The sequence below is a fragment of the Rhipicephalus microplus genome, chromosome X (assembly GCF_043290135.1).
Source record: "Rhipicephalus microplus isolate Deutch F79 chromosome X, USDA_Rmic, whole genome shotgun sequence".
NCBI lineage: Eukaryota > Metazoa > Arthropoda > Arachnida > Ixodida > Ixodidae > Rhipicephalus > Rhipicephalus microplus.
In genome coordinates this window covers 2,903,686-3,047,864 of record NC_134710.1, presented here as the reverse complement: position 1 = coordinate 3,047,864, position 144,179 = coordinate 2,903,686, and the positions used below count along the sequence as shown (strand labels likewise).

At 45.9% G+C, this 144,179-nt stretch overlaps 3 protein-coding genes across 4 annotated transcripts; 1 reads left to right on the top strand and 2 right to left on the bottom strand.

Moving 5' to 3' along the window:
* Nucleotides 1-51,286: 51,286 nt before the first annotated feature.
* LOC119175618 (protease-associated domain-containing protein 1) lies at nucleotides 51,287-107,052 on the bottom strand. Its single transcript, XM_037426520.2, has 4 exons — nucleotides 106,733-107,052; nucleotides 106,567-106,673; nucleotides 80,993-81,102; nucleotides 51,287-51,657 (listed from the first exon to the last, which is right to left on the bottom strand). Exons 1-4 carry the CDS (start codon nucleotides 106,803-106,805, stop codon nucleotides 51,369-51,371), a joined length of 579 nt encoding a protein of 192 aa, XP_037282417.1. The 5' UTR covers nucleotides 106,806-107,052; the 3' UTR covers nucleotides 51,287-51,368.
* An 11,842-nt stretch (nucleotides 107,053-118,894) lies between these two features.
* On the bottom strand, nucleotides 118,895-123,001 carry LOC119171849 (BEN domain-containing protein 5). Its single transcript, XM_037422708.2, has 11 exons — nucleotides 122,670-123,001; nucleotides 122,473-122,612; nucleotides 122,277-122,378; nucleotides 121,744-121,999; nucleotides 121,580-121,627; nucleotides 120,850-120,888; nucleotides 120,720-120,764; nucleotides 120,540-120,617; nucleotides 120,418-120,455; nucleotides 119,521-119,740; nucleotides 118,895-119,052 (listed from the first exon to the last, which is right to left on the bottom strand). The coding sequence occupies exons 1-11, from the start codon at nucleotides 122,860-122,862 to the stop codon at nucleotides 118,910-118,912; spliced, it is 1,302 nt and encodes a 433-aa protein (XP_037278605.1). The 5' UTR covers nucleotides 122,863-123,001; the 3' UTR covers nucleotides 118,895-118,909.
* Nucleotides 123,002-123,133: 132 nt separating this feature from the next.
* Nucleotides 123,134-126,766, top strand: LOC142777361 (uncharacterized). Of its 2 annotated transcripts, XM_075881691.1 has the most exons (3): nucleotides 123,134-124,430; nucleotides 124,963-125,080; nucleotides 125,433-126,766. In XM_075881691.1, the coding sequence occupies exons 1-3, from the start codon at nucleotides 123,372-123,374 to the stop codon at nucleotides 126,698-126,700; spliced, it is 2,445 nt and encodes an 814-aa protein (XP_075737806.1). In that variant the 5' UTR covers nucleotides 123,134-123,371; the 3' UTR covers nucleotides 126,701-126,766. The 2 variants fall into 2 exon arrangements, with proteins under 2 accessions (XP_075737806.1, XP_075737807.1); XM_075881692.1 differs by lacking the exon at nucleotides 125,433-126,766 and having other exon boundaries at nucleotides 124,963-125,351.
* Nucleotides 126,767-144,179: the final 17,413 nt, after the last annotated feature.

Genomic DNA, 144,179 nt, shown 5'->3' with positions numbered 1-144,179 from the left:
TCGCTTCACCAAAGACGAGACGTCAGATCCAAAAGTGGGCCACCAGACACAGTCTCTGGCTCGAGCAAATGCATTTGTTATGCCAAAGGGTCCTTCGTGCAAGAGTCGTTGGATTTATTTTCGGCATGAGGCGGGGACGACAACTCGCGAAGCGTAGAAGAGTAAATCATTCTCGACAGTGAGCTGGTGTCGGTGGTCGTAGAAGGGCTTTAGGTCAAGTCCTAAGTCGCTCCTGCGAAGCCATTCATCTCGCATAGCAGACAAAATTATGTGCAAATAGGGTCTGCTTGCTGGGATGCATTTAACCATTGTAAGCAATATTGCTTTGTCGGAATAGAGGTTCTCATAGAGCGCAGGAAAACTTCAACGCTTTCTTCCAGCTTGCTTTCTCCCGTCTCAAGTAGAGGTGCTCTTTATTGTGCATCTGCGGCTAGTTTTTTGCCTGGAAGGTATGCAACCTCAAATCGATATCGCATCATTCTCATTTTTAGCCACTATAATCTAGGCATCAAGTCATCAGGACTCTTCGAAGTGAAGCTTGGAACCTATGGCTCGTGATCCATCTCTAGCTTGAACAGCTCGCCAATAAGGTAATCGCTGAATTTATCGCATGCCAAGACTAAAGCAAGAGCGTCTTTTTCAATCTGAGCGTAGAGCTTCTGAGTTTCTGAGAGCAACCTCAAAGCATTAGCGATAACAAAAAGCTTGCCATTCGTTTGCTTCTGTCGAGTTAATGTTCCCAGTCCGAAGGATGATGCGTTGGTGGTGACGACTGTTTATTTTGATGGGTCGTAGACTCCAAGGACAGGATGAGGTGAGAGCATCGACTTCCGCCCACTGAATGCCTGCTCTTGTGGAACACCCCAATCAAATTCTTGCTTTCTTGACAAGAGGAGTGTGAGTGGCTGCAGAACATCAGAGAGATTGGGAACGAATCTCGCAAGGTATGTTGCCATTCCGAGAACACTCTGCAGCTCAGTTCTGTTTTTGGGACTCTCCATTTTCAGTATGGCTTCAACCTTCTTTTCGTCGGGTCTTATTCCGTTTTCATCGAGCCAGTGTCCAAGGAATGTAAGGCGTTGAACATTAAACACGCACTTGCTCTCGTTCAGTGTCACTCCAGTCTTTGCAAGTGCCCGCAGCACGTTTCAGAGTGTTTGATTGTGCTCATGGCTGTTGGAACCTCAGATGAGGATGTCGTGCATGTGACAGACAACTCGACTGATGTCTTGTAAAATGTACGCCATCTGCTTCTGTAAGTGTTCAGGGGATGACGCAATGCCAAATGGTGGTCGGTTGAAGTAGAAGCGCCCAAAAGGTGAGATGAAGATGGGGAGCTTCCATGATTCTTCACAAAGGGAATTCGCCAAAATCCAGAGTTAGCATCGAGTTTGGAGAACACCTTAGCTCCATGAAGAAGTCCGAGAGTGTGCTTCACGGAAAGAATAGGATGCCATTCTCTGAGAACGTGGTGGTTCAGCTCTGTAAAGTCGACGCATATTCTCACGTCTCCGGAGAGCTTTGAGACTACTACCATTGGTGCACACCACTCGGTCGGCTCGTCAACAGGTGATATGACACCGAGTCTCTGCATGCTTCGAAGTTCCAACTTTACCTTTTTGTACAATGAAATTGGGATGCGCCTCGGGGAGCTGAGTGCGAAAGCTTTTGCTCCTGGTTGAAGCTGAATCATGTGTTCTTTGAGCAACTTGCCGAGTCCTTGGAACACCGCTGGAAATCCTTCTTTCAGGTTCACTTTGTCGGCAAAAGCGTTTACAAAGGTCAGCATCTGCAGCTTTTTGATGGCTGGCCTGCTTAGCAACAGAGTGAAGATCTGATCAAGGACGTATATATCCTGAGTAGTCACACGGTTGCGGTAGATGAGCTGTAGTTGTGCCACTCCTGCTGCTGTAAGAAGCTTTCCATCTGGGCCATTTAGCTGACGAGGAGGAGCTGACAGAAGCGGCCTGTCCTTGAGCTTCTGGAATACGTGCGTCGGGAGGACGGTTGCGTCGGCACAAGTGTCAATTTTGAAGCCTACTGGCTGGCCTTGAACCAAGACTGTTGCTTTCCAGTTTCTTGACTGCTCCAAGAAATCCTGCTTCTAGAGTTCCATACACGGTTTTCACCCACTCGAGGCGTCGCGACATGCCTACGGAGCCATAGTGACTTATCTTCTGGCAATTCCTGCAGACTTCCGAGCGTGCTGGGCAGAGAGTGCGAGAGTGACGCTCTTGACCACACCAACGGCATGGTTTCTGCTTTTACCGGAAGGTGAAGATGGCTTGCTTGCCCCGGGTATATAACTGCCATTTTTTTCTTGCACTGAAGCACGTCGACTGGTCTGCGCACCGGATGCAACTTTGTTTAAATGTGGCGCTTCCTGGTGGAGCTTCATTTGTTGCGGCCGGACACTCTCGCTCTGGCGAACGGAATCAAGAGCCTTTTGTAGTGTGAGCTCTGCGTCGAGCTGTAACCTGGCGGATAGCTGCTTGTCTTTTATCCCAACCACCAGGCGGTTACACACGAACTCCTCTCGAAGAGCACAGAGCTGGCAATCTTCCGAAAGCGTGTGAAGCGCCATGACGAAATCTTCGGCCAACTCACCATCTTGTTACAGTCTGATGTTGAATCTGGCTCTTTGGAAGATTACGTTGCATCACGGAATAAAATACTTGTCGAACTGCTCCACGACGGCGTCGATATTTTTTAGTTCTCTTCAGGTAAAGCGAAGGTGGCATAGATTTCTTCGTCTTGATCACCCATGATGTAGAGTAGAGCATCTACTGGATGTTGCTCGGGCTTCACGCACAAGCCTGAAGAGGTTCGGAAACGTTCAAAACGCTGTTTCTCCTTCAGCCACTCGTTCTGTGACGAAAAGATAAGGCGCCCGGCGGTTGAATAATGAATGACGCCATGACCGGTGCGTTTTTGCTTGCAGCGTCCTTCGCAATCAAGGGCGATGACTAGAAGACGATGTCCACTGGTAGCGCTTGTTCTTCTGCCACCATGTTTAAACAGTCAGGGATGAGCGAGAAGGCAGGAGGCTGAATTACGTAGAGACATGTTTACTCCAAACGGCGTTCTAACCTAGGAGCCCTGCCACACGCCACGCACACCTCGAGCACACGCTGAGACTAGCTTCACCTGGCTTTTTCTAGATGGCAGCATCTACAACAATAAGTGGACTTTTAGAATATGAAACGCGTTAGTGAGATCCGCTTATAAACGTTTTGTTTTAGAGCAGCTTTATTTACGCAGTTGTAGTCGCTTTTGAGCCAAAGCCTCGCTCAACAACAGCCAACAAAAGCCTCGCAGACACATATACGGTCATACGAGTGCGCCAACGGGGCTGAAATTTACATAGACGGTGGCGCCACACTTCCCTTTAGGTATGCTTGTGCGAAACTTTATGGTTGGTGCAGAAGCAGCGTGCAACAAGAGATAACTTTTCTTCTATTTGTTTTGTTTTCGCTTGCTTCACAAGTTTGTTTTTTTTTTGTTTTGTTTTCGCTTATTTCATGAGCCTTCACGAGTTTGGCCGACGCGAAGGAGGCGAGCTGCGTGTGCGGGCTGTGAGAAGCACTGAAGGCGGCCGTGCAGCGCATAAAGGCTAGCATTGAGGGGCTTCAGGGGGAGTTAAGGGCCAAACGGGAGCAGAGGATGGAGCTCTAGAAACAGCTTGGAGCATCGCATGAGCGGGAGGAGGCTACCGCCAGCCTATTAGAGCAAATGAAGGGTGACCTCTGAAAAGAACGGGAAGAGCGGACGGAGCTAGAGCAGCGGGTATAGGAGCTAATGGCGCTTCGCCCCAGCCCCAAGCCGTGCGAGATGAAAGGCATTAGTAGCGGAGAAGGCGACAGGCAGGAAGAAACAAGCGAGAAGGGAGGTCATGGGGCCACAGTGTCTGGGCACAGCATGGAGGCTTCAAGATCATACAGCTGGGTGGCGCGACAGTCTTCGAGCAGGGCAGAAACACAGGACAGACGGTAGATAGAGAAACAGGTGAAGCAAACAGGGGCGCCATCGCAAACAGGAAGCCAGCAATTGGAGCGTAGAAGGGTCCTAATAGTGGGGGACTCTAACGTGGTCAGAGTTAGGAACGGCGTCTTCACGACAGTGAAGAAATTGACAGGAGAGTGTGAGTGGAGTCCCAGTCAGAGAAGTACATGGTGGATGCACTGACCAAAACTCAGGAGGTCGTAGAGGACAGCATTGAGGGCTAAAAACTTGTCATTATTCATACTTGTCTCAATGATGTGCTGAAAAGCAAAGGTCAGAACCTTCAAAGACAGATGGAGGGTCGGATGCGTAAACTCCGAGAGGCCTCTGGGAGTGTGCATGTGAGAATATGCACACTCCCAGAGGCCGGAGGCAATCTCCGGGGGCAATCTCGTGGGATCTGAAGGAGGACAGTGGATGCTGTGTTATCAGGGGTATGAGCCGGCAGCTTGGACACAGCGTACTGGAGGTGAATCATGACGTGTACGTGCCCGGCGCTCGCCACTTTGATCAAGATGGCATTCATTACAGTGATGCGATGGGCAAGAGGGTTGGTAATAGGATGGGTCGTCAAGCCACTGCTTTTTTAGGGGTACCCAGAGGTCAGAGGCCAACAGTGTGGCCAAAGACGATTCTGAAGGGGCACAAATATTCAAGCCACATGGGGTCCGTCGTAGAAGAAATTGGCGTAAGCACAAGGGCCGAGGTAAATCAGACATAGGGTATATTAACATGCAGGGTGGGAGGAATAGGTTAAAGTGGGAAGAGATACAAGAGCAGCTAAGACAAGAGGAGCTGATGGTATATAAGGTTGTGGCGACACATTTTTGGGGCATGGAAAAACCACCTTGCCATTCGGGCTACGTATGGGAATATTGCAATAGAACAGAAGGCAGCAAAAAGGAGGGTGAAATCTGGGCATCTATACATAAAAGTAGGGGTTGGCAAAAAGCCAAGCAGGGATGCAGGGAACATTTATGGTTAAAGAGAAAGTAGCTAGGCCGATGACAATCCTTGGTTTGGTGTACTTGTGGATGGGAGAAAAACCAGAGAGGAAAACCAGGCAATGGTGGAGTTTATAACAAATGACATTGAGGAATTAGGAGTAGAGTACGAGATAATTATACTAGGAGACACGAATGCGCATAGAGAGTCGTTTCTGTTTGAAATATCGTTTACTGTGCTGAATGCAAATAACCGGTATGAAGCTGACGCATAGATATGTTGTAGTACGCTTTCATTAGAGTGTAAACAACGCACCATGAAATATTTATATGATGTGAAACTTCCTGCATAAGCAAGAACTGCGAAGGAGTAATGGTTTGATTCTTCGCTTCTGGCACTTCCGTTTTTTACTAACTCCTGCTTGGTGGCTATATTCACAGTGAGATCGGGCTATAGGGGGCAGCACCATCTGCGAGAAAGTGTGGATAGGCGATCGGCGGCGCGTATACAAATACATGCCGCGGCGCTTCATTGCGTGCGGTCTGAGCCGATTGTCGGCGAATAAAATGCGTTGGCTGCAATTTACTGGTATTATCTATGCTCCTTTCTATTGAATCGGTGCACGGAGCCTATGCAACGTTACCATTAAAAGTGAGTAAAGCTTGATGTGTTGTTTGTACATGTTTAGTTTGTGTTTCGCATACTACGCACTGCTGTAGCCAGGCTGAACTACTTATTAACTCCTTCCTCGTCTGCATGATACAATAAAGAAAGAGAGAGAGAGAAAGAACAATTCTAGAAAGCCCGCAAGTTGTGCGATGAGTTCGGTACCACCGTCCGCACTTATACGTATATGCACATTTTTTTTTTCATTCTGTTCACCGTGAAATGTGAAAAGGACGATATGTTTGTCAGGAAAGCTTAGTGGCTGACAGCGCTTTGTGCTTCATTGCGTTTACCACGTATACGCGCATGTAAATACCTTGTAAGGGTTCAGCAGAAAGCTTTCATCGATGGATTACGTGCATGACAGGGCTACAACAAAGGTCTGGTTATTTTATTGGACAAGAATGTTTTTTGTTTTATTTTTCAAACGAAAATTATCCGTCACTTTCTGTCAGTCAACAATGCCACATAAACGCTCAAGACAATGTAAAAAAGATGAGATTTTCAGTCAAATCATACAACATTAAGTACAAGGCATGCCGTCTGAATTGATTTTCAATGTCTGGACTTTTGAAAGCGTTCTTAAACTCAGCACACGGTAGCGCATGGCCACTTGGGATTTAATTATTGTTAAGTACCGAAGTCTTACAGTTTATGTGAAAGTAATACTTGTATGTAGTTGTACCAAGGCCAGATAAACACAACTAAGGCTCCTCGCATTATCCATAAACTACAGTGCCGTAGATACACCTACCAGCAGTGCGCAAGTGCTTGTCCTAGAGCCTCGTTCTTTTTCTTTTTTTTTTCTTGTGTTCACAACCAAGTCGCCAAAATGCTGCATTCACACACCGTTTATTATAGTCCTCATGTTTGGCAAGATGCCAAGGGCATTTTACGATGCGCTTGAAGCAGAAAGCGGCACTATCTTTCAAATTGTGGTGAATGCAGGGGGCGAGGACAATAAACAATACTCTTTAAAGTTGTAGTAGCCAATCTTATTACAATGTATTAGCAGCCGAGCAAGAGCAAATGCTTTCGCACGTCGTTTCAGGCATACGTGCTAGCAGTTGCACTCGCGCAGAGGTAACTGAATAAACCACCCATTAAGAATGTGCATGATGCACGCGTATATAGAAACATGACGTGGCAGGCAGACGACGCATGGAGCAATCTGCACCATGGCCTCCGAGAATGCGGGAGCACGACCCGCCATCTTGGAGGCCATTCCACGCATGCGCGTTTCAGCCAGTAGATAAACTCAAGACACCATCGCTTGGTAAAGGTTGTGCACAGGAAATATCTACAACATATATCCACTATCTGGCCGCCAGAAGACCCTCACTGCAGAAATATTTACATGTTTAAATGTGAACCTCTTGTGCATAAATGAAAATATTATGAGCGCGACAACCGAATGCCTCTTCATTCTCTTTAAATATCATCATCACCCGTACATCTTCATCATCTGTGAATATCATCACCAGTTTGATTTAGCTCGAGCCTGGCTGAATAAACCGGTTCCTCATAAGTGGTGCAGGTGCTTTTCGTTCCCTCAAGTCATCTCGCCCGTTCTCGCTGGAGCTCCGCTCGGCTCGTCGCATACAACCCCCAGCCATGGCGGCCCAAGAAAACCCTAGCCCGTCCAACGTTGCCGTTCTACTGCAGCCACCGCCACGCGCTCCGCCCAACAACATTCACCTGCGCGATCCACCTGTGTTTTCCGGTCTAGGCGATGATGTCGAAGACTGGATCAAGAGCTACGACCTCGTCAGCGATTTGAACAGGTGGTACAATCTACAGAAGTTGCGCAGCGTCCCATTTTACTTGTCCGATGTTGCGAAAACTTGGTTCTGGAACCACCACCCGGATATTCCCGACTGGGACACTTTCGAGCACCCAATTCGTCAAATTTTCGGTGCCCCTACTGTTCGCACTCAGGCAGCAAAGAAGCTCGCTGGATGCACGTAGCTGCCAGGTGAATCTTACACCTCTTCTATTGAGGATGTCCTTGTGCTGTTCAAGCGTGTTAACACTGTCTTGTCTCAGAACGACCAAATTTGCACATTATTAAAGGCATTAACACCGTCGCCTTTAATGCCCTCGCCACGCATAATCATGCCACCACCCAGGACTGATAACCATCTGTCAGCGACTTGACGAGCTTCAGTCTCTTCGCCTCTGCTAGGATACCACCAACATTCGTTTGCCTGCACCCCTCGACTTGCGTGCGCTTATTCGCGACATCGTTCGTGAAGAGCTTCACGGGTGCTGCTCTTCCTGCGCTGCGGAAGTTACTCTCCCTTCTGAAAAAGATAGCTTCCGAGACCTGATTAAACAAGAGATCGCGTCCACATCGCGTCCGACGTGTTCCAACGGTCCCTCGTGCGCCAGACGCGCACGTACGCTGAAGTTGCCGTGCTCTCTGCCGCACCCACCGTTTCTGTGCCTACACCAGCAGACCATACGCCTGTGGCTTCGTTGTCACAGCCAGTGCGCGCACCGCCTTACTACGCACATCAGCGCCCTCCTCGGCCAATCTGTTACTACTGCGGCTATCGAGGACATATCGCTCGGTTTTGTCGAAGGCGCCAACAAGACGAACAACCCGGCTAAGTGCGTGAAGAACATCGAAGCTTCCACCCGACCATGAACTACCTACCACCACCCTCCCGATCATCCTATTATCATGCGTCGTCTCCTGCCTACTATACTGACATGCCTGGAAATTCCCGTACATCTCACCGCAGGTCGCCTTCGTCAGGTCGCCGTTGAGTGTCGCCTCTGCGGCTCGCTTCCCATTCCACGAACGCTCACGCGGAAAACTCCCCAACGCAGTTTTAGGAGGGGAAACTGCATCCAACGGAAAGCTAACAATTGCTCCAGAGCGGCCATCAAATTTCATAGTAGTGTGTGTAGAAGGTGTACGCGTTGAGGTTCTTGTAGGCACTGGCGCTGCCGTTTCGACTATTCGTGCTGATTTTTGTTCCCGCCTTCAAATAGTCACCACGCCTTATGGCGGCCCACCTCTCCATGCAGCGACCGACGCTCTCATTTGTGCTCCTGCACAGTGTACCGTTCGTGTCTGCATAGAAGGCATTCGTCATCACATCGTTTTCCCGGTATTTTGTGAGTGCACTCACGCTCTCTTTCTGGGGTGGGATTTCTGATCTTTTGCGTCCACTTTCATGTCTTGTCATCAGCGCCTCCTGCATCTAATAGCCACTGGCTCTTCTCCTCTTGAACACGATGGACGCATCCGCCTTGTCACCACGTCAGATTATGTACTTCGGCAATACATTGAAGAAATTATAAGTGTTGATTGCACCAACATTGTGGATGGTGACGTACTAATACTCCTTTACTGCCATATCCTACGTAGGGGCATTGTGATGACACCAGGGCTTATTCACTTCTGCAATGTGTCTACCTACCTAACCGCCATAAATCAAACGCCCGCGTGTGTACTGCTCCCCTGTGGCTCAGCAGTATTTTGCGCGGTCGACAGTGAGCCTGTTCCGATTGTTACTCTTCCAAACAACAACCACAACGATGTTCCGAAGTCACAATCACTGCCATTCAATGCCTCTGCCACACCTGTGTCCCCAACAATAAGCAATGACTTAACACCTGATCAAACTGAAGATTTTCTCGTGCTGTTGAATAGACACCGTTCTCTATTTGACGTGAACTCGCCCGCCCTCAGCATGACTACCACCGCTACTCACAGCATCCAGACTGACGGCTCTCGTAGTGTACATCGGCGTCCATTACGCGTGTCTCAGTCAGAACGCAAGATTACCGAGGAAATATTCTCGGACATGCTACGACGCAACATCATACGTCCTTCCTCGAGTCCCTGGTCATCCCCAGTTGTTCTCGTTCAAAAGAAAGATAGGACAGTGCATTTTTGCGTCGATTACCGTGCGCTAAACAAAATAACGCGCAAAGATGTTTATCTTCTTCCTCGGATCGATGATGCACTGGATTCATTACAGGGCGCAGAGTATTTTTCTAGCCTCGACCTTAGGTCAGGCTACTGGCAGATACTAATTTCGGAGTCTAATAATGAGAATACCGCCTTTTCAACGCCAGATGGGTTGTACAAGTTTAATGTGATGCATTTTGGACTCTGTAATGCGCCCGCCACCTTCGAACGCATGATAGACGGCGTATTGCGTGGTTTGAAATGGAATACGTGTCTGTGCTATCTCGATAACATTGTAGTGTTTTCATCTACGCTCTCGCATCATCTACAACGTATTGACGAAGTCCTCACATGCCTTGCAAAAGCTGGTCTAGTGCTTAACACCAAGAAATGTACATTTGCTAGCAGGACAATCAAGGTTCTCGGCGACCTCGTCAGCAAAGAAGGAATTTGGCCGGACCGCCAGAAGCTTGCCGCCATCTTCAATTTTTCTCGTCCACTGCGTCAAAAGGACCTGCACAGCTTGCTTGGGTTATTTTCTTACTTTTGGTGCATCATACGTGGCTTCGCGGATCTTGCGTCTCCGCTCCATCAACTCCTCGCAAGGAACGTCCCCTTCGTTTGGTCCGAAGACTGTGAAAGCGCTTTCACCGCATTGAAGCAAGTCCTCACGTCGGATCCGGTACTGTGCACTTTGTTTCTACTGCACCCACCATCCTTCACACCAACGCATGTAGTCATGGTCTAGGTGCGGTACTCTTGCAGCGTGACAAAAACTCACGCGAAGGCGTCGTTGCTTACGCAAGTCGTGTTCTTACCGCTCCAGAAAAGAACTACACTATTACCGAGTAGGAGTGCCTGGCTGTTGTTTGGGCAGTGCAAAGATTCCAACCACATCTTCACGGCAGTCATTTTGCCGTCGTTACTGACCATAACGCCTCATGCTGGCTTTTATCGCTGAAAAACTTATCGGGTCGCCTCGGTCACTGGGCGCTTCGCTTGCAGGAGTATGATTTCGATGTCACCTACAGATCTGGTAAGAAGCATCAAGATGCTGATGCTCTATCGCGCTGTCCTTTGCCCAGCGGAAGCCATTCACCATCGATACTCCAAAACGACAGCACCTCTCCATTCGCAGCGCTAAGTTCATCACCTGCCACCCCATCCGTTCTTGTTTCACCACGAAGTGTCGACCCATACTGCCGCACCATTGTTTACCGCTTGACCGGCTCTCCTACTCCTCCAAACGCCATACCCCGTCGACAACTTTAACAATTTAAACTTGTCGGTGGTGCTTTATACCGCTATATTTACCACATCGATGGAAACAAGTGGGTACCCGTCATCCCACGTTCTCTGCAAGGTGAAGTTCTGGAAGTATTTCATGATGATCCAACCGCCACTCATCTAGGCTATCACAAGACACGACAAAGTAAGAAGTCGTTGTTTTTGGCCTGGCCTTTCTTCAGCCGTCGCTAAGTACGTTGCCTCCTGTGTCCATTGTCAACGGCGAAAACGACCAACAACTGCTCCGGCTGGCTTAACGCAACCTCTTCCTTGTCCCACCTCGTCTTTTGAAGTCGTCGAAATCGACTTGTATGGCCCTCTTTCTATATCATCCAATGGGAATCACTGATTTGTCACGGCCGTCGACCACCTTACCCGCTACCCAGAAACAGCTTCTACACCATTAGGGACTGCCACTGAGGTTGGCGATTTCTTTTTTTGCCACATCTTTTTGCGTCATGAAGCTCCACGCATTCTCCTGAGTGATCGTGGCAAACTCTTTTTCTCTTCCATTGTCGAGCAAGTTTTGCGTGCCTCGAACAGTGTTCACAAGACCACTTCTAGCTACCACCCGCAAACCAACGGATTAACTGAACAGTTTCATCGGACCCTATCGGACATGATCGCCATGTACATTCATCCCAACTACACGAACTGGGATGCAATTCTACCCTTCGTGACATTCGCCTATAACACAGCTGCTCAACGCACTACCGGCTTTTCTTCATTTTTTTCTCGTCCATGGTCGCTCGCCGAGTTTCGCTATGGATGTTTCTTTTCTTTTGACCCCTGCACCCTTGAAGGCTCCTTTCTCTAAAGAATTTTTATCTCGTCTCGCACACTGCCGTCACCTGGCCCATGTTAACACCGGTCTCTCTCAAGACACTCGAGAACTTCGCTACGACTCGTCTCGCTGTGTTGTGGGTTTTCCTCCTGGTGACGAAGTTCTTCTATGGACTCCACTGCGTGTCCCCGGCTTATGCGACGAGTTCAACAGTCGCTTCATTGGGCCCTACACGGTGGTCGTCATATATACATAGCGTCATATATATATATATATATATATATATATATATATATATATATATATATATATATATATATATATATATATATATATATATATATATATATATATATATATATATATATATATGGCGCTATGATGACTGGAAGACGGGGCCTGGCTCATACACCATGTTTTTTTTTCATTCTGACTTCTTCTTCCTTATCTTCTACCATCAGTCACTGCCTTCCTATGTCACAGGATTCCCCCTTCCCCCGAAAAAAAATGCGTGAGCTACAAACTATGAAACATGAAGAAGTGGTGTCTCATCACAGGAAAAAAATATCACAAAAGGGAGTAGTTCCACGTAACACGGCAGTTCCATGCACTTGCACAAAAACGTTCACAGGAAAGGCAGTCCAGTGACATCTAGGAGACCTCAGGTGGGCGAGGTTGGCTGTTGCGTTCTGAAGAGCATAACCATGCAATCTAAGTGGGAAATGAGGATGAGACAGCCTGCATAGTAGTGAAAAACGAACAAAGTTGGGAGTCCCTTTAGCGTTGGAAGGTTGGATGTCTCATGCGTCGAATTGTGTGTCGTGCGGGAACAGACGGTGCGCTTCCAGTTTGCGAGTGCGATGGTCGTGGCTGACGGAATGGTGTCTTGGTTTCTGCGTTCTACAGATGATGCCTTTTCGTCTGTTTCACCGTTTTTTGTGGTTCCGGAGCTCTAACCGTAGGCACAGTCTTGACCTCTTGTGCCAAATGCGTTTGTGGCGCCGATGCCTTATGCGGATATGCTTCACGTTTTGAGTTTGCTTTAAGAGGTTCGCTTTCCGTCGTCGTCCTTGTTGATGTATTCGTTGGGGTGTCTGGAATTCTTAGACTCGCTTTTGTTGGCGTTGCTGCGGTTGCATCGGAACGTGCTGAGGTCGATTTTCTTCATTAGGCCGGTTTTCTTCACAACTTGATGTAGTGTTCATTCGGCAGCTGTTGCAACGCCTTTCAGGCAGCGAAGTTGGTAGGACAGATTTGACTGGAGGAACGTGAGAGGCGCCTTCGACAGCATTCATTTCGTAGGCTTCTGGCACCTGGCGACCTGTTAGAGTCGCTTCCGAGCCTCATGTGTTTGGGCTTTCAGATGGCTGAGCTCTCAATTGCGACGCCGCAACCGGCGTGGTTTGGTCAAATTCCAGTTTGTAATAGCTGCCTTTCTGTGCAATGAATGATGGAGCTCTTCTGGCGCATGAAACTGAACTGTAGGTCCCGGGCATAACTGAGTACGCTGTGAGTACCTCTGCTCTATTCCGACCATAGTGAACGTGTGAGATGTGAGGTGGGCGTTGTGAGCGACCGAAGATCGACGCGATGGAAAAGCAGGAGGTGGATTCACGCGGGAAGACTGCTTTTGACTGTGACGACCGAGCGCGATGGTCTGTGGATGGTGAGTTATAAGCAAGTCTTCGTAGTCGTCATTGTATTCTTTAAAGCAAACGATCATTTCTTGTTTGATCTTTTCCCGTGACTCATCGTTTTGAAATATACGGGTGAGGTAGAATTTGAAGGCCTCACCGGAGACGTAGTCGGTAAAGTTGGCGACAATCTCCCGTTGCGACCATGATGCAGCGGTAGCGTGGAGCTCGAACAGGTTGCACCAGTCCTGTACAGGTCCATCGTCCACTGCTCCGGTGTACTTAGGGATGGGAAGGTCAGCAGATGGTTTTGACATGATGCTCGTCGATGTGTACTGCTAGGTGCTTGTACAGTAGTCCATGTGTGGTCAGGGTGTCTTGCGGAGAAATGCGTCGATGCTGAGTGACGGATGAAGGGGCAGGCAGGTCTCCATCCTGTCGACTCGTGTGACGCCATGGTGACTGGGAGACGTGGCCTGGCTCATATGCCATGTTTTTTTTTCATTGTGATTTGACTATATACGTTCAACACAACAAGACACCCACGAGAAGGCTTCTGCATATCAACATACACCAGGAGCCCCACACCCACCCAACACCACTGATGAGTTCCCGACGATCAGCGAAACTGTGACTCCCGTGAGCCACAAGCACCCCCTCACCATCATCAACAGCGCACCACTACTAGGGGGGAAGTCTGCAGAACAGCCAACACGCGTCCCTCCACTGCGGATGTCGAGACCAAAAGCACTACACGACAGCACCACTACACCACTCCTCAAAGGGAAGCCTGCCGAACTACGAAACCGCGTCCCCCTATTGCGGACCCCGGAACTGCCAACGAACACGTTCGCCGGAAGCCCAACGCCGAAATCCTCCCCGCAACGACGAAGACCTGCCGGACATAACTACAACCTGCGCACCTCATCAGTGCCATGCCCGCACCCAAAAGAAGATTGACTTCTGGAATGTAAGTCCAGCTCATCGCTTCCCAATTGCAGTGCCACTTTCCTTAATGTACGAAAACTTGCTGACAAACGAATTAGACATGAAATGCATAAATCAACATTGCAAGTGTACCTTCGTGCTAGAATAGCCCCCAAGGGTATGACACTCTCCCTCACACCAGCCGCTACAAATCTAGATGAACACGACCAAATAACATGGAAAAACGTCCTCCTTGAGGCATCTCTTAAATTAACAGAAATTGCTCTTAATCACAGTGATAAGCAGGTAAAGAAACTGGTCGCTATGACCAACACCATCCTCCGCCACAACACTTTATCGAACGAAGAAATCACGCGATTAACAGAATTTGAGCAGAATAAATACCAAGCCATCATGACCACAAAAATTCATAAACTCAAAAGAGACCATGTGCCCAAACCCGCGTTCCCTGATATAGTTCCTTATCATTACAACACCACCACCCTGGAAATCACTAATGGTACAAACGAGCACCCATCTAGGAACACACCCTGTGACACTGTGGTTGTAAACTTATCGGACACGAGCTTGTCACCTGACGAAGAAAAACTGCTATCTAAGGGACTAAGCTTCTGCCCGACCACAAAATTTTTCGATGAACTCCACTTGCTCCGAGACCTCGACAACTTCGCTCGAAGCTTAAGGTTGCGCGAATATTTCTTGGACAGGCCTTCTAACCACGAAACAATTCACCGTCGTAAATCAAATGATTGGACACCGAACAGTAATCGAGACAAGTGCTTGGACCTTTATATCACCGCAGTACAGAAAGATATAGTTCGCGAATACCACAGAGAGAAAGGAAACCGAGAAAACTTGACCAAATCTGAAAAAATAAGTATGAAAAATTTGGCATCTAGGACAGACATAACAATAAAACCCGCTGACAATGGAGGAGCAATCGTAGTCCTTAATAAAACCAACTACTTACAAGAAGCATACCGCCAACTAGGCAACTCAAAATTTTACGAATGCCACCCAGGTGATCCGACAGACGAATACAAACGTATCGCATCAACAGAACTAAAGAAACTGTTGGATGCAGAAAAGATAACCAACACTGACCACAAACTGATGCAAGCAGCATACCCTCGTCCAGGTCGCTTCTACATCCTCCCAAAAATTCATAAACCCGGTAACCCAGGTCGACCAATCATATCAGGCATCGGTACAATAACTGAACCCATATCAGGGTACGTGGACCAACTAATAAGCCACATTCCATGCACCCTCGCGTCGTACATAAAACACACCACACATTTTCTTCGAGACATTGCAGGTATCTGTGTGCCGAAAAACTCGTACTTGGTTACTCTTGATGTCTCTTCATTATATACAAATATTGCTCACGATGACGGCATAGCTGCATTACAAAACATGTACACAAACCATAGACAATCTAACACCCGAGATTTCTCTGCCATTGACACTTTGACGAAGATGGTCCTCGAAATAAATTCATTCGAGTTTAACCAAGAGTATTTTCGACAAATTAGCGGGACCGCTATGGGCCCCAAAATGGCACCTAATTATGCCAACATATTTATGGGAAAGCTAGAATCTGAATTTCGTGCACAAAGTTCCTTGAAACCAATGTTATACAGAAGATACATAGACGCCATCTTTCTTATTTGGACCCACAGCGAGGACGAAATTCTCAGCTTTATCGACACTTACAATGCTGTACATCCGAACATACACTTCACACACACATACTCGCAACTTACCGTAAATTTTCTTGATGTTACCATAACGATAGAAGAAGAGAAGCTCTCTACAACCCTATATCGCAAACCAACGGATCGACAACAATACCTCCATTACCAAAGCGATCACCCACGCCACTGTAAAAACAGTATTCCATACAGCCAGACTCACCGGTTTAAGCGAATCTGCCCTAGAGACGCTGACTTTGACACGAGCTCACAGAGACTGAAACTTATGCTCGAGAAACAAAAATACCCCCCCCCACATGTAATTAATGACGCTGTTCAAAAAGCGAGAAAACTAAAGCGTGAAGACTTACTTATGAAGCGACCACCACGAGAAGACCCACAACGAACAAACCTCTCCTTGACTTACAGCACAAACTTCCCCAATGTAAACAAAATCCTTAAACGACATTACAACATTCTTGAACAAAGTGAACGTCTGAAACGCGCCTTCCCATCCGCTCCAGGCGTCGTTTACCGGCGACCACGTAACCTCAAAGACACCCTTGTCCACTCCCAAATTAACACATCACCCCCCAATAATTCATGCCGCCCTTGCTTAAAGCCACGATGTCTTGTATGTAAGGCGATGTGAGAAACAGACAAAGCAACCAGCACGCAATCCAAGTTTTCGATTAACATACGAGGAAACCTAACATGCGATTCCTCTAATGTGGTGTACCTACTCGAATGCAACGTGTGTGGTATGCAGTACATCGGACAAACAGAAACACCATTTAGGATTCGCTTCAATAATCACAGAGCCCATGCGAAATCTGCCCCAAGTCTACCTCTATCAAAACATCTCAATCTTGCCGACCATGCATTCGACAAACTATCAGTAACGCTCTTAGAGACGGGATTTAAATCAAATCGAGAACGTGAACAACGAGAGTCATACCTTATCCTCCGATTTAACACCCTCGATAGAGGAATAAATGAGAATCCTGGTACACTTGCAGCAATTAAAGCATTAGAAAACAATAACGGCAACAATGAAAATAGTAACTGAGTTCACGGCACTGCAACTGCGAAGGGCACTGGACAACCCAAAACAATTCCAAGTGTAACTACTCTTCCTAAGTGCAGCTGTCGTCTGTTTTCTGTTTTATTTTACTACCCAATCAATTGTGCCATGCACGACATGCCCAACAGCAACCCTGCGCACAGCCGGGAGGCTTCCACTACACGCGTAATTTAGAAACGGGCAAGGAATTCGCATTGCACCCGCTTGCACAGCCTACCGCAATACGGGGCACCCCTATTTTTACGACGAAATGTTGACAGGGCGCGGAGTAGTTAAAGGCTTAGAACTTCCTAAAATGCCCGCTTACCAGCCTCTGCCACAATACGCGGCACCCCTCCTTCTACGACGAATTGTTTACGGGACCCCGAGTAGTTAAAGGCTTAGGACTTCCTCAAAAGCTCTTTTTTGCTCCACACGGAACCGCCAGTGCCAGGAGGGGCCGTCTGATCGGGAGGAATGCGTTAGTGAACGGAAACATACACAGACCGCTGACATCAGAAAGGTGAAGGGGAGAGGGGGGAGAGAGATGAAGGGGGAAGTGTAAGGAAGAGTGGAAGGGGGGCACCCGAGGGGCGTCCACCGTATATTATTTTTCTCTTCTTCTCTTTTTTCTTCTTTTTCTTTCCTTTTTCTTTTTTTCTGTCTTTTTTTCCTCTTTCCTTGCCCTCTGATTTGAGATTGTATAAAGGTCGAAATAAACCACGTTGAGACCGCTCACGGAGGATCTACTATATATATATATATATATATATATATATATATATATATATATATATATATATATATATATATATATATATATATATATATATATTGTACCGAAGCATACTGGCGCCAGCTCTGTGCCAGCGTGAAAGAAGACGTTGACGTCCGTGTGTGGCTCGTGCTTGCCGGGTTCCTGCCTGTACCAGCTTGTTGCGGCTAACGTTTCTGGAATAATAACCTGTGTTTTTACGCAACCTTGCTCGTTGCATTTGGTGGAAACGTGCTGGGTAACGTCCTGGAGCTCCGCAGCCGTAAGCTACCATCTCAGTCCACGATGACCGAGCGCGTCGATCCCCCACAAGGCTCTTCCACGCTGCCACCCGTCATGTGTTCTGGTGTACTTCGTCTGCGTGACCCACCAGTATACAACGGCACTGAAGATCAAGATGTCGAGGACTGGCTGGCAGAGTACGAGCATGCCAGCGCGATTAACAAGTGGGATGACCCTGCGAAGCTGATTCACGTCATCTTCTACTTGACGGATTTGGCCAACCTATGATTCACCAACCACCAAGCCGACATCCCCACCTGGTCGGTTTTCAAAGAGGCCGTAACCTCGTTTTTCGGTCGTCCAGCCATGCGTAAGCTTCGCGCTGAACTGGGACTGCGGGGACGATTTCAGCGAAATGGTGAGAGCTTCACAAGCTACATTGAGGATGTGATCAGCCTCTGAAGGCGAGTTGATGACAGGATGACGGAGGCTGACAGAATAAAGAACATAATGAAAGGCATTGATGACGACGCTTTTCATATGCTTGTGGCCAAAGACCCACAGACCGTCACGGCCTTGATTCAGTTATGTCAAAGTTTCGATGAGCTGCGCAAGCAACGAGTTTCTACACGTCGCGCTAATACGCAGACAGCTGATATTTCGGCCTTGGAGTGCAAAAGCAGTGGCCCCGACTACAGCGTGTTAATGCCTCAAATTCAACAGTACATCCGGGAGGAAGTTTCTCGACAGCTCTCTCTTGTCGCCACCATCAACGAGACCCCCACAACACTGGACCACTCACTTCGCCGTGCTATTCAGACGCAAGTTGTCGAGGCTCTCCCTTCGCCCACATCCCCAATATCAGTGGCTGCACCGCTGACTTATGCAGAAGCCGTCCGCCGACCTTCTGCCCAACCGCCGCTCCCTTCATACAGTCCAGCCACCAACCACTACAGGTCACCAGTTTCAGTTTATCCGGTAAATCAGCCCATTCCACCACCTCGAGCACCTGTCAACTCTTGGCGTACTCCGGATAACCGGCCCATCTGCTACAACTGTGGTATTCCAGGACATGTCGCGCGCTACTGTCGTCGCCGTGGATTCTTTTTTAATGATGTGCAGCATTCCGGCAACATACCTCGGCCATCAGAATCACATGTGACACCTGATTCGCATGACCCCCGATCACGTCGACCAGACTTCAGCCGACGTCGATCTCCTTCACCCCGTCTTCGGTCTTCTTCCCCCATGCTTCGCCGTTCCAACCACGCCCAGGAGGAAAACTAACAGTCGCAGTTCCTGAGGCAAGAGCTGCGCCACCGACGAAATTTCCAAGGCCTCATCTATCGCCCCCTAACGAGATTGCCGTGTTTGTGGACGGTTTCGCCACAACTGCTCTTGTCGACACAGGTGCCACTATTTGTATAATCAGTGAAGTGTTATGCCGCAAACTGAACAAAGTGACGACTCCACTGCTTGAAATTTCTTTACGCACGGCGAGTTCGCAACACGTCCAACCTTCTGCCACATGCACTGCTCGTGTTGTGATTCAAGGAGTGCTTTACATCGTAGAATTTGTCGTCCTTCCGCATGCGTCTCATGAAATCATCCTGGGATGGAACTTTCTTTCCGCTAATCATGCGGTTGTCGACTGCGCTCGTGCTCAACTCGTTTTGTTTCCATTCAGCACGACATTCATAGATCTCCCTCGCTCACCCAAAAAGGTGATCGTCGCCGCTGACGTCGTCATTTCTGCTTTTTCGGTCACCGCGGTATCTCTTTTGTGCAACTCCGTTTCCGATTCAACTGCCCTATTTATGCCGTCACAAGAATGCGCTCGTCGCCGGAACCTTGTCGTCCCGTTTGCCGTCATAACACTAACCGATGGCTCCAGTGCCGTGTACGTGTGCAATCCGTTCCCTTGTCCCGCTACCTTATTGCATGGTGAATGCATTGGGAGTCTTGACACTTATGATGACATCTTTCCTTTCGATGCCCGTTCTGATACGACACCAATGTCCGTGGATGCTGTCACAGCTGGCACCGCACCCTCACTACCTGACGAAGACGTTCTGTTGCGCAGCGTAGACACCGGCCTTACGCAAGACCAGCGCAATCAGCTCATTCAACTACTTGACCGTTTCCGCGCCTCCTTCGACCACGGACAACCTCCCTTGGGACGCACGTCAGTTGTCGCTCACCATATCGACACCGGTCATCATACTCCACTTCGTCAGCGCCCCTACCGCGTCTCGCAGGCCGAGCGTGACGTCATCACTCAACACGTCGACGAGATGCTGCAACGTGGTGTTATTCAGCACTCACACAGTCCTTGGGCTTCGCCAGTGGTCCTCGTGCGAAAAAAGGATGGCTCCATCAGGTTTTGCGTGGATTATCGTCGACTAAACAACATCACACGCAAGGATGTTTATCCCCTGCCACGCATTGATGACGCCTTGGATTGCCTTCAAGGTGCGGAGTTTTTCTCTTCACTGGATCTGCGCTCTGGATATTGGCAAGTACCAATGGCTGAACCAGACCGTCCAAAAACGGCGTTTGTGACCCCTGACGGCTTATATGAATTTAATGTAATGCCCTTCGGTCTTTGCAATGCGCCTGCGACTTTTGAAAGAATGATGGACAGTGTCCTCAGGGGACTTAAATGGCACATCTGTCTTTGCTATTTAGACGACATAGTTGTATTCTCGGCGAATTTTGAAACTCATCTTTCCCGTCTGGAACAAGTTCTCCAGTGCCTTACGGCAGCCGGGTTGCAACTTAACTTCAAGAAATGTCGTTTTGGCGCCCGCAAACTCACAATTCTCGGCCACGTCGTTTCAAAAGAAGGAATATCGCCAGATCCTGCCAAACTGCGTGCCGTTGCCGAGTACCCCAAGCCTACTACCATAAAGGAGCTTCGTAGTTTCATAGGCTTGTGTTCCTATTTTCGGCGTTTCATTCGCAATTTTGCCTCTATAATTGCCCCTCTGACTCAGCTTCTCTCCCGTAGCACGGACCTCTCTGGCTGGAATTCCCACTGCGATGAGGCATTCACGGCGCTACGCCGGCTACTCATCTCTCCGCCAGTTCTCCGCCACTTCGATCCCAATGCACCCACTGAAATTCACACGGATGCAAGCGGTGTCGGCCTCGGTGCCATTCTCGCTCAACGCAAGGATGGCTGCGACGAGTACGTTGTCGCCTATGCCAGCCGTACACTAACGAAGGCAGAGTCCAACTATTCCGTCACGGAAAAGGAGTGCTTGGCTATCATTTGGGCTATAGGAAAATTTCGCACCTACCTTTACGGACGCCAGTTTGATGTTGTCACAGATCGCCATGCCTTATGCTGGTTAGCGTCCATGAAAGATCCTACTGGCCGCCTCGCTCGTTGGGCTTTACGCCTTCAGGAATACGATATCCGTGTTGTTTATCGCTCAGGACGCAGACATTCAGACGCCGATGCACTATCCCGTTCTCCACTGCCTCCTGACCTTGCCTGCTTATCAACTGCCATTTGCGATTCGTCATCGTTGAGCATCACTGACATGCCATCCGAACAGCGCAAGGATCCCTGGATCAATTCTTTGCTCGACGTCCTCTCTCACAGTTCGTCAGAAACGACTTCACGCTCCCTCTCTCGTCAAGCAAGACACTTTGCTGTCCGTGAAGGCTTGTTGTATCGCCGCAATTACGTGACGGATGGCCGTAGGTGGCTCCTTGTCATTCCTCGTCATTTGCGTTCGGACATCTGCGCTGCCTTTCACGATGACCCCCAGAGTGGCCACGCTGGAGTATTTAAGACTTACTCTCGCCTTCGTCTAAGATACTACTGGCGCGGCATGTATCGGCACGTTCGCCAGTACGTTCGGTCATGCACCACGTGTCAACGACGCAAGACGCCTTCTCACAGCACTGCTGGCCCTTTGCAACCCTTAACCTGCCCAGCGAGACCATTCGACTGCGTCGGAATTGATATTTATGGTCCTCTACTCAACTCTCTTCGAGGCAACCGGTGGATTATCGTCGCCGTGGATCATTTAACACGCTACGCTGAAACATCTGCGCTGCCTGCTACCACTGCGAAAGACGTTGCGTCCTTTCTTCTTCACCATCTCATTTTGCGACACGGTGCACCTCGTGAATTACTCAGTGACCGTGGACGCGTGTTTCTCTCGAACGCCGTCGACGAGCTACTCAAGGCATGTCGCACTGTCCATAGGAAATCCTCGGCATACCATCCCCAAACCAATGGCATGACAGAACGCTTTAACCGTACCCTTGGAGATATGCTTGCCATGTACGCCTCTGACGACCACACTAATTGGGACCAAGTGCTCCCTTTTGTCACGTACGCGTACAACTCTGCGCCACAAACAACCACTGGCTTTTCTCCTTTCTTCCTTCTGTACGGACGTGAGCCATCATGCTCCATGGACACCATTCTCCCATACAGGCCTGATGTTTCCGAAGCCACGCCTGTTTCCGAAGCAGCTGCTTATGCCGAAGAGTGTCGTCAACTCGCTCGCTCATTTACCGCACAAGACCAATGGCGCCAGAAAACTGACCACGATTCCTCTGCGTCTATTATAACCCAGGAATGCTGGTTTGGCTCTGGGTCCCGTCTACCCCTCCCGGTCTTTCCCCGAAGCTTTCGTCGAAATACCATGGCCCCTACCGTGTGGTGCGGCAAACATCTCCTGTCAACTATGAAGTTGAGCCCATTGATCCACCCTCGGACCAACGCTGCCGTGGGCGTGAAACAGTACACGTATCACGCCTCAAACCGTGCTATGACCCCCTTGTCGTGTCCTTTCCCTAGGTCGCCAGGTTGGCTCCTTTCTGCGCGGGGAGTAATTGTACCGAAGCATAGTGGCGCCAGCTCTGTGCCAGCGTGAAAGAAGACGTTGACGTCCGTGTGTGGCTCGTGCTTGCCGGGTTCCTGCCTGTACCAGCTTGTTGCGGCTAACGTTTCTGGAATAATAACCTGTGTTTTTACGCAACCTTGCTCGTTGCAATATATATATATATATATATATATATATATATATATATATATATATATATATATATATATATATATATATATATATATATATATATATATAAACTACCCTATCTAGGCAGCTCGTTCCTCACGAAGCACATTTGCTGAGTGTACATGAGGAAAGAAAGGTAAACGCCTTAAGCAAAATAAAAGCTCAGAAACTATTGCCGGACGATGTTCCAGCAGCATCCTAAGTGAAAAAATCAGGAGTTCGCCAATTGATTTATTCAGAACACCTGAAACATTGCCGGAGTTAAGCCAACAGGACGCCGATATAGTCAACCTTTCTGACGTTACAATCCTCCCTGCAGAGAAAAGGGTTCTTTCAAAAGGCCTGAATTTCTGTCCAACTTCTGGCGGGTTTGATGAATTTCAGTTGATGAAGGATATAGATAATTTGGCTCGTAATCTCAGGCTAAAAGAGTGTTTTGACGACCATGCTAGCAACAAGGGAGCTTGCCCGGCTGTACCATCCACGACACAATAGACGCCTGCCTCTCAAAGGGATGAATGTCTAGACCTTTACATCAGAACTGTCTCGCGTGACGTGCTCAACGCTTACAAAACGCGTAGCCCGTTCCAAAAAAACCTTTCTGCCAGTGAATTTGACGCTCTTAAAAGTTTAAATGCACGTGATGATATTATCATAAAACCAGCAGACAAGGGTGGCTTGATTGTGATAATGGGCAAAGAAAGTTACATAAAAGAAGCCGTACGACAGTTATCTGACACTGCTTTTTACAAACAACTTCCCGCTGATCCTACCACTGACTTTCTTGTCATCATAAAAGACACCATTAAGATATTAGTAAAAAAGAAAAGGGTTGACGATAAGACAGCCCGCAGCCTCATTCCGCTTAGCCCTGTTGCCGGAAGGTTTTACCTGCTCCCAAAGATACACAAGTCAGGAAATCCAGGCCGTCCCATTGTTTCGGGCATTCGAACAGTAACAGAAAACATATCTCGTTACACTGAGAGTTTGATAAAATTTTTTCCGCCCACATTCGCTTCCTTTGTTAAGGATACCAACGATGTTCTCAATGGAATATCACACCTAACAGTGCCTGATGGTTCGCTTCTGGTGACGATGGACGTCACCTCCCTCTACACTAACATACCCCACAAGGACGGTATACAGTCTGTTTTAGATTCATATGACCACTCCAAATCTGACAAGGTAATTGACACGTCAACTCTCGAAACGCTGCTGAAGCTCATTCTCGAGTTGGATAACTTCGAATTCAATGGCTCTCATTACGTACAGATCAGTGGAACATCGATGGGTACAAAGATAGGCCCTACATACGCAAACATCTTCATGGGAGTGCTCGAAGAATCGTTTCTTAAGAGTGTGCCACTAAAGCCTGAGCATTTCAAACGCTACATCGATGACATATTTTTTATTTGGACACATGGTGAAACAGAACTTCTAAACTTTATAGCGAAATTTAACCAGGTACATCCCGCTATAACATTCTCCCATACTTACTCACCCTTGTCTGTAGCCTTTCTCGACGTCAGGATTACCATTTCCCATGGACGCCTAATTACGAATCTTTTTAAAAAGCCAACCGATAATCACCAGTTTCTTCATTTTGAAAGTAGCCACGTGCGCCATTGGAATACTGGAATTCCATATAGCCAGGCACAGCGCTTTAGGCGCATGTGCTCTGAAGATCAAGATTTCAATTCTTGCTGCCATGATCTGAAAAAGAAGCTTCTTAAGCGAAAATATCCGGAAAAAATTATTGACGACGCGATACACCGAGCCAGAGGACGCGATCGAATGGACTGTTTAACAGGTAGCATAAAAAGCAACGGGCTTCAGACAGCCAATTTAGTACTAACACACTCAGCGTCCATCCCCAAAGTTCAAGGTATACTGCGTAACCATTACAACATCCTCACCCAAAGCGACAGACTAAAAGCGGTCTTTCCTGAGCCCCCTCGAGTAGTGTATAGGCGCTCAAAAAACATAGGTGACATTCTGACATCATCTAAAATTGCTACCATTAACCGTACAGGTTGTAGCCGCTGCAACAAACTCCGTTGTAAAGTTTGTCCTCATATAGAACCGTCATTAACAGCCACGAGCACATCTAACCAATTCATTTTCACAATTAGGGGAAGCTTTAATTGTGATTCATCCAATGTAGTGTATTTACTTGAGTGTGGCACCTGCCATATGCAATACATAGGCCACACTGAAACCCCATTCAGAATACGTTTCAACAATCACAGATCGCATGCTAAAACCCAACCAAACCTTCCATTATCAAAGCATGTGAACATGCCCGGCCACTCATTTAGTAACCTCAAAGTCACGATACTAGAATCGGGATTCCGCACCAGCCATGATCGTGAACTGCGCGAATCATATCTCATTCATAAATTTAACACTGTTTCAGCTGGAATCAACGAAAACAAAGGAAAACTGACCTGTCTTTCCATAGATTAAGAGCGATGATGCACTGGTTTCAAATTGTACCACCTAAATCATGCCTTCTATGTTTGCCCTTTTTATTTTTATTTTTTTATTTATCTTCAATCATTTCACAGTGGCTTCCATTATACGTTCACATATCACTAAGATTGTTCTTATGCTGCCAAGCAATGTCATTACACACTGCACTTCTACATCTCTTAACTATGTATAAGCATGGTATCACGTCACAGTACATGTAAGGGAATCTTTAACTATGTCTGCAGTATGTATGTACCCTTCTGGTTTTCGTATTTTTTGTCTTTTTTTCTTTTTTTCTGAAGCACTCGACATTTTATGATGCGCATTGTAATGCTAACCAGAGCAGATGGCGCTGACCTGTTATTGAAAGGAGCTTTTAAAGCCATGTATGAACGCTTGTCACATTACTCTGACGAAGGCTGGTCCACTAGCTGAAAACGTTAAGTAAAGACGCTTTCACGAAAGTTTCGTCGTCCCTTTCTTGCATATATATATATATATATATATATATATATATATATATATATATATATATATATATATATATATATATATATATATATATATATATATATATATATATATATATATATATACATATGTATGTATATATATATATATATATATATATATATATATATATTCAAGTCACACGTCACCGCCCCCTTAACAATATCCATGCAATGCCCTTTAGAACAGCCGCTATTTTTAAGCCGTGCATTTTTTGTCCAACTACGTTAGACTGGAACTACAGGTTTTTCCGCTCACTTTAATCCGAGTGCCAGCCTAAATAATCTGCACGCCATTGAAATAATCTGAACGCCGAGCTATTTAATCCATGTGCCTAACATTTAATCCAAGCGCCAACATACTTAATCCAAGCGCCAACTCACTCAGGCCGCGTGCCATTGAGTTTAATCCAAGTGCCACCGTGTTTAATCCAATTGCCAATGACTTTAATTCAGGTGCCAGTCAGTTTAATTCACGCACAAAAACCAGAATACGGGGCGCAAAAACGGCAGTGCAATTGAAATGCAGTTCTTACAGTATAGAAGACAATAGTCGGAAGGTAGAATCAATCGTTATTATTTGTATTGACAGATAGTATTCTTGAAAAAAATTACTGCCGTGGTTCGCTTAAGCCATGTTTGGAGTGCTTATACTTTGCTATGCGCAAGTTTGTATAATGAGTGCTTGGCGCAAGTGAAACAAACTTAATGAAAACGAAAAAAAAATGCAGGAACATATTACTGAATATTTTACAGTGCAATGAAATTCAGTATCCGTCACTGAAGCTCATAATTGGCTTTGGTACACACTACAGCATTACATGACCAGGACAGGTCATGTAATGCGAACGACACACTATGTTTATTGGAGTGCCGGAACGCATACTAAGAGATTAAAAGCATGGTCGTGGGCAGTGATGGCTCAAAGACAGCTACATAATCAAGAAATTAGGAAGCCGTCGCGCGGCACGCACTGTGAGATAGACATAATTCCAATATGTTTTTTATCCTATAGTGAACATAAAACGTAAACTGATCATTCTGATGTGGCAATATAAGTTTTATTTTACTTTGATGTATGCTCTTATTTTTCTTATTTAAACAAAGTTAAATGTCTCCAATGATGCGAACACTACTGATTGTTCATTTAGCTTGTTAGTTTTGTGACGTACTTGACGAATGCGATGAAACGAACACAGAGGAAACAAAATGATAATAACACGCAGCTGACCTTGGGCCTAGCTTTCTTTTTTTTTTAGTACGTGTTTTTTTTTTGCGTGGCATTATGCCTCTCATCGCACATTGGAAGCTTGCGGATTCAGTGCAATCACTAAATTATTTGTTCTGTCCCCCTCCCTCTCTATCTCTACACACACACACACACACACACACACACACGCGCGCGCGCACGCACGCAGCCCCCCCCCCCCCATATATATATATATATATATATATGTATATATATATATATATATATATATATATATGTGTGTGTGTGTGTGTGTGTGTGTGTGTGTGTGTGTGTGTGTGTGTGTGTGTGTGTGTGTGTGTGTGTGTGTGTGTACATACATACATATACAGGAAAACAAGAGTGATTAATACTAATTATTCTAGAAATGCAACATAGGCACAGGTTAGTGTATTTATTAAAACAGAACTGTCTCATAGGGCTCGGAGACGGATGTTCACAAGTCATCTTCACGCAAAGCGGCAGGCACGAAAGAGAAATTGTGCCGATCAAAGGCCGCGCAGTCCACGCGCTGTATTTGTTGCATGGAGTGGCGTGCCGCATCCAGGAGCAAAGAACGCCTGTGCTCCTTTTTTGTCATGCCTTGCGGTGTCACTAAAACTAAATTACGACGTTCGCTCAGGTAGGCCTTCACGTGTGACTTGAATTTCGAGAAGGCTTCTTCTATAGGGTTAAAGAAGGGACTGTACGCTGGCAGGCGCTTAATAGAGTGCATGGAGTTAGCCAAAGCCGCCTGTTCTGCTCGAGCGTGAGCAGGTGCATTATCAAAAAGGAATACAGCTTCTGTATTTGGCTCATCACATTCTACACGGGCCGAAACATCACTGACAACCCAATGAACTTTGTCCACCACAGTGCAGTGAATAACTCCATTTCCGGTCATGCATGCTATAATGTTGAAGTTCACTCCCTTTGTCGTTGTGGTCATGTGCATAGCTGGTTGTCCTTTAGCTGCCCTGCCGAAGTTCCTAGAACACCAGATATTGAAGTTAGTTTCATCCAAATAGAAGCGACAAACTCGCGGCCCATCAGACTGCAGCCATGGGGCGTACAGCATGCGGCTGTGCTTGATATCATCACGGTTGCGATCTGTGGGCCTCTGCGTCACTAGCTTCATTGAGTAGCAGTGGGCATCCAGCAAGCGGTCGACTGTGCTTGCACTGATTGTTACTCCGGGCATTTCTTTCTCCAGGGCCTCCTTTATTTGCTTCAATGTAAATGTACAGTTTTCGTCGACCATTCGTCTCAAAGTACTCACAACCTCATCTCCAAACTTTCTTTTTGAACCCCCACCATGCTTTGATGTTTCTCTGTCGGTAGCGGCAATCGATCTTGCTGTTTTAATGTTGATGGCTGGAGCGTCGGTCAGTTGCTTTAAGTCACCGCCACGCCTGTAAACGTCCACAATCCTAGCCCTGTCGATCACCGATACTTTGCTGTTTTTTCGACGAGGTTCGTCGGGGTTCTTAAAGTGTGGTCCTCGTTTGCGTCCAGCCATGACTTCAAGCAAACGTCTCTCTTCGTCTGCAAATGTTTCCGTATGAAAACACACGTTTCAAGTAAACACGCTTCAGCTACACTAAGCGTCGTCTGTTACATGAAAACCGTAGTATCTACTTTGATGCTTTTATAACAACTTATTTCCACATGAACCCGAATAAATGCAAGTTTGGTATTTTTAAGTGGTTATTTTTTATTTCAAGAACGAATAGATATCATCTGTCGGTCACTGTTCTCCCTGGGCTGAGCAGACGACTGCGGTAGCCTCAGCGCATAAGTAGCCAAATGCCGTCTGCTCAGCAGACGACACGAATCTATGCATATGCGATGGTGTAGATGGTTAACCGGAATGAAGCAGTAGCAATGCAATAAAGACTAACATGGACTCTATACATTTAAATACATTTAAGTACCCATACATGCAATTACTACTGACTTTTTTTATTTTGAAGCTATGACACCAAAATGTTAAGGGGAAGTCGCACTGCGCACTTCATTTCATAAGCGCTACCACAGTCCCTTAATACCGTTCTGGTCACGAAACTTCTCCGTCACTCTATGGGAGAGCTTGATATGGTGCCAAGAGCGGCCGCTACGCGGCGCAAGCCGTCCTAGGGGGGCCATCGCCCCGCTGCGCCCGGCGGAACGCACTGGCCGCGGCGGCATCCCGAAGGCGTTGTGTGGTGGGCAGCTCGCGGTTTCTGCATCAGCGAAACGCGAACTTCATGTGGCAGTGCACCGTGCTCAAGGTGGACGGCATGAAAGTTCGAATGAACAATGCCTAAGACGTGCTGTGTGACGGGTTGCAGCTCCGGATACCGAAGCAACAAAGAAAAGGCGTCGCTCTTCTGTTTCCCAAGTAGCGCCGAACTCCGAGAGAAATGGAAGCGAGCTATACCGCGGTTGGCAGCTGGCGGTTTCAGCTTCGAAAGTAAGAACGTTCGGGTGTGCGAAAAGCATTTTGATGCTAGCGACGTTGTGAGAACCGACGAGCACATCCTGAACGGGGTGGTCGTGTCGCTTCAGCGAGAGAGACCGAGGCTTCGCACGAACGCCGTTCCAAGAATTTTTGACGGGCTCCCGGCGTACCTGACAAAGCCGAAACCGCGTTCACGGCCTGCGACTCAGAGGCAACCAGCGAAGAGGCGGCGCGAATTGTCACCGTAATGCGCAGCAGTGGAATGCCAAAATGTCAACACCGACTCGGCAGGAGAAGTGTCTGTTGCACTTTTTAGGGACAACAGCTGTGGTTGTACACTTTTTTTAGATGTAGATTACATTTCTTCACTCGAGAAAAAAACAAAGCCTCGCGGGCAACTGTGCGCAGTTCATGCCCTGCAAGTGGTGGGCGGAAGCCACAGTGTTAAGCATAATGGCTGTGTATGTGAGCACGCCTTCCCATTTGTATATAGTGTTGTATATCTTGTATACATTACACTGTAATATTTTCGTACTATTCATATTTATCTGCATATAGTGTAAATAGTGTATATTAAAATACAGTTTATTTTAGGCAGTGAGCTAAGGCAGAGTGCAGCTGTTAATGAAACGAAATACACATTGTACAGTAGAGTCACAGATTGTGTAACATTGCTCAGAACAGCTGCAATAGTTTCTAGTGTTTTTCTTCTCCAAAGTGTTGTTCTCAGTGTATTTTGTGTAAATAAATGTTTTCCAACTTTCTCCCCATTACATGCACCATATGTGAATCTCCCATTCATAAGTACACACCTGACTACTAGGCGGCGTATCATTAGCACCAAGTTTAAGATTTATTGCATGCCTGAAATCATAAACGCCCTTCCCCCCCTCCCACCCAAAAGATAAAAACAAATGTGTGATGAGGTACCTCGGTAGTGGCAGAGGCGGCCAAGCGACTAGCACTGGCATCAAAAGGAACTTCCAGATTAGGCTGCTGTACTTCCGTTCCCGGATAAATCATGGGTTGTCGGCCGGTAAATAATAATGCCCTAAACAGTAAACACAAGGAAACGTCAAGCGGCGGGTGTCCCGTGTAAACTGCGTGGAAAGAAGTGATCAATCAAATGTTTGGCACGTTTAGAGCGGTCGCGAAAGCCCTCGGCATCGAAAGTCCCCGCGTCAAAAAAGCGATCGGCGCTCACAAACGTGTGTCCAAAACAACTGCGCATTTGGGTATAAACTCAATTGAAAGGTCTGGAATAAAACTTCTGGCTCAACCATTCAGTTCATTTGAATACTTGGGTAGTAGCGCGCGAGAGGCGAGCCGGATATAAACCAATGTGATTGCTCCTGTACTACCCAGTCGTGTTTCATTTCGTTCACCTTCCTCCCCCATTAGCGGCCCTACCAGAATATAAAGCTCACCTACCGCATAAACATAATCACCCTTTGGCCGGGCGCAAATACAAACATGTTGTCGAGCAGATCAAGCAGTAGCTGCTCGCATCAAGAGCATGGAGCATAAGCATCGTCTTTCAACACTTGCGAGCTATAGCTCGCAAGTACCGCTTCGAGGCATCGTAAGTATGCATATAATTGGGCTATGAGACAATTATTGACACAATGCGTTATCGCGCGGTGTGAGAACACTTTTAATGCGCTGCTGTTTATAAGGTGGGCCCGCACTTCCAAGTAAACTACGCGTGCGTTCCAAAGTAAACAGCTCTCATTCGTCGTCGACACTGGATCCCGTTTCAACTTATTTATCTGGTGGCATTGATGCGTTCAGAGACGTTTAAAAAAAGGTAACAGGAAGAACAGCGCGCACGTAATCGCGTCGAAACGTCGGCCGCAGTGCGCATACAATCCCAGCAGTGGCGGCGGCTTGTGGCACCCATACGACGGGTGGCGCCTCTAGCGACAGATTGTGTCCCTATATCAACCTTCGGGCGGAGTTTCGTGACCAGAAAAAAATTGAAGTACTCTGGCGTTACCAAGTATAGCCGAGGGAAAAGTCCTTGCTGTGACGCCATGTTTACATTATTCTCACATTTATACTATATATAGTGGCTAATTGTGTGTTTCTAGCGCATGGATTAAACTGACTGGCACCTGAATTAAAGTCATTGGCAATCGGATTAAATGCGGTGGCACTTGGTTTAAACTCAATGGCACGCGGCCTGAGTGAGTTGGCGCTTGGATTGAATATGTTGGCGCTTGGATTAAATGTTTGGCACATGGATTAAATAGCTCGGCGCTCAGATTATTTCAATGGCGTGCAGATTATTTAGGCTGGCACTTGGATTAAAGTGAGCGAGAAAACCTGTAGTTTTGAGACATCATACTGTCTAAAAGGTGAAATTTACAGTGCGCATGAGTACAGAGGCAGGCTATATTCAGCTTCGCCAACTGTGAACGTTCGGCGCAGAGCTATAGCTGGATTTTTAGGGGCGAAGCTCCTTATAGCGTGGCTTGTGCGTCCCTCGTTGTCGTGTGTACCCACCGGCGGCACCTATTCGAGAGAGCCGTCCCTAGAATGTCAGCTGGACGGTGATACTTGTATATGATGAATACATGGTGAAAAGATGTGAGATGGTGGTAGAGTGTTCACCAGATAGATGGACGAACGGACGGACGGACGGACGGATGGACAGTCAGACAGGCAGGCAGGCAGATGGGCGGACGCACGGATGGACGGACGGATGGACAGGCAGAGGGACGGCTGCACGAACAGGCGCACGAACGGATGGACAAACACAGACGACTCATGGGCGGACGGACGCATCGACGGGCACACGGATGGACGTACACACAAACGAATGCGCGGACGGATGCCAGCGAGCACGAATGGACGGACGGAAGCATGGACGGACTGACGAACGCTTTGCCCCACCAATCATCATTCACTCCATGGATATGCTGTGATTTTTTTTTTGAGGCGGAGGGGGGGGGGTGCAGCAGAAAGACTAACTTTGGCAATTGGTGGTCGCTGTGAATACGTGTAAATATTTTAGTATACCCTGAAACGTTAAATTACGAAAACATTTCGTGGTGCAGGGGGTTCAAAATTCCTTCCTCGTCCCTCTACTTACGGCCTCCTGGTTCTCCGTGCGTTTGACACGGTATTTTTTTTTCATCTGACAGCTTTCTGAGCGTAGCTAACTTCCAATAAATAGATTCAGTTATTTTTAATATTGTAGACGCCTGCTCAACAAAGAAACAGCTGAGAGACTAAATCAGAATAAGACACGCCCTTTCTAAATAATTTTCGATCTCTCACAAGGACTTTTATAGAACTTAAGTAGATTGGCGTGTCATACTTCAAGGGTTATGACATGATGTGCTAGACATGAATGATGAGCAGGTACGAAAAAATCTTCATCAAAAAAGTGCACCGGAGAAGCCGGAGCGCATAGCAGTTCCTGCACGCGGCACGCGGCTCTTTCAGTACTATTCGACTGCAGCGCCGCCGCTACGGGCAACGCGGAAGGCATCAGCCGCCGAGCGCGGTCACGCCACTCAACACTTCTAGTACACTCTAGTCAAGGTCAAGGAGGATACATAAAACTTGCTGGAGTGGAAGGGACGCTGTGCGAGTGAAGCCAGCCGCCGCCATCTTGCCAGGGGCAAAAAGCGTGTTCAGCGCCCTCGCGAGCTGCTGATTTCGTCCGTTCTTGTTTCACCTTGTCGGCTTGTAAAGACAAATGGTTTACAATGGTTGCCTCTTGCGTCATTTACGGATGTGTCAACAAGTTGAAAAAAGGTTGTGGCCTCACATTCCACCTGTACGTACACGAAAACGTCTTCGACATAGCCATTCCGCGCTCGTTACTAAAGGGAGCTATAGCTGACACGATCTAAGCGTGCAAAACATAACAGTCCGGATTTGTTTTACAGATTTACTAAAAATCCCGTAACGCGGAGCCTCTGGGAGTGGGCCGTTCGCCGTGAGAAGTAGAATGCGAAAGACTGAGATCACTTCGCTCTGTGCACTTCGCGCCAGAGTGCTTTGACCACCTCTTTGACATTGAAGGGAAGCATGTGAAATGGGGTTATGAAGTGGCATTGAAGGCACTTCAACGTGAAGAAGGGTTGTGGCTCGGAAACAAACTTACGAAAGTCCACGTCCAAGGGAAAAGCAAGAAAATGAAGGTGTGATATGCTGTACAACTGAACGAGTGCCTCAGTTGCCGACGCTTTGGACTTCTGCGAACAAAAGCTAAAGCTGCCGCAATTCAAGGGCGCCAGCACAAGATCTACGTTTATTAGAACTTTTGATGGCTTGTTTGACATTTTAAACTCCAGGAACCCGCTGGCAAGGTCGTACAAAGCGCCCCTTCGGCGAGGGAACGAAGCATTCTGGAAGTCGTTTTTTTTTTTTTGTGTGGAGACTCGAACGTACATAAACGGGCTGAGAGATCCGGCAGTGACAGAAGGACTGAAAAAAATGGATTCATTGGTTTTTGGATATGCATGGCAAGCACCGAAAGAATGTTTGACAGACTTGTCAGCCAGGGTCAGCTGAAATACTTACTGACACACAAACTCAGTCAAGACTATGCCGAAGACTTCTTTGAATCAATACGTGGATGAGGCGGCCATAACAACAACCCAACAGCTTCGCAGTTTATGGCTGCATACAAGCGTCTCTTGGTTCAGACGGAAGTCACGTCTTCAAGTTCTGGACACTGCTCCCAAGATGTTCTCTCCGTATTGAATGCAACGACTCCTGCAGCCATGGTACATCCAAAAAGCAATCTCACTGACATGCGCTAGGCCCCAGTCCTGCAGCTCGATGACCACGACAATACGCATCGCATTGACTAGCCCGAAAGCTTTTCTGCTTTTGTCAATTCCGTGGTGCCATACATAGCAGGCTTCATTGTTCGAAAGGTCGAACTGCAACTACCTGTGAAGAGTGCATAGCAGCCATGCACTCAGATGAGCTGACACCTTTAATTAAATGTAAGAGGCGAGGTGGTCTTGTTTTACCGTCGCGAGATATCATTAGCCCCTGTAAAGAAGTCGAGGACTGAGGTGGCTACAGGCTGAATGTGATTACATCACAACGGTGAAGTCAAGAGCAAGACACCTCATCCTGAAAAATCTATGAGCTTCCTCCGAGAAAAACTGGTTCCATAAACTAGAGCAGCACGTCCTAGACTTTGATACGCTTGATAATCAGGTTTACAGTTTGTGCAGGCAAATCGCTGAACAATACGTAAAAGTGAGGATACAACACATGACGAAGGAAAAAAAAACCGAGAATCGGTCAAAAGTAAGGTGGGACCACTTTTGACAAGGGCAATAATTTTCAACCACCAGTAGGGCACCTATCTTTTCGATTATGCGTTTGCTTTAGGCATCGCGATTTGATGCATATGCACTTTCATTGAGTTCTCTATATGCCACTTGGCTGCGTACAAGTCGCAATAAACATTTACAACCAGAGTTACTTGTTTTCGTTGCTTTATAAACACACGAGTCACTTCACCCGCAGCGCGGTGAAGCATTAAATTTGCAGCGCTCGGCTCTTTTCTGCCACTGGCAACAAGCCGCCGCATGCTCGGCGCGGCTTCACTCTCTCCCGTAGCGGCGCATAGGCGGTTTCCACTCCAGCAAGTTTTATGTATCCTCCTTGGTCAAGGTACAGTTCTAGTACACTGTAGTCATGGAGTGCGCTCCAATAGGGGAGACCCGCTCAAGTTTGCCCGGCGACGCCAGCGCTTGCCTTTTTCCTGCCAGAAAAAGCGCACAACAATAGAGTCTTCCGACCCTTCCGCTCCCTTTGGCTTCCACGCATTTGCGAAGCACGCGCAATGTCCCTCGTTCCACGATGTCACCCCAACAGAAAAGGGGGTGACATCGCCGCGTCGTCAACTGTCACAATAACCATGCAAACACGAAGAGGTCGACTCCACTAGTGAAATTTTACCGATTCCCAAACCGATGGTACGAAACAAGCATACGACAGAAATGGATTAAAGCAGTGCGCCGAAAAAAGTATGTAAACATTTTTTTTTTCATAAAAATTAGCACGTGCACAACGCATTCAAAATTACGGGTGTTAATTTCTGCGTCACCGTTCCTCTAATCTATCGAGTTAGTGGGAGGTGCACGTCCCCATCTTAAAAGTATAAATATTCAACGCCCGTCTTTAGAGCACTGTTAAAAAATAGCGAAGAAATATTTTATGCTGCTACTATTATTCGATATTGTTGGGGACGTAGTAGTTGAAGCTGTGTGCACATGTGGTATTGGTAATGTGTTGTTATATATTTTTAAATCTACGCAGCGCCGACGGAACTGTGTGGTTGCCAAAAGCTTGGACAATTACGAAAAAAAAGAAAAAAAAATGCATAAGCCGTTGTTGCACGTCCATTGGCAGATACAGCGAACTAGTTGTTACTGAGTGTGCAGGGGTAGCCCGAACAACACGGTGCATTTTGGTACGTGACCAAGATAAAATGCCTTTATAGCAATGCGCTCTTCCCCTGCAGATTAGACACACACAAAAAAAAAATGCCGCCATATCCACGAAGTGAATGATGGTGAGTGGGCGAAGCTCCGGAGGTAAACCTGGTAAACCATGAATCCTCCGTACATTTTGCCCACTCGATTTTATTGCAACGCTCCCCCTAGCGTACGTCACCGCACTATATCGAACGATGACACGCGCCATATGTGGCATCATTCCTATTTTATAACACCTCGCATCTTTCATAATCAACTACACGTACCACCGTCTAGTTTGTAACATCTTGCATCTTTTGGACGGACGGACGGACGGATGGATGGATGGACGGACGGACGGATGGATGGATGGACGGACGGATGGATATGGCTGTACCCTTTAGATCGGGCGGTGGCTAGCGTAATACTTAGAACTGAACGAGAGGTGGCTACATACAGGGGACGCACAGCCCACGCCTTAAGGAGCTTCGCTCCTAAAAAATACACCACCATGACCGCGACTTAGCCCGTTCCTTATCCTCTGGTTACTGCCTTGCACGGTTCTTTTCATCAACCGTGCATGGTATACCTTCAATGGTTCTGTTAAAATTGTCCCTGCCATTCAGGCCTAAAGATTCTGACGCTATTTGTCCGTTAAGTTACCTCTGCGTCATCAAACTAGATATATAATCATCATAATCGTATTCTTCCTCATCATAATCATCAGTTCAGGCTTAAAGATGATTTTTTTACAGCGGAAGGTGTATATAACTCGGAGGAAAAAAAATTACGGCATATTCACAGGGTGAATGATGATGAATGGGCGAAGCTCCGGAGGGATTCATCGGTAAACTGTGAATCTTCCGTGTAATTCGCCCAGTCAATCATCATGTAAAGACCTGAGAAACGCTGTGTGTGTATATACACAAATCAACTTTTATTTGTTCTTAGACGATGAATGGCTTGCGATGTCCCTTGCCTCGCGCGCTCGCACATCGGGATTCTGTCTGCGAGCGCGCGCTGCTGCCGCCTTGCGCTCTCTCCGCTGTGCAGCCTTATCCGTCCGGCGACTCCGAGCGCGCGCCAACAGCGAACGGATGGATGGAATGGATGGATGGATGCTATGAGCGTCCCCTTTATAACGGGGTGGTGACAAGTATGCCACCAGGCTCGACAAAAAAAAAACCTTTTTTTCCCTTTTTTTTATGTTGGCCTAATGCCTCTACTTCGATAAATTCTATCTTAATGGAAAAAAAGGTAAATTTTCAGCTTAAGTTCTCTGCCATTTACGGCACACTGTCCATATTTTATTTTTCCAATATTTATTTTTGTCCTTTCTCTCTAATTTTCTGCCACCAATACTCTAACCGTCTCTTACTTATTTCAATCGCGGGTGTGTTCAGCTTTCCATTGTTGTCCCTAAAACCCAGGGCTTCCTGTAGGCTCGTGCCCAAACGTACACCTGGGTGGATATCTCCACATTCAATCAGAACATGCTCCGCCGTTTCCTTATCTTTTCCGCAGCATGTGCATTGTTCTTCTTCTTTACTGAATCTTGCTTTATAACTACGCGTTCTAAGGCAGCCCGATCTTGCTTCAAACAGTAAAGCGCTTCCCCTTGAATTATCGTAAAATGCCTCCCTCCTTATTTCATTTTTGCCCTTTCGGTAGTTACTCAAAGCCGGTTTTTTCTCCATAGCTGCCATCCAGTAAATCCTCTCCGCCTCCCTGACTTTTCCCTTAACGCTCTTTGTTGACATATGGCTCACAATACCAGCCGTATATTTACTAGTGAGTCTTCTAGTTCTTTTTCTCCACTGTGTGTCCACGCTCTTCCTATACAAATAACGGAACACCTTCTCTGCCCATCTACTCTCCTTCATATTTCTTAGCCTTTCTTCGAACCTTATTTTGCTCTGCGCTTCCCTCGCCTCAAAACCTGCCCACCCCATATCGCCCTTTACAGCCTCGTTTGTCGTCTTCCCGTGAGCACCCAACGCGAGGCGTCCCACAGTCCTTTGATTTACATCCATTCCCGATTGCACCTCTGCCCTCATGCACACCACTGAGTTTCCAAAAGTAAGCCCTGGAACCATTACACCCTTCCACAGACCTCGAAGCACCTCATACCTATTGTATCCCCACAACGCTCTGTGCTTCATTATTGCCGCATTCCTCTTTCCTTTTGCTGCCGAGGCTTTTTCCTGTACCTCCATGTATCTATCACTCTCATTTACCCATACTCCAAGGTACTTGTATTCACTTACCCTCGGTATTTCTTGGCCTTGTATGGACACCGTCTGATCACAGGGATCATTGAATACCATCAATCCACACTTCGTTACACTGAATCCTAGTCCAAGAGCTTCACCTTCCCTTCCGCATATATTCGCCAGCTGCTGTATATCATCTCGACTGTCCGCAAATAAGACGATATCGTCCGCATAAAATAAACCTGGAAGCTTCTGCTCAATCATCATGCCGCCCTGTTTGTGTGACAGATTAAAACCAATGTTGCTACCTTCTAGCGCTTTTTCCATACTCACCATGTACAGCATGAATAACAGTGGGGACAAAGGACATCCCTGTCTCAGACCCCTGCTAACCTCAACGTTTTCTTTGCTACGCATTCCTTCCCACTCTATGCAAACTGTATTTTCTCGGTATATCTCCCTCAAAAGCTGTATACAGTCGTCGCCCATGCCCATTCCTTTCAATATATCCCACAAAATTTCCTGATTAACGTTGTCGTATGCCCCAGTGATGTCTAGAAAAGCCACGTACAAGGGCCTATTCTCTATTTTAGATATTTCTATACACTGAGTGAGAACAAACAGGTTATCGTCTAACCACCTGTCGACTCGAAATCCGTTCTGAAGTTCTCCCAAAATATCGTTATGTTCGGCCCACGTTTCTATTTTCATTTTTACTGCTTGCATCGCCAACCTGTATAGCACCGATGTAATGGTTAGTGGTCTATACGAGCGAATCTTGTCCTTTTCTCCCTTGCCTTTATAGATTAAGTTCATTCTACTTTGTCGCCAACTGTCCGGTATTTGTCCGTCCTTTAAGCATTTTTCTACTGCTTTTAACAATGCTTCTTTAGTGTTATGTCCTAGTTCGTTAATGAGGCTAACGGGAATCCCATCTAAACCCGCGGCAGTGCGCTTTGGAATTTTTCCTTCGGCCTTTTTCCAGTTGAAATTATCAAGTACTAGCTCTTCCTCTGTTGCTTTCTCCGCCACACTTTTACTCACCGGGGAGATCCCCTGAACGCTCTTTTGAAACGAATCGGCTGTTACCTTTTGGATGTAACCTAGCGCTTCGTACCCTTCCAATTGATTTCCTCCTTCATCTAGAATATGTTGTTGCGTTGTGACAGACTTCCTACCTAGCGCCTTTATGTGGCTCCAAAAAATCCTAGGCGCGGCCTCCTTTTTTTCGTGTATCTCTGTCATCCAGCGTTCACTTTCACCTTTAATTTTTGCCTCTACCAATTTCTGTACAAGGGATTTTTTCTCCAAATATATTTCCCATATTTTTTTTTACTTCGTCCTGCGGCCGCTTCTCCTTTTTTGCCTTTCTATGCTCCCGTGATGCTTCGCGTCGCTTCTCGATCGCCTCCCGGATTTCCTTGTTCCACCAACTTTTTGGCTTCCTTTTTCCTTTCCAGCAAACAGTTTTCTTCTCTTTCCCTATCTCCTTCGTCATTAGATGTAACAGCTCACTATACTCCCAGTCCTTGCCTGGTATTTCGCCTACTTCTTCCTCGACTCTTGCGGCTATATTTATTATTTGTTTGTCATTTAAATACGAGCTGCCAGACTTTGATTCCATGCTCATATTTTTAGTTTCGTATCCCATTTGTAATGTTATTCGTTTATGATCACTACCCAAGCTGTTAATGCCTTCCTCGTCTATCCTCATTTCTGTCAGTTTGTGGTAAATTCCTTCAGTCATGAGACAATAATCAATACTTGATTGCTTGTTTCCGACTTCCCATGTGATCTGGCCGTCACATTTAGGCCCCGTGTTAACTATCTCCAGACTATGTTGCTCGCAAAGATCTAGTAATAACTTCCCATTGGTGTCTGAATATCCGTCAAGGTCATGTATGTGGGCATTCATGTCCCCTAGAAGGATGATTTCGGCCCCATTACCAAATTCCTTAATATCCGCACTCATGCAATCCACTATCTCCTGATTCTTTTCTCTGCAGTTATTCCCCGTCCACAAGTAGGCTACCCCTAGCCACGTTTTCTTTCCACCTACTGTGCCCAGAACCCAGAGGTGCTCTGAACACGTCTGTTTCACTCTAACCCATTTGGCTCCGCGGTGAATTAGCATTCCTACACCCCCACCTTTCCTTTCCGATATGGTCCTGTTACACCCTTCCCAAACATAATTTTTAATATGTGGTGGCTCTTCCAAGTCTCTAAGGTGTGTTTCTGTAACCGCATACACGCCTATCTGTTCTTTGTTTAACTGCTCCTCAATCTCTAACCATTTTGCCTTCTTTCTGCCACCCTGCATGTTTATGTAACTAATTGCAACACGCGCCTTTTTCCTTTTTCTTTTACCTTTTTTCTGGTTTTTCGCAATTCTACCTGTCAAAGCGTCCTCCTGGTTGTTTTCCCTGTTACGAGCTACCCCGGACTCCGAAGGGCCCGTGAGCCCCCCAAAAAAGCTACTGCGCGTCCTGCCAGTCGCCAGCCCACCTCGTGTCCAAGCCTCTTATCGAAATGAATCTTGTACAACGGATTTTATTACAACGCTCCCCCTAGCGTACGTCGCCGCACTAAATCGAACGATTGCCTTCAACCAATGACACGCGCCATATGTGACATCATTCCTATTTTATAAGATCTCGCGTCTTTCATCAACTACAAGTACCGCTTTCTAGTTTATAACATCTTGCATCTTTTCATCATCAGCTACAAGTACCACCATCTAGTAAACACTACAATAACTAAACGAAAGGTGGCTACATACAGGAGACGGTACCGCCATCTAGTGAACACTGCAAGAACTAAACTAGAGGTGGCTACATGGATGGATGCTATGAGCGTCCCCTTTATAACGGGGTGGTGACAAGTATGCCACCAGGCTCAAAAAAAAAAAAAAAACACCTTTTTTCCTTTTTTTCTATGTTGGCCTAATGCCTCTACTTCGATAAATTCTATCTTAATGGAAAAAAGGTAAATTTTCAGCTTAAGTTCTCTGCCATTTACGGCACACTGTCCATATTTTATTTTTCCAATATTTATTTTTGTCCTTTCTCTCTAATTTTCTGCCACCAATACTCTAACCGTCTCTTACTTATTTCAATCGCGGGTGTGTGCAGCTTTCCATTGTTGTCCCTAAAACCCAAGGCTTCCTGTAGGTTCGTGCCCAAACGTACACCTGGGTGGATATCTCCACATTCAATCAGAACATGTTCCGCCGTTTCCTTATCTTTCCCGCAGCATGTGCATTGTTCTTCTTCTTTACTGAATCTTGCTTTATAACTACGCGTTCTAAGGCAACCCGATCTCGCTTCAAACAGTAAAGCGCTTCCCCTTGAATTATCGTAAAATGCCTCCCTCCTTATTTCATTTTTGCCCTTTCGGTAGTTACTCAAAGCCGGTTTTTTCTCCATAGCTGCCATCCAGTAAATCCTCTCCGCCTCCCTGACTTTTCCCTTAACGCTCTTTGTTGACATATGGCTCACAATACCAGCCGTATATTTACTAGTGAGTCTTCTAGTTCTTTTTCTCCACTGTGTGTCCACGCTCTTCCTATACAAATAACGGAACACCTTCTCTGCCCATCTACTCTCCTTCATATTTCTTAGCCTTTCTTCGAACCTTATTTTGCTCTGCGCTTCCCTCGCCTCAAAACCTGCCCACCCCATATCGCCCTTTACAGCCTCGTTTGTCGTCTTCCCGTGAGCACCCAACGCGAGGCGTCCCACAGTCCTTTGATTTACATCCATTCCCGATTGCACCTCTGCCCTCATGCACACCACTGAGTTCCCAAAAGTAAGCCCTGGAACCATTACACCCTTCCACAGACCTCGAAGCACCTCATACCTATTGTATCCCCACAACGCTCTGTGCTTCATTATTGCCGCATTCCTCTTTCCTTTTGCTGCCGAGGCTTTTTCCTGTACCTCCATGTATCTATCACTCTCATTTACCCATACTCCAAGGTACTTGTATTCACTTACCCTCGGTATTTCTTGGCCTTGTATGGACACCGTCTGATCACAGGGATCATTGAATACCATCAAACCACACTTCGTTACACTGAATCCTAGTCCAAGAGCTTCACCTTCCCTTCCGCATATATTCGCCAGCTGCTGTATATCATCTCGACTGTCCGCAAATAAGACGATATCGTCCGCATAAAATAAACCTGGAAGCTTCTGCTCAATCATCATGCCGCCCTGTTTGTGTGACAGATTAAAACCAATGTTGCTACCTTCTAGCGCTTTTTCCATACTCACCATGTACAGCATGAATAACAGTGGGGACAAAGGACATCCCTGTCTCAGACCCCTGCTAACCTCAACGTTCTCTTTGCTACGCATTCCTTCCCACTCTATGCAAACTGTATTTTCTCGGTATATCTCCCTCAAAAGCTGTATACAGTCGTCGCCCATGCCCATTCCTTTCAATATATCCCACAAAATTTCCTGATTAACGTTGTCGTATGCCCCAGTGATGTCTAGAAAAGCCACGTACAAGGGCCTATTCTCTATTTTAGATATTTCTATACACTGAGTGAGAACAAACAGGTTATCGTCTAACCGCCTGTCGACTCGAAATCCGTTCTGAAGTTCTCCCAAAATATCGTTATGTTCGGCCCATGTTTCTATTTTCATTTTTACTGCTTGCATCGCCAACCTGTATAGTACCGATGTAATGGTTAGTGGTCTATACGAGCGAATCTTGTCCTTTTCTCCCTTGCCTTTATAGATTAAGTTCATTCTACTTTGTCGCCAACTGTCCGGTATTTGTCCGTCCTTTAAGCTTTTTTCTACTGCTTTTAACAATGCTTCTTTAGTGTTATGTCCTAGTTCGTTAATGAGGCTAACGGGAATCCCATCTAAACCCGCGGCAGTTCGCTTTGGAATTTTTCCTTCGGCCTTTTTCCAGTTGAAATTATCTAGTACTAGCTCTTCCTCTGTTGCTTTCTCCGCCACACTTTTACTCACTGGGGAGATCCCCTGGACGCTCTTTTGAAACGAATCGGCTGTTACCTTTTGGATGTAACCTAGCGCTTCGTACCCTTCCAATTGATTTCCTCCTTCATCTAGAATATGTTGTTGCGTTGTGACAGACTTCCTACCTAGCGCCTTTATGTGGCTCCAAAAAATCCTAGGCGCGGCCTCCTTTTTTTCGTGTATCTCTGTCATCCAGCGTTCACTTTCACCTTTAATTTTTGCCTCTACCAATTTCTGTACAAGGGATTTTTTCTCCAAATATATTTCCCATATTTTTTTGACTTCGTCCTGCGGCCGCTTCTCCTTTTTTGCCTTTCTATGCTCCCGTGATGCTTCGCGTCGCTTCTCGATCGCCTCCCGGATTTCCTTGTTCCACCAACTTTTTGGCTTCCTTTTTCCTTTCCAGCAAACGGTTTTCTTCTCTTTCCCTATCTCCTTCGTCATTAGATGTAACAGCTCCCTATACTCCCAGTCCTTGCCTGGTATTTCGCCTACTTCTTTCTCGACTCTTGCGGCTATATTTATTATTTGTTTGTCATTTAAATACGAGCTGCCAGACTTTGATTCCATGCTCATATTTTTAGTTTCGTATCCCATTTGTAATGTTATTCGTTTATGATCACTACCCAAGCTGTTAATGCCTTCCTCGTCTATCCTCATTTCTGTCAGTTTGTGGTAAATTCCTTCAGTCATGAGACAATAATCAATACTTGATTGCTTGTTTCCGACTTCCCATGTGATCTGGCCGTCACATTTAGGCCCTGTGTTAACTATCTCCAGACTATGTTGCTCGCAAAGATCTAGTAATAACTTCCCATTGGTGTCTGAATATCCGTCAAGGTCATGTATGTGGGCATTCATGTCCCCTAGAAGGATGATTTCGGCCCCATTACCAAATTCCTTAATATCCGCACTCATGCAATCCACTATCTCCTGATTCTTTTCTCTGCAGTTATTCCCCGTCCACAAGTAGGCTACCCCTAGCCACGTTTCCTTTCCACCTACTGTGCCCAGAACCCAGAGGTGCTCTGAACACGTCTGTTTCACTCTAACCCATTTGGCTCCGCGGTGAATTAGCATTCCTACACCCCCACCTTTCCTTTCCGATATGGTCCTGTTACACCCTTCCCAAACATAATTTTTAATATGTGGTGGCTCTTCCAAGTCTCTAAGGTGTGTTTCTGTAACCGCATACACGCCTATCTGTTCTTTGTTTAACTGCTCCTCAATCTCTAACCATTTTGCCTTCTTTCTGCCACCCTGCATGTTTATGTAACTAATTGCAACACGCGCCTTTTTCCTTTTTCTTTTACCTTTTTTCTGGTTTTTCGCAATTCTACCTGTCAAAGCGTCCTCCTGTTTGTTTTCCCTGTTACGAGCTACCCCGGACTCCGAAGGGCCCGTGAGCCCCCCAAAAAAGCTACTGCGCGTCCTGCCAGTCGCCAGCCCACCTCGTGTCCAAGCCTCTTATCGAAATGAATCTTGTCTCTTTGGAATCCACCCCACCTGTGCACTTCCCTGTTTAAATCCACTACCTCGAAACCCTTCTCTCGACTAATTCGCCATATTTCTTTGTTTGCGTCGACTACCGCTCTTTGCAGGTTGATGTTGCGTACTGGTACTTCCGGTACTGTGCATACTACAATTTGCACCTGGGGGGACACGGTGCGCATGTCATCCACCCCTTTCGCCAAGGTCGTCGCTAGTCCTGACGATTCTTTTTTTAGGACGTCATTTAACCCTCCCGCAATTACAACGAGGTTGCGATTGTTAGCTTTAGCTGCGAGTTGTTCACCCGCTTGACTCATTACTGTCCCCAGCGTTTGTCCTGGGAACGTCCCTATCGCAACTCTCTTGTCGCCTTTCACCCTTTCTTTGATTGCTGCTGCGCATCGGACTAAATTTGAGTCACCGGCGATGATGACCTGTTCAGACATTCCTTCTGAAACCTGCACCTGGCTGCTGACTAGGTGACTAGCGTGAGTCACGGCTGCTGGTTTGCTCCCTCCCTCCCTCAAAACTACTTCCCGGTAGCTGGGCCCTGTGGCCAATGTATCTGCCTTTGTCATGCCTGTTTCCCTCATCTCTCCCGCACGGTGGGTCGTCGCCATAATGCTTCCGCCGTCACCTGCGTCTTCGTTCCCCTTCACGACCTTCGATAGGCCCTTCTCGGCTGCCCGGAGCCTTTCCTCCATGGCTGACGTTTTCTCTCGCTCCTTCGCCAATGCATTCTCCAGCTCTGCGATTTTCTCCATGAGCCCACTCTGGACCGCCATCATATTTTTCATTTTCTCCTCGATCTCGCACTGTCTACACTTGGCGTCATCTTCTGCTTTCTCTTCCGCACTAATTTCCACCTTCAACCCTATCCCGCACTCTGAACACTTTACGTTCTTTTTGACCATGGCTAGCTCAGTTTACCGATGCCCACGTGTTATAAAACTGTACTAAAATACACTGGTCTAAGCCAAAAAGAACCACAATAATAAATAATTACGCTACACTTCACAGCACCTGCGCATGCACGTGGTCGGTCTACGCGCAGGCCTCAGCCACGTGGTGGCTGGAGAAAAAAAGACACAGTACAGGATACTAAAAAAAAAAAAACGTACACCGTACTAGACTCAATCAAGCTTTACGCTAGCGCCTTACGTTCTCATAACGCTACATACAGAGGCAAGCTGGAAACATGCAAAAACACTTATCTGTAGCCGTCATTCCGGAGCTCTCCAAAAACACGTCCGACCTCGACGAAGGCGCCTCCCGAAAAGCGTACATACATAGAGGGGACGGTACCGCCATCTAGTGAACACTGCAAGAACTAAACTAGAGGTGGCTACATACAGGCTACAGGGGACGCACAGCCCACGCCCTAAGGAGCTTCGCCCCTATAAAGTTTCTCTGAAAGTTGGGCGCTCATCATGATGGTACGCACGCTGTTCGTGAACTCAAGGTACGCGCGATGAGAACGGTGATAATGCAAGGAAAGACACGTGAGATAGATGTCAATTGCTGTTGTGGGTAAGAAAGAAGCCCCAAATAGACCATTTATTTTTGAAGTGTTGTGTACACACCGCACGATAACTTGGGTGGGTGCTAGTAAATTAAGGTATCCCAACTAATAGCAGTCACAGCGCAAGAACCGCTTAACCTAAAGCACGAGAAGCAGCCTTACCCATGCATCCAGGAACAAACATAGTACATAGTACGCAGAGTAAACCAAATAAAACAGGTATATATATATCAACGTACAGAAGGTCTCATTCACCTCTAACGTCGTAAACAGCGTCGTCTTTCACTTGCGAAACGCACTTCGCTCTGACGAGGACGGCGTCGTCTGCTACAACTTGCTTCACTACCCTTTTACCAAATTGCTGCCACGAAAAAAAAATCCTATATTGCGGCAACCTATTAAATGCGGACAGAGCGCATACATCATAACCGCGCGCGACGCGAGACTCTCAAAAACACGTGCAGAACGCGTGCAGCGTGCGAGCAAAGCAACGCGTTTTCAAGCAGGTTGAATGGGACAGCGGAGAGGCCAACACTCGAGTAACCAGTTTTCTCCCCACATTGACTGACAGCGCCACGCTCCGCAGCGCCTCCCTCGGCGTGGGTCTCCTCTATATAAAGGCACACGTGTTCTCGCGTCTTTGCATGACCAAGTGGGCAATGTACGGGGGAATTCACGGTTAATGATCCCCCGGAGCTTCGCCCACTCATCATTCCCTTCGTGGATATGCTGCAATTTTTTTTTTCAGTTTTCTGTTTACAAAGCCAGATTAGTCGCACGAGAACTTTCCTTCGACGCTGGTTAACCCGTAACGTTTACCCAGTGAAATCGATTAGCTCTGTCAAGCGTGTGTGGTGCGCCACACTGCATTTTTTGTAATAAGCCTTCTGTGGACACATAGTGGGCATGTTTACCACAAAGCACATCAACTTTGCGAATAGCATTGCCATATGTGAAGATATGCACAGTTGCTGTTGTTGAGACTTGGACGCGTCAAAAGAATATTGTTACACTCACGTGAGCTAAAGGTGCCACACTAACTAATGAAGCTTGTTTCTTTCTACATTGTTCATTAAAGTAGATAGTGCCAACCTTCACTATGTTTTATACGTGGCTACGACGACACACTTCGTATCGGGCAGGGCTGTTCTGGCTGCGGTGTGCTTCACGAGCATTGAAAGTCTGTGAGAATTCGCAGAAAAACAGTAATCAAGAAACTTGCAGAGTCTGTTTAGGGTCTGTACCCATTTCGCGGCCTCGACTTGTGCGTATGAATTGAGCTGTGGACCTGACAGGTACGTACCCACATTGTCCTAAACATGTTGTCGAAGCGTAATCGCAAGCGTATTAAGAATGAGTGTCGCCGAGATCGCCCTGGTCGTTCGCATGAGTAACTTCTTCAGCACATTTGTTACATGCAAAGATTAACGATAACAATTCATAGCGGTGTATTTTTATATTACAGATTTGCATATATACCCTAGAGCTTCTTGGTGAACTGGTTGAGTCGTTTCGCAATAGATAACAAATTAAAATCAACATGTGTGAGGTAGACTGTCGCAATGGCGACGACATTCTGCAAATATCGCTGTTACGATACTTCATTTATTTATTAGTTATTTAAGATTCTAAGCTATAAAGCTACTCGTCAATAAGGCTCATATGTTCACTGCAACTTCCTCTATTGCGGCCACCACTTGTAGACATGCGGGAGGCGTCCAGATGCGCCGTGCTCAGAGGCAACTTCCGCACCATTTTCTCCAGTTGTGAGATTACCTATTCGCAAGTTTCGTAGACTTTCACGCCGCCCCGCGGCGCTCCTGGGGTGCGCTTGCTTTTTTAGGGGCGAAGCCCCTTACGCTGTGGGCTGTTTGTCCTGCGTTGTCGTACTAGCCAGTCACATTGCATTGCATGTCAATAAAAACAGTGTCACAGCATATCCACGGAGTGAATCATGATGAGTGGGGTGAAGCGTCTTTCTGTGCTTCCGTGCGCGCACCCGCTTCGCCCCACTCATCATCATTCGCCTCGTGGATATGCTGTCATTTTTTCTTCTTAGAGTCGTTGTCGCGGCCTCCTCAACTGCAGCAGTTGACAAGAAATGACTAAATGTACAAGCTTCTAAAGCAATAGTACGTGCTGCATGCCACAGTGTACAAATGGAGCATTGATAAGGGTCAGCCTTCCCAAGAGATGCAGCGAGGCAAAAAGAATTGATCACGAAGTTGAGATTCGGCAAGTAGCTCACGCCAATGAAAAAGTGCAGTGCGCGCTTTGTCAGCACAAACTACTTCTGGAGCAATGTAGGTAAGAAACTGAGAATATCTGATTAGTGTGCATGCCTTCATTTATTTTTTTAATGATAATTGAGGCATTCATTAAGCAAATAAATCAAAGCTTGCGACAGCGTGTTGCAGTAGCACTAACATTGCTGAGACCTTTAGAAAACATTTACTAAGGGTTTGCTTGAATCAAGCCGCAGTTTATGGTCACCGTTACATCTCACCTTGCGAGAGCCCTGCACCCGTATGCCATCACTTGAACGAGCTCGAGCTGCTCAGTTGGGTTCAGTGTAGTGGGAACGAGCAGCTTAGGCCATGCCATATGCTTTAGAAAAACATAACAGTGAGAGACACACTCGGCGTCTTGTGTTGTGAAAAATATTTAATTGTTTAGTGTTATTCCTGTAAGGAAAATTCATTGGTGAAGCTGTAATTTGTGTTTTCTTATGCAGACCTGCAGATAAGGGAGTCTGCAAGGAAGCGAATGAAGTCATCAGCTGTGCACGCCTTGTGAATTCTTGCCTCTGCAGCCTCACGACAAGAACCTATCATGAATGCAAACCGCAGCGGAACGTGCTCTTGAATCTGTGAGGCGTTCTCAAGGTTTGTATCATTCGAAGATGTGTGTATATGATAATGTCATTACCGTATAGTATTTAGTTATTCTAATGGCACATGGCAAATAAAGGTCTTTTCGGAATTTGTGTGCTGTGATTATTGCATGAAATTTACAAAACAGCTAAGAGCTTCGCATGCAAAACCATCATACATATATAAAATTATAAATACACTCATGATGCGTGGTGTAGGTGAAGCTCCAGGTTTCGTACTCGCAAAAATGCAGCACCTTTAGCAAGGGTTTACATGAACTGTTTTAGGGCTTGCCTGGGCATGCATATGGGCAGTTTGATTGCATGCAGCAATCAACAAATATTATTAGTACAAAATTAATATTACAATAATATATTTATTGCAAAAGCCTTTGAGTTTGCCTGTTTACGAGTAGTTGCTGCATGCACATCGTGACAATGTGCTTGCAGCATGATGAATTGGCTGCTTTGCAACTACAATGGCCCTGAAAACCAGAGTAGCACAATATAAAGCAGCAGCACGGTATTCATGTCCGGACTCTACTCATCAAATGACAAACAACTGCACTAGTGAATATAAGTGAATGGTAGTATTGTGGCACATACCAAGGTTTTTTCTTTTTTTTAAGTGCATCAAAAATATATGCGAGTATCAGCAAATATACGCGAGTATAATACAAAATATACGCGAGTATCAGCAAAGGACGCGAAAGGAAGTAGAGAAAGTTATCGATGGGGTTTTACATGCAAAACCACATGGTGATCCTGAGGCACGCCGTCAGTGGAGGGCAACGTGCGAGCATTGACATGTCACGGTACTCGCCCTCTAGCATTTTAGCTCTATCCCTAAGCGAACGGGAGTGAACGCATGGCGTTTGGGTCAGAACAGAGCATCGTAACCACCACATTACCGTGGCACACACGTAAAACTCCTTTGTGTTGCCGACTGCGAAAAGGGTAGAGCTGTCGCGGAGCAAAAAACACTGAAGTGCAGGCCGCACATGTGCTGAGCGATTCTTATGCTCTCGGTGGGCGCCATATTGACCAACGCTATGTGTGGAATAGAGGGTGGTAGAAACACTTTTGGTTGCATGGCTGAGAAGAGCCTACGCGCCATGACGTCACTACAACAAACCAACATATGTTGACAGCACCTCCTATTGTTTACAAAAATAAAAAAGGTCTATAGGCATTTAGGCACGAATGCCAAAAATAGGCATTTCATAGGCACTATAAAAACCCAATGAACTTTCTTCTTAACCTCTAATTCATGCTCTTATATAAAAGTGGTCGATGTTGTGGAACGCATGGCCACATCATATTTAGCTTTGACACTTAGGCTCATTTGTCGAGTTTATAATTATATGAATCTACTGAATTTTTTGTCATTGTTCACTTGTATATTTCTATCTGTATTTTGAGACATTCTTTCATAGCATGTGCACTATGCATTATTGGCATTTCGAACATTTTGGTTACAGTGCAGTTATGCAATATTGTGATTATCGATGCGCTGACACTATTGCTGTAGAAATGTACTAAATGTGTAGCATGCCGTTATCACTGTTTTTTTGCGTAGTATGCATGTACGTATTCCTTGACCTTTGTACTCCCACTCCTGCTTACAGCCTTCTAAGGCTAGCAGCACTTTACAAATCAATAAATAAATAGGAATGCGAAAAACAAAACAGACATTAGCCCAAAGCCTAGTCTCAAGTCATGACATATATGTGAGAAATATTTACTTGCATAACAGGTTTGGCTGTGGGAAACACGCTTAATTTCTTGTTTGGAGGACAGCATGCCTGAAGCAGTGGATTAAACCAGCAACAGCATTTTGCAAACGTGGTCGTTGATCTTGCAATACGACGCACAATGTAGCTTGTTTTTCCCTTGTCAAATGGCATGCACTATAGCACTCATCTCTTGTAGCTTACTTACAACAATAAGATTGTTTATCTGCTGATGTTGATGACAAAAAACGTAAGCACGAGTCTTGTGTTTTGTGACAACCACCGGGAAACCATCAAGGCTTTCTTCCCTGACCCTTCTGACAATGCCAAAATGAAAGGACAAATAAAAATGAATGCACTATGGGCATGTGGGTCTCGTTAACATGTAGAATTTGCACAAATGTGGCTTTGGTTTCATTAGTGAGCCACCTCTGTGCTTGGGTCCTTTATTGTCATCACCAGACAAGCCACGGTGGCTGACGCAGCCGGTGAGCAGGCACACCGCTAACATTGACGGGGATGTTGATCAGCGCTCTGCGAAGGCCATGTGCCTCCAGGCCCCGGCGAATCATGTAGCCGTCCTTGCCAAGCAAGAACGCTGCTGGTATGCTGCAGTTGCGCCGTGTGCTGTCGTCCATCATATCCACATACTGCTCATCATTGCTCAGGTCACTGTCAGCCACAATGACGGCTAGCGCTCCCTGGCGCCTCACCTCCACACACTTAGTCAGGAATGAGCAACCCCTGCAAAGAAATGCACAATCATTATCAGCAAGGCCTTTCAAGCCCCGTTATTCTCTTCAGGTGCCACCTTCTGGTCCTTCCACTATGTCGTCCTCGAGTTGCATGCTGAGCCTCCATGTTACAGGCAATCTTCAGGGACAGTGGTTAACTAGCATTCACGATTTACAGTGATGTGATCGATCAAAACCATTTTGGCATAGCTTCTGCAGCAGATCAAATTTAAACTCACTGCTACTCCCAACTAAATCTAATGTTATTCCTGATAACTTTCATCAGCAAGGTGAACTGTCATTTCACAAAACACTAGCAGATCTTTTTGACAATTTCTTTGTTAAGCAAATCCTGAAAATAATTTACATAGCAGCAGCTCTTATGCTCTTGCCACTAAAAACATTATCGCAAAATCGTTCTTCGGTTCCACCAACTGCACTGAAGTTTTTTCTTCGATCGGTTCAGCTAAAAATCGTAAGTCGCAAGACACTGATGGTTTTAAAATAGGAACTATAAAGCATGTACTTGACATTATCTGTCCTGTTCTTACTCACATTCATAACCAGATTTTATCGTCTGGCCAATTTCTGAAAGACATGCAAAAAGCTCGAGTACAGCCTCCTTTTAAAAAAGGTGATACAACTGTTCAATTCTATCTAATTATTGCCCAATTTTACTTCTACCGATATTCTCAAAAGGCACTGAGAAGATTATTTATGCTAAAATATTATCATATTATAACGCAGACTGAAAGAGCGAGAAAGAAGAAGAGGTAGGACGCTCTCGAGCGATGGTGATTCGGCAGAGACTGTTGAGCGCTGGCATTTTCAGTGTAAATAAACCCATCACAATCGTAACAATATCAAGACAAAAATAACTTATTAGCTGATCATCAACATGGCTTTAGGAAGCGCCGTTCCACCGAGACTGCTCTTTAAGCTAAAAAATAACAATCTTACAAGCTTTTAATGATAAAAAGTTAATTATGGGAATCTACATCAATTTCTTTGAAGCATTTCATCTTCTGAATTAAAAATACTTACTGAATAAGCTACACGCTTGCGGTATACGTGGTATAGCCTTAGAGCTCTTCGAATCATACTTATTGCATCAAGCACAATATTCAGAGCTAGGAAAATAAAAGTACAGTTTTCAGGCTGTTGATTGATTGATTTGTGGGGTTTAACGTCCCAAAACCACCATATGATTATGAGAGACGCCATAGTGGAGGGCTCCGGAAATTTTGACCACCTGGGGTTCTTTAACGTGCACCCAAATCTGAGCACACGGGCCTCGACATTTCCGCCTCCATCGGAAATGCAGCCGCCGCAGCCGGGATTTGAACCCGCGACCTGCGGGTCAGCAGCCGAGTACCTTAGCCACTAGACCACCGGGGCGGGGCAGTTTTCAGGCTGTAGGAGCCACAGTTATGCAGGGGGGTATCCTTGGGCCACTCCTATTTAAAATTTATGTAAATAACATGCCAAACAGTTCGAAACAGGCAAAATTTATCTAAATTACACAGCAACATTTATTACCACTACATCTGAAACTGAACTTGAGCATCAAGAAAACATAACGCTCAAAGAATTTAAAAAGTGGGCTGAAGCGAACTGTTTGCGAATAAATGCCAGAAACACAAAAGTTATGGTTTATATGCAGAAAGACAAACAATTGCAAAGTCAAATAAAAATAAAGATAGGGGCAGATGATTTAGAAGGTCGGTATTAGAATAATTGTATTATTCATGTATTGTCTAGAATTTCTTTACGCTGTGCCGACTTTCAGCTCAAGTGTCCCAACATGCTTTGTTAGTGTGTTGTGAAGGAGCCAAGCTATGTTAATAAAGAGAGTAATATTGCAGACATGTATGAAATATTGATGCACAGCCCTTTTCTTTGTATGACATTGGCAAGGGCTTTATTCTTGTGTTTCTTATAAAAGCTGCTGGTCACTGGACAGCAGCAGAAACTATGCATCAAGCTTTTCTGAGATGGTTCGAGAAACACCGAGTTCAGACATAACAGTGCTGGTGTATTTCTCTCGTAAGTTACTTTCTGTATATTCATAGTATAACAATTATTATTCATATTATATTATATTAATTGTTGTTTTATAGCCATTCAGCTTAATATTTACACCTCCTTTGTTGCTCTGCGCCACCACCCGCTGCGCAGAGCAACAGAGAATTTGAAAACCCCAATTAACCTTAATTGGTAGCCCCCCGAAACGCGTGCCCGTCTCATACATTCAGGGAACCAGCCAGATGTTGGGGCGGATCTTCAAGGAAAGGGTTCGCATCCCGCACGTGCCTTCATGTACACTGGGCCGCCTCTTCGCCCGCCCGAAAGACCGGCCAAAAATGGACAGGACCCCCAGCGTCGTTTACAAAATTCCGTGTACTTTAAGCATTAATTCAACTAGCTGTGTTACTGTTGAGCGCCCTCTACGAAAACCATGTTGACATGGCGATAAAATGTAGTGATGTTCAATGTATGTGGTTATGCATTTTAATACTATATGCTCTAGAAGCTTGCATTCTGTACATGTAAGGGAGATGGGCCTATAGCATGAAACATCGGACTTAATTCCAGATTTGGGCGAACTTGTGCCCGGTAAACAAAAAGTCGGCTTACAGTAGCAAACTTGCACTAATAGCGGCGAATGCAGTGTCAGCCCTCGGTCAACTGACAAGCGGCGAAGCGTGACACCATTTATACACTCGCCATCGAACAATCTAGAGTTATCGCTAGTGGCAACGTAAATTCCACAATAATCTGAAATGCTCACGAAGTGGGCGTAATCTTAACAAAATGATCTACTGCAGTCATGAAGCTTCTCGAACACTGTAGGCATGGTTTGCGCTGAGAATCGCATACAGCGTAACAGGGTGATAACTAAACTTGAGGAAGGAACGTGGCAATATTCTACCTGTATTTTTTTATACAAATATCGCCTAATTTTAGCGAACAAGTCATACTTTGAGTCTAATAATTCTATTACATATTTGCTGGCTGATTTGAACGTAAACCGCAGTATTCATCTCACTAGGCATAAGGAAGAATGGCATGTCGCAATCAGTATGATGAACAATCATTAAAACACACTGTGGCAATCATACTTAATAAACTTACATAGGCCAATTTCGATCCTCTGTGCAACTCTAATCAAGAAATAAGACTATTTTGTAGGTCGTGCCACAGAGAATACTCACGTTGTGCATGATATCTTTCTTTCTGATTTTCTATCTTTTCTTACCCTAGTGTCGAAACTGCGTTGAACACGTTACTAAAGAGCGTATACATGTGCATATAAAGAACTGTTTATATATACTTGTGTATCGGGTACAAAAATGTAAATAGGGGAAATGCCCATTTTCATTCATAGGCACATACTTTTTGTGTGTGCATTTATAAATCTGTAATGATGAATACAAACTTTGTTTTTTATTTAAAATGTATTTTGTATTGCACATTAGTTTCTTTTTAGTGTGTGTTGCACTTATTTTTTCTCTGCAATGTGCTGCAGTCATTTGCAAAAGTGGGCTAGACCTCTTTCAAGCTGTAGTAGCTTTTAGTCCTGTCTCCTCTCTTTCGAGTGTGAAGAACAAAATAAAAATGATGGATACATTGATTGATTGAAGTCCCACCTTGGAGCAGCCAATCAGTTTTTTGCAGCAGCTATCAGTCCTACATTTTCTAACACAGTTTTTTATGTGAAGCTTGTTGTACTGTGTTTAATTAAATATACATATAGCCACGTGATGTTTTTGGTTTGACGTGATGGAAGTGCGCTTTTATCATTTGTGTTACTGTCTTCACACGCGCCAAAGTAGGTGCCTAGTATGGACACGTGAGAATGACATTATCGCGTCCCATTCAGTTCTTATATTGATAACCGGTGCAAGCTGGAACACTGCTGGGTAAAAACAGTGTGTGGTACCAAGCCCTGAGGTTTCTTTCATGTGACATGCCAACGGGGCAGCTGTGCCTGTCAGATGCTACCGGCGGTGATTTAGCACTCCAAGTTGTGCCCAAATAAAGTGGTTGCCCCAAGACTGCCTTCAAGTTCCTGCTCTAAATGTCACAACATTATACTCACATGGATGCACATTTATTTATAAAATTCCAGAAGATCAAATTAACTTCGAGCTCTTTGTTTTCTTGCATCCTCTTTGGTGTTGTGACAATCAGCCAGCTCACATGTTTCTGTGATACAGTTCATATGTGTAATTGAATGAAGCTTTCTCCAATACTCTAGTTACTGTATGGAAGCACAAATTACATCAATATTCCACGCAATTTTTATTGCGATAGCAATCATATGGACACTCTCGGCTGGATTTTGCTGCCGGCGTCAATGTCACCGTCACTCACCGTATATGTAAACGTATCTATATACATGAAAGTGCAAGAAAGAAAAAAAAAACAACAAAAACACTCTGGCATGCAGAATAGAACGTGGGACCTCTGTGTCGTGAAAGCGAGGCGTTAACTACTGAGCCACCCGAAGCACGTCCTTCACCATTCAAACGGCTAGGTATTTATATCTGCCACTCACCGCTGCTCACAAGCATTTTGGGGGGAATTGCGTTTTCAGCATTACCAGCAAGATGGTGCAATGAGCGCGCGTCGCCACATTGCGCGGTGGCACCCGCTCTAATCTACTACGCGTACTTTGCCCTACTTAGAGAAAGGAATGGATGCTCCCTCATACGCTCTTATCTTGCGGAGGAGGGGAGAATCGTATGTCTTGGCTGCCTTCAGAACAATTCAGCTGTAGTTACCGAATGCACAAAGGTCACTGCAATCATTGTAGCCTCCGTTTGCAAAAAGTGCACGCTTTTCAGACACAGCGATGTAACAAATGAGACGCTTATTCCTGTGAATCCGCACCTGTGAGTACGTTTCGTGCGTCATTTGTGTGTGAGAAACGCGGGGCACTTTTCTTTCTGCTTTCCATTTTGTGCGTGACCTTTCAATTAGCTGCTATCGCATTCATTGCTTCGACTTTGCGGCAAACCTGTGACATTTTTTTCCTGTCCAAGAAACAGCTATGTTGTATGCTGCTGTCTCGCATGTTTAAAAAGATTGTTAGGCTGCTGTTTGTCAGTTAGCAACTTAATGGGTTTTATAAAAATTGGTCCTTGGCAACCAAACTATTTGACCATGTCTCGCAAAATTTCTGGTAATGGGAAAAATAAGGAATGCGAGTGCATGTTCTCAGCCACCTTTCACAGGCCTTTGCCGCAGATGAAATTCTGAATCTTGATCGTAGTAACATGCATTAAAACATGCACTCTGCATGAATGACCTCATTTTGATAATCTTTATAAAAAAACTAAACAAAAAAGTCGCCTGTTCAGTAGTTTTTTGCAATAAATCAAGTAAAAAATTACCATCCTGTAAGTAGCTGTGATTTTATTAGGTATTATTTTTGGTTTTAATAAACTATCTAGCATTAGATAAGTAAACTGAATTCACGCAGTGTGGGGTAGTTCACAATGCTTGTCGGGGGTGCACTCAGTCCTTTTGGCAGGAAACATTAACGTAGACCTGTACAACTTAAGAAGGCTAAGTCAAAATTAGATGAACTCTATATCGACATCCTCAAGGCGACGAGATCCTCAGTTCTTTAGTCACAAAGGCTGCTGTGCTTCAGTCATCAGCATGACGCCTTTTATGTCTTGCTAACTTGTACCTACATAAACTGCTGGAAGAAGCCTTGTGCATATAAATTTTAAAACAGCACAGACACAAAATTTTGGATGCGAGATAATGAATGAGACAGATTTATTTAGAGACTTACACAACAGCTACAAAATATCAAGGGCAAACATAGCTTAGAACATATTTGAAATCAATTGCTTTTGTTTAGCAGATTGAATGAAATGGTGTGCGCGGTTTGGTGTGCTATAAAAAAAGGCGGTCAGTGCAATAAAGATGTGAATTGTAAGTTCAGCGCTTGCATGTGTAATGTGTTTCAGTGTCCTCATTCTTTTTGCGCTATTTTTCCCCAGCTAAAAATAACTTTTATGCACTCTTGCAAACGAAGTTTCCAGTCGGGATAAATCAATCATAAGTTACCTATTGCAACAAAAAAAGCACGGTGCAAAATTTTTGTGTCAGTGCTCCCTTCAAATTTCATTTACCAGTCATTTAATGGAATGGAAGTGTACATTTAAAGGGCTTCTTGTTGTTCCTTGGACTGTAAAACACCCCAAAATAGAAACATGGACTGAAGAAATGACGACAGTGTAGTGTTGTTGTATTTTGTTATATTATTCCTAGGTGGTATCACTTACCCTCACACACTAACAGACGGCGCCACTAAGGGGTTACATGTGTATATATATATATATGGTATCAATAAACATGGCAGGGCAGTCAGTCGCCGGCCCAGCCCAAGGTCGCGACGTCATATCGATACTCTCGACATGGTGTCAGAAGTGGGATTTGCATCATAGTAAAAATGCCTCTGGGCGAGAACAAGGACAGGGAGCTACCTGGGGCAACCGGCGGGAAAGCCATGGTGGCCATGATCGCTGGGCCTAACTTGCAACCGCCACCCCATTTCGTCTTCGAGAACCCAGCGGCTTGGCAAAGCAGTTCGACGACTACAGTCAGCAGTTCGATGACTACAGTTTTGGAACAGGTCTTCATGCGGTGGACGATGAAGTTCGCGTCAGAACGCTGCTATACTGCATGGGCACTAGGTCACGGGACATCTTGTGTTCATTGCAAGTACGGGACGAAGACTTTTCAAAGTACAGCGTCATCGTTGGCAAGCTGGACAGTTACTTCTTACACCCCGTCAACGAGCTGTACGAGAACGCACGGTTCCACCGATGTGTTCAACAGGCAGGGGAGACAGCTGACGCATTCTTCACGGCACTGGGAAACATGGTGAAACGATGCAATACTCTTCACGGGACATCAAGGAGCGACTGGTCCGCGACCGTTTTATCGTTGGCCTTCGTGACACGAAGCTATCCGACAAGCTCTGCCGCAATCCTAAGCTTACGTTAGAAGAGGCGCACATTTGTGTCCGTCAAGCGGAAGACGCAGAGAAGGAAAGGGCAAATTTTTCAGCAGCATGTTCGCCAGCAGTGATAACGCATCACGATTCAATAAACGTGGACACGGTGGCGAAAGTCATGCAGAACCGCCCACAGCAGCGAGAGACGCGCAACGCAGCTGCCCCATGGATGCATGTTTCTTCGCCTTGTGGATTTTGTGGCCGGTCCTTACACTTGCGATCAGAATGTCCCGCACGCCGAGCAACCTGCAACCAATGCGGAAGAAAGCACCATTTCGCAGTGGTTTGCCGGGCTAGCAAGCAACTTTCCGTCGTGGAATTGGGTGCTGTCGGTTCGAACAGCGAAGAGCGGGCCAAGTTCGTGGATGTAAAAGTGGATGGAATGCCTCTACGCTTCAAAGTTGATAGCGGCTCCGAGGTCACAGTCGTCCCAAGTACTTTTTCTGGAATTCCGCCATATCTTGAGCCACCGGAAGGGGAGCTTTCAGGACCGGCGGGACAACCGCTGGACATGCTGGGAACATTTACCGCCACTCTGCAATGGAAGAACAAGTCCTCAACGCAACGACTTTACGTACTTCGGTCACAAGCCGTGCCACTTCTGGGATTTCCTGCTATCCAAGAGCTGGGTGTGGTGAAGTTCGTGGGCCTGGTGGTCGAGACGCAAGGCAACCAGGCGGCATCAGACAAGCTGTTCAGTGGCTTGGGCGAGCTGCAAGAAGCGTGCAGTATACGCCTAAAACCAGATGCTGTCCCCTATTCGCTGCTGGTCCCAAGGCATGTGCCCATCCCTTTACGCGGTGACTTGAAGGCGGAGCTGGACAGACTTGAAGCGGAGGGCGTGAACAGACGCGTGACAAAGCCTACACCATGGTGTGCCGGTATGATCGTCGTACCAAAGGCATCCGGTTCATACCGCATCTGCGTCGACCTCAACAAGTTGAACCAGGTAGTGTTGCGTGAGTGCCATATCTTGCCCACCGTAGACCAAGTTTTGGGACTACTGGGTAATGCTCAGGTGTGCTCGAAGCTTGACGCTACATCAAGTTTTCATCAAATAAAACTGGCAGAAGAATCTGAAGAATTAACAACACTTATAACGCAATTCGGACGTTATTGCTACCGCCGACTGCCATTCGGGATAACGTCCGCCCCCGAATACTTTCAGCGCCAAATGAGTTACATTCTCGAGGGTCAAGACGGCGTCGTAAACATGATTGACGACGTTTTGGTTTTCGGCCGCGACCGTGCAAAACATGACAGCCAGCTCCAATCAGTGCTGGCTCGACTGAGAAACGCCAGGCTGACACTGAACAAGTCGAAATATCGATTCGGCGTCACAAGTGTCAAGTTCCTCAGCGTAGTTATCTGCAGCAGCGGTAGTTCGCCGGACCCAAACAAGCTTGCCGCTGTCAAGAGCATGGAACCTCCTGTCGACGTCGGTGGCGTCCGCAGACTATTTGGCATGGTAAACCACATGGGACGGTTCTTACCCCATCTGTCAGAGGTGACGGCACCCATTCGAGGACTGCTCAACAAAAGAAGTGACTGAGCGTGGGGACTGGCCCAGCAGGTCGCCTTCCAAAAGTTCAGACATGATGTCGTCCAACATCTGTATGGCTAACTACTACCCACTGTACCCAACCATCATATCCGCAGATTCCAGTTCGTTTGGCTTAGGTGCTATTTTGCTACAAGACCAACCGAGCGAAGAGCGCAAAGCCGTAGCCTGCTCATAGCGCTCCCTCACACCAACAGAGCAAAGGTACAGCCAAACGGAAAAGGAGGGCTTGGCAGTTGCATGGGCTGTCAAGCGATTTGACGAGTATGTCCGGGGCCTCTACTTTACCATCGAGACCGATCACTTACCACTCACGTCCTTACTTGGTTCCATGGATGTCGATGCTTTACCACCAAGGATCCAAAGGATTCAACTGAAACTCATGAGGTACCAGTACATAGTATTGTACGTTCAAGGGAAGCTGCTGGCAATGGCTGATACCCTTTCAAGAGCCCCCGTCACATCAGCGTCTCCAGCAGAAGAAAACCAAGTGGAGTTGTACGTCAGCGAGGTCGTCAGCAACATCGCGGAAGGCGCACCAGTTAGCCTTAAAGCGGTTCGTCAGTACCAGATGATGGATAGCGAGTGCGTTACCCTCGTGAGGTACTGCAGGCAAGATTGGCCTTGAAAAAACAAAGTGCCATCAAACCTCTCGATGTATTGGAAGTACCAAGGGGAACTGACCGTGTCCAATGGACTGCTACTTAAAGGAGGGCATCTGATGATTCCGGAGGCTCTGCAGAGGGGCGTCTTGGATTCACTTCACGAGGGTCATCAAGGTGTGAACCGATGCAAGGCCAGTGCACGTGATGCTGTTTGGTGGCCTCATATAGGCAAACATATCGTATCTATGGTGAAAACATGTGAATGTTGTGCAACTATCAGAGTCCAGCGTGCCGAGCCTCTCCTGCCAACACCTTCAATGGAGTACCCATGGCAACAAGTGGGTGCAGATTTATTCCACTTGGAGGGACAAAATTTTCTGCTGCTCGTGGACTACTATTCACGCTATCCAGAGGTTATCACGCTATGCAACACTTCCAGCCAAGCAAGCGGTGATATTGGCTATCAAGAGTGTCATGGCTCGATTCAGCATACCGGAAGTGCTTTGAAGTGATAATGGCCCCCAGTTCTTGTCACACGAGTTCTCAAGTTTTGCCCCGAGCTATAGGTTTAGACACATCACTAGCAGTCCTGGTTATCCTCAATCGAATGGTGCAGTGAAAAGGGCTGTTAAGACTGTGAAGGATCTTTTTCGCAAAAGCAACGACCGGTTCCTGGCACTGCTGGCGTATCGTGACACACCAGGGGTCACAGGGTACAGCCCGTCCCAACTTCTCATGGGGCGACGGTTACAAACACGCAATCCCAGGGACTCGGCCAAGCTGTCACCAGACCTACCACGACCAGACGTCGTCTTCCAAAAGGACGCCGCGGCTAAGAAAAGGCGAACTCGGGACTTTTACTGTTGGCATGGGGTGAGAGAGCTCCCGGACCTCTCCTCAGGAGACGATGTGTGGGTAACTGAAGTGGAGTGCCGGGCCCAAGTTCTTAGCCGGGGCCAGCCTCCACGATTCTACATCGTGGAAACTACCAGCAGAGCTATACAACGAAACCGACAGCATCTCGTGCATTATTCCCCAGATCTCAATGTGTCAACCCCGGTCTCTCTTCCGAGCCCGGGCCCAAACCAGGAGCAAAGACTCGACCAGGAGGAACCATCACATGGCCAGCAGCACGATACGAGTACCGGCGCAGACCCTGACAGCATACCCCACCAGGTTACCAGGTCCGGGAGGTGTGTGGTCCCACCCAAAAGACTGAATTTGTAGATGTTGGAGAGAGATGCAGTGTTGTTGTATTTCGTTATATTGATCCTAGGTGACGTCACTTACCCTAACACACTAACAGACGGCGCCACTAAGGGGTTACAGGTGTATATATATATATATATGGTATCAATAACCATGGCAGGGCAGTCAGTCGCCGGCCCAGCCCAACGTCGTCATATCGATACTCTTGACAGACAGGGCGCTGTCCTTGTCTCTATTTTTGCGCTGTTTTTATATCCTAACTTTCGCTTCTAGAGCTGGTTGTTCTTTGTTAGACACAATATCAATGAGACCCAACAGACAATCTTGCCAAAGAAAGTATAGGGGGGTGTTATTAGAAGTAATTGGAATGTAAATGTGAATAAAGAAAAGTGGACAAAAAGATTACTTGCCGTCAGCAGGGACCTAACCTACAACCTTCGAATAACGCGTCCGATCCTCCATCAAATGGGCTACCACAGCGGCTATCCCCCGTCTCCTTAAAGGGGTATATTGTGCACTAAATGTGGGAGCGTCAGTCAGAGCTGCCAGTAGCCATGACAGCGAGTGTGGCACACTCTTTATCTGCCTGTTTGTCATCGCGTAGTACGTGAACTTATAGCTGACAGCTGACCAATAATTCCTCATATACTACCAGAAGGAACCAAGTGCACCAGCACAAGACCCTTGCTATGAATGAAGGAAAGGAGTGAACATTTAAGGACTAAATGTTCTTTCTTTGACCCAATATTTCTATGTGCATGCTGCAACAAGGAGAAAGAGGACAGTGCAGACGTGCATTTGCACGCTTTATGCTGAAGGTAGTAACAAGAAGGAAGACGAACTTTCGAGTGCATGGTAAATAAAATGACCGACCAGCTGCTGCTTTCTCTACCTGTTCAATACGACTTTTGTCTTCGCATCGCGACACTGGTGGAGGTGCTTGCACCCTGATGCAGGAAAGCCTTGTTTGGGACTGTACACCCAGTACGGAACCCCAACTTCTCGTTACGACTTTAGTACACCGATTCAGCCGGCACCCGCTAGGCCCAAGTCCGGAGCACTTGACTGTGACCACCATGGTGGCTCCTACAACGAATATCCATCCATCCTGCCCGGACAGGTCATCCTTCCCAGGCACCTTCCAGGCAACTTTTGAGTGTCCTCGTGTTTTTGATGGAGAAGCGTATCAGGATGTCGAGGACTGGCTCGACCACTTGAAAGCGGTAGTAAATCCCTGGAGTCCACAAGAGAAACTTGGCCGTGCCTACTTCACGGCGAAAAATAGGGCTTTCACATGGTACGAGAACAGGGAGGCTACTTTCCAAACATGGGACAATTTTCGACCAAAGCATCTTAAGACGTTTCTGAGCGTGAACCGGCGGGATTACGCACAACAGCTGAATGAAGCCCGCGTGCAAAATCCGAACGAAACCGTCGCCATGTTGCAGAGGATTTGGCTCATCTATTTCGCCGCGCTGACCATGACATGCCCTAGCCAAGGAAAGTTCATCATCTAATGTGGAGAGTTGCGGAACCACTCTTCGCCGGCCTTGTATGAATTCTGCCAACAACAGTAGCTGAATTTATCGAAAAGACGACTGTCATCGAGGGGTCACTTTGGCAACGATGCCGCCACTTTGACCGCCTGGCTGACCACACACTAGTATGTGCCGCCGTTTAGGACACTGCCGTTTTCTAAACCTGTCTACAACAAATTATTAGGCCAACCTTAGGAGAAGAACTGTCTACCGAAACTCCAGTCACTTCTGCACATAAGCGCATCAGCCAGGGGGCAAAGGGGGCGTGAGCACCCCCTTAGGTAAATGTAGGGGGGGGGGGGGGCTGAGCCGCCCCCACTTTTGATAGTGGTCACTCTTGCTGCATGCTGGGAAAACCAATAAGTGAGGTGAAGTTTTCCGTCACAACAGTAATCACTCAAATGTGCTCTTATGGGAGAAAAATGTTGCAAAGCAATGTTACAACATAGTGAAATTTCGCCAACATTCCCTCTGTGATGATTTTCCTTGTGGGCTCTTCGTGGTGCAAGCTACCTATGCGACGCCTTTGCGTCTTGTGCTGTAGTATTGCAGAGAAGACAAGCGCTGAAAAAGGGCCCTATAATATCACATCACTTCTTCATGCTTTTATTCTGCTGTTACTTGTTGATGAAGTTATGAATGGGATTGAGCAAACATTTTAAAGACCGGTCAAAGCATTTGGAGCTTCTGAAACAGACAGACAGACAGCAAACTTTAATAGAACCAGAAGAGTTACTGCAGGACCCTCTAACGAGGGGCCATTGTAACTGCTGTCCGTGCCCACTTAGAGGACAGAACACCATGACGCTCCGCCCATTCCTGGGCCCTCTCGACTGCCTGGATTTGCCTGCTGAGTTCCGTGCTTCTTATGGCCTCCTCGAATTCAGCTTTGCTTGAGAGAAGGTTGTTAAGCAACGTGGGACATCGCCAGAGCATGTGAGCCATAGAGCAGAAGGTTTCAATGGAGTCAGGGCAGCTACGGTCAACATCCGCGTATATTTTCTTCAAAAAGGATATATTGTCACCGCTACTCGGTCAAAACTGTTGCAAGTCGATGAGTGTGACGAATTGTTTTGGACGCGGAAATCAGGCTAAGTGTGCCATTCCTCAGCCTGTTAACGAGTGACTGAACTTGGTGGTATCTAAGAAAGCGAGTGGTAACACCTCAGTGTATGCAAATTCATATTGAAGTGCGAGAGCGTCTATATGTTCTCTCTTGACATATATATATATATATATATGTCAACCTCTGAGCCGTCATAGCTCAGTGGTTGGCGCATCGAACGCATTATTCGAAGATCGTAGGTTCGATTCCTCCTCATGGCAAGTTATTTTTTCACCCACTTTTTTTATTCTTATTTATATTATTTTGGTTCTAATAACTTCCCCTATACATTCTTTGGCATCATTGTCTGTTAGATCTCATTATTATTGTGTCAAAACAAGTAAAGCGAGCCCATAGGTATACACTTCTTTCCCTTATATTATATTATATTATATTATATATATATATATATATATATATATATATATATATATATACACACCCCGGCGGACGAGTGAGGTTGGTTTGTTTCTCCTCCCCCTCCCGAAAAAGTTGGTACGCCACTGCTTCTGTAGCGGTAATCGCGCACCAAGAGCTGTGGCAAGCCTTTCCATCACCCGCACCACCTCCTGAGCCATGCTCCTTGACATATGCCGATGTTGTCCGCTATCTACCTTCCCAAGAGGAAGCGGCCTTTCAGCCACAGCCTGTTACCTTGCCTTGGTGCCAACAGGAGCCTGTTCAGTGACTGCCAGTTTTCCGAACCGACGCACTGCCAACTGTCAACTCCTTTGTTTCCACTGCGGCAAACCAGGCCACATCTCTGTTACTACCATCATAGCAATGCCGGATTTGGCAACTTTTCTCGTCACGCTTTTTTTCACTTGCAAAATCCTCGTGACTACGGCGGTGATCATCTGCCGACCAGCCAAGCTTTTTCACAACATCATCGCTGGCGATCTCCTCACCTCCACGAAGTCACACTTGCCCGAACTGCCAAGTTTACGCTGAATCCGTCAAAAAACGCTCCCCTGTCCCGTGACAGGGTAACTAACTGCCGCAACCTCAAGGGGCAAGGTTGCGAACTGCCGAGGCGCCACGAAGACCCCCTTGCCCCTACAGAAAGAAGATATGCTGACGAAGACGACCACGAGTACTAACGCCGGCAAGGTTGTACATGCCGACCTGAGGGTTATCATAGACGACACTACATAACAGCACTGGTTGACACTGGTGCTGACTTTTAGATTATGCGACAAGATTATGATTGGTGTTGTTTCTTGGCGCAAGGGCCAGTTGATGACCAAAGAGCGCCAGTACATGGTGAGGAATGTGAACATTCGATATGTTAGGTGGCTATCGAGCGGCCTAAAGTTCCTCACTATAAAGGCGGGTAAAACATAGGTAGTAAAATCATGAGTGTGACATGTAATGTGTGTAGTAAAAATGAGCGGCAAAAGGTTGTCATAAATTAAATGTTTTGAGGCGGCGGTACGAGCATGGATGTCTCATTAAACGCCTTTGTTTTTTTTTAAGACAAGTGCTTCTTGTGATACATCTTGTGATACATCAGTGCCGCCAAATGATAGTGATGAGGACGACACGGAAAGTGACAACACGGGTGATCCAGGTCTGGCAGTGGCCGAAGCTGCGCATTGCGTCAGCGTCATGCGGGTATTTGCTGAGAAGAGGGGGCTGGCCGAAAAGCTGGCTCACAGCATAAGTGAGTTTCAGGCTGCTGTCGTTGCTGCTAGGTCGCCGCGTCGTCAAATGAAGATTACAGGCTTTGTCACGCTTTGTACTGCACGTTTTTGTTCTTTCATCGCACTCCCTGAAGGTTTTTTTTTGTGACAGGTAAGTGAGCGACCTGACGCTACTTCGGTTAAGCAGTACTACCGTTTAGTACGTACTTTTTCCAAGCTCCGGCCAACTACGGTTTAACGAGGTTTCACTGTATCAGTAGCGTTTTCAAGGACAGATGCAGCAAGCTGGTCCGCCAATACCCAGCAGACTATGACGTGCTGGTTCAATGTGTAGATTGTGCATAAGAGTGAGTAAAGTGGGACAAGGACAGGATTTTTGTGTTTTTTTTCCCCGGTTTTCAACAGTTTTACCACACTCAGGGAGTCGCTATATATTACTGCTTTTTGTAGTTGCAATTCCTTGATGCGTTTGACTGCCGCAAGCATTGCATAGGCTTCTGCAGTAAAGATGCTTGTATTGGGATGCAGAGCACCCGAATCCGAAAAGGATGGGCCGATTGCAGAGTAGGACACAGAAGTGCGAGTTTGGGAGGCATCAGTATAGAATTCTGAACAAGTCTATTTGCGCTGCAATTCGTGAAAATATGTACATATATGTGCAATAGGCCCATGTTTTGTTACTTTTGCGACAAGATTACTCATTATGCGACAAGAGCTCGCCAACCACCTTAGAAAGGTCAAGACGCCGTGAAATGGGCCGAGCATAAGGAGTGCTGGTGGGCAGCTAATGACGCCAACAGGTAAATGCACCGCTCGGCTCCTAATCGGCGATTCCACCTTCATCACAACTTTTGCGCCACCATTGAACAACAACTGCAGCGTTTAAACGTGGTCGATGATGTGATGCTCCCACCGAGATTCTGCTGCCTTGTGTCTGTGTTATGTGAACGGCCAAACCATAAAGAGCTGATAGTAGAGCGAACAGTCACGCTATTGCTTACGCAAGGTGTTTCCATCGCGAGAGGCATTCTGGCACTAACCGCCGTATTCATGAACCAATCTTAACTTATGGCGGTAAGGCTACTTACGAAAGGGCAAGAAAAGTATAAGAAAAGTACAAGGTGCCTTTCAAAAACCTCCTTTATCCTGTCACAAGGGCGCCTTATGAAAGGCGCCCTTAACTCGACAAGTATAGCCCCTGGGTGCGAGGTAGGTAAATTTTTACTACAAAATAATTTCACTACAAAAGCCTCAAGGTAGGTCATAGGCTACCTTAACCGAGCCTTATTCAAGTACGAGGAAAGTTTCGCGATAAGTACAAGGTAAGTTCTGGAAACGCCTTAAGGGTGGACTTATGCCTAAGGTTGACTTAAGTCATGAGGATACGGTTAAGTTAGGTTTATGAATACAAGGGTAACTGATGGGGCAGGCAGAAGTGCTCCTTACGAACTTCAGCACCATGATTGCCTACAACTATGACGTAGGCCAAGCCAGGGATTGTTTCGCTTCACAACCAAGCGTCACGACCATTCCAGCTGCGACACATTTGTCTGTCAACATTTGCTCTACCCTGTCACCCTTGGATAAACAGCGCCTACTAGAGCTTAAAGACCAGTTCTGAGACTGTTTTTCCTGTACGTCCAAGGTCAAGCAAACACCACTGACCCAGAACCGAATCATTGTTCAATAAAACATGACACCGATCTGACAAAATCCATATGATGTGGCTCTGAAAAAACGCGAGGAAATTCAAAAGCAAGTACAGAAGATGCTTCAAGATGACGTCATACAGCCTTAAAAAAGTCCCTGGGCATCGCCCGATGCATTGATTAAAAATAAAGATTGAAGCTTGCGTTTCTTTACTGATTACCGCAAATTAAACCAAATCGCGAAGAAATACGTCTATCCACTGCCCCGCATAGACGATTCTCTTCATAGACAACGGCATGCAGGCTATTTCCCATAAACAAATCTGAGAAACAGCTACTGGCAGATATAGGTCGACGGGAGAGATCGTTAGAAAACTGCTTTCGTGACAACCGACGATCTTTATAAATTTAAAGTGCTTCTACTGAGGTTATACTCAGCCCCAGCCATTTTTCAATTTTTAATGGACACTGTGCTATCAGGACTAAGTGGCACACATGCTTGGCCTATCTAGACAACTTTATTGTCTTTTCAGCTACATTCGAGGAACATTAGGCAGCTTATTCAAAGTTCCACATGCTATATGTTTGGCTGCCCCGACGTTCAAACCAGAGAAGTGCCATTTTGATTTCAGTGAACGTGGTCACAATCACCACAAGGGTGTTCGGCCTGATTTGCTCAATATCGATGCTGTTGCAAAGTTTCCTGCAGCACATGACAAAAAAGCAGCGAGGCACTTGCTAAGTCTCTGCGCCTATCTATTACCGATATTTATCGCCAACTTTTCATCTATTGCGGCAACTTCGACACGGTTCCCTTGAGAGGACGTTCCCTTTCTTTGGAGCGAAAAGGAATAAAAGGCATTCAGCGAGTTACACTGCCTTCAAACACAAGTTCTTACACACTTTGACTGGGAAGGGCCATCAGCACTTAAACCGACACCAGCAATATATGTCTGGGCACAGTAATTATCGGAGGTGAAAGCACGCTTCAGTCTTTTGGAGCAGCTTTGGAGCAGTAAAAATGAAGTTAGGAGAAGCTCTGTAGCAGCAAAAGGTGTGTTTTGGAGCATGGAAATTTAGTTTCGGAGCAGATTTCTTGAGCCTGGTAATTATAATTTTCGCTTTTTGGTAAACACGATAAAATTCAGTGGTTTTTACTAAACATGCAATGCTGATCGAGCGACTACACAAACTCGAAATTCATACATATTACACCTTACAACATCAAAGGTGAAAGCTCAGCAACTCAAAGAAAGAACGTAAGCGGCGTTCTGGACAGCTACTAGATCTCAGACGAATGAAAAAATTTAATGTTAAGATTTCACAATGTTCAAAATGTAAATAAAACACCGCATCGAACATGAACAGCAACTCGAGACTTGAGATGAGCTACTGTCGAACCCCGCTACAACGAAACTCATGGGGTGCAGAAAATATTTTGTTGAAGGGAGAATTTCGTTGTAGTGAAATCGAAAAAATATAGCTGATCTGAGCTAGCAAAACAAAGGAACGTTTATTCCTAAAATAAAAAAAGTTTCCACTGCTTCCTATTCTTTCCCAGCAGCGGCACGACGCCATTCACAGTCATGCATAGCGAGGCCATGGTGAAAACCACGCTGAAACAACACCTACAACCGCTTTCATGAGCGCACCGAACAGTTGCATTAACATGTCAACACCAGCAGCTGTCTGCCGCCGAAGTGCATCCGACAACCCCGACATGGAGGCAGGGTATTGTGGAGCGGTGACTTTTGCCTTATTCCATGCTATTTTTGTCATCCATCATTGCGGCTAGCTGATTTGGTTGATAATACGGATGAACAGCCCCTCTGATTAGGTACCACACTGGCCAAGCGCAAATAAGATGACAATTATTGGAATTGAAAAAGGCATCGCTTTGTGTTTGCACTCAGTAGCTGTGGCAGCAGCGTGAAGCAAACCATGAGCCATGACTGCCCTTCAGCTTCGAATCGTCTGCGGCTCGAAAGCAAGCCAGTAGCAAAACCAGAGCCTGGCAGAGCGGTCTCATCGCCATCGCTATCGAGCAATGGCGGCGCCCATGCTTGCTGAACAGTGGCGGTTTCTGGTGGTTCCAACGCGTGTTTTACACTTCGTCAGCGTATTTTCAGGTTCTGAAAATGCATCAAAATGTTAAAGATTGGGTTTCTTGTATAGCAAGAAATATCTGAACCTGGAATTGCATCGTGAAATTTCGTTGAAGTGGTACGGCAGCAAAAAAAGTGTTCGTTGTGGCGACAATATTTATGCATCGACTCCTACAGACTGCTGACGGGGAACCGTGAATTTTTTGTTGTAGCGGAAATTTCGTTGAAGCGGCGTTCATTGTAGTGGGATTTGACTGTATTTTGTTAAAGTTATTTTCATACTAAACCCATAGGGCTCTATAAAAATAAAGGCAAAAAAACTTATGTTCCGGTCATTGAAGTTTCACAGCCGGCATGAAAACCACCGGAAAATTTATATGTGCTCGCCACCCAATCGGTAGACAAATAAGTGAAAATGTTTATCAATACAAGAGGAATTATATGAAGAATCGATGGGTTTTTGCCGTCGGCGCCATGTTCCGCATAAATTAAAAGTTGGTAGCATTCCCCACGCATCGTACGTTCAACCCACGCTTACAACTTCACAAGCTGGGGTGATGAGGGCTGCTTAAGCAAAGATTAAACAACACGGCCGATCTCCTTCTCTCGAAGGCCGCACGTGTTATCATCGTTACTGTCCACTGCGTGTTAGAACTGCTGTAAAATGCTCAAGCAGAGAGGAAAGACGCCGCCCATCTTGAACGAGCATGAAAAGATGCAGGGGAAAGGGGGGTCGCTCGAGAAGCACCTGTGAACTTCTCGTAAGCTGTTCAACGTGGTGCGCTCTAAACGAGAAGAGATTGTTTGATAAGAGCATTTCTCTTTGGAGCAGACGTACTTAATCTCTTACACCAGTGTTTTGTAGTTAGAAGTGTCGCGATGTCAGATCCAAAAGAGTTAGCTGCAAGCCTTGGTATTGTCACAGGGTTGTGATGTCGACGAAGTCAGCAGCCGCTGCTTTCATGAGTGAACTTATTTGGGCTAACCTGTGCCCGGAAAACGAAACGTCACTCTACAAGCAATACTCGCTGTAGACTGATAGCAGCGAACATAAGGCGACGGCCGTCGACAATCTGCCACGCAGCAATGTGCGTCGGAGTTTACACATGTGCCATTGAAGATTAATTGATTGATTGATTTGTGGTGTTTAACATCCCTAAATCATCATATGATTATGAGAGACGCCGTAGTGGAGGGCTCGAGAAATTTCGACCACTTGGGGTTATTTAAGGGGGGGGGGGGGGGGTGGCATTGAAAAAAAACTTTATTTGTTGACCTACAGCAATGAAATTTGGCATGCATACTCATAAGTGTCTAGAATAGCGAAATATGCAGTTTCATCATGATAGCTTCAGTAGTTCTCAAGTTACATAATGCTACACGATCCAATTACATGGTCTGCTCGTGGAAAGCCTAGCGCTGCAACAAAACATGCCAGGAAGCTGCGAATGGTGTTGATCTTTACTCAAAAGAAAGCTGCAGGGTATGACACTCTCGGAATTTTTTAATAAGTTCTCTTTTTTTTTTAGAGATCATCATGGCTGCCGACACACATTGTCAGAAACAATGGCATGGACAAATCATCTAGAAAAATAACAGGGCCACAAAACAGAAATCGAAGATTGCTGTACCCACAAGCAGTGTTCAGGGATTCAGGAAAAAAAAACAGAATCAAAATCGGTCCAGTCATTCTCGTGCTACTCTTTCCACGAGCAATGCACAATGTCAAAAACACACTTGTGAGAAAAAGCCTGTCGAAGTTTTCGACAGGCTTTTTTCAATGAACTTTTTTGTTTCTCGCTGGATATTGATGAAAATTGGCACAGACACTAAGAATAACCTCACAGTGCTTCCATAAAAATTTTGAAGCGATACCACGAATACTTTACGAGAAACAAATTATTTCTTCATTGAACCATGTGGAGGGGCTGAGCATAATGTCAAAAAAAAAAAACAGTATTGAGAAAGCTGCGTTTAATTTCAACTTTTCTTTACGTCGCTAAGACACCTAAAATTGTGATCTCAGGTTTGTCTTGTGATATTTGACTTCTTTTCATGATTTACTCTTTTTCATGAGTTACAAAGAACAAGTATGAATTTCAAACCAAGTTCTTTGTATGAAGGAGTGGTGTGATAGGTATGACAGAAAAGATTGTAATTGAATAAAACCATATACTGAAATTATTACACATTTAATTAGCGTAATTAAGTACTTGATTACAAATATTCAGTGAACTTCTTTTTTATTTGGAGAGAAGTTTATTGCATCAAAAAAATGGATCACACCATGACGGCCTATGCCTTCTTTCTAAATAAAGTTATGGGCAGAAGACGTGGCACGAGAATTTCTAGCAGTATAATTAATGACACGAAACGGGCATATGAAAATTCGTGCCCCTGATTCACACATGCTCTTTCGCCGCTCTAGCCGTGAAACGCATCATCTTACAGCCGGTCGCGGAAACTCTAATCTACAGCAATTCATTAACCTCGGAACATTCATAGACGTTCGTGGCGATATCAAGCACGGCTCCAAGCACGTCTGAATCGCATCACAAAAGCTTACTGACGGCACTCCATATGACTGTGGGGTGCGCGGCCGCTCGGACAGTGCAGCCGGCGCGTAATGCACTTGCCGGCGGCGTTCGATGACGATGCGCGAAATGTGTAACTACGAAGACAAAAAATCGGCACGCACTGCACTTGGCATCGCCTTTTCGAATGACGACGCGTGAAACTGCTAGCCGCTGTTCCGAGCGATCCTTGGCAGTGAAGGGGGGGGGGGGGGGGTGATGAGCTTGACTGTGTTGTCTGCTGCCGATGCGTAAAATGCCCGTACAATATTCAGAGGAGCTAGCGAGTGATGTGGTACATTCCTTGCGAAGAAGCACGTCACCAAGAGTGCGCTTGCGCGTCGTTCCTGCCCGCAGTCTCGCTGTCAACGGAGTTAGGCCTAAAGCCGACTCCGATGACGCGCCGCACTCGTAGACCGCCGCGCGCCCGCTCGTAGTAATCTGATCGTGCATCCGGTGCAGCCACTCGTAGTAATCAGATCGTGCCGCCGCTTACAGCTTCGTTGCTTGCGAAGAAGCACGTCGCCACGAATGCGCTAGCGCGTCGTTCCTGCCCGCAGTCGCCGGAGTTAGGGCTAAAGACGACTCCAATGACGCGCGCCGCTCGTAGACCGCGCTGACGCTCGTAGTAACCTGATCGCGCATCCGCTTACTGCTCGTAATTAAAGCATAGTTATATCTTAAGTGATTATCAAGCCGTGAACACGTCACGAAGTGGCGATTTTCGAGAGCATTGTCCTCACGACGCACAAGCAGCAGACGACGATCTCCCGGAGCGAGCGTCGGGCCAATGGCGAGGCGAGCTGAGCAACATGGCGGCCACGGCCAATCAAGGGCCTCAAAACGACCTTCAAACATTTGCTTTTTGCTCGCTTGTTGTTAAAGGGAGGAGCCAGCTGAGGCGGAAAAGTTAAACACGGAGAAATGCTCTTTCCGATGAGCCCAAGAAGCCGGCTCCCGGCCCAAGCATAGCGAAGCTATAATTTTTTGAAAATCGCCGTTTTCTCGCCATTTCCTGAAAAATTTTTGCTACCTAGGTGGGTGAAACGAATTTTCCGAAGCACTTCTGCGCGGTTTTCAGTGTAGATATTTTGGAACCAGATAGAAAAAGGGTTCCAGAAACTGAAAACTTGTTTCAAAAAATCGATTTTTTTGCCATTTTTCGCGATCCCAAAGCCGCATCCTCCCTTAACGTGCACCTAAATCTAAGCACACGGGCCTACAACATTTCTGCCTCCATCGGAAATGCAGCCGCCGCAGCCGGGATCCGATCCCGCGACCTGCGGGTGAGCAGCCGAGTACCTTAGCCACTAGACCACCGCGGCGCGGCCATCGAAGATTAAAGCGTTATCGTTAGGGGCCGCATAAGTTCCAGAACAAACTGTAATGTACACATTTTGCGCACAATCTCATCGGAAGGTTCTAAGATTATCTAGATGGTCCCCAGTCATTCGGGTGCGATTTGCACAAGTTACCGTTACACGCGTAATCGTGTGGTAACAAAAATAGAAAAGAGCGTGTTCAGCATCACCATTACAACATCACACATTGTTGCTATTTCTTCGCCAGTGAGACTGATTTTTAAAAATTTTTTCTAGTTTATATATGGCAAAAAACTCGCCACACCGTTGCCGAGCAACTGCTGATATCGCAGCCTTCTGCAACTGCGCTCCGCTGGCTGTTCAATTGACGGAGGTCGTTCATGTGCTGCCACATTCTTTCACGAAAGTTCTTTGTTTCCTCAATGTCTATTCAAAGTGCGGCAGTCAACACATGGGATCCGGTATACGACGCCTTGAGATTTTCCCGCAGATGAGCAATCTGTGGGCCAAGAGATGAACCTACACCGATGGTGGTGGATGGTTTGTAGGTGACACTGACCCTTGCCTTTTCCATTATATGGGCTATTTTTCACTGGCGCCGGCGACGTAGGGGATTGATACATGGTGTCGTTGCGGCGACGCCGGTGTCACATTTCCTCCGCTCTCCCAGGGCTCTAAGAACAAACGCTTTTGTATAGCCGTTAGTCACAGATAATTCCCTCTTCTTTCACCGCTGTGATGGCGAGCAAATTTGTTTGGCCCTCCTAACAAGGCTTTGCACCAGGGAAAGATTGTGGCAGGTGAGGTGGTTCGAGCTGAAGTGGAGGTGGGATACCTGTGTAGGTAGGTTTCCTGAAAACTGAGAAAGAAAGGCTCTGTTGTTGCCTTCCACTAGTGCACCCAGAAACGGGAGAGCCGAATGATTCTCTCTTTCCATTGTGAACTGTATGTCAGGCTCAACAGAGTTCGCACAGGCGAGCAGGCTGTCGACCTTGCCAGATTTCACCACACACAAGCAAGTTGTCCTCATAGCAAACAAACAGCTTGTGTTTGGGGTCAAGCACGGGAAAGTGCCCGTTTTTTCATGTCCTCCATCACGAGCGCTGCCACCGTGGCTGGTATGCTTGAAGAAGGCATTGTTAAAAGAAAAGCAGGTGCTCGAGAGACAAAATACAACAGCTGGCATATCTGATCAACTGAAAAAGGTGTTCTATCGTTCAGGGTGGAGTCGCCTTCAAGTGCCCGTCACGTCACGAAAAATGTGAGGGGAAAGAGTATGCTGGTGAAAAGGGAAACCACATCTAATGACACCATGCAGTCGGTTTCATCCTGACTCACACTGGACACAATTTTCCTGAAATGTCCTGAATGCCGGATGTAGGTTTCTATTTCCATAAAAACTATTATCTTGTGAAGATAGGTTGATAAGCCCCATAGGGGGGAATTTGTGAAATCCACAATGGGACAAAGCAAAATTCATGTCTTATGAATTTTTGGGAAGCCATAGAAGCTTGGGGCAGAGCCATTTCTGCATATCAACTTCAGGTATAGGGTTTTCAGTTAACAAATATACTGCCTCCTTCTTTAAGTGTATGAACGTTATGTATAGGGTTTGGTTACATCATAGCATTTCTTTGTCGCCTGACTGGTAGTGTGATAACACCTACTTTCTAGCAACCCGCACGAAATCCTGTATAATTCGTTGGCTGATTGATTTATGGGGTGACCCAGATTCTGTTAGCTAATACCTTCCTAATAAAATTGTACACAAAGGACAGGAAGCTTATTGCCTGTAATTTTTCATGTCTTTGACATTGCCTTTCTTAAGAATTAGAACAATGTGAGCATTCTTCGAGTATTTTAGTATATAAACAGTGAACAGTCATTTCGTTTACACTGTTTTCAGTTTTACGAGCACAACATATCCACTATTTTTTCACAGATCTCATGATCCTGACCAGCAGTCTTGCCTCTCAGCAATCGCTCAAAGGCTTTCTTTACTACCCCTGTCGTTAATGGTGTGTGAGACACCAATTTTTATTCTAGTTGAGCCTGTCTTTAGTTATCTTGGTGGTGACATTGCCTTTCTTGCCTCTACACGTACGGTTTTCTCTCTTTGCTGCTTTTAGGCTTCGTGTCTTTTTTACAGCTTGTTCATTTCTGTCTGTCCTCTGCCAGTCCTACTTTATTTGCTCGGTTTGAGGTTTTCATACTTGAGATATTTTGACGAGATTTTTTTTGCCTCCTAAGAAATGTACAGTGTCCTGTCGAACAACCCAACCATAGGCTTTACTTGCACACTGTGCAATGATATTCGTCTGATCCTTGTGCCCATACTAAGGTCGACTTCCTCAGTTGGAGCCAAGTATCATTCTGGAGTGAGATCCTGTATTCATGTAGTTCTTTCCTTCTCAGCAGAGGGAAAGAACTCGTTAACTGGCACACTGCATACCAGTTTCTTCCGTTCCTTGCTGGACCTTGCCATCTTATGGTCACTAAAAGAGCACTGCACAAACCCCGGGCTGGGTAAGGCATTGTTGGGTCGGGCCTGGGCCAGAGTCAGGTCCGTATTAGGCCCAGGTCTCATATACAGGGTGTTTCAAGAAATGTGTCCAATATCATTTAAAAATTACAAAAAGCAGCCATCTGCATGCTACATGTGGTGTTGCCTTTAGTTTGACCGAAGGCATCTTCAGATGGGTACAAACATTAATTACAGCAGTAAATAAAAAATTAAAACAACTGAACATTTGCACAGTTCAAAACAATTACCTTCTAAATTATTACATTGTCAAAGTGAATGGTAGATACGCTGTTTTGTGCGACAGTTTTGGTTTCGTGAGCAAATGTAGCCAGATTTCATTGCTCCGCCATGATTGCCAGTGGCCGCCTTTCAAAAGTTTCAAAGTGGGTATAGACTATTCGTAGAAAGAACTTTTATTCACCAATTTGACTCGACTAACAATTTCTGCTGGTTAAAAGTCAGTTGTTTTAATTTCTGCAATTACCGCAGTATTTAGTGCAGATACGTAGAAGCGGCCGTTGTTCCTTTCCTCTGCCGCGACATCAGTGAATCTTCAAAGACGAATAAACTTCAAGAAGTCATCATTGCAGAAGTTAAACCATTAGTGGATTCAGTTGTTCTCTTAAGCGTCACCTGCGAACCCGCAGCAAGTTTTCTGATTGGGTTGGACCGATTGCGGAAAGCAATGCCAAGTGACAAAGAAGTCGATTGGGTGTCAGATAACAGAGCGGTAATCACTATTACCGCTCTGTTAAAATGAACTGGACTCTCCATTGACCATATATCCGTCGATGAGGAAAGTGGACAGTATTCGAACGATCGTATCTGCGTCCTGCGAACAGAGGTCTATCTATGAGGAGGAGAACTTCTCTGACTCGTCACAACGGTTTTGGAGCTCGATACCAGTAGTATATTGCAGAAAAGACATTCCCTCACAACAGTTTTGGAGCTCGATACCAATAGTATATTGCAGAAAAGACATTCCCAAAGTAAGACATCAACATAAGAGTGTTCAACAAAGCCATGAATTTCCTAAATGGTCGCGGTAAAGTTGTGCTACCAAGGACATCAGCAAAGGATCATGACAGTGTTGCCAATTCTTTGAAGAAAGTACCAGTTCAACCTTGTGTAAAAATTATGAAGTGATACAAGAAAGACTGACATGCAGAAAAGATTGCCACTAATAAACTGCCAGAAGTAATTGGCGAAATAGGTACGACAAGAACCCCAGCTGCGTGTGACGCCTCTTTTAATGGAGCAGAAGAGTACCTTTCAATGTCCAACAGTCGAAGACAGGTACTCTTGGCATCAGCTCTTCCTTCAATAGCGCAAAAACTCCAGAAGACAACTGCCCCCCCCCCCCCCCCTCTTAAATGGCTGCCGCAATATCAGCGTTACGCGCACCTCAATGCGAGTGACATGCATCGATGCCGTCGTCATGGTGGCCTTCATAACACTCTCGCTGGGCTATGTGAACAGTTTTAGTGACTGAGATGACACCCACGTGCTAAACAAGTGCGCTGTAATTTCGATGCATGCACGCGATTTAGACTCAATGGTTCATCAACAACTACAACACCTTTCCAAACAACATTGTGTCCTGATCGAAGCTGCTTCAGGTCAGCAGTGTCGATGACTGTGGCTACGTCAGGAGACTTCTGTGAAAGTCGTTTAACGTGTGCCAGTTAAAATAGAGCACACATTTGAAGTGTGATTGAGGCTAACGCATCTCTGAAGGCTTTCCGTACTTTTATCTTGCAGAGTTTCATATTCCAATAAGGAAGTAACGCTCAAGACAGATAGTCATCAACTGAAGTTGAGGCTTTTGAAACACATTATTATAGGACTTCGCTTAAACTCGTGCAAGTAAGGTGAAAATTGTAGCATCATTTGTTGCGGGGAGGATTTGTGGAAGAATGACACGGACTTTAGAGGCTGTCTTTAGAAAATATTACGGTAAGATTAGTCAAATTGTCGCAGTGGGACGATGTAAAAACTTGCCCGTGACGCAGACTGACGAGACAAAGAACAGTAACAGGGCAGAGGCTCGTTTGTTCTTGGAGTGTTCAAATGCACGCCATGTTGTAGACGGCACTGTGCTGAGCGCCAATAAAGGTTCTACGGAGGTTTTCCCACAAAGACATAACAATTTGAAAGATCGAAGGCCGTCATGAGAAGGCGAAAAAACAAGCATTTCAGGGAATGAGGATGGTGGCTCGCTTGCTAATGGAGGTGGGTCACTTCGACAGAATATGGAGCTGTGGTGGCGGCGACTTGGGGGAAGAAGGGTGGGGAGAAAAAAACCTTTTTGTTCTGAGCTCGAAAATGCAGTGTACGTCGGAGACAGCCGAGAAGCCAACGCGATAGCTTGAATTTATGTAACGCTGTCCAGCTTGGTATATTCCTCCCAGAAGTAGCTAGAGCGTGTTTTTATTGCGTGGCATACTTAATGAATTTTGCCGGAGACTTGTTACTTTTACTCAAGAGCCCTGGCTTGCGTGCAGTTTATGTAGACTCACAATATAAATGTCTGACATTTTTTTCACTTCATGGGGGCAGTATATATTGTATTGTTTTTTGAAATGCAAAAACAACATTGTGTGGTTTGCACTGCATACATGAGACAGCCAGCTATGACTACAATTATATTTTGTATATTACCCTGCAATTATTTCTCAAAAGTTTTATGTGCGTAATTAACCGAAAGTACACAGAGTATGCCAGTGAAACATCACGACACTGGAAGAAGTTCCAAAGCACTCACTAGAAAATATCTTGAGTGAGGAAGGTATCTTCACAATGATCGAAGAGTGGGCAGTGACTTGTTTATGTTCAAGGCATAACGGGCTGAAACGGGCCGGGCCACGCTGAGCTCAAGCCTTTCGGGTACGGGCGGTATTTAAAAACACCGGGCCGGGCTCGGGCCGGAAAAATCGACCCGTGCAGTGCTCTAGTCAATACATCACACCTTGCCAAGCACTTCCACATCCTACACAGTGCCAGTGGGTATGCAGAGTATCAAGTTCATTTTTTTCCCCGTCTCATTTGGGCTCCTCCACTCCCACTTCTGGTCCTCCAGTTCTAGAAAGTATTCAAGATCTGTAAATTATGCATAAGTCTCCTCTGCTATTTCTACAACCAGTGCTACCCACTGCCTGGCCTCCAGCATGCTTCTTGCCTATATTAGTATTTGAGTCAACCAGAATATGATAAACATTATTCATTGCTGACTTCACATCCCGATAGAAGCTTTCTACTACCTGGTTGTCATAGCTGGATGTGGACACGTAAGCCTGCAGCACCCTCTCAATGTGCGCCTCTTATTAAATACGATATTTGCTACCCGCTCATGCACATGAACTTGGAAAAACACCAGTTTTCTGCACATCCTGCAGAAAGCAGGTATGAAGAGCAGCAGCCGAGTCAAATCTCGTGTGCAACAAGGACACTTTAAAATAGAAGCGTGAAGCCTTTAAGCCGTCCACAGCAGCATCAAGTTGAGGATTACACAAAATCTTATATAGCTCAGATCGGTGAAACATTCACAGACATCAACCAAGATGACATATCTTTACAGACGTTTCAGTTCCCACTCAGGAGCTGAAGATATAATGAACAAAACAGATTGTGAACAAAGTTCCAATGTGGCAGCTGAAATGTCAGTGAACATTTTTTACCTTGGCCGGCACCCATGAGCATTTCCAACCCCACATAGCATTCCACTGGCTAAGAGACGATATAAATCAACAGCAACGTTTGGATCTGCTGTGGTTTTCGGCTTCCGCAGACTGGCTACGACACTGTGCACCATAAAAGCGGCAGCCTTGCGACGCTTGGACATTAGAGCTTGCATCTCAGGTGGCTATTTCTTTGTGAACGCGTCATCCTAACATTACCTATGGTAATCGTATACATTCCAAAGTGTGCTCAACTACACCCAAGCAATCTGATTGGAGTCATCAAAAACAGTATCAATGGTCCAGATATGTCAAGGCACTGAGCATGGAATAAAGTTCCAGTTACTATTTAAAATAAAAAACAATTCTAAACCTGCATGCTTACTTTTTTTTAATTCGCGCAGAATGCCCTTTTCCCTTTCTTGGGAAGCGCTTTATTGCACAGCGCAGGCTGCGCTTGAACTTGCGTGCGGTTTTCTGAACGACATCGACTGTTCTAAAAACATTGTACACCTAACAAGCATGTTCGAGTACCTTCCAGATTGCATGCCAGCATCAGTACATTATGCTGGAATGAGCTGTGACACATCTACAAAAACTGACGCATTTCACTGCTGATCAAATTATCAATGACGGACACCTGTGCTTGCCGCTTTCGCAGCATCTGGAGTGCTCCTTCTTGAACTGGGTCCGCCCAATAAAGCATTTCATCTTTACCAGCTGTGTTTTATATTCTTTACCACCAAAACCATGTGATGACACAATTATAGAGAGCAAAGCAAATGTTGGACAGACCCGCGTTCGACGAGCACCACATTGTGACGAAGCTCAAGACGATTGACGAGGCTGGCGCAGCCCTGCAGTGGCTCAGACAATACCAGGCCCACATTGGATAGCTGGACAGCCTGCATAATTACAAAAAACATGATTGATCCCTTCGTCACAGGAATCAATATAGTATGAAAGCAAAACGTGTCTTTAGAGAAGCAGTTCACTGTTTATTGTACGCTTGTATAAGCTTGCCCACTGTCTGTCGGTGTTTGGCAGCTGGAGCAATTTTCAGCGTAAAAGCACCAATGTTCTCCGCCCTGATAACTGACGCACATAATCAATGATGAAGCAAACCTTCATGGTAGCAGAAGTTAACTGTGAAAGAGAAATCACAGGAATTGGTCCGACAGCCAGAAGAATGCCGCTGATTGGACGCAGAACTGCCGCATGTTCAATTATTGAACACCATGGCCATACTAGAAATAAACAATGGGCGTGTCTACCCTCTAGTCCGGCCAAAATTTTTCTCAGTGCGAGTGTAAGCGAGGAAATGCGGTGCTTCAGGCAAGGCAGGCGCGTGTCGCAGAGATTTTTTTTAATAGGCATTTTTAGGATAGCTTACACAAAGCTTTGAGTCAGTGTTTCATGCCACTGCACATGTGTCGTACGTTCTTCTTTTGCAAGCCACATATAGTGATGGAAATAGCGGGCAACCACAACAAACGCTATCTTTTCATACGCTAATCTAAAGCTCCTTAAATCCTCTAGTGCTCCATATTTTTAACATTTCCCAACCAAAAGAGCCATTTAAATGCGAAGCATTTCTTAGCGAACTTCAGCGACTTTCAGCATATCTATCATTCTATCTAGCCACCTACAACTTTTAGCCCTCCTGGCCGTTTTTAATGATATCGATACCAAAATTGGTATAGCATAACATGACTGTATGACAAGCATAAGTGACCAGTCATAACATAAACATCAAGAGATGTGATAAATGTCCCGATTTACATTTCATGGTCTTGTTAGGGTGGTTTTGTTCACATAACATATTGCAAAACTGGTATGGTTTGACACAGCAATAACACGAGCATAAGTGACAGACCCTTGCGTGGAAATCAAGACATGCATGTCACGTAAGTCATGACTACACACCACGCTCATAGTGCGCTCACAGTCCTTTTCCCAACTTCACATATGCCAAATTTAGCATTATGTGGCGTGAATGGATGACGAAGGTATGTGACTGGTGCAAAATGATAATCATGACATGCGTGTCAAGTAACAAAAGGACAACATACCATGCTCTTGATGCGCTAGCGGCCGTTTCACTAGCTTCACATCTACCAAATTTGGTGTTACATGGCATGAATGGACGGCGAAATTAAACACGTCCAAACATGACGATCGTGGCATGTGTGTCATGCAATGCTACGCTTATAGCATGCTCGCAGCTATTTTGCTAGCTCCACATGTACCACATTTGGTATCACGTGACATGAATAGACAACAAAAGTAAATGACATGTCCAAACATGATAGTGAAAACATGGAACTCATGTACGACATAATTTACGACCACCTCATAACGTTGTACTGATTTTAAAGTAACATATCAACCTGCCTAATTCGTGCTTCGCATGTCATTGATTTCCACAGTACGGGGCATCTGCCATTTTTTTTATTGCTGATTTAGAATCTGATTGTACTAAAAACAGCTAGTTAATGTTGAAAAAAAAAACATTTATATCACATACTTAGTCAAGTTAACACAATAAACTTTATTTCGAATAATAAATAAGAAGACAGCTACCTGCTGCTATTAATAAAAATAAAAGCCTTATAAACAAGAGTTGCAGATGCTACATTTTTCTTCATTTGTGCAAGCTAAGCACCCTCGTGCTATTTCACTGGGGAAGGTTTGGGACCGAGTAGAAAATTTCAAAACAGGGAATAGTAACACAATGCCGCTTCACTGGCAAGCACTCGCGATGTTTGTTTCTGAGTTGTCTTCATCATCCCCGGAGAAGCTGCTCAATTCACTGTCATCGCTGTTTTCCGACACAAAACGAACATCATCACTCGAAGAATATAACGAAAACGAAAAGCTCCTTTTTCTGTTGATGGGCCAGCTAAACATAGGTCTCCGTTCAAACACAGGAGAAAACTAAATTGTGAGCAAGTGCTGCCAACTAGCGGATAACACGCAATTTAGGTTGTAAAATTAGTACCTATTGCACTATGACATGTAGAGCTCGTCAAAAGCAGTTTAAGGACAGTTTGAGCAGGACACATGAGGGGTTAATATTATCATGTGAGAGAAGGAACGCCAGATCGATGTGGCAATAAATAAAGTATATTCTAAACCAGCAGTTGCGGCACGACCGGTTGATCAGCGACCGATCGGAGACAGCTCTTCATCCTCTTTGTCGGGTGCGCACGTGCATGGTCCCGGAGAATATCAGTATGCTTGTACCATAATCCCTGGCCACAGAAGTGCACCTAAATGTCAACATCACCGGAAGAGTGGTAGGGCCTTGAGCATTACACATGTACGATATCGGTGGCTACGAAGGTGACGAGGCAGTAGAAACAATTTTATATATCACAGCAGTAACTGCACGAAGGACCTGGTATGAACTTGTGCAGCAAGAAAGCAGTTTTTCTGTTAAGCTGACTTGACAGCATGGAGACCATAACAGGACCAATGAACCGGGCGATAAGTGCACATCTCGGTGTCAATCGTACAAACACTATTGGTTCTCCTGAGAGGTCAGATGACGAGTATGGGAGATTTCGCCTGCATGGACCACCCGAAAAATAGCATGAAGGGTATAATCACTGGTCAGTACTACGAAAGACGGAATGACTGTATTTAGGGCTAATGTAGGTTCTTGGCCAAACAATAGAAAAGATAGAGAGCAACCAGCACTGTCATCAGCAGAGAGTAACCAGCAGTATCAGGGAGTCGGGACCCTTGTCAAGCCGCTTGGGCGGCTTTTAGTCCCATCCCCTCCTTTTTGACAAAGGAAATAACAACTTCAACCACATTGCATGAAGAATTTCATGCAGATATCACGTACGCTAAAGTAAGGCCCCGATCACAGTGGTTTGAAGGAACTTCACAAGCATGTTGGTAACTGTTTGATTGAGACACTCCGTGAGTCCAGTTGCTGCAGATAGTACGACATAATGAGCCTGTGCCTCGTTTCACATGGCTGCACGATGTTCGCTATGACCTTCAATAGGAAGGTGCAGACACAGTCTGTAAGCAGCTGGCATGGAGCTCCATGTGACGAGGTCTCATTATGCAGGAGGAAGTCGGCGACATATGTGGCGCAGCTTGTTGGAAGAGCTCATGTCACGGCGTAAAATGTGGCGTAGTCTGTGACCACAGCTATCCACCTGTTGCTAGAGGACAACAAGAAAGGGCCAAGTAGGTCTATAACAATGCGGAATAACGGCTCTGACAGAATGTCAAGTGGTTGGAGGCGTCCAGCGGGAAGTGTCTAGACGCCTCTGCATGTTTTAACTGAGCATGCAAAGCCTGTCCAAAAGAAGCGTCGGTGCATCCAGCCATAAGCGCGTGACACAACAAGGTGACCGGCACTTGGAAGATCATGAACTTCGTGTAGAACTACCGAGCAAAGGTGTATCGTAATGACAAGTAGCAGGGCCGGTCCATCTGTCTCGAAATTTCAACAGTATGATACACCATCGCGAAGGATGAATGAGTGATGGGAATGATCAGAAGATGGTGATTCTAGGCGCTCGACGATAGTACGTAAGGACGCATCACGGCATTGCTCACTACCGATGCGGGTCATTTGTGAAACAAAAAAAATGCAACTATTGGTGTCGGTGTCAGGGATGGTGCTCGGTTTATCGACCGGGTAGCAGGACAGGCAGTCTGCGTCCTGATGTAGGCGTCCCGACTAGTACGTCACTGTGTAGGTATACTCTTGCAGTCACAGAACCCAGCGCCGAAGCCAGCCAGTAGGACCCTTTAGCGATGAAGGCCAACATAGCGCTTGGTGGTCCGTTATCACTGAGCAAGAAAAAGTGAAAATTCCTTGACTATATTGATACACTTTTGCAAAAGCTACACACAATGTGCATGCCTTTTTTAATTATTGGTGACGTCAGCATTAACATAATAGGCGATTCTTCCAGCTCTAAACAACTCCAGTCGGTTTTGAATTCATACACAAGCGCAAACACAATAACAAGGCCTATAATCGGAAAAGTTTTGTCACTGCTTGATGTAAGTGTCACAGATGTTTCAAGCAGAAAATGTATTTCAAGGTTACTGTCGTAAGATATAAGTGACCACCTATCTATATTTTCTCTCTTATCATTATCCTAAACACAAAATAAAAAGCAGATCATTGAACAGTATCGCAAAATAAACAATAATGCACTAAACAGATTTTGAGCAGTAGTTGCTTCGACACATTAGAATATAGTGTGCGCAGAAAAGGATACAAACCGGGCTTTAAATCTTTTTCTTGAACAACTGAGGAGCATATATGACTGCGCACTCCCTCTAACAAAAAAGCTATCGAAATAGAAGATACGCAAGCCGTGAATTAAAAACTCACTGTATGACCAAATCCAAAAAAAAAATGTATCCCACGTTTGTAAAATCTCGCGATGTATCACTTCTTAGAGACTATAAAAAGTTTTACAATAGACCTAATGGTGACATCAAGCGAGCCAGGGTATTTTATTATCAATCCACATTTTTAAAAAATCTACGATAATCCAGGGAATATGTGGAATGACGTAAATAATTTAACTGAACGTAACAAAAAAGGCCATGTTGATACTGTGAGCATTATTCATGCGCTTCATCTTCTCATCTATATATACCCATCATCATCACTTAGGCCTGTGTAGTGGGGATCTGGCTCAGTCAATAAAGAAGAAGAGGCTTCGGTCCTCAATCAATAGACAATTATCTTTTGTCATATCGCCATTACAGTCTATGAAGAAAACGTCTCCTAGCCATCCCATTTGCTAACCTTGGGCTGCCCTTCCCCATTGAGAATATACTCTACATTGGTGCTTCGGTTCTGGGCTACAGCTACAGCAATGCCTTTAATGCCGTTTGCAGCTATCTACGTGAAACAAAACGAACGCGCCTTTAAATTCCAATTTGCATATTTGTTATTATAATATTTTTAAGCAAATTCTAAACATCAATTCTAAACATGTTCAATTTCAATTTGGGCTGTATATTATTCTGTCTGGTCGAAATGGCAAAAAAAAATACTGCACTCAATCTGTATTTACGTGCCCTTTATCCTCCTCCTGGTAGGATTAGGTATCATTCGAAAGGTTTTAAATTTCATTCTCAATTCTTGGCCAATGCCCCTGAGTGGGCAAGAGCCATAGTGGAGGCATCATCATCATCATCCTCAACGTTGCTTTACAAGTGGTAAAGAGTGCTTCCTGGTCCCTTGTCCTCTCTGTGCTTCAGTGCCTCGTCCATTTCCACAACACAGCATTCCTGGAGCTCCATTCCAGTCGTCGCCATTACAGCCAGCTCTCAGTTCTGTCCCACAACGATCCAAACCACGCGGGTCCATCCACCTCGCTTGCACCCATGCGGATTCCTTCTTGGACTGTTATTGCTCCTCAGAAGGATCCCCTGATGTTCACAGGTTTTTGTGGTGAAGACGTTGAAGAATGGTTGGAAGAATATCACCGCGCGAGTTTGCTCAACCACTGAGACAATTCTGCGAAAATGTCTCGCATGCCGTTTTACTTCACAGGGGTCGCCAAGACTTGGTTTTTCAACCATGAGCTGGATTTCTTTAACTGGCAAACCTTTAAGTAGCTCCTCCACCAGATTTTCGACAGCCCTTCAGTCGGTTCTGACAATGCCAAATAGAAGCTTGCTGAGCGTGTTCAGCACTCTGCTGAGTCATATACTTCGTATATAGAAGACATCCTCGCCGTTTACCGCCGGGTCGATGGATCAATGGCATAAAATGACCGCATTCGCCCCCTGGTCAAAGGCATCGACACCATGGCGTTCAACGCTCTGGTAGCAAAGAATCCCACCACAGTCGTGGATATCATCAGCACATGTAAGCGCCTCGATGATCTCCATCTTCTATGCTCGCAGCCAACGTGCCTACTCTGCGAGCACCCAACGACAGCGAGCTATGTGCCTTGAGCCGTCTTATTATCCGTGCAGAATTGCAACTACAAGCGGTGTCATCCTCTCTCGAGCTCCGTGCCACACTTTCTGGAGACAGCCTCCCCAACATCATCAGGAAAGAGCTGGCATCAATGACATGCACTCAGGTCCCGAACCCGCATCCCACACCAACGCCCACCTATGCCAAAGTTGACGCTCTCGCGCCACCTTCCTAGCTGTCACCACAACCTGGGTCGACAGTGCCTGCTTAGCTCAATGCTCTCACACCAAGGGCAACGCCTGCGCTTTTCAACGCATGGCGTCACCACGACCCATTTGCTATTATTGCAGAATCCGAGGCCACATCACAAGGTTCTGCCGGCGGCGTCAACTAGAGGCGTGGCTATGACAATTTCGAACAAGATGAATTGTTTGCCACTGTTCCCCTCTGTCGCCGCACATGTATTTGTATTTGTATTTGAGATTTATTTATTTTTTTTTTTTCTGTACGTGCAACAGAAAAAAACGAAGCAAAAGCAAAAGGCTACGACGTTGGTATGTAATTACCAACGTCGATCACCACCTCCGCAGACCTTCAATGGAGTGGATACATTCCGTTCATTGCATCGTTGCTCCCCATAGCCTATGCGGCGAACCTCTTTTCCTCTTCGTCCAGCTACCATGGCATATGATCCTCAACCGGAAAACTGAACAGTGCAGCTTCAGGAGGGAAAGCTGCATCGTACGGCCTGCATCAAACTTCTCTGGAATGTCCCTCATATGTAATTTCAGTGTGTTTGAGGTGTTTCGACAGAAGCCTTGGTGGACACATCTGCATCGTTTTTTGTGATCAGTGTCGACTTGTGTTCTCGTTTGCAAAAAGTCAAAATGCCATATGATGGTCCGCCTTTTCAGTGCGTTAATGGAGTTTTTGTACGATCTTCTGGTGTTTGCACACTGTAAGATTTTATTGAAGCATTTTTGATCACGTACAATTTCTCATTCTGTCTTTGTGTTCCAGCGCGCTCATTTTGTGATGGGACTTCCTCTCTTCAGCTTCTGCGGCGATATCTTGCCATCAGAGAATCATTCACATTGCAGACACTGTAATTTTTCCAGATATTAATGCAGATAACCTCCGTTTTGTCACGACTGCTGATTGCTCCATTCCCCCAGGTCATGAGCATATCCTGACGCTGGCATCTGATACCATCATTAATGGGGATGTGTTCCTTGTACTGTCCGGACGTTACATATCTGGCGGCCTTACCATTGCTCCTAGCCTAGTGGGTTCCATGATCGTAGAGCGTTGGTCGCAACAGTTAAGGCTACTTCTCCTGTTGAGCTGCCCCAGGGCACCATTGTGACTTGCTTTACCGACACCGAACAACTTTCTCTCATGTTTCTTCAGGGGGAACCACCATCTTCAGCTACTCGAACCAATGGCGAAGCTACGACGACTGCTTTAATGGCAGCAATAAACCCCAATCTCCCGGCAGCGCAAAAAGGAGCACATTTAGCTCTACTTCAAAACCCCAGCGCTTCCTTTAATGTCCATTCCAAGACCCTGGGTCGTACTTCCGTCGCAGTGCATCGCACTGACACTCAAGGCAATAAAATTGTACGCCACCACCTCTATCGTGTGTCTTCCTCTGAGCGAAAGATCATTGCAGACGTCGCCAACATGCTCGAATGAGATGTCATCCGGCCATCATCCAGCTCTTGGTTTTCACCTGTTACGTTGGTCCGCAGAAAGGATGGTTTGGTGCGATTCTGCATTGACTATCGGGCACCTAATAAGATCACGCACAAAAACGTGTACCTGATGCCACGCATTGACGACGCACTTGACTCTCTCCAGGGCGTTGAATTCTCCAGCCTCGACCTTCGATCTGGGTATTGAAAAATACCCATGCACGAGGCGGACAAGAATAAAACAGTATTTGCAACACCAGATGGCCTCTATAAATTTAACGTCATGCCTTTTGGCTTATGTAACGCCCCTGCCACGCATGAATGCATGATAGACGCGCTTCTCCGCAGCCTTAAATGGAAAACATGTCTCTGTTATCTAGACGACATCGTCATATTTTCCACCACATTTTGTTAGCACCTTGAACGATTGGACGAAGTTTTGTCGTGCATTTACAATATCGCTGATTTTGCAGACGATAAGGCAGATGTCAAAGCACTATCAGCTATGAATGATTATTTTGTTAACGCTGGCGACTACACAGATTCACCTTGTGGTGCAACTGATCCGCCTGTAGCTGATATAAAGCGTCTACCACACTCACCCATTTTTACTCTGATCACACCTTCTGCAGTGCAAAAATTAATCTGCACAATACGTGACCATGTTGCTGCAGATGTTGACCAAATAGCAGCCAGTTCAATAAAATAAGTAGCCTCACTAATTCACACTCTTTTTCATACGGCGTGAACACCATGCTAGAAACCTGCATTTTTCTTTCAGAAAAATAGCCCGTGTTTGTCCTAAAGGGAGTGCCAAGAATGTATCATCAAACTACCGCCTGATATCGGTTCTACCAGTACACTCAAAAGTTTTTGAAGAAATCACACACACCTGATGAATGATTTTTCCCAAAGCACCAGATAATCAATAATGCACAATATGGGTTTCAAAAGGGCAAGTCTACGGAGTCGGCACTATTAGATACGAAAGAAGAGATACTAAAAAACATGGAAGACAGAACGTACACCATAGGGCTTTTCATTGATTTGAAGCAGGCCTACGACACAGTTAAACATGACATTCTTAATATCCAAGTTGCATAATTACAACGTAAGGGGCGTTGTAGCTAAACTAATAAAATGTTATCTTACCACAAGAAAACAGTATGTAAAGGTGGGTAGCACTTTTCCCCGAATGAAAATTGTCACAAATGATGTACCGCAAAGTTCAATCCTCGAACCGTTACTATTTATAACTTATATTAATGATTTGTGTGAAGTTCCACGATCCCCAAAATTGATTATTTATGCTGATGACACTAACATAAATTTTACAAGTAGATTACTGATGCACCTTGAAGCAGAGGTAAATGCGTAGTTATTCAAATTTAAAAAATGTCTTCATCGAAATAAGCTCATGCTTAATATATCTAAAGCTAAGTAAATCGTATTCCAGCCTATCAACAAGCCCTACGAGGACGACATTAAAATCTTTTTCAAAACCCAAAGGCTGGAGCAGGTTAAGTTATAAAAATTTCTAGGAGTGTGGTTCCAAGAAAATTTGGAATACCCATGTCGATAGTCTCGCATCTGAACTAAGCAAGATTGTTGGGTGTTTTATCGTTAATTGAAACTACACGAGATATACACTTTTTTTATTCACGTTTGAATTTTAGTATGCTTGTATGGGGCACTACAAGTGAAAAGAGTTTAAACGAACTTAAAATCTTACAGAAAAAAGTCCTTCGTCTATTCAAAGATTATTATGGCAACCCATGGGAGATATCTAGCAGTCCACTATTTATGAAACATGGTATACTCTGTTTTAAAGTCGGGGTTCGATGGCATTCACGTCTGCCCCCACTGTTATAAATTCGGGTTCGATGGCATCCCAACGCTGCCACAACTGTTATAAATGTGGGTTTGGTGGCATCCCACCGCTGCCACCACTGCTATGAATTCGCTGTGTGGCGATGGTAGCTGTAGCCAAGAGCGGCGAGCAGTTGAACAGACTTCGCTGAAGCCTTCGCCCGGACGTAGAATAGGGAGGCAATCAGTTTTGAAAACAGCAACAAGAAGGACCGTTTACTATAGGAGGTTGTCGTTTGTACAGAGCCAGGCAACCCGACGTTGTCGGCTGGGGCAAAATCGTCAACATGGGGCCGGCACAGCCTTAAATAACGTCTTGGGTCCTTTTTCTGAGACCAGTTTTTGGTGCTCGGCGGAGGAGGCGCAGCCGTACTCGGAACTGCAAGGTGGCTCGCCGCGGTCTGCGAGCAAGGTGGCACTGAGAGGGGGAGAGTTCGCCGGAACTGCGCTGGTTCTCGGGGGAACAAGCGAACGAGGACTATGCTTGTGGCATAACAGCGCCCCCGCCGCCAGAAAATGCATCCGGAGTTTTGAGCCGTCTAGCACGGCTCGGAAGGAGGGATGCTAGTTGACCGTTGAAAATTGTGGCTGTTCTGCTCTCTCCGCCCGTGGCGACTTTCGGAGCCCTGCAGGGGATCACTGGAATGACAGAGTCGAGCACAAAGCCAAACCATTCTGGCCAAAGCAAGCGCCCTCCAAATGCTGATCGAATCGCCAGACCAGCAGAAACTAAAATATTTCCTCGAGATATGGCTGAGCTAGTAAAAATAGCATCACGAGCAACGTATCTCAGGAGGAACACATGATGCCGACACACCTTCACTTAATGTCAGTGCATGACACTGCTAAACCAAACAGAATTTTTTTTTCGTGAGTGATTCTCGATTGTGATTTAGGCAGATTGGGGACGATCGAAGCTTCTGAAAATAGCTCAATTTGGCCCCGAAACTACAATTTAGTACACCAAGCACTCCTGAATCACGCACATTGGCATCACCTGCAAACGTAATATTGTCAAACTTAACAAAGTTCGTCCTCCTACAAGCTCTCACTTCACTGCACGCAGCCAACGATAATCAAAACAAGAGAAAACACGCTTGAAAAGTAAGAAAATAAGAATGAAAATCAAACTTGCGTGCGTTATACAAAACAAAGTTAATCTACACTGACGTGCATACTAACACACAATGCCAAATGCAGAAAGTAATCTAAACGGGGGCTTTTACTCAGCCTTCTCTGTTAAAATAAAACTTTTGAAATATTATGAAAACAAATTTAATCAAGCAAACATATCAATGTAAGCTTCTTCAATGACAAGGAAAGTAAAACTTACAAAAATTGAGAGGCATTCCTTGCTTATCGGCGGGTGACAAAACTAGAAAATTATTTTCAAAACTAAACACAAATTACACTCTCGGTAATGGCAAGACGGCACCCTCTCAGACGAACTCTGGGGAGTCCCGCACTCCATAGCCTACGAGAGTTATGATCTAAACAAAGAGATGACGAACCAACTTGTTCGCCGAACTCAGTAGCAGCGACTTTTGACCCGCAGCGCCTGAACTCCAAGAAAGGGGCATCTGCACTGCCTCGTTTACGCCGCCCGTTCGACCAGTGACCGTTTTGCCACAGTGGGGAACAACCGCCTGTGTTACAGCTCCAAGCGCTCGCAACGTTTCCCCCCTTGCTTGCATCTACGCGGCAGTGAAAAAGATGAGACCAGGTGGTGATCAAGGCGTTCGAATTTCCCTGAAATTCGGTCTTTCTTGACATGCTTACCGCCTAATCTCAATCTCAGTGATGGTCTGAGCCTCAAACATTTCCTGCACGGCCCTTTCGCCATCCTACGCCTAGCCCTGAGCCTGGCGTCCCGACTGATGACCTCACAGCAGTTAACAGCGGCTTTAGCACGCTTGGCGCCAGTCGTCTTTACCGCGTGCCTTTTTCTGTCGGAACTTCTCGCAACACTGGCAGACTCGACACACTTACCCACAAGTGTGCTGCCTTCTTTGTGTGGAATTTAAGCTCCCGATTTGTTAGCTAGCGTTCCCTCGGGCCCGTTGCTAGCTGTCTCTGCCTGTGACAGAACGGGAATCCCGATGACTTTGAAGCTAACAAGCGTGCTTACAGAGCTTTCGATCAGTGGGGGTCTATCGCTGTCATGGGTAGCCCTTTTTCTCTGTCCTTCGAAGTCAGGAGTAGGCGTGACGATAAAACCACCCGACATCAGGAGTAGGCGTGATAATAAAACCACTGTGAAGCACGGGGCCGGATGTTGTCAATTGAACAAATCTGAAAGCTTTAGGTGGTATCCAGATGAAATTTGTGGTACAGAGGCTGTTCGGGAGGCTGGGCCGAGCATCCGGAAGAAGAGGAAGTTCTAGGCAGAGAGTACCAGCCAAACAATCAATCAGGGCTGAGTGCATCAATAGGAAGTTTATGTGAAAGATGAAATCGTGAGGGCCACTTTTGAGCCCTGTAAAATAGGAACAAGGCAGCCAGCAATGCTAACATGAACAGTACACAATCCAGTGACTGCCAGAGTTCTGCCATCCAAACGCGCAGGTTTAGTTCCAGCAGGCATGAGTATTTTTCTGAGTTGGCAACAGAGACGAGCACTTATTATGAACACCTACGCTCCAGTATCAACTAATGCCATCAAAGAAAGACCGTCCACATGCACTTCAATGAAGGTCTTATTAGTAGGGAGTGTCAGTGGAGGATTTGGGTCAGTCGCAATTGACGCAGCAATATGGATAGATGCTATGAGCGAGGCCAAGCCTTGGGCTATGGTTGTCACTTCGTGGTGTGTCAAGGTGCTGACCAAATCGCACTTCTTTTGGAAACCTGTCGAATGGGATGTACACGAAAGACGGACCTGTTACAGAAGCTCAGGCCATGGTCATGATGCATTATGCCTCTTACCACTCCAAGACGGTCGGCAACACCACCCTACCGACCAGAGCACTGCGAGAAGAAAGCGTTTGTAAAGACTCCAGAGTGTGTGACTATTGCACAGTAAAAAGCACACCCAAAAACTGTTTTTGAGGACAACAGGTTGTTGGTTTGACACCCAGTAATGACACTTGTTTTCCTTTAAGTTTTTCTTTGCCATCTGATCGTATCCTTTTTTTTTACGACATTTCTGTAACACAAATACGTCACTGATGTCTTGGTGGACCCCGGCATAAAACCCTTTCTTGTATACAATAATCAGCAGAAGAAAATCCCGTGTTGCAATTAAACACAATTCTATAAAAGGGAATTTCATTGCAACAATTACAATGACCCTTGGTCAGCACCAGGTGCCATAAGAATGGCAAAAACTAATTCTTTACGAAACATTATACAGGTCGAATATTACGCTAGATAGGTTGTTAAGGGTAGTAGCAAATGACATCTGCCCTACAAAAAATATAGAAATTATCTACTATTGATAAGAAGTGTGAACTCCATGATGACAATGCACACTTTTTACTGGTCTGGCCAAAGTGCACTAAGCACATGATCATAAACATATTGTTACGGTTGAATTAAAGGATATGTGGATTTATTTACAGGGTGAGGATGAAGTTTGGCAGTCGCGGTAAAGATGGAGTCTTCAGGCCGCACCAAACAACGTCGTCTTCCTTTTCTCCCTACCGGGCACATACCACAGCCCAGCTCATACCGTAGCAATCCCCAGTTCACAGACGAAGCCCACTGGACCAGTATAAGTCACTGGAGGGATGAAATTTCTTGAGGCGAGCCACGTGCACCAACTGCGTTCGATTTAGCCGACGAGAAGGTGTCGTCAAGCGTGCCACAACGTACATCAAGTCAGTCAAGCGATCTACAATGACGTAGGGGCCTGTGTACTGCGGTAAATACTTCTGACATAAACCAGGTTTTCGTTGAGGGGTCCACAACCACACGAATTCACCTTTTCGGAACGAAATGGCATCATGGCGTTCATCGTACCGTTGCTTGGAGCGATCTTGTGATGCGAGTGTGCGCAAGCGAGCAATTTGGCGGGCTTCTTCAGCCCGGCACAGTGTTTCGGCCACGGACTCATCGGTATGGAGCTTAAATGGGAGGATTGTATCAAGGGAGCTGCGTGGTGATCGAGCGTAGAGCAGGTAGAAGGGCGTGAAGTTTGTGGTCTCGTGCTTCGCTGTATTGTACGCGTAAGTAATAAATGGTAATATCTCATCCCAGTTTTTGTGATTGGATGCGACGTACATAGCGAGCATGTTAGTAAGAGTTCGACTGGTGCGTTCTACAAGACCATTCGTCTGAGGATGGTATGGTGTCGAATGTCTGAACTGTGAAGTGCAGAGGCGAAGCAATTCTTCCACAGCGTCCGCAATGAATTGGCGACCACGGTCACCAATTCATCGCCTCTTCGTGCTGTGGCAGCCAACCAAGCTTCTTCAGACCCAGAGCTCCCTAAACCACCACAGTGGCCAGTGGCACTTGTTGAACCACCAAGGGGAAGACACCCTCCGAAACGGTACGACGACTGTGCGCAACAGATAGTGTTTTTTTTTTTTCTTGTGCAGCCTGTTTTTCTCTTCTTCAATAATTAGTGACAAAATTCGTAGGGAGGAAAGAGAGTTTCATACATTTTTTTTCAGTATTTTTTGTAGTTGTGTTAACTGTTTCTTGGTTGGTGACTTATCAGTGGTTTGTTTAAAAACATTGAGACAAAAGTCGCGAACAAAGTGACTTACATTTAAGACACAAACAGCTTACTAACAATGAAGGTTTTAAGGGAGAGAGTATGTTGTGTCACTATAGTTACGATTTCAGTGCATATTGATTGATTGATTGATATGTGGGGTTTAACGTCCCAAAACCACCACATGATTATGAGAGACACCTTAGTGGAGGGTTCCGGAAATTTTGACCACCTAGGGTTCTTTAACAGGCACCCAAATCTGAGCACACGGGCCTACAACATTTCCGCCTCCATCGGAAATGCAGCCGCCGCAGCCGGGATTCGATCCCGCGACCTGCGGGTCAGCAGCTGAGTACGTTAGCCACTAGACCACCACGGCGGGGCTTGAGAACCTGGTTTAGTTTATGATTGCTGAGAACACAGGAAATAGAAGGTGCAGCAGCAGCGAGTCAGCATGCCCTAACGTGTCTCGTGTTTTTTTTTTTTTTTTTTGCACTGTTGGCTAAATTTGTCGCCGCCACTGCGTCCGCTCATGTCGCTTTTGCTGGATGATGATGATGTTTGGTGCTTTGTGGCGCAAGGGTTATTAGATGCCTAAAGAGCGCCAGTATCTGGAGTATCTTCTGAAACAAGGTTCGTAAAGGTGCAAACTGTTTTTTTTTTTTTTCAGTGTTTTGCCTGCATAACTAGAACTCTGTAGAGCTCAGTAAATGGACAAAATGGAATGAATTCTCAAGCGGCGGTAGCGGCAGTGGCGGTGGCATGTACGAGGGGCAGAACGAGTGTGAACGTCTTGGGCGGGCCCGGACATGATTTTCCGGCTGCTATAGCCTTTTTCGCTTCAATTCTCCAGTGCGAATTGTCCAGTACTAATTTTTCTTCATGGCGCCGTTTTCTGGCGAAGAAGCGAGTGAATTTCCGACAAGTTTTGCCGCTTTCGCTCCTTTTGATGACAAGTTTGAACGCAGCGCACCAGCAGCACGAGTGAGGAAACCGTGGCAATTTATTAGGAAGCGGTGAAGGCAGGAAAGTTCAAAAGAACATCATGGACTTTTTTTTCAGCAAGAAGGAATTGCCAATAAAGTTCTTGTTCATCTTCAATATTCATTTTAACTTGTTTTTGGTTCATACGAATCCAGGATAATGCGAATATTTTGCGTGCTTCCTTTGAATTCGTATAATCGAGATTCTCCTAAACAATACTCTGTTCAGGGTATACACATGCACTCCTTGCACAGTATCTGCTTCTCGCAGCACGTGATATTTACCTGTCACTCGGCACATAAGCTGTGTGGTGGTTGCATGTGTGGACTTTGTGTTTGATATTTATTTACGAAAATAATAGCTAATAGAATTAAGACGGTGTTAGAGCTCAATCAACCAAACGACAAAGTAGGATTTCGTACAAGCTACTCAACAATAGACCACATTCATACCATCAGTGAGGTTATATAGAAATGCACAGAATGCAACCAAACCCTATACATAGGTTTTATAGATTACGAGAATGTATTTCACTAAATCGAGACATCAGCAATAATGTAAGCACTACGAAATCAGGGCATCGACGAACCCTACATAAACATACTGGCAGAAATCTACAGTGGATCCACAGCCACCACAGTTCTGCATTAAGAAAGCAACCTTCCCAATAAAGAAGGGTTTAAGGCAGGGAGACACGATCTCTCCAAAGCTATTCACCGCACATTTATAGGAAGTATTCAGGACCTTAGACTGGGAAGAGTTGGGGATAAGAGTTCATGGAGAGTACCTTAGTAACCTGCGATTCACTGATGATATTGCCGTGATGAGTAACTCAGAGGATGAATTGCAGCTCATGATTTCTGAACTGTACACGGAAAGCAGAAAAGTAGGTCTGGAAATTACTATGCACAAAAAAGGTAACGTGCAAAAGTCTTGGCAAAAAACAGCACTTTGCAATAGGTGGAGAGACGCTGGAAGTTGTAAAGGACAGGTAATAACCACAGAGCCGAACCATGAGAGTGAAATAACTAGAATAAGAATGGGGTGGATCATATGTGACAAGCATTCACAAATTATGAATGGTAATCTACCCCTAAACCTCAAGAGAATGAAATATAACAGCTGATTCTTGCTGGTACTTACCTAAGGAGCCAAAACCTGGAGGCTTACAAAGAGGGTTGAGCATAAATTGAGGACAACACAGCGAGCGATGGAAAGAAAAATGATAGGTGTAACCTTAAGAAACAAGAAGAGAGCAGAGTGGGTCAGCAAACAAACTGGGTTTAAGGATATCATAGTTGAAATCAAAACGAAGAAATGGACACGAGCCAGGCACGTGGCACATAGGCAGGATAACCATTGGTTATTAAGGGTAACTGGCTGGATTCCCAAAAAAGGCAAATGCACGAAGGGAAGACTGAAAGTTGGGTGGGCCGATGAGATTGAAGAGTTCGCAGGTAAAACGTGGCAACAGAAAGCACAAGACCTGGTTGATTTGCGGATCATGGGAGAGGCCTTTGCTTCGCAGTGGGCATAGTCAGTCTGACGATGACGATGAGTTTCAGTATGCTTTCCATCTTGTTGTAGGCAGAGGCCCAAGATGCATATGGTAGGGACCTGAGGAATCTTCCTACCCTGTACAAAGATTTGGATGCAACAGCGGTTTCGGTTACCTTTTCGTAGAATCAATAGGAGTTCTTATTCTTAGTGAACAGCTGAGGCCTACCTTAGTGACCTTGTCCTGTAATAAAGCTGCAGATGTTTGTAGCGTCTCCTCGATATGGGTGTCCAATCCATACGAAGTCAACAAAGCAATCTAACCTCCATATAGGGTATGATCAAGATTATGAATAATCTGCAGCTTTCTCGCAAATGGAATAATTACTGCATTAAAAAGAAAAAGGGACAGCACATATATTTATAGCATGCCTAGGTTAGCTAATGTGTAGCAGCATGTACGAATAGTCCACACAAATGATAGCCATTCAGTTTTGCAGCAAAGCTATAATGTAGTTAAAAGTTCGTTGGCTGCCCTAATGTCTACCAGGGCATTTAGGATAGCTTCATGTTTCACGTTATAAAATGCCTTTTCTCAGATCTATTTCCAAGACAGCTTTGGTATCCATAGGTATGAGGGGTCCAGAATATCAGTTGTGAGCTTAAGCATGGCACCTTGCATGGATAGGCCCGATCTAAAATTAATCATTAAGTCTGGGTATTGACCAGTACTGCAACACTCCTTTGCCAAGTTTTCTTTATTGCTCCATTAAACATTTGAGTGCCGTCTTGCGCAAACTGAACCGATGGAATAAGAATCACCGAGATAACCTCAGAACCTCCTGATGTAATTACGTGCAAAACGCAAACATTACAGACAGATTGTTCTGGGACCTACGTGGCTGCTAGCGATAACACTGGAACATTCGGCGGCACATGTATAAATGCCGACGGACATCACCGCTTGTCAGTTAATCAACGGCCGACGCTCTGTTTGTCGCTATCAGTGCGAGCGTATATCCCTGTCATTTGACTTTCCAGTTACTGGCCACAAGTTCGGCCAAATAAACAGTTTCATTTTGGACAAGCCGTCTCTACCTTCATGAGCATCACAACCCCATGACATCTGGTGGAGATGCTGCCTGTTTCATGTACCGGACGCTCCCGTCAAGCTGTGAATCCAGCCCACATCGTGGAGAAGACACCGACACAAGCCACAAGCACTCAGTTAGCCATAGGCTACAATATCTGCCACCAAAGTATGGGCTTCTTTCCAACAAGACTAAGAAGACCAAGGACATGAACTTGAGACCAAGAACATGACCTTGACAATCGTGATGCAGTTCTCAACGAGCTGCCCACCTTCTATGGTTAGCTAAGTCAAGATTCCAAAACCTGGCTGGAGACATTTGAAAGGGTCTCGGCATTTCAGTCAAGTCAACTCAAGTTTATTTCCAATGCATCAAGTCGGAGGTTCTTAGGCGAAAAGATATCACAGACATTTTGAGAGAGCTCAAAGACTCCAGTTTTACAACTGGAGCTAAGAGGATAGCTGCGGCATGTGTATTTCTACCTGGAGGACGCAGCAGACTTGGATCGAAAACAGAGAATCCACCATGACAACATAAAACATCTTCCGGACCAGCTTTCTTGCCATGTTTGCAAGCGTCGTCTGAAAGTCAAAAGCCACTTTGCTGGAAACACGGGCACAGCTTTCGAACAAAAGAGTCACAATCTTTGCGTAAGAGATGATGAGTCAGTTTCACCACACCGACCCTGACATGGCCGAGGAGAAGAGGTTCCTTCGCTCAAGCGAGAGATAAAGCAAGTGGGCTGGTGCGGAACCCTTCCAAAACAGTTCAAAAGCTTGTCTCAAAGGCTACTACAGTCAAGAAGACGCTGGAAATGCGTACTCGCCAGTATAATCGCCAATCAATGCAAGAGAACGCAGCTATTCACACCCTCGGCTCTGACGATATATGTGAAACAATCCGACAGATCATGTGGGAGGAGCTACGAAAGCTGTTGCCTTTGTCACAACCCCAAATGGATTCATTATGTGGACATTGTTTACAAAGAAGTTCGGCAATCGAATGGAGTTTCTGATGCACCGCAGCCTCAGGCGGAAGCTATGAGCTACGCTGCTGCAGTCTGCTCTACCGTTCTCCCTCTACGACAACGCAAAGACACCACACAACCGTACTATCGTCGCCATACGCCTCCGTCTACGCCACCAACGCCATGCCGTTCGCCCGCTGGACAGCACGGTGTGTCAAGTAAAACCGATGCTTGACGTGCCCCCAACAACCACCCCCTCTGCTACCACTGCGAGCAAGCAGGCCACACTTACCGTTGCTGCCAGTGCTCCCAGATAGGCCTGCGGGGATTCGCTGTCAATGTACCGCCTCCATAGCACAGTGAGCAACCATCACATGACATCGCCGACTACCTTGAGAAAGCAATGGGGACGCCCCAATTATTTTTGCCGATCCCATTCGCCAGGCTGCTACGCCTCACCACAGCGAAACCAGTATGTCGGCTTCGCTCGGTCCCAATCTTCGAGCTCTAAATAAAAAAAACTGAGGACAGCAATCGATGCAGGTGCGGTTGCTGTATGACGAACTGCCGAAGATCCTCCGCTACATATGATGACACCACGACGAAAACCGAAGACGACCTGATGATGCAACAGGGAACCAATGGAGCAAACTGATGTAGCCGTGACCCGACACCGCGACATAACCGCAACACAAAACGACAACGGACTAGTGACTCTGATGTACTAATCGATGGCCACAACATCTCTTGTAGACACTGTAGCTGACTGTTACGACATGAATGGCCCATTCGTCTTAAAGATGAAGAAACTCGGGAAAGCTTGGGAAATCCCCGAAATTCGGACCACTGGCAGTCATCAAATAACACTAACTGGAGTTGGCCCAGCAAGTCACCATCAATAACCAGACTTATCCTGTGAACTTTGTAATCCTACAACTTTGCTCCAGGGATGGGATACTTCGGATGGACTTTCTTAAGTGAACGATGCTGTCGTCGACCGAAGGTCTGAGTAAATAACATTAACCTCAGAAAACCAGTTGCCGACACCAACGATGCCAATGAATCACGCAATGAATGTGCTCTAAGATTAATTCACCATTTTGCCTTGCTCAAGCGTCATCATTTCCACCTGCACTAATACACACAGAGACTTTCAAGGCGTTATCAAGAGCAAGAAGCACTTGTTCCTTAGCCGTCAGGTTTGCGTTGCAAGAGGCATCGCCAAGCTGAGTCATGGGAAAGGAAAAGTAATGGCGGCAAACTTCAGCCATAATTCCAGGCACCACAACATTGGTATGATGGTCACCTACATGGAAGAATTCATTGATCTCAGCAATTCTTTCACCCTCTCCGATACTTCAAAACCTCTTTTGACGAATTAGCGTTCCTAACCCGATTCCGACGTTAACCCAAGCCTTCCTAAGCACAAGCAAGACCAGCTCAAATGTAGATCCGAAACGAACATTTGTGTGTCAACTATCGTCACCAAAACAAAGTCACAAAGGAGGGCATGTATCACTTTCCATGGATAGACGACGTCGCAGAATGACTCCGCAATGCGAACTACTTTTCGTCGATGGACCTCACAAGCTACTGGCAAATCGATGTCAACGAGAGAGACCAAGAAAAGACTGACCAAGAAAGGCCTGCATTCATAATACCAAACGACCTGTTAGAGTTCAAGGTCATGCCTTGCGGTCTTTGCTTGTCCCCGGCTACTTTCCAATGCGTTATACAGTACGAGCCGGCTTGAAGTGGCAGACTTGCCTTGTTTACCTGGACGATGTCATTGTGTTTTCCTCAAACTTCGACGAACACCTCTGGCACCTTGAAGCTGTACTGCAAGCAATCAAGACCTCTGAGCTCACTCTGAAGCTAGAAAAATGCCACTTCGCATTCGAGGACCTTTTGTTCCTGGGCCAAGTCATCAGCAAGTCCAGAGTTCATCTCGACCAGCGAAGAACAGGTTACATCACCGCCTTCCCGCTGCCCACCGACAAGAAAGCCGTGCATCAATTTCTTGGTGTGTGCGCCTCTTACAGGCGGTTCGTCAAAAAATTTGCTCGCATCGCCGAGCCACTTTCTAACCTCACAAAGAACAACGTCGAGTTCAAGTGGAAAACGCCATGAGAGGAAGCATTTCAAGAACTAAAACGTCAAGAGATTCTTTCTATACTTGCGCACTTCAACGATCTACACTGACGCAAGCAGCGATGGGCTCGCAGTCGTTTTTGTGCAGAGGACTGACAGACTGAAAAGAGTAGTCAGTTATGTTAGCCGGTTGCTATCGAAAGCAGAGGACAACTATTTTACAACAGAAAAAAAATGCCTTGCAATCATCTGGGCTATGTCTAAGTATCGCCCCTACCTTTATGGCAGGCATTTCAATGTTGTGAGCAACCACCACGTCTCGTATTGGCTAGCCAACTTAAAAACCCTTGAGGTCGCGTTGCAAAGTAGAGCCCGAGACTTCAAGAATTTGACGTTACCTTCGTTTACAAGTCTGGAAAATACACTCCGACACCGAAAGACTGTGACGTGCCCTCAACAAACCACTGCTGCAGGACGACCCGGATGACGACTGCTTCTTAAGAACCATAAGTGCCGATGACTTCGCCGAGCGACAACGAGCTGACCCGGAACTCAAGAGCCTTGTAGAATACCTCGAGGTTAACGGTGCCACTGTTTCGAAGGTATTCAAGTAAGGACTGGCGTCGTTCTTCCTGCGAGACAAAGTTCTTCTATAGAAGAACTTTGCGCCTCTTTGAGACAAACGCCTTTCCTTGGTTCTCCCAGCAGTGAGACCTGAGGACTTCCATGCCTTAAATGACTACCCTACGGCTGGACCCCTCCATGTTTCCCGTACGCTCATAGGAATACAAGAAAAGTACTACTGGCCACGACTTGCCACCATCACTTGTTAGGTCAGGACCTGCCGAGATTGTCAGCGACAGAAGACACCGTCGACTAGGCCAGCTGGACTTCTAGAGCCCTTCAAGCTCCCTCGCCGACCCATCCAGCAAATCGGCATGGACCTACCGGGGCTGTTTTCAACCTAGAGTTCTGGAAACAAATGGATCATCGTCGCCACTGCCTACCTCACACGATATGCCGAGACAACGGCCCTGCCCAAAGGCAGTGCATCCGAGGTAGCCAAATTCTTTGTTGAAAACATCACTCTCCATTACGGCGCACTGGAGGTCCTCATCACCAACAGAGGTACAGCATTTACCGCTGACTTGACTCAGTGATTTTGGCATACAGCCAGACAAGCCATCGCCAAGCGATAACACACCACCCGCCGACCAATGATCTGACTAAATGGCTAAACAAGACCATTGCCGACATGCTGGCCATGTTTGTCGACATCGAACACAAGACGTGGGACACGGTTCTTCTATATTTGACCTTCCCATACACCATAACAGTGCAGGAGATGACTCAGATGTCGTCATTCAAGTTGGACTATGGAATGAACCCGGAAAAAAGCTGCACCACACATGCGCAAACAGCACTGTCTCACGCAATCACAATACATACCTAAACAGACATATCTATTCGAGTAACAAAGAGCAAAACTGAAACTCAGATGTGAGCAAAACAACTGATGTGTCCCTTACACAGAAGACAGCTTTCTTCTTTATCCAAAACATTTCCATTATTTCCCGGGCCAGAGCATCTGAGCTTTTGGCAAGAACAAAAACGCTTGAAAACCTTGCCTCACAAGAGCAGGAACGGCAACGGGCAGGCAAAAGTGCTGCTGAATTATTTCGAAGTGACAGCTCGTGTTCCTTAACTCGAATATTTAAACACCGACCAGTGTGGAAAATGTAAACCCGACGACAACTAAACAACTAAGTGGGATTTTATACACCACACCCATCGAACAATCCACATTTGTCGAAGTGTGTTTCTCCCCACAAGTTGAGGCCCTCCACGGTTTAAAAATACGTGGGCATAGGCCAGCCAACTCATATGGCGCAGAAAAAACTGCAGGCAAATTGTACCTGTTAGCCACATTCTTAAATTTGTGCGCTATCTTACGAATATAAAGTAAAACCATAGGTATATTTGACCATGGGCTGCATGCTTTTCCTAGTGCCTTTCAACTTTTTGAAGGAGGATTTCAGAAACCGATACGACCGAGGACAGTCAGCTGAATGCAGCCGCCTAACCTGATTCCTGCAACCATCCTACTTTCAGTGAGTACAACAATTCACCAGCACTCCCTTGAAATACAAAGTCGCAATGGCCCTTTTAAGAAGTTTAGAATGGGCCACATCAAAAGGTAAAAAGCTCTTTGCGTGTGGCAAAAAGCCCAGCACACTTGTCGCTTTGAGAAAGTGATGCTCAAGTTTAAAAGCTGCAATTTATTGCCGATGAGAACCTCGTGCATGAACGAAAGGCTGTTCAGATGATGTCTGAAAAGTGCCAAAATTTCATCAAAAGAGTCACCAATGGGTTAGTGTTTGCAATCACTAAAAATCATTGACATACCGAAAGACCTTCAGCATCTTTGCATCGTCAAGTTCTTGAGCTAACTCTGTGTCAAAAGAAGCTAAAAACATGTTCAATGAAAAGGGATCTGCTTTGGCTTGTGTGTCGCCCCAGTGTTTTGCAACATGTTCTTAGCTTTTTCTGACACATGTTTTTAGCTTTTTTTGATGCATTAAACAAATGGGCAGATGGCTCAATGATATAGAGCATGGAACGTTATTAAAAAGAACCGCTGCTGGAAATCTCGCCTTTTACACTCACCAGTGTAAGTGCACAGTAAAGCTGCACGACATTCAGATTTTAGGAAGAAGCAAGGACAAGCTAACACATGAAATTTAAGAAGCCATGATCATTGACGAAAGTGAACTATCATTCGTGCACACAAACAACCAATCTGGGAATCAGTGAGTGAGCATTGCATTCGCTATAAAATGTTATAAAAATGCACGGCAAGTTTAAATAAACAATCGGTGTGTCGTCTCCCTTTCTGTCTTTGTCCTCGATAACTACTTCGCTGGAACCTCTCACTATGTGCAACGAGTGAGCTCAGGCAAGCACAATTGTAAGTTTATAGGAAACTCCATGGTTCTAATCACATCGTAGAAGAGTGAATATATAGGACACAGAGCAGGCAAAATCCAGAAAAAGGTATGCACAGTTGTAAAAAAAAGGAAATGGGTGATCAAAACCAGTGTTCAGCACAGTGCATGCAAATATGCACATTCAGTTTTATAAACAGCAACAGCTTGTGCATTACTATCGCTTTCATCTGTCGAATGCCCCATGATGGGTGTTCTTAAAGTTAGCCGACATGTGGGAAGCAGCCGTACATCACCCTAACTAGCTGACGTATAATTGTTCGTCTAGCTCACCATGAACCCACATTACAAAATGATACACGCACTCTCATACATCATTTCAGAGCTTAGGGGGAGAATGAAAAAATGCCACGAGGAACTGAAAGAAACAAATAACTTAAACAGGAGCAATGTCAAACCATTGAAACTTTCCATACCAATAACAGTGGTAGTCCCTCGACAGCTATTCATGAATGTGCTCAAACACGGGTATTTTTAACCACCTATTGAAGTTTGGTGCATGCAGGTAGGGCGCTTCCTTTCTTGCTTTTGCCCTCTCGTATGTTCACTCACCTCAAATGTGAATAAAACTGCGGCACATTTCCTCGGGTGATCCGAGCTTTGCGCGCAATCCTTCTTTTAAAATGTCTCCAGAGAACTATTTGGAAAGATAAACAGGCAGGCAGCGCTTGGTAGAGCAAGCTTAAAGAAAAAATTGCACCGCGGTCTGCATGTACACGGCACCCTTAGCAAGCTGTCAATCAAAAAGCATGAAGTTACTATGCACAAGGCTCCTAAGTACCAGGAGATGTGCTTTGCTAAGATTTTTTTTTCTTGCACTGCGTTCTGCTGTTAGTGCAATTCAAAGCACTAAGTGATGCATAAAAACATCTTTTGCACTTTGAACAACAAAAATGACTTGTCCGATAGCCGCAATATGATTTCATTATGCTCCCTAGACCAAAAGCAGCACTAAGAAAAAAACTAAATGGTTTGATGTTTACGATAATGGGCAAGAATGTTAAACTACCCCATTAGCAAGGCAAACGATCCAGTTCTATTATAAGTAAACAGCACGTGCTTGATAGATGTATTTTCAGGCAATCTCGAGACAAATCAAAACGGTGGAACCCATTCTGCAGCTCTTCCGTTACTGTTTGCACCGCAGAAATGACCTGTTGTATAAAAAAAGAACTCATGAGCGAAATGGGTGTTGCAAACCATGATGAATTATTTGCTTCACAAACTCGACTAGCCACACCTCTTTCAGGCGAAAGCCAACGCTTACTTTACCCCTCATTGAATTGCGGCAAAGCAAGTTCCCTCCGAGTGCGTGATAACGAGTGTGGATACGAGTGAAAGCAAGCTCTTTTAAGCAGAGAAGCTTAGCCCTGTCAGCCTCGTCCCGGCTATGTGGGACAGCACGATCATTTAAACCCACGTAGTACGTGGCACGCTCAGTGTGACGATATCCACAGCTGCCCTTTTATAAGAGCATGTTTACTGTACGACAAATGGCCGCATCACTACTTTTTTCTTTCTTCATTCCTCTGTACTGCTCGATTCCCTCCAGGCTTGCGTCCTAGGTGATGAACCGAAACTGGGCCACTTACAAATGACGAACCGAACTCGTGCGCGGGCCTCAGACGAAACGTGTACCTCAGGCTCTCGGGTTCAAGTATTTCGAAGAAGATGTCCTCTTTCAAGCCATCCGATGACACTGAAAGAAGAACGCGATCGTCAGTGTGGGTTACCGCGGCAGTATTGGCCACTACCCACCCAAGTTCGCGAGCACATCCACGAGGAGGCAACCACACGTCAGCAGTAGAGCCCGCACAAGTCTCTCGCGCATTCCAAAGACTCAGCCCATCGCCGACCACACGCCACCATCACATGGCGATACCAAGGCCCTTCACATGCTTTCACCAGGCCCAGGAAACTCTCAAGTTCCAGCGATGGCCGTAGAGGGCGAAATAACCGACTGAACACTAAACCCCTTGATCTGAGGAAAGTAACGACACTCTCCTCTCCGCGCGCGTTTCTTCCTTGATTCTCTCACTCAGTTGACGTACGCGCGGCAAGCGGCGCCATGTTTCACCGACGCTCCCGCGGGCGCGCCTCAGAATTATATGGAGGCGGGTTATTTACGGCAGCTTGCGTGCCACGGTAGTGCTGAAATTTCTTAAATAGTGATAATAAAAGTATGAACACTAAGGCAACCGTTTATTAAAGGATTAGCTTCTTTTAAAGGTCGTATAGGTGGGGCATGCTATTTGAATAAAAACTTTTATGGGGAGTTCTACGACGCGTATGTTTTTCTGCCGCATGATAACAGGCTGTACGTTTTCATCTGATGTAGTTCCGCTTGTGGCAGGTCCGTCTGTATTCGAATTTCTTTCCGTGCTTGTGCACCAGTATACGACACAGGTACTTACAGCGTCACGTATTGCAATGACTTCGTGGATGGTGGATCGTTTACCCATGTGTTCATCTTTTCGGCGTGAAAATAGCCTTGAGCAATGGCCTCCAAAATGAAAAAAGCCATTGAACAATGTCATTACGATTAAGTGTCACCAACAGTGCCTCCTCTACCACAATAAAAGCAACAAAAGAAAATGAATATTTAGAACTGTGTTTTGGCATTGTTTTCAAAGAAACTAGCAATTTGGTTACCTGTGAAAGAAGAAACTCTCCACCAGGAAGGTCATAATAATCTGAGCGTCGATGGCGACCAGAAAATCCTATCCGGATTGACTGATCCCGGTCAGAAGTACCATGTGACACTGGTATAAAAGATAATATGGTTTCTTATTGCTGAAGGGAAGACATGCTAATGCAGGCGTGACCGAAACGATTGTGGCAACGGTCTCCTAAGAAATGGCTCTTTCAATATAACTGATGCTATGGCTTTTTTTTTTTTTGCGTTGCGCCTCTGTATTTTTTTCCTTGTTTCGATGGACCACATCTCTTTTACAGTTTTTGTGTGTTAATTCTCACCCCCCATAAAAACAAAAAAAACAAAATAAATACACTTCTGGATACGAGAGCCAATTAGTTTCATCTATATTCATCCATTCATTGGTTTTCTGCATCAAACATCCTCGTAAACGAATCCTAAGAGTCACAAAAAGCGCGACCGAGAAGCTGTGTGATCCCACGTAATAGTTTATTTTATTTATTAATTTTACCTGCAGCGCCAACAAGGCCTTACAGCAGGGGGGTATATGCAAATACATGAATACGATTCATCATATGGGAAAAAAAGGAAAAAGAGAACTGACATGAGAATAAGTGGTACAAATCTGCACAATAGCGCGTCACATGTACAAGCAGTGCCACAATGAAAAATTTACATGTGCGACAAAAACGTGTGAAACAGAGCATCAGATGTACAATTAACAATACTACCTGGTAGTTTATTCCAGGCCCCAATGAAATGGGGAAAGAAAGAACCCTTGTACACATCAGTACGGCAATCAATTTCACGAATTTTCCATTCATGGTCGCGTCGCTTAGATACAAAGTGCGGGGTTAGTAAGAAAATTTTAGGATCAAGACCAGTCTTATTGAAATAAATACGATATAGTAGTTCTAGTTTGTGATGCAACCGACGTTTACTTAGTGTTTCCCAGCCCAACTCTGATTTAAGTAATGTAATGCTAGTGCGAAAACTATAATTTTAGTTACAAATCGGGCGGCGCGGTTCTGGACGCGTTCTAGCAGTGTACATAAATTTTCAAATTGTGGGTCCCACACGGCGCAGGCGTACTCCGTAATGGATCTTACGTTGGTGAAATATAAAAGTTCTTTAACTTTTGGAGGAGCATCACTGAAGTTGCGTTTTAGAAAGTTGAGCATGCGGGAAGCAGAAAAGGACACGTGTTCAATCTGACGTTTCCAGGTTAGGTTAGATGAAAAAGTTCGCAGAGAAAGCAGACTACAGTTGTGCATTTTCGATGATTGCCGAGGTGCGTGCGAGGTGATGGAGTACGAGCAGAATATTTTTATTTATTTATTTATTTATTTATTTATTTATTTATTTATTTATTTATTTATTTATTTATTTATTTATTTATTTATTTATTTGTTTGTTTGTTTGTTTGTTTATTTATTTACTTATTTATTTATTTGTTTATTTATTTATACATACTACAGACCAGAATTTAGGTCCCGGCAGGAGGGGCACAAGAAACATCAAGTGATTCGTGACAGCAAAAAAACAAACAAACAAACAAACATGTATCTGTACGCTAACGGAGGTCACATGTCTGGGAAACATAAACAAAATTTATAACACATTTGAACACTCTATAATCACCAAGTACATAACTTTCTAGCGATATATCAAAATTGTCCATCGAAAAAACCTCATGAAGCGGCCAATTCCGGTCATCAATTGTTCTGAAAAAATAACTGCATTTGTAAGCATAGTTCCTGCAAATATGGGTGCCAAGGATCAATCATGTTTACGGTGGTTACTCCTAGCAGTGGCTGGCTGAACACAACAAGGTACATATAAGTCAACTTTCCCTGACATAATTTTGTACAAAAAAATTTTAAATGATTGAACTTTCTTCTTGTTTCTCTCAAAGGAATTCAGCATGTTGATGACAACTCTAGTTTGAAGGAACGCACGGCTTAAGAAGCTTCACCCCTAAATAACACGTATGTTGATGAGCAGGCCTAAATAAGATTTCAAATACAGCATTCGGCGATGTTCTGATAGGAGCAATAAGAAAGGCGCCGTACCTCGCAAAGAACACTGTTCTTTCTTGGAACGAAGTTTTTTTTTTTTTTTTTTGGCCGATGCTGTGCAGCCAATGCTGTTTGCGCAAGCCATCACGTTTACCTTAGGGTATCATAAAAAGTGCGCACCATTTTCACTGTGGTTTTTGCAGTCATAGGCGCAACAGCGCGGCATAGCATCCGCACAAAGCACAGAAAACAAAGCGCGCGCTACATTTGTTACGCGGAGCATTGGCGAAAAATGGCGCGAGCGAAAAAGAAAAACACAGTAATGCGCAATATTCACGCGTCTCTAAGGGCAATCGCGAAGGACACCAATCATCATGCAGAAAAAGTCCGTAGAAAAAGTGTAAAAGTGTCGGTGACCGGAAGGACGCGAGGAGGCAAGGAGGGAGAGAGGAGGTCGAGTGCGCATCGGTGAGTACCTCGGAGGAAGGAAAAAAAAAACTTAGGAGAGGCCCTGACGTCACTCGTTGCGAAGCCGTGGTAAAGCCGGAAGTCGGCCATATTGACTGGGCAAACTCATCTCTTGTTTACATCCGATTGTAAAGCAGAAGGCGCGACTGTCTGTCTGGCTCGGAAAGCACGTGGGCTGCGCAGCGCGTCTGTCGTGACGTTCCGAAACCAATGTAACGGGGCCCCTCTGGGCCAGCGCAACACTTTCGCGAAATCATTTCGTCCGAGTATTAACAGCGAGTAACAGCTCACCGACAACGAAGCAAGTACAAGAGAACGCGCGCTGGATGCACTGACAACGGCGAGTGTTTTCACGTCATTAATTCAGCAATTATACAGACAATGATCGGTCGTGCCCCTTCTACGATTGCATTCAACCACGCGGCGGACGTGGCGCAATGCCACTGTGCCCGTGTTCTGTGTGAAACTCATCGGCGTCAGCATTCTGCAACCGTGGTGACTTTTAGCACGGTGCAAGTGACACTTGAACGCGGTTGTTCTAACGTTGAGATTACAATGCTGGGGCGAGTATAACAAGCGCGACAAAAAAGGTGTTTTGTTACGCACATGCAAGTTGTTACTGTACACATACCGAACACAAAACTACGTATGTGCATATGGTCCTCGTTTGCGTCTTGCTGGGCACAACAGTTTCGTACGTTGCCACAAAGAGGAGCGCTGCCCAACCATCACTGGCCTGCAAGACATTCGTCGTTCTTCCGCTTCATCATGGTCCCCAACGTAATTTCGCTGAACACTTCAAGTGCTTCATCCGCGTCATCCGCCGCACGACACACGGATATGCGTTCGTTCTACGCACTGTTCAGCCCCCGTGGTGAAAGAAAGGTTTTGTGAACGTTTCTAAAAGTACAGTAACTGTCAGGAGAACACTGTGTAACCAATAACGCGGCGTAGAGCACGGATATTGTCCGCCACGGCTCAGCACGAGACCTGTGGAGGCACACATGCCGCCGCCAGCCGCGGCCGCTCGCTGCTAGACCAGTTATACTGCGCAACACGTAACCATAGCAACGCCACCATTGTGCTCAGTAAATATGGCCGCCGTAATGTCATTTCTTCCACACTTGTCACGTAGCATGCCAGTAGGGTGGTTAACGCCAGCTGGGCATGCCCTCTCCTATCTTTCTTTCCTCCGTGTTTCCCAAGATCATGGGGTTTTACCGAACACAAAGGGGACCTCGTGAGAAGCTACTATATACAGTGTACTAGAAGGGGGCAGTCACAGAACACCTATCAGATTAAAGAACGGAAACTGTACCTTTAGGCTGTTGTATCAAAATAACATGCAAATAGGTAGTGGCGGCGTACTAAACTGCAATACTGCGAGGACAAATGGCTCTGGTAGTACTATCATTATCAATAAACAGATGCATTTTTTTTTGTTGCTGGTGGGAGGCTGCTGGTTCACGCTGCTCACTTCCCCTAGTAGCTAAGTTTTTTTTACTCGTTGCCAAATTCTGATTCGCGTGTGTAATTGTCGCCAGGTGACTTAACTGGCCTGGACTGCCAAAAACAAAGCCAATCAAGTAAGGTTTTCATTGTTTATTGGGAGTGTCCAAATGACCTTGTACCAATGTATACAGTCGGGTTCGAACAAAGCAAGTCACTCATACATATAAAAAGCCGGACCGAACCGTATACATTGGTACAACCAATGTATACGGTCGGGTCCTAACAAAACAAGTCACTCATACATATCAAAAGCTTTCAACACATGTGGAAAGACTCTTGAAAGCTAAGAAGCATATGCATATATCTGAACATCGAGATCGCTAAATCAACGTCGCTCTCATTGTGTTGTGGTGCTCGAATTTAAAGCGTGGCTTCATGACAATTAAGGGTACCACTCTGCCGTCAGATGCGGCGCTTGCCAGGTAGTGTTGACCTTGACGTGAAGTGAATGCATGATTTGGAATCGGGAAGGAAATTCGCACAATGCCGATAGATAGCTCGCGCAATGAGAGCAATTTAGTTCTGCTAAATTTGTTAAATAAACAATCACGGATGCACGCAGTTCTGAATATTTCTCGCTCTGCAATGTTACCTTGAGTACTTCACAATTGTTAAATCTCACGTCGTTTCGACAGGGGAGGCACTAGTTGTAATTCTCAGCCATGATCCCACATCACAGGTAATATGTATTTAGGTGATGGGCCTAAAACATTCCAGGCTTGTTACATATTTTGTTAAATTTGAGTTACACAGTTACTACAGCTAGAATTTTTCGTCGCAAGTAATGACTGTTGTGCTGAGTATGCAGTGAACATGTATGCTAAAGGAACAGAGTTATGAGGTGTGTGCTTACAGATCGAAAAGGCCTGATTCTAAGAAAATAAGCTTTAGGCATGCATTGTCCATTTTTTGTTGTTTTTACATCTTTGTTGGTGCTGTTACAGTCCACTAAACAACTGCTAAGCCCGGAGCACAATCTTTTTTTGCAGACATATCGATAGAACTTGAGCACTTTTTTGCAAGCAGGCACTCCTGACATCACTTGGTGGCACATGATGTGAATCTGTCTAAATACTGGATCAATAAAGGTCACATTTATTACACATTTGTTATTGTATTTACTTTTTCAGTATACTTGTGCTTGAAAGCTGGAGTTGTTTTCTCCCTGCTACATTTAGAAATGTGGACTTGTAATGCATACTATCTTGCAGTGTGGCTGTTGATTAGTTAAGATCATTGATGTTTCAACTACCTGTGCGAGAGAGAGAGAGAGAGAAAACATTTATTGAAAGAAGCTTGTGAGTGAAGGTGGGAGGGTCCCTTATTCCAGGAACCTTCTGGCCTGGACAGCCCGCCGGGTTCGAGCGACGAGTTGACGCTGTTCGACCAGGTCTGCCTGGAAGACCACAGCCTCCCACGCTTTACTGAGGAGGTCTTGGTCCGCATCTGGTGCTGCTGCTTATAGCCTTGGGACGCTTACTTTGCACTGCAGTAGGAGGTGTGCCAGAATTTCTGCGACATTGCAGTGAGGACAGATGTAGCTTTGCAACGTTGGCCTCATATGGTGCAATAGTACACCGTGGGTAAAGGTGTTGCTTTGAAGACGCCTGCAGTCAGTGCCTTCGTCCTTTGTGAGTTTTGGATGTGGCGGAGGGTGTGACCTGCGTTCGAGTCGATAATGTTGCAGCAATGCATGATACGTTTGTGGTACGCGTTCTCTTGCCTCTGCTTCTCGTTGTTGAGTGGCAGGTGTTTCGGATCTCGTACAGGAATGTCCGGTTGACGCATTTAAGGGCTGCGGTGTGTGCCGCTTCATTTCCCCCGAGACCTTCGTGACCCGAAATCCACATGATGCGTCTGCAGAGAGGAGGACTGTCCATGCGCTTTAGTAGCCTAATCACCACCGTGGAGACCCTGCCTTTCAGGTAGTTCCGTGCCGCTGTTTGTGAGCCGGTAAGGACCACGATGGGATTTTCACTCGCCTGGGTGGCGAGTGCTATAGAAGCCTCTTCAGCTGTTTCCGCACGTTTGGCGAGGATAGTCGCCGATGCCAGTACCACGCCTTTGTAATCTGTGATGGTAATCACAGGCGAAGGCGTTACGTCCCGGATATCTGGCTGCGTCCCCGTATCGCACCTGTGGGTCATTGTCATGGTTTTTCCAGATCATGTTAACCCTGGTAAGCCGTTTTGCTCGGTGATGTTGAGGATGCATGTCTCGAGGGGCCTGCTGAATTTCAAGGCATTCTCGGAGCTGTGACGGTATTTTGCCTTTGCGTTCTTCGTTGGGTTCTAGAGTGGTCTCGTATCATGTGCGTCGAAGGACGGCTTGCCCTGTGAGTGACAGCTTGAGTGTCTCGACCTGGTTAATGAGGTGTGCTTCGGTGCGTTCTTCTACGTATTGTAAACTCCCATGCGAAGCAATCGGTGAGTGACGGTGGCTGGCGGCAGTCCTAGGGCAAGCTTTGTAGCCTTTCGTATCAGCAGATTAAGATTTTCTTTCTCCGCTGTCTTCAGGTTGAGGAAGGGAGTTCCGTACCTTATGCGGCTGTAATGGAGAGCTTGTAGCATTCTTAGGGTGTCGTGCTTTTTGAAGCCACTGCGGCGGTTAGCCACCTTTCGGATTAGGTGAGTGAGCTGTGTCACGGTGTTCTGCAGCCGGGGTAGGGCAGCGGAGCCAGACCCATCTTTATGTATATTGTCGCGGTACAACGCGAACCAAAGGCAGATAAACGTTGACACAGCGATTCTAAGCAGCCGAACAGCAAGATCATCTTCTTTGTCTTCGATCAGCCAGAGCTCCACTACCTGGTGTCCGCCAAATCTCCTTATAGTCGCTTTTTGTCCACCAGTACACACGGGTCATTTGACCCCCTCATAAAGAGCATCGCCCTGATGCTAGATCAATAGTGCAGTTTTTTTTTAAAGAAAAGTCTTGCGCAGTCACTACCTGGCATAAGGCTTCATGCGTACAACGTGAACTAGTTCAGGACGGTGCTGGCGAAGCCTTGTACTACACGAACTGTCGGGAACGACCTCGTAAGTAACACCACTCAGTCATTGCAGTACTAAGTGGCCCGAAGTATCTCCTTGAAAGCTTTTCGGAGAATCCTCGTTTCCGCATGGGCGTCCAAACCCATACTCTGTCGCCGGTCTAGTGAACGACTGTTCTGCGCCGAGAATTATAGCGGTTTGCGGCGTACTCTTGCTGCTGCTGGATTCGCAAGTGTGCTAGTTGCCTTGCTTAGTCTGCTCGTTCTGTAAACATCTCGGCGTCCGGGTCAATGTCGTCACATTCGTGCGCTAGCATCACATCTAACATGGTTCGTACTTCCCTTCCGTGAATTAGGTTGAACGGGGTCATCCGGGTTGTTTCTTGCTTGGCCATGTTGTATGCAAACGTGATATATGGCAAGATTTCGTCCCAATTTTTGTGTTCGACGTCTACGTACATTGAAAGCATGTCTTAAATTGTTTGGTTCAGACGCTCTGTAAGCCCATTCGTTTGTGGGTGGTTGGCGGTGGTCTTACAATGGGTTGTTTCTATGGGCATGAGGACTTGATCCAAAAGATCTGCCGTAAATGCGGTTCCCCTGTCTGTGATTACGACGCTTTGTGCACCATGCCGCAGGACAACATTCTCGATGAAAAATTGTGCCACCTCCGCTGCTGTACCTCTCTGGATAGCCTTTGTTTCAGCATAACGGGTAAGGTGACCAGTCGCGACAATAACCCAGTGTTTCCGGCAGTAGAAGTAGGAAGTGGGCCCAAAATATCCATGCCAATGTGGTCGAACGGTGTTCTTGGAACCTGCACGGGCTGCAGGAAGCCAGCTGGTTTAGTCAGCGGTGACTTCCGTCGCTGGCAGTCGAGGCAAGTACGAACATGGTGCTTTACGGCTATGGTCAGCCTTGGCCAGTAGTAGCGTTGCCGTACTCTGGCCAATGTTCTCGTGTAACCTAAGTGGCCTGAAGTCACCTCGTTGTGGCATGCTTCGAGTACTTCGGAGCGAAGGGCTGCTGGGATGACGAGCAAATAGGCAGATCCTGTCGAAGAGAAGTTTCTTTTGTATAATACTCCACCCCGTAAGTAAAATGATGACAGCGCTCTTACGAAAGCAGTTGGTGCCTTCTGAGATCTTCCGTCCAGGTAATTATTTAGGGCAAGTAACTCAGGATCTCCACGTTGTTTCTGCGCAATGGCGGTCGTGTCGAGCACACCGAGGAATGCTGTTTCCTCATCGGATAGAGTTGCCGGTTCAATGGGTGAGCGGGATAGACAGTCAACGTCCATGTGGCGATTCCCTGACTTGTGTACGACCGTCACGTTGTACTCCTGCAGCTTGAGACTCCAATGTGCTAATCACCCATCCGGTTGGATCTCTGAGATTCGCCAACCAACACAGTGAATGGTGGTCGCTGATGACTTTGAAAGGGCGGCTGCATAAATACGGGCGAAATTTTGTGACCACCCATACCACGGTGAGGCAGCCTTTCTCAGTCGTGGAGTAGTTAGTCTCGGCGCGTGTTAGTGTTCGGCTTTCACAGGTGATTACTCTTTCTGTGCCTTCTTGCAGCTGCACAAGCACAGCTATCAGACCAACATTGCTGGCATCAGTGTGTAGCATCGTTGGGGCTTTCTCATCAAAGTGGGCAAGCATGGAGGCGTCTGTAGTCGCTGGCGCAGGTTCTTAAAAGCAGCTTCCTCTTCGTTGCTCCATTGGAAGGCAACGTCTTCTCTCGTGATGCGGGTTAACGGTGATGCGATGTGTGCGAAGTCCACGATGAATCGCCTATAATACGCACATAGGCCGAGGAATCGTCGGAGAGCCTTCTTATCAGTCGGCACCGGCAACTGTACAACAGCTGCAATTTTTTCAGTATCAGGACGAACACCTGCGTGACTGACAACGTGGCCGAGAAATTGCAGTTCTTCTTAGTAAAAGTGGTACATTTCAGGCATCAACGTCAAGCCCGCGGACCGCATGGCTTGTAAAACTACCTCAAGTCTTTTAAGGTGCTGGTCAAATGTTGCGGCGAAAACTACGACATCATCAAGATAGACCAAGCAGGTTTTACACTTCAACCCAGCAAGTACGGTATCCATGAGTCTTTGAAAGGTAGCAGGCGCTGAGCATAAACAAAAGGGCGAGACTTTAAATTCATATAAGCCATCTGGTGTCACAAAAGCAGTCTTCTCGCGGTCTCTCGGGTCTACCTCGATTTGCCAATATCCACTCCTCAAGTTCATCGATGAAAAGTAACGACCATGTCGAAGTCTGTCGAGAGAGTCATCTATACGATGAAGTGGATACACATCTCTTTTTGTCACCTGATTGAGTTTTCTGTAATCTACACAGAAGCGCAGGCTGCCGTCTTTTTTTTAACGAGGACTACAGGTGACGCCGAGGGGCTTTTCGAGGGCTGAATGACGTCATCTTATAGCATTTATTCGACTTGCTCTTGTATCACTTCGCGCTCCTTTGGAGCCATGCGATAGGGTTTTTGGTGAATTGGTCTGGCCATGTCCTCGGTAATTATTCGATGCTTGGTTAGAGGCGTGCGGCCAACTCTTGATGTTGTCGAAAAGCAGTCTTTGAATTGGGCCAGTAGCTCAAGAAGCCTCTTTCGCTCGTTTTTAGGCAAAGTAGTGCTAACGTCGATAACTGGTGTTGAATCAAGTTTTGGCGCCTCGTCGACTACTGCCAAGCAGCCTTCTTCGTCTGTGATATCGTCGAAGTAAGAGACGGCCATGCCTTTCGGAAGGTGCCGGCACTCACCACTAAAATTTGTCAGAAGCAAGTCCGTGCGTCCAGCGGTGACACTAGCGATAGCTCTTGCGACGGAAATGCCGCGTGTGAAGAGGAGCTTGCTTATTCGGTTTGAAACTCCTTCGCCGTCAAACTGAACAGCGGATGCCACAGAAACAAGCGTGCAATGACTGAGGAGGGAGAACCACATCGTCATCAGTTAGACGCGATTGATTTGGTTGCGCCTGTGGACAATCAGGTGCACCCGAACTGTTGCAAAAACGTGATCAAACTGCCTGTGACATTGCTACGTAGCTTACATATCAGCGGTGAGAAGACGACAACTAGGAAGTGTTCTGTCGGTTGTGGGTGCTGTATTCCATCTTAGTCGATGCTATACGCATTAGTGTCAATATACATTTTGAATAGACACGCATTGATCTTGTCATTTTTACGGAACATCTTTGTGGCGGAGGTGCTGGGAACTTCCCTGTCTTCATCACGAAGCTCTGCAACGGCCGCATCATCATAGGTCCAACATTGTCACAGGTTGAACAACCATCGTCCTCACAATATGCCCCTTAAATGACTTCTACGTACGTCATTCAACATCCTGCTCGTGATTCCGGTGTATTTTCCGGTCAGGATGGCGCTGACGTCGACAAATGGATCAACCGGTACGAACGGGTCAGCGCAAGCTATAGGTGGGACCCGACTCTTATGCCTGCCAATGTGCTTTTTTACATCGATGGCCCACCGCGGGTATAGTTCGAGACGCACAAAGCGGATATTACAAGCTGGGGCTGCTTTAAAGAGAAGATCTGCGACATTTATGGCGACACCGTTGGGAGGCAGATCGCAGCGCGTAATCAACTGGCGGCTCGTGCACAGACGTCGATGGAGTCGTACGTCGTGTACATTCACGACGTAATCGCCCTATGCCGCCAGATTGACGAGCACATGAGTGAGTCTGAGAAAGTGGCCCATGTGCTGAAAGGCATAGCAGACAACGCCTTTAATCTTTTAGTGTACAACAACGTTGCCACCGTTGACGCCACCCAGGTGAAAATTTCCTGTTGGTTTTCTGTTGGTTCCAGTATTGATGGTTTATTAGCACATTCCCCGTAGTTGATGGGACCAGTAGGTGATGGGACCAGTAGGTGATGGGACCAGTAGGTATTGGAACCAGTAGGTAATGGAACCAGTAGCTGATGGAACCAGTCACTGAAACCAGTATCCGAAACCAGCAGCTACTGGTTTCAGCTCAGGGTTGCATACATGCAACAAAATTGTTACTCACCGAGATGGAGGACGCCCCCAATCAACAAGGTGGTGCCCAAACGAACTCAAATGCATGTTTCTGCCCAATTTAGCAACTTTAGGGTTACAAGCACATAACTTTTATGGCTATCCAGATGGTTGTGCCATTCGATTAGTAAGTCAGTGCTTATTGTAACTTGCACGTTCTACATTCCTGTGCCAAGTTAACAGCATGCATTGGGCGTTAAACAAACAGCCTTAGTGTTTAAGAATTTATTGTGCTTGATCGTCAAACATCTGCTTGCGCACTTTCGATTTCAGGAGATCTTGGATCTTCTCAGCCAGGATCCTGGGCAGATTTTTTTCCGTGTCAGCAGTGTTGACGTCTTTCTGCTGTCCCCAGTGCTTGAGTGTTTCTACAAACAGACGAGTCGATTTTGAGCATTAGACAACAAAAAGTAGTGATTGCGGCAACGACAACTGCCACACCATAGAGGCAGAGCTTGGGTTTGAGCACTAAAGCTCCGACATCACTGGATTAGGAATGTGCATGACTTAGTTTCACAAGCTCCACAAAACCCAAGTTGTCCTGTTCGGCAGCTGATGGCAGTTAAATTTGGTGCACAGTTTCATGTGCAACAGATTGTCAGTTGAGCATAGGAGCCTACCATGCACCCCATCAAATTTAACCCAAACTCAGAGATATCTTTCCATATTTCCAGTACAAAGTGCAACTTCTGTTCACCCTATATACCAAAATTTTGTTTTGACAACTCGCAAAGCAAACAGCATGAATTTCACTCTTTCATTTTCGTTCATGCTGCCAGGCTGTGTAAAGATGACTTCCTGCATGCGCTGTGGAAAACTATTCATGCTAGTTGTACCTGACACAACAAGAAGTTTCTCCGGTGTCAGCGGCTGCTTGGGCTGCTCCCCCAATGCTCTCTTCCTGGAGCCAACGGTCCCTGTGACGCTCCTAGATGCAAGAACGTTGCTTCCCCATATAGCGTGGGCAGCATCCTTCACCACCAAGGTAGCCTTCTTGTTCCCAAATATTTTTTTTGCACACACACCACTTATTGTTACGCCTTTCGTCAAATGGAACTGTGAAAAAGCAAAATAATGGAGGAAAATCCCTACTGTAAGGAGCAATGAAACAAAAAATGCTGCATGTTACTTCTGCTAAACATACAACAAAACTAACAAATTGTTTAACCAATGCACCTGGCACAACACAACGATGTAGCACATGAATAGTATGTACAGTCTATCACACTTGTCTATGGTGCACAAGTGGTGTGCTGCAAATCAAATGCAGTAAAATGTTATTGGTTACTCTGTTAGAGACAATGCTTTTGAGCCTGTGCGGTTCATCTAGTATATTCAACTGCACATGAATGCAAGAAGTATCAGTGAAATTGAGTATCTGCTTTAGAATTTTGCCATATTTCATCCACACAGCACTGCTCAGGTGCTCAAGACAGGTGTGATCAGCACTGTACACCTTGCTATTGCTGATAATAAAAAAGAAAAACTGTGTGCTGGTCCCAACGGTATTCATACTTCTCTCAAAAAGTACACTGAGTAAAACTGAAGACTTGAGCATGCTAAAAAAATAAAAATGGTAAACATGCTGCAAGCAAGAAGCTTTAAGAAAGCTTTCGTAATTAACTATACCACCTAGATCTATAGAGTAGCTGTGACTACCAATAGAAAAAAAAACGGTTAAGCATGAAAAGCAGCTGCAGACAGTGACATTAAATTTCGAGCAAATTACTTACAGAGCCATCTTCCATATAAATGAAATCTCCATTTGGGCCTGCAAGAAAGATATCAGGTCCTTGTCATGGCACAAAAAAAAAAAAATTATTGTCAGAATATCTGAGGTGACATCTGAGCTGACCTGGATGTGTAGTGTTCTTTTCTCCACCAACAGTGCTTGTCCTTTCCTCTGGTTCTACAGCAGTAGATGAGCACGGTGCTACGCAACATTTAGAATTATTCAAAAATGGCTTATCTTGGTGCACAACTTGCTCTAATTGAAACAAAGTTTACTGTCTATGAAACCAGAGCTGTTACTTACGGAGAACACGTTCACTGCAGGCCATGTTGTCCATAATCAACAGATCTAAAGTTACAAAGATATAGTGACAGTAACTGTCACTCCAGTTTTGAAATGCAGGGAAGTATTATAAAAGAAGCAAAGTACTCACTTCCGACGAAGCTTTCTCCTTCATCTGTCTCAGAATGTGCTGTAATAAAAATGATTCAGGTGTAAAAGTTTAGATTTCAACCCCTCAAGCCTGTTAAATCTGGATGCTTTTGTTTAAAGCTTCATGCTAGTCAGAGCGTGCCTTAGAGCATTGGCTGCTTCTAAAAGCTACGATGAGGTGCACATCTCCAAGTCAATTCACTTCGGACTTTCAAACCAAAAATCACAATGTAACATAGCGATAAACCATACCAAGGAAAAATTTTGTTCGTTCGAGGTTTTCTCGATTGGCTACTCTGTTTTACAGTTCAAACTTTACTTTCATCTATCCACCTCCACTTTCAAAGAACCAACATCATTTCATTATCATGGCACTAGCATCTTCTATATTACATACTGACTGAAGCTGCCATCTTACTGCAGAACAGCTGAACTTACACTCCAAAGTTAATTCATGCTGTGTTTGGCGGGCACTTTTTCAAAACAAATAAAAAGTGCAGCACTCTTTGAACTCGTTCGGCAAGTTCATCAAGTAAAGCCAAATCTCTATAACCTTTACTTTGCACATACTACTGAGCGAGTTGCTTAGACAAAATATGAATAAATAAATAATAAAAAAGCTGACTTCATTAAACAGGTCAAAGTATGCTATATTACTGTCCCAGTGAAATATGGAACTGATGCATTTACTCAAGAGCATAGGTGTATGCAGTTCTTATGGGGAAACAAACCTGACAACATGCCCCGACTGCAAGGCACCCGGTCTTGTTCTACTGCAACTGCATGTACACAAAAAAAGGGTGCACAAGTTTTTATGTAGCACATGAGTTGTCATGTAATCATTATACATGGAGCTTTTGTCAAGTAAATAATGCAGAGCAAAAAGCATTCTTACGCTTGAAAAGCTTGCTTTCAAGGGATCTCTGCAGGCTTGCAACCTGCTGCTTTAGAAACTGGTTGTCGTGCTGCAGCTCCTCAGCACGCAATTTCCACATGTCTCTGTCCTTCTCAAGCTCTTTAACCACCAGCGCCTTCGTTCTCGCCTTCCACACGTCTTTCTTCTTCTTCATTTGAAGAATTTCACTTTTTGGGCACAATTCATCACTATCGGAGGACCCGCTGTCCGACGGAGTGTCTGTCCCTTTCCTTGGCTGAAATTTCATCATGCAAAAAATGACTTCATGAATTCACTAGGATGGCTTGGTGGGCTAGTTGGTATTGCATCTTGAAGGCTACTGTGCACAATAGACAGGAACAACAGAAGCAACACAAGTATCGGCGCTTCACTTTGTGCTTTCTTCTGTTGTCCCTGTCTATTTATTGTGCCCTAGCTGTAGCCTTCAAGGGTCTCATGAGGGTTTTGCTTTCAGTAAAAAAAAATGCTTCTTTTATAGTACAGTGCACTAATGAAGACCATGGCACACTTACCTGTGCTCTAGGTTTACGCCCAGAGTGCGCTTTTTCCAGATTCTTTTTAAGAATTTCGTCATACATGTTTTTTTTAGCATTTGCTCTGTCGTTCTTTTGTTTCTGAAAGAAGTCGAAAGCACAATTACAGATGATGATCAATGCAAGACCAGCAAGTTTTCAGCCGTTTCAAAATGTAGGCAGCATAAATAGCAACCTTTCTTTCAGCCTTTTTTCTTTTTGTTTGGGACTCCACGAGCTCATCAGGATCATCATCTGACGTCGTTTCTTGCATAGGTATTTTTGGTATCACCAACCTCTTGGCCCGCATTTTCGCGCGGGCGTCATCTTCGCTTTCTGTAAGAAATTACGACTATAAAATTGGAACCGTAACATTTCACATACCACACATACCTGCCAGCATCAAGACTTGCGTGTTGTACAAACCAGTGTTTGTGTCATCCACGGGGTCTCGCCAGTACGCGCTGTAAACAAAGCGGTTGTCGTAGTCGCTGGTGTCTTTGGGATCAAACTTCTCGATGTCATGCACGTGAATGACGTGTAACCGTTTGTCGTGATCGTCCAGGAAACGAACAACAGCGTACATGGTAGTACTGATGATTTAACAAAGCCTTAAATGGCATCACACACACACCAATCTCTGAAAAAAATGTAGCAGTCGCGTGTCGCGCACGTGTCGTGTCCATTAAAAATAACACCATAACAACTCCTAGCGGCAAGACTGGGCAATACCAATAACTGCGTGCGGAACAAAATAAATAAATAAATACACCTATAAACAAATAAAAAATGCTTTAAATAAGCTTATAAACAGGTGTAAAAACTGTTCATGTTATAAACAATGTATAAACTTACTAAGATATAATTAAATAGATATGTGTTTTTGAAATCCGGGTTGCAATCCAACTAATTCAACGCCGTACAAGCCAATCCAAGTCGTTTGATTGTGTGAGATCATGGAGAATGTGCGAGTCCGAGCGAACTATGAGCGAACTGTCGTGATTGTGCGCGTGAACACAACGTGTGGCTTCATTACTTAGAAGGTTTTCGGTGAGTTTGCAGTGCGATATTTGCGTGGATCCGCACTGAGGGAGTATGCCTCGTAGAAAGGAATACCTAAACCCAGGCAGCGCCTCCGCCATCCCGTATTCAACGAAAACATATCTCGAAAGATCAGCCTCGAGCGTGCAACAATCACGTCGTGGACTGCAGCAGGACACAAATGTCGCTGGCGGGTCGACTGCTCCGACAGCACTTCGCGTACTGACGCAACCTCCGCAGACTGATGTTGAAGGCGACTGTGACTCTGAATCGGCACATGAAGCGGCCCCAAGTGACGAGCCGCAGCCTTCCGTTGGCGCAGAAATGACAGACGAGCCACAGGGAGATTTAGGGAGCTTCTCTAGTGACGATTTGCTGGCACTGACTGTCAATTTTGTCCTCGAATTTGGCATCCCTTGGAAGGGAGTCGAAGCACTCCAAAAGTTGATAATGCACATACTTGAACGACATGATATACCAGTTACTAAATATCTTTTCAAGAAGAGTGTCGGGGCAGAAATAAAAGCCGCCCGGTTACACTTCTACTGTGAAAACTGTATGACGCTCCTTGCCGTAACAAGTGGCGACCTTGCAGCGCGGAATGCAGTGCGGGTAACGTGCACCGTATGCGGGCAACGTAACAGTGGGCCGCAGATGCTACGCGATGGCCACTTTTTCATAACCCTGCCCATCGCAAAGTTGCTGTCTTCGTTACTTGCCGAGAATGATGCGAGCACTGCACTCCACGAAAGACTGAATTCAATAAACGAGAGTATGTCTGTCGACAAAGATGAAATGACAGACATAATAGATGGCACCTTATACAGGGCACTTAGGCGCGAATTGACATCAAAAAATGATATCACTCTCACTGTTAACAGTGATGGAAGCGCCGTGTTCAAGTCATCGAAGTTTTCTGTGTGGCCCGTTCAAGTGATGGTGAATGAACTCCCAGTGTACATGAGGCAGAAAAATGTGCTTGTGTCTGCTCTGTGGTATGGCCAGAAACATCCCGACATGACTCTCCTACTGAACGCATTTGTTGAACAAATGGACGGTTTGTCGACCAGTGGGATCACATGGAAGGCAGGCAACGAAACTGTGCATTCCAAGGTAATTTTTTTTTAATTATTAAAGCTGCTTGAACAACACGACTTCAAGACATTCTAGTTGTAAATGCTGCACTGAGCTACAATGCATAGACGAGGCTACATTGTTGTGCCAGCTAATTTCTTCCAGTCATGATGAAATCCAGGCCACTTGGGCATAATGACACCATGGAGGATGGCACACTAGTTCATCTTTGTGTGTATTCTTTTCTAGTGCGACTTTATCTCTAAATACTGTCAATTATCTAAGTGTCAAAGTGGTATTTACTGCATTGTGTTTACTGTAACTGTTACAACTTACGGAGATCATGTCCCTTTATGCAAAAGCATGAAAAGTGCTTCTTCTGAATGGATTGTTATCAATTGAAAACTGTTAATAACATCACCCGATCTTTTCCTTGTCCTCAATGTCTACTGCAATAATTGACTTGTGTCTGGCAAAGAAAACAAGCCCTCTATCCATTTCCTTTTTGTTGTACTTCATTGCAGAGGGTAGTTAGGGCTAACAGCTTCCTTTTTTGTCCTTGCTCATGCAGGTGTACTGCTTCAGCTGCAGCGCTGATGCACCAGCACGGGCAGCCATGCAGCACCTAACCCAGTTTAATGGGTATTATGGCTGTGGATGGTGCTTGCATCCAGGGGCAGCTGTGAATGGTTAGTAAAGATGTCGCATTACTGCATAACATGGAGTCAGATTTCTGACTAGATATGTTGATCAGAGTTTCTCTCTTTTTTAGCAATTTTTATGTAAACATTCACCTTGTTTAATGTATCTGGGGTTGCCATTTCTCATCTCAGAGGCAAAAATGTGCTTTATGTCGTAGCGATTCTATGTTTCCAAATTCTGGCACATAGTATGTTTTTCTAAATGTGTTCTAGAAGTAAATTCTCAGAAATATCACTGAAAACAAGTGTGCCATTTACAATCAAGCTTAGCTGTGCGAGATTTTACAAACTTCTAAATTTGTGAGGTTCTCTGTTTTTTTTTCTTACTATTGCCAAACAGGAACTGTCAAGTATCCTGTGGACACTGTTTCACCTGACAGGACAGCAGAAGGCACAAAGGAAATCATGGCCAAGGCTGCTGAAGCTGGAAGACCAGTACAGGGAGCAAAAGGCATCACGCCTTTGATTAATCTTCAGCACTTTAATATAATCTGGGGCTTTACTCCAGATTATATGCATTGTGTGCTTCTAGGTGTGGCACGGCAGATGACGGAGGACTGGCTCTCTAATGTAGGCGAGGAATATTACATTGGGGCACCACAAACTGTGGCAGTATTAGATCAACGTTTGTGCTCTATAAAGCCGCATAGCTGTATGCCACGACTTCCCCGCTCAGTTTCTCTGAGAAAGTATTGGAAAGCCTCGGAGTGGCAGCAATGGCTACTGTATTTTTCATTGCCTTGTCTGGAAGGCCTACTTCCACGGCAGTATCTTAAACATTTTGCATTGCTTGTGAAAGGTATTGCCCTTCTTCTGCAGGACACAGTGTCCCTCAGTGACATTTCTGTAAGCACAGACTGCTTGGTAAAGTTTGTTGTCGACATGCAGTTTCTCTATGGAGAAAAAAACATGACTTTCAATGTACATCAATTGTTGCACATGGCTCAGAGTGTTCTGAACCAAGGACCTCTTTGGGCACATTCATGTTTTGCTTTTGAGTCTAACATTGGCCAAATTAAGCAGCTGGTCACATCAGCAAAAGGTGCCCCACTGCAGATTGTAGAGCGCTTAATGATGGCCAGCAACTTCAGGTATCTAAAGGCTTCAGCTAGCCCTTGCACTCTGAAGTTTTTGACAAAAGCTGGCCCATCAAATAGTAAAGGTGGTTTACTGCTCAGCAAACCCCGAGCTGTGTCTGACCAGCTGCTTCACCTTGTGCAGGACCATGTTGGCAACATCGTTAGGGGCCGTGTCATGGAACATGACCGAGTGATTGTATCACCGGGTGTTCGGTTTCACAGTGAGCAGTACTCAAGGCCGAACAAAAGTGACAGCACTGTATTGCAAATATATTTGGGAACGTGCTTGAAGTTGAAGCACATTGTTTCTATTAGGGATTCGTCAGGAAATGTAAGGATTTTTGCACTGTCAAACAAATTCTTGTCACGTCGTGCATTTGGCACTGAGCACATAATGAAATCAGAGGATGCGAATTCCCAACAGCTAGTGGAGCTGTCTGCCAGTGTTGTCCCTTGCAACTATGTAGAGGTCAATAGAAAGTGTTTTTTTCAGAGAATTTCTTTGAAAATGCTCTCTGGTGGTTGTTAAAGGGACGCTTAAGAGCAACATTGAATTAGTTTCATCATTCTATAAAAAGGTCTCATCATATAAAAATCGCACCAATACCTTCTTATACCTACTTTTTGTACTTTTTGTCAGAAACACTTCACATCTGTAAAATTAGTTTTTTTTGTTCCTTGTGTGTTGTGGCTTTATTAATAATTCACTGCTCAAGCCACCTTCTAAATTACAATGATATGAGTAGAAACCTCAGATGTGTACACCGCATTGTCATTGCATGTCAAGCTGTTAAATGAATGGGCTGTTAAAAAGAACCTCCACATGTCAGTGAACTGCAGGTGTAGATGTTTGTGGATTGTGCAGTGAAACAGTTGTTTTTAGAGGAAGTGAGAAATGCCATTTTCAATTGATTTAGCTATTGCCAATTTGTGCAAATTCATGCTGTATACTGTCGAGTGCCTCTTGAATTACTAATAAACTTCATGATTGTGAGTATTGACAATTCTCATTGTTTAAGCCCAGCTTTAGCCCTGTCTCTGGGTGTAAACATTTTGTATTATAAAAAAAAGAAGAGAAAGTGTGCGCTGTTGTACAGTACAAGGTTTAATGTGCACTGGGTTGGTCAAATGTTCCCAGGCAGTGCTGTCATAAGATTACAAGCGTAGCAGCCTGGGAACGTTTGAGCACCCCTTTATATTTGAACACACCTTGTGTGTTCAGGGTGCATGCAACTCTTCAAAATTCCTCCCTTTTTTCTCTGTATCCTTTGTACATGTATGTTTCCAAATTAAATAACAATAAAACCATTGAAATAAAAAAGAACATATTCGAAGCCTAAAAGTCTAGGAATTTGTCTATGAGCTGCTTCTTTGTGCTTAGGCAGCAGTGTAGATTCACCAAACTTCATTTCAGCACCAATATGCTTTGTTCTTCAGGGCATTAAAAATATGAAACACTGTTAATGAAGCGATAGACACCTACTGTGGCTTAGGTGCTGGCTCCCTTCTGGTGTTGCACTGTTTTCTTCACGACATTTTTTATTGTTCATTTCCCCACCTGTACGTCAACCTTGTCGTACATTGTCTCTTTCTCGACTTATCTCTCTGCTTCACTATGTCTCGTGCATTTATGCCACAAAATTGGTTTCCCCATCATGTGAGCAGCATGTTAAGTTAGTATACTCCAACGAAGCAAAGCCTAGTTTATGCTTAAAAAGTCTCCGCAGCTAATCTGAACATTTTTTGTGTGTAGTGAACTACTTCTTGTGGAATAAAGGCTTCACTATCACAAGCACTATGTTCATTATAATATAAACTTATTAGAACTAGTCAGAATGTTGAAATGCAGAGCACCCACAAAAATATTCTTTGGATATCTTCTTTAGTCCTTCGAAAACCCAAGACACTGCCTTGAATTCCCTTGACTTTTGTTTTTTGAAACCTGTATAAACAGTCTCTACGTCATATTTCTCTATACTACATCTTAATTGCTCAATGTATTGGCACACCACTTTCAAGTACAGTAAAGTCTTAGTTATAATCAGAAGATACAAGCCTCATGATTGAATGTTTCGGCTAGTTAGAGTTCTCAGGAAACCACGAAGTGGACCACCACTATAATCAGTTCAAGCAGCTGAGAACCGTCCGGTATTGCCTAATGGTCCCAGCAGCATCCCAGGGTGAAACCAGTAGCCTGCTTGAACCAGTACAGAAAACCAGCAAGCATCCTGCTGGTACCAGTAGAGCCAGCAGACAGGGTACTGGTCCCAGTAAAGAACCAGTAGGCACCCCACTGGAACCAGCAGAAAACCAGTAGGCACACTGCTGGAACCAGTACAACCAGCAGGTAGCTTGCTGGGACCATCAGCAAACCAGTAAGAACCAGTAGGCACTTTGCTGGAACCAGCAGAAAACCAGTAGGCACCCTGCTGGAACCAGTACAACCAGCAAGAAACCAGCAGATTAACTGCTGGTTCCATCAAAAACCAACAACTCCCAACAGAAAACCAGCAGGAAATTTTCACCTGGGCATCATTAAAGAGTGCCGGTGGTTCGAAGAAGCCAAGAGCCGCCGTATTACTCAGCGATTCACCCGGCTGCCCAACACGGCCGCAACCTCATCGTGTGAAGCCGCCCGTCAGTCCCCCACGTATGACTACGTCACGCGCATTGTTCGTCGGGAAATCGAAGCCGTCTGTCCGGCTCCTCTTCAGCCACCCGTTTTCGCAACGCTCGCCTCTGACCAACAACAGTCGTCGGTGGCGTTAATACAAGCTGTGTTGAGGCAGGAGTTTGCGAACCTCGGCCTTCCATCAGCATGTCCCTTGACTCGCCCTGAAGTCCCGTCTCACTCCTCAGGACACGCTCGCCATTTACCCCCAACAATGCGCTTCCGTAACCCTTCGGAATGGCGAACACCCGACGACCGGCCTATTTGTTTTTTGCTGCCACCAGCCTGGACACGTTTCTTGCTATTGCCGCCACCGTTGGCCAAACCAACCACGTCATACCTTCTCGACCTCTGCGGACATACACCCGACGACCCCTCGACGTTCAGCCGCCGCACCCTTCAATTTCTATTCGTCGTCATCTTTTGAGCCTTCCAGTGACGCCCCTTTGCCCGGTCGCCGCTACACTGATGCCCCTTCGTCCGGTCGCCACAGTTCCCGCTCCCAGTCGCCGCTACATCGCCAATCCCGCTCTCTGCCACCTCGGCGCTTTTCCTCACCGAGCTTCTCTGAACGATCGCAGCAGGAAAACTAGATATTGCAGCTTATAGAGGTGAAGCTACAATACCAATGACCTCCGAAAACTCTCTACTGACGCTTCCCACGCACCACAGCCTGCTTGAAGTACAAGTCGACCATGTTCCTGTGACCGCCCTCATTGACACAAATGCGCACCTGTCTATTATGAGCACTTCTCTATGCCGCCGCTTGCTAAAAATTATGACGACGTCTACGACGTAGGCAATACGTGTGGCCGATGGTGGTACTGTACCAGTAATCGGAATGTGCACTGCTCGTATCAGCTGTGCCGGTCGTCATGCCGTGGTTCTTTTTGCCGTGCTAGCCTGTTGCCCTCATACTTGGCCTTGATTTCCTTCCGACACACTCGGCCTTAATTGACTGTTTGTCTGGTACCCTCAGCCTCGATCTTCCAATCTTTGCCTACTACTTTGCAAAGCCCACCAGCCACTTGAGCCTAACCATTTTCGTTCGTCTGCCACCTCGTGCCGTCACGTACGTGTCTTGGTCATCGGCCCCTCCCGTTCCTGGCAGTGATTATATCGTTACGCCGATTACTGACCTTCGGCTGACGCGCAGTGTTACTGTGCCCCACACCATCGCGGCCATAGCGGATAACTGTGTGTTCCTTCCACTCCTTAACTTTGGTTTCACTCCTCAAGTGTTGCCCTGCCAGGTGTCTCTAGCCCAGCTAACTGCCATAACAGAGGACGATGCCAGTGTTGTCGCGGCATCTGCTCCTGATCGAAGCGCAGTCTCACGATCACCTATCTCCGACGATGCTATTTTTCGAAACATGATTAGATCGGAGCTTTCGCCTCACCAGGCCGACGCTCTCTTCCAGGTTTTGACCTCATGCAGTGACATTTTCGACACCGAGGATCGTCCCTTGGGCCAAACTAAAATTGTCACTCACAGAATCAGCACTGGTGACTTCGCGCTCATTCACCGTCGGCCGTACCGCGTGTCAGCGTCCGAGCGAGAAGTGATTCAAAAAGAAGTGGCCAAAATGCTTACGAAAAACATAATCGAACCATCATCGAGCCTTTGGACATCTCCCGTGGTGTTAGTAAAGAAAAAAGGCGGCTCATGGCGTTTCTGCGTTGATTATCGCCACCTCAACAAAATTACCAAAAAAGACGTGTACTCTCTACCACGCATTAACGATGCCCTCGATTGTCTCCATGGCCTTAACTTTTTTTTTCATCTCTCGACCTCCCATCTGGATTCTGGAAAATTGCTGTAGATGACATGCCTTTGATATTCAAAAATGCTAGCCACAGGGGCCAGAGTTCGTTTTCTGCTATTTCGATGCACTGCGTCAGTGAGAAAAGATTGTCTTCCAACCTCCCGTGTTCCGAAACCCATTCTGCAGTTCCCCCAGCACCCCCTCATCCTCTATCCATGCCTGCAGTCTTTCCTTTATAATCTGCATCGCCAGCCTGTAGACCACTGATGTCACTGTTATAGGACGGCAGTTCTTTATGTCAGCTTCGTCCCCTTTCCTTTATAGATCATGCTCATCTTGTTCAACATCGATCCATCGGGGACTTCAGTATCGATTATTATTTTGCTCACTGCCTCTCTCAAAGCCTGCTCAGACTTCAGACCCAATGTCTTTCTCAGCATATTTGGAATGTCATGTGGGGCTCTTGGTGTACTACAAGGGATTCTCTTCTCAGCCCTTTTCCACCCTCGTTGTTAAAATGGAGCCATTGTGCCACTTGATCCATCCTTGTCTTTTCTGGTGCATAAGGCACTTCTTTTTGGAAATGTTTCTGTCACCCTTGTTCTTATATATTCAAGAGCTTCGTCCCCTTTTAGCCTAGCACCTTCAGCTGTAGTTATAAACCTCTGCTCTAGGCTTGTTTAATTTCTTAGGGAGTTCAGATCGTTCCAAAATTTCGCAGCTGCCTTTCTGTCCTTTTTTGGTACTTCTGCCAGCCCCTGAGCACCCTTTCTTCTAATCTTTTCATTTATCAGGAGGGAAGCATCCCTTCTACAGCTTTGAAAGATGTCCCATTTTCTTTCAACATCATCTGTCGGTTCACCCCGCTGCTTAGCATGTCTGTGTTCCCTAGAGCCTTCCTGACGTTTTGTTATGGCTCCTTTAACTTCCTCATTCCACCAACTCTTGGGCTTGCGTCTTCTTTTCCGTGGTGACTTGTCACGTGCCTTAGCAAGCTCTAGCCCAAACAGTCTAATTAGATTTGTGTATGTCCACACTGTTTTATTATCCTCAGTGATTACTTTCTCAGTTTGTTTAGTAGCAATTTCTATTTGCTTTTCTGAATGAAAATTTTCCTGTAGTTGCTCATCTTGTCTCCTTCCCACTTTCGCTTCTCTTCCAAAACTTAGCTTGATACGTTTGTGATCACTACCCAGACTTCTGGAGCCACCTTCATCTATGTGCATTCCCCTGAGCTTATCATACATCCTATGGCACATCAGTGCGTAATCTGTCGTTGACTGCAGCCTTCTTACCTCCCATGTTATTTGCACTTCACACTTCTCAGTACTGTTGCAAATGATCAAACCATGCCTTTCACACATATCCATAATCATTTTGCCTGTTGGGTTGGTATACCCGTCCATATCTTCTATATGCACATTCATATCTCCTAGTATAATTATCTTGCACTCTCCTCCTAATTCCTCAATGTCCTTTACTACACATTCTACTACTGCTTGGTTTTCCTCTCTGGGCTTTGCTCTCGTCCAAAAGTACATCAAATCAAGGAGTGTCATCTGCCCAGCTACTTTCCCTCTTAACCAGAAATGTTTCATGCATTCCGGCTCGACTTTTTGCCAACCCATACATTAATGTAAAAATGCACCGATTGCACCCCCCCCCCCCTTGGCTGCCTTCTGTTCTATTGCAATATTTCCATACTGTTACTCCTGGGACTCCAAACTGAACGTCAATGCCTCTGCAAAGGTACTCTGTGTCAAGGCCAGCGATCGAGCCCGCCTGACGTGAATAACTCGTTGACGTCATCAAGCAGTGGCGCCGGTCTGTCTTACGCAACGAACAGCGAGCTCGCTCATCCCACGCGCGCGTTGAAGCAATCGGCGCCTTCCAGCCTGGCGAGTCTTGCGCAATGCGTAGCAACACCACTCGTCCTTGAGTGCAACCCAGCGAAGCGGCGGGTCCCCATTGGAGGATTCTGACATCACAGCCTGCAGCGCTTAATTCTGGTTGGACGTTGGTGAAGAAAAAGGTCCTCCCGGTTCCTATAAAAAAGTCAAGCGGCGCGTCGCCAGCGGTTGACCTATGAGTCAGAGAGAAGCCGACGTATGCGTGCGAAAGAAGACGTCTCGGCTCTTCGAGTCTCTAAACTGTCGGCCCCAGTGCCGCATTTGTAACGTCTCTACTTCTATGCCGTACGTAAACCTTGCCTTGTCTCACCGTCGTCTCGTCCGCTCGTCTATCAGCTCTGCACAGAAGCAGTCGTGAGCTGAGAAACACACGCTACCAAACGGCTGGTGACCTTGGCGGTGCAGTTCGGAGCAGTGGCGCCTTCGGGACTCTGTTGGTGTCATGCCTTCGTAACAGTAGATGGCAGCTGCGCGATCGGCCTGCGTCAGCGGCATCGATGTGGTGAGTGCCTGATGTTTCCCCTCAGTTCACCAGACTACTCTAGCACAGGTTATAGTAGTTTAGAAAGCGGCTGTGTGAAGCATTACAGTGAGCTTTCATCTTTTCAAGCCAAGCCGAAGCGCTTTGAAACCAAAGTTAATGTGGAGGGTGTAAACACGGCAGTGTTAAATATTGCTTGCGTGTCTTTCTAGTAGACTCATAGTGGGTACGGCAAGTAGATTCTTAACAGGGGCAAACAGCAAGAGGCTAGTGTGAACGATGAAGAATCTTAGAGTGAAGGAACTCATCGAAATTTGTGAGGAACTTGGCATTACTTTGGGCCGTGCGAAACGAAAGCAAGTGATTCTTGAGATCATGAAGAATGAAGGAGTGTCGGCTGAGGAAGTCGATGAGGCCTGGCGGATATCAAAGCACGCCGCGAAGAGGCTGAAAGGCGAGAAGTTCGTGAACGTGCAGAAGCTGAAAGGCGCGAACGTCGCAAGCGTGAGGAGCGCTTCGAGTTCAAACGAATAGAATTGGCAATCCTACAGTGTTCGCAGGCGGCTAGCGTAGCTTCTGCGACAGTTCAGGTCAGCGGTCATAAAAATCGGGACCAACTGCCACTGTTCGTAGTCGGCGAGGACATGGCGAAGTATCTCGTCAAGTTCGAACGCGAATGTGAGCGAAATGCCTTGGAGTGGTTTCATTGGGTGCAGAACCTGTTGGCTCTTCTTCCTGTCGAAGTGCCCGACGTGATAATGAGCTTGTCGAGGGAAGCGTTCGAGAGCTATGACGAGGTTAAGGAAGTGCTCTTGAGACGTTATAAGTTGTCACCCGAGGTTTTCCGGCAAAACTTCCAGTACGCAAAAAAGGGCAATAAGACACACGTTGACTTCGCGTTTCGTCCTAAAGCCAATTTAATTGAAAGTATCGAACGCGAAGGTGTTTATGACGATAGCAATAAAAGGGTAGAATGCATCGCATTGGAGCAATTCTACCGCTGCATCGATGAAGATGTCAAGCTTTGGCTACAGGACGAACTTGGTGAAGTACAGCTAAACAAGGTAGCAGAGTTAGCTGAGGAGTATTATACTCGCCGAAAGTTGCATAGCAGGGCCGTCCACGTTGAAAAGGATGAAAGCAAAGAGGGCTTTTTAAACAAACCTGATCAACCGAAGCCCGCTCCACATCGTAATTTCAGGAAGGACCCGTCTCTTACGAAGGACACTGTCGGGGAAGGGCAAACAGTAGCGGAGAAATCGAGTGAGGTTCCTAAACAACGCACTGATACCTCACGGGCGTTTGAATCACGGAAGCCACTAATCTGCTACAACTGCAAAAAAGAAGAGCACATCGCTATAAACTGTAAGCAAAAATTTGCTTTCGCACCAATCTCAGAATCAGAAAAGAAAATGCGATTGTTAGAGCCGTATCTCCAAGAAATTAGTGTGAATGTGAAAACGTGTCAAGCACGTTGAGCCTCAGTGGCAACCCTGGACGTTGTCCATCCTTCTTTGGTGTCTCCGGATGACTTTACAAGAGAGTACGCGTGGATCAGGCAAGTCGCCGAGGAGCAGAGTGCTTGCTCACCAATCGCTACGGTTGTCATTGAAGGCCCGTGAAAGACTGCAGGTATGGATAGAGGATCAGGGGGTGCTGGGGGAACTGCAGAATGGGTTTCGGAAACACAGGAGGTTGGAAGACAATCGGTTTTCACTGACGCAGTGCATCGAAATAGCAGAAAAGGAACACAGGCCCGGGTCTTGTGGCTAGCATTTTTGGATATCAAGGGAGTGTACGATAACGTGGTTCAAGAGGACTTGTGTGGAATACTGGACACACCAGGTGTGACAGATGGAGCCACCAATCTTCTAAAGTATATATATAAAGGTAACAAGGCAGTTATAAAGTGGGAAAAACAGGTATCCAAGCCCACAGAAGTAAAACGGGGGCTTAGGCAGGGGTGTCCTCTGTCACCATTGTTATTCATGATGTATCAACAGGGATTAGAGGCCAAATTAGAGGGAAGTGGACTTGGCTTACACCTCTCTTTCGTCAAAGAAGAAAAACTCATTGAACAGGCAATACCAGCATTGATGTACGCAGATTATATAGTGATAATGGCCGACAACAAGGAAGATTTGCAGAGATTGATGGACATCTGCGATAATGAGGGAGATAGGTTAGATTTCAGATTCAGTAAGAACAGATTAAGAGACAAGAAGAGAGCACAGTGGATTAGGGAACAAACGGGGGTTAAGGATATCATAGCTGAAATCAAGAAGAAGAAATGGACATGGGCAGGGCATGTAGCGCGTAGACAGGATAACCGCTGGTCATTAAGGGTAACTGACTGGATTCCCAGAGAAGGGAAGCGGGTTAGGGGTAGACAGAAGGTTAAGTGGGCAGATGAGATTAAGAAGTTTGCGGGTATAAATTGGCAGCAGCAAGCACAGGACCGGGTTAACTGGCGAAACATGGGAGAGGCCTTTGTCCTGCAGTGGACGTAGTCAGGCTGATGATGATGATGATGAAGAACAAATCAGCAGTCATCATTTTAATGATCTTGAAGGTAGTGCGCTTAGAATACAGGAGGTCACGCTAGAGATAACAGATAAATACAAATATCTGGATCTATGGATAAGCAATGTGACCGAATACCTAAGGCAACACGAAATATACGAGACGACTAAAAGTAAAAGCAATGCAGCAGTGACAAAAAATAGGGCACTGTGGAATCACAATAGGTATGATGTTGCTAGATAAATATGGAAAGGGGTCCTGGTTTCTGGTCTGACGTTCGGCAATGCGGTCTTGTGCATGAGATCAGAAGTTCAAGCAAGATTAGAAATTAGGCAACTCGGAATAGGTAAGCTTGCCTTAGGAGCTCACGGGAATACACCAAATCAGGGAGTACAAGGCGATATGCGATGGGCATCATTTGAGGGCAGGGAACCTAGCAGCAAGAAAAAATTTGAGAAGCGATTGAGAGAAATGAAGGAGCGTTGGGCAAGGGAGGTGTTCAGCTACTTGTACATGAAGAATGTCGATACAAAATGGAGGAAGCGAACCAGAAAATTGACTGTTAAATATTTAGAAAGCAGCTGGGGGTCAAACCAAAAACAATTACCGGATAAGAAGAAGGTGAAGGAATCTGAGACCAATATGTGAATAATTGGCATGATTAAGAAATCTGCACTAGAGAAATATCGAACTTTTAAGCAGGAAATTGCCAAGGAAAGGATCTATGATAATACTCGGGGTAGTTCTCTACTGTTTGAGGCCAGGACGGGAGTATTGCGAACCAAGACATATGGGGCCAAGTACGATGGGATAGACACGGTATGCAGAGCGTGTGGAGAGGAGGAGGAAACTGCCGAGCACTTGATAATGTTCTGTAAAGGGCTTCACCCTGTAGTTCAGGATGATAGTGCAGTTTTTCAAAGCACTGGGGTTTAGGGACAGGGAGGGCAAAATAGACTTTAAGCGGGTAGAATAAACTAGAAGGAGGTTATCTGATTGGTGGCTAAAGTCGAGGCACGTGTTAAAATTAAACCCTTCACTGCAAAGTACCAGTCCTGAACTTCACTATTTAAACGAAAAAAAAAATAAATCTAGTTTTTGGTTCACTAAGTATTACGGCTGGGTGGTGTTAGCCACTGCCCGTACTAAAAGGTAAAGCCATATCCATCCATCCATCCATCCATCCATCCATCCATCCATCCATCCATCTATCCATCCAATGGTGCTGGAATGTAAAGGCGCGGCCGGGCGCTGCGTCAGCCTCGTGTTGGAATGCGACCGAAGAAGATAGCGCCCTATTGATCGTGAAGTCGACCTGTACAGTTGCTGAATTAATGACGTGAAAACACTCGTCGTTGTCAGTGCATCTAGCACGTGTTTTCTTGTACTTGCTTCGTTGTCAGCGAGCTGTTACTCACTGCTAATGCTCGGACGAAATGATTTCCCCGAAGGTGTCACGCTGGCCCAGAGTATACATCCATATTCCATTCGTTTCGGATCACGATACGCGCGCGGCGCAGCACACGTGCTTTCCGAGCCGGAGAGAGAGTCGCGCTTTCTGCCTCCCATTCGGATGTAAACAAGAGATGAGAAGTTGCTCAGTCAATATGGCTGACTTCCGGCTTTGGCAAGGCTTCACAACGAGTGGCGTCAGGGCCTCTGGTGGAAGAAATGACACCATGGTGGCCATACTCACTGGGCACAATGGCGGCGTTGCTATGATTACGTGTTGCGCAGTGGAGCTGGTCTAGCAGTGAGCGGCCGCGGCTGGCGGCGGCATGTGTGCCTCCGCAGGTTTCGTGCTGAGCCGTGGCGGACAATATCCGTCCTCTGCGCCGCGTTATTGGTTACGCAGTGCTCTCCGGGCAGTAACGGTACTCTTAGCAACATTTACAAAACCTTTCGTCCACCACGGGGCCGGAACAGTACGTAGGACGAGCGCATATCCATGTGTCGTGCGGCGGATGACGCGGATGAAGCATTTGAAGCGTTCCGCGAAATTGCGTTGGGCACCATGACGAAGCGGAATGATGACGGACGCCTTGCAGGTCAGTGACGGTTGGGCAGTGCTCCTTCTCGAGGCAAGGGACGAAACTGTTGGGCCCAGCAAGACGCGATGAGGACCATGTGCACATACGTAGTTTCGTGTTCGGTATGTATTCTGTAACAACTTGCATGTGTGCAATAAAACACCTTTTCTGTTCCACTTGTTATACTCGCCCCCAGCATTGTAATCTCAACGTTAGAGCAACAGCGTTCACGTGTCACTCGCACCGTGCTCAAAGTCACCGCGGTCGTGCTCAAAGTCACCACGGTCGCAGAATGCTGACACCGGTGAGTATCACGCGAAACACGATCACAGTGGCTGGGCGCTGCGTCGGCCTCGTGTGGGAATGCAACCATAGAAGAAGAGGCACGACCAATCGTGATGTGTGTACAGTTGCTGAATTAATGACGTGAAAACACTCGCAGTTGTCAGTGCATCTAGCGCGTGTTCTCTTGTACTTGCTTCGTTGGCGGCGAGCCGTTACTCGCTGTAATACTCGGATGAAGGATGAATGATGTCGCCTAAGGTGTCGCGCTGGCCCGGAGTGTTGAGCCCCGTTCCATTAGTTTCGGATTGTCAGGACACGTGCGAAGTGCACCCCACGTGCTTTCCGAGCCGGGGAGAGAGTCGCGCCACCTGCTTTACCGGCGCCTTCTCAATTTTTTGTAGCGTTAGCTACACTGGCTTCACTGAGCCGATTTCGCATGGCACTGGTCTGCGCATGCGCAATGATACTCAGCCGCCGCTGCGCGTGGTTCGCCGCCGGTGTGCGCGCAATTCGATGCGCTGCGCAGATGATCCGGGGTGTCACGCACCGGAGCCGGCACCTTACTCACACTAGGCCGCTGCCGCGCGCGACTTGCCGCCGCCTGTGTGCGCTTTCCAGAAGAGTGCCGTCATAACCTTGGTAGAAATATGGACGCCGACGCGCGCGCCTTCCCTGTGCAGTCGCCATCTGACACTGTGCTGGAGCCGCTTGATAGCGCCTCTGACTGGCGTTTGCCACTGTGGTATAGCCATGGAGAAGGAGAGTGCAAATGCTGCTCAACGCTGCAGTAGAGCGGAGAAGCTTAACTCATCGGATCCCGAAGTAGTTGCCCGGCAAAATAAATATACGTGTGTCATTGCAGCAGCAGTAAGCATGATAATCAAGCTAATCCTAGACACTCTGGAAAGCTAAGAATAATCAGCTGAACCTTTTCTAACGCTACGTATATCTTGGCATAGCTGAGCTAAGCCACTGCCATTTTTGGGGGGAGCCTGTTGCGTCGCGCCCGTTCCCATTGCTATATGATTGACGCTCTATTTCTCCGACTGACCACGTGGTAGTGTCAGGTTATTACGCTCTCGCGTGGCTTATGTTTCTTGTCTGCTATGGGTGAATGAGCCCCGCAGCCACTGGCTTTTTCCAATTTTATGCGATTTCTTTCCTTCGTATTTGGTTATTTCGCATTCATGCACTTATTTTGCTAACGTATTACGAAAAAAAAACGCGTCGTAAGGTGCCTTGTTTTTTTCTTGCAAGCGCTCGAAGTAGTGCTTTGCCGAATATCGATCCCGATCGCAATGTAAGTGGAATTCACAGGCTGAAGTAATAAAACAATACACAGCAATTTTATATGCACAAAAGTCAAAAATAAAAGAAAATGAGTCAGTATAAGTTAAGCAACAACCGGTTTACCTGAAACCACTTGTCAGTCCATTGTTGAAGGTACGCGCGTGTCGTGCAAGCTTTTTAAAACTTCAAAACCTTCCATGACGATGGCTTGCTTTGATAAAGCCCAGCCACAGATTTTTTATCGGTGAAGTCAACAGCGTAGTTTGTGAACAGAGGCTTCATGAACTTTATGCACGCAAGTTCTATTAACTTGCACCTTTGGATTTGGTCGCAGTGGTCAGAAAGCAGTACTAGCAGGCCAACAACGACATACGCACTCTTCATGACGCACGTCTGTAGAGGCTTAAGGAGAGCGGTGCGGTGCAGAAGCATCACGTACGCAATTCTTTTCAGGGCATGCAGCACACGTACGAGCTCTGCAGTGGGGTAGCACATGCCAGCTCTGTCCTGGTGGGAAATCAAGCCGTCCGTAGCACTGTTGCTGCTCCCGTTTGCCTTCAAGACAAACGACACGCAGCGCTTGCAGTCAGTCTTTTCACTCACGACGCGAGATATGCATCCTGCGATGAGAGAAACTGCTGCTATATCTGGCGTGGACATAAACGGCTTCGTCGAAGTGCAAAGTTCGTGCAGTAGGTGCTGCGCCGAGTTCACCGCTGAGACCTCGCTTGTTGTTGATGTGCTGCTCGACTCGCCGCTTCTGATAATGCTCCCCGAGGAAGCGAACGAAGCTGAGCTGAGCACAATGCTTGTGTGGGAAGCCGCCACGTTACCCGTCTTCAGAATCTTTTCAAGGCCCGAAAGATCACGTGTGACATCAAGCATATCATTGCAGCCAGCGCTGCGTCGAAGCGTCCCAAACAGGGATTCGATGGGGTCGCTTGAATACTTTCTAGTCAAACCAAAGTTAACCTTCTATCTAACAGAAGTCTGATACACTCGACGTTGGCGACTGTGGTGAATACTAGTGCATGGTGAGTTTCTTTCGTTATAAAGTTCATCGGCTTGCCATCTTGAGCTCTTCAATGTATTCTAAAAAAACAACTTTCAGCCAATGAAGTGTGGAGTTCTCCGGATCATCAAACTGCCTGGTGTCTGGATCGTTCTGGTGAATATGCTGCTAGCAGTTGCTGACATCCATGAGAGTAAACCATCTGCTCATTATTCATGAACTCAACAGTTGGGCCGGCGTTGGCGATTTTTGCGTCGCACGGGTGGCCGGCATGATCTTTCATGAAGGACAAAACCGCTGTCACAGCTGGTGAAAACAACTGGATGGCAGGATTGACTCCATTTTTTTTCATATTGGACGAATAGACGTGTTTCTTCGTGAGAAAACGGACCGGCTTGATAATCGAGCCCCGCTGCATCTTAATTGTAAAGGTCCTTTATGTAGGTTGAAGAAATTCCAGCATTTATTCCTGATTCTCGTGCCAGAAATTGCGATCGAATGTTTTTGAGGATGTGACTCTGATCAAACGCCAGAAACAAACTGCGGCTTGGGTCGCTGGGATGAGGCACTCGGGTTTTTGGTTGTCTACCTGGTAATATTTCTTATTGCAGCGACGTTTATATTGTGCTTGTCCGTCACAGCTTGAACTGTTACGAATGCCTTTTTTTAGTTTTCTTGATGACGTGCTTGGTCGTTTCCGCAAGTAGTTAGCCAGTGCATGATCTGGTGAAGAAGTATCCCACTGGGATCCGAAACCTAGCGTCAAGGCCACAGATCAAAAGGCACAAAGGCGAGTTTGTTCGCAAGTTCGCTTCTTTCGTTCGCTTCTGACAACACTTGGTTGAAAGCGCTCAATTCTATGTCTCCCAAGAAGGCGTCTCGTTGTTTGTGGCATTCAAGCCTTTGCTTTATTCTCATTTCGTCTATGATGAAGCAGCAAATTTTTCGCTTGCTCCGTCCCGAGGCACTTGATTTCAGTGTTGAGCCTCTCCTTCACTAGCTCACTGACGCCTACTTCTCTGGCAGTTGATCCCATGCATCTTTGTAGCGTAGTTCTGCACGGGAGTGCGAGAAGCTCGGTCCTGATTTACTGGTATAACTTTGTTGAGAGGCTTCTCAGAATCACGCACTGTCGTATAGTAGTTTCACATCACTTTTTTTTTCACCTTGTAGTTTAGGATTTGGTCCATTAGCACTCTGGCTTTAGTGCAGCCCTGATCGCAGTCTCTGGCTGCTTGAAGAAATTTGCTTACGTCGCACTCTTCCTTTAATCTATGCTGCTCTTTCTTGTAGGAATTTACTGTTGCCTGCAGCCTTTCATTCCGTTGCTTCCACGCCCTTTTTTTCTCATGCCATTTTTTTCTGCTCCAAGAAGGCTGTTGCGGAGCTTTTGCTGTCGGATTGAACACCAAAGGTCCTCATTTAGCTCTTTTGACTGTGGTTGCTGTGTTCTATACGCTAATGACACAACAATATCTTCATAGGATAAAAACATTGATGCTCTTGTTTCAAAGTTAAATCTTGCATTAAGTGCTCTTATGAATTGGTGCAGCAGTAATCACTTAGTTATCAACCCCACAAAAAATAAATTTATGGTGTTTAAAAGTGCTCAGAGTTCATTATCTGCTATTCCCTTAATACAACTTGGTATTCATTTCATTTCTGCTTGTTGTGATGTCGTCTTTCTTGACATACATTTTGACCCATGCCTTACTTTTCGCAGTCACTTTAACCATCTTAAGCTGAAGACGGCGTTTGGTATCCACGCGTTAATGAAAGCTCGCCCTTTCTTTTCCCGTGAAGCTCTACTGGCGCTATATTTTGCGTTCATTCATAGTCATATTACATACGGTGTAGTCTCATGGGGCAACACTTATGCTTGTCATTTATCATCAATACAGCACATTCAAAATCAGTCAATCCGCATTGTCACTTCTAGTTCTTCGCAATCCAACGCCTACACATTACTACGCTCTTACAATATTTTGCCAGTAAATCTTTTGTTCCGGTTAAATCTTGTGACCTTATTCCACAAACTGCTGTATAATCAACTCGCATTTCCATTTAATACATCTGATCTTTTGCAGAATAATAATGTGACCAGGTTCGCGGCTGATAAAAATTTCCTGTTACCCCCCGCTCATACTAATTATGGGCAAAGAACTTCATCTTTCAGTGCGATATCCTTTTGGAATGCGTTCCCTTCTAGCATTAGGCGTTGCACTTCAATTCTTTTGTTCAAAAAGTCCGTCAAAAATCATTTTCTCGAATAACCTTACTTGTGATCGTTTACCTGTTTGACTCGTTTGTTCTTGGTTTCTTTATACCATCTTGCGTGTTCAGGCTTGATTTGTGATATAAAAGTGCATTTTGGTGTCCGTATATTGTATGAATTTTCTGTTGCTCTGTATAAATTTTACCGTCAATTTGTATCGACAAACTGAGGGTCCCACTAAAGTCTGTGGCTCTGGGACCCTCGTCTGTATATCTTAGAGTTTGTACCTTGTTTTTGGATATAATAAATCTTGAAGCTTGAAACTTGAAAAAAAAAAAAGGCACGCACACCTGCACCCTCTTCCGCTGGCTTCGCATCAGTTGGCTCAAGAAAATTTGCGGAATGACAGTAGTGACTAGCTTCTGCTACAGAAGGCAAGTCTTGGATGTCACTTGGAGCAACACTTTCTGGTTGTTGCCGACTACTGGGCTCAGAGGCTTCGTCAAGCGTGTTTGCGCGAACTTCTGGCGCCGGTGCAGGGCACGAATTGATTTCTTGACTTGGCAGACTTGCCAACGTGTCCGCTGAGGAATCGCGCTTTCTTTTCTGAGTGCTGCTGCAGCTTCTCACCTTTAGTGGCTCCTTCCTCACGTAGGATGAGTAATGCGGAAAGACACATGGCACCGCATCGGGCTTTAGCATGCGTCTTTTGGTATTTTCCCTAAATTCAGTTTCCACAAAATGCTAGGCGGCATACGGCCGAGTAATTCGAAGATCAATTCGGCACCCAGTTCTTCCGCGCGATATCTCGTAGCCATCGCTCACGTAGCTCAGTGTATGCTGGAATTTCAGGAAAATACACACCTGCTTCTTTCTTTCGCTGGCTAGAAGTGCCAAACGGAACGAAACAGCAGTGCATGGTGACCAATTAAAAGGCATGATGATATCACCGCTGAAGCAAACAGACGGACGTAAAATTGCCACTGCGATCAAAGGACGGGTTAAAGTTGTCGTCTGCATGGTGACTGGGACGCGTATTATCATTCCGGTAAGAGGCATAGTGACAGATTATTTCACCTATATTATTTATTACGCATGAATACTACTTCTTTTAATGTGATGGCAACAACTCCGAGCCAGGTTTGCGATTACTCTAAGCAGCGACAAAAAAAAAAAAAGCTCAGAAAACTGGTGCGTGAGTGGCGGCGAGCGTCGCCTACTAGGATGAATGGATGGATGTGACTGTACCCTTTAGATTGGGCGGTGGCTAACGCCACCTAGCCATAATACTTAGTGAACTAACCATTAGATTTATCTTTTTTCCCTTTAAATAGTGAGGTTCGGGATTCGTACTTTGCAGTGAAGGGTTTAATTTTCACTCGTGCCTTGAATTTAGCCACCAATCAGATACGTACACGGTTCCCCGGAGGAAGGGGCCCCGAAATGGGAAATCAGTCACATCTCTCTAAACCGTGCTCTTCCCCCACTTTGAGCCCACACAGCCCCAGGGCCAGATAGCATCCCAGCGCGCTTACTTAGGTGCCTTGGACAAGAATCGAAAGAGCAGTTAGCTAGCCTGTTCAACGACATCGTTGCGGGAGTGGACATTCCAGCGGACTGGCAGCGAGGCAGAGTCTCCCTCATACTCAAACGTGGAGGCAAGGCAGAAAACCTCCAGCACTACCAGCCACTCACAGTCACCAGTACTATGTACAGGCTTTTTACCCAAGTGCTTCAGGGCTGGATCAGTGGATGGGCTGAATGTAAAGGGCAGCTTACAGAGCTGCAGAACGGTTTTCACAAGGGGCGGCGACTTGACGACAAC

Coding starts and splice junctions, on each gene's coding strand:
- LOC119175618 (XM_037426520.2), bottom strand. CDS start 106,805: ATGCGCGAGAGACTTGTGCGGGCTCTACTGCTGACGTGTGGTTGCCTC. Junction 81,103..106,566: donor ACGAGTTCGGTTCGTCATTT/GTAAGTGGCCCA, acceptor GTAATTATGCAG/GCTGTCCAGCTATCCAATGT. Junction 51,658..80,992: donor GTGGTGCTCGTCGAACGCGG/GTCTGTCCAACA, acceptor ATTTCTTTGCAG/GGGTTGCTCATTCCTGACTA.
- LOC119171849 (XM_037422708.2), bottom strand. CDS start 122,862: ATGTACGCTGTTGTTCGTTTCCTGGACGATCACGACAAACGGTTACAC. Junction 122,000..122,276: donor GGCGTAAACCTAGAGCACAG/GTAAGTGTGCCA, acceptor ATGAAATTTCAG/CCAAGGAAAGGGACAGACAC. Junction 119,741..120,417: donor TTTATATGGAAGATGGCTCT/GTAAGTAATTTG, acceptor GCTTTTTCACAG/TTCCATTTGACGAAAGGCGT.
- LOC142777361 (XM_075881691.1), top strand. CDS start 123,372: ATGCCTCGTAGAAAGGAATACCTAAACCCAGGCAGCGCCTCCGCCATC. Junction 124,431..124,962: donor ACGAAACTGTGCATTCCAAG/GTAATTTTTTTT, acceptor TTGCTCATGCAG/GTGTACTGCTTCAGCTGCAG. Junction 125,081..125,432: donor TCCAGGGGCAGCTGTGAATG/GTTAGTAAAGAT, acceptor ATTGCCAAACAG/GAACTGTCAAGTATCCTGTG.